Source organism: Aethalodelphis obliquidens, unplaced genomic scaffold (genome assembly GCF_003676395.1).
Source record: "Aethalodelphis obliquidens isolate GAN/ISIS:26980383/991018 unplaced genomic scaffold, ASM367639v1 scaffold33, whole genome shotgun sequence".
Taxonomy (NCBI): domain Eukaryota; kingdom Metazoa; phylum Chordata; class Mammalia; order Artiodactyla; family Delphinidae; genus Aethalodelphis; species Aethalodelphis obliquidens.
Window position 1 is genome coordinate 19160400 of NW_020837977.1, and position 138231 is coordinate 19298630.

At 44.1% G+C, this 138231-nt stretch overlaps 1 protein-coding gene across 1 annotated transcript; it reads left to right on the forward strand.

The window, feature by feature from the left end:
* Positions 1-52119: 52119 nt before the first annotated feature.
* On the forward strand, positions 52120-116454 carry ST18 (ST18 C2H2C-type zinc finger transcription factor). Its single transcript, XM_027127855.1, has 19 exons — positions 52120-52387; positions 58853-59234; positions 59319-59650; positions 65392-65526; positions 66192-66282; positions 67291-67395; positions 69361-69554; positions 71616-71827; positions 83656-83901; positions 91115-91230; positions 96365-96427; positions 97172-97240; positions 101106-101168; positions 101270-101350; positions 102272-102493; positions 107994-108082; positions 111208-111311; positions 113751-113894; positions 116314-116454. The coding sequence occupies exons 1-19, from the start codon at positions 52120-52122 to the stop codon at positions 116452-116454; spliced, it is 3057 nt and encodes a 1018-aa protein (XP_026983656.1).
* The last annotated feature ends 21777 nt before the right edge of the window (positions 116455-138231 follow it).

Consider the following 138231-nt stretch of genomic DNA (forward strand, 5'->3'; position numbering starts at 1 on the left):
CTGCCATCATCCCCTTTCCTAGATGAGGAGACCCCCCCTGGGATACGGAGCAGCCTGCCCGGGACCCAGGGCTGCAGGTGAGAGCCCGACCGACCCCGCCCGGCACTGTGGCCTCAGGCAGCGTGGGTTACACAGCCAGCCTCTGTGCTCCCCTCTCTCTGTGGACTTGTGAAGATTTCGCTTTGCTTAAAAAAAGGTTTGGAAACATAAATTACGGATTACAGATATGTTTAGACTCATTGTAGTATTTATTTTTGCATTTTAGATCTTAATTAGGCAGTTACTATTATAATACTCATATAGTTTCCTTAAATTATTATAGAAGATTAACCCAAAAACGCTGTTTAATCTTTTGCAAATACCATGTTGAAAATATAATACCGAGTAAAAAGAGTCAAGTTAATGAGATTTGACAAAAATCCTTTAGAAGAGAAACTGTATTTAAAACAATTTTATTCTTCTCAGTATCTAGCATAGGAACTTTGAACGTTGTGAGTTCCAATGCAAAAGTGTTTGTTGAGATAAAGAATCTAAGGATGAAGAGTTTTAATCACAATGGAACTCTTCCTAGGTGTTGTAGATACCACGTGACGTTCACAGGAGATTAAAATATTTTATTCCAGCTGGATATGATTTAAGATATTGTTTGTATTTATAGTTTCCAAGAGAGTGAAGGAAGAAATGTAAATATTGTGAACAGGTTATTTAGGCTCTCAGTTGACTAAGAAATATTGTCTAGAAGGTTCCAGAAGTATAGACAGTGGATGTAAGACGTGGCACCTGCCCTGAGGGACTTTATGAGCCAGAGCAAAGCACGGTGGTGTAGGTGACGCCTCCAACCTTGGCTGCGTCATTGTTCACAGAATGGGGGGCTTCCCCATGGCCGGTGCAAAGATGAAACAGGCCACGGCCACACGTCACTTCACTCTGCCACTCAGCCCTACTGTATGTGGGCCAGAGCACCTCACCAGGCACAGTCAGTTTTATTTTCCCCTAAAAGGTAAGGTTATGGCCTAGAGAATAGAATGACCACCTTTGCCTAGCAGTAGCCTCAGGGAAGAGTTCATAGAAGAGGCATTTAAAAGGTCTTGAATCCATCCATTCAACCAACTTCTTGAGAATCTACTATGTTCCAGCATCTCTGTCACGCATGGAGGGTACAGACACAAGTATTGTAAGATCTCATACCATAGCAGGTGACACGGGCAAACTGATGTTCACAGTCCCAAGGGGCCCATGTTATGCAAGAGGCAGCCATTTGAAAACCAGTCAGGAGTCATGAATGACAGCCATGTGGCTGGGATTACAGGTGGCTGGGTAACCAGGTGAAGAGACTCAGAAGGAAGAGGTTATTTAGAGGAGAAGCTGATGTACATCTTGAATGCAAGACAGCCAGGTGGCGATGCTGAGTATCCAGCTGATCTGTGGATCTGAGATTCAAGGGCAAGATCTGAGGCAGAGAGATGGACGTTTGGACGTGGTTTCCAAGGAGAATGCACGGAGTAAGAAAAGGATCAGAATTAGCAACTCCGGGAAATCTCAGTGTTTGGTGGGACGATGGAAAAGGGGGAGCCAACAAAGGAGGAATGTAGAGAAGGCTGGAGAAAGCCGGGATTCAGGGAAGACAAGGACATAACCGGCTCGCTCAGGAAATAGACTGACGATGCAGCGCGAGACACGTTGGCTAGGAGGTCACTGGTGGTCTTTCCAAAGACGCTCGAGCTGACTTGGGCTGGGAGCCAGGTGGCCCTGGGCTGTGCAGGAACGGTGTGCTGAGAACAGAAAGCCTCTGGGGATTTTAAGAAGTTTGACTCCGAAGAACAGAGTTAACAAGATATAGGGAGAAATGTGTTTATATACTGCAGAGAAGGAACCAGAAGACATAAGAAGGCTGGAAAGTTTGAAGATATGGATGAAAAACAAACTAGATCGAGTAGGAAGCAAATGTCATAGAGCCCAGTGGAGAGCCTACCGTCAGAAAGCAGCAGGGAACTCTCACCCTAAAACCGGAGCAAGGGAGAGAGGAGAGGCTGCAAATAAAAGGCTGTCCTGCATGTATAAGATGAGATACGGGGACCATTCAGAGTAGGTAGGAGTTGATGCAGATAGAAGTAGGTCTGTGCATGGAAGGATGAGACATTAGGACCATTCAGAGTAGGTAGCCCCCAAAATTTTCTGTCAAGTTAGGCAGCAAAGTCCTATTTCAACTCTGTGTGGAATGGTTTTAAACTGTAAGTGCCTTTAACATGTTAGTTTTTATTAATTATTACATTTACATCATATTAAAAACAACAGGTTCTACTTCACTCCTAAATGTTATGCATAATGGATATTGGCATGGAAACTCAGAAGACTGAAGACAACCAGAGGAGCTAGGGCTTCGAGCTGTCTTAGAAGATGCAGACGATTAGGAAGGGGGAGGGGAAGAGGAGAGTGTTCTCGGTCTGGGGCTGATGTGGAAGAGGTGAGCAGGGGGAGGGGGAGGGGAGGGGTTGGCTTCTCTCCACCCAGGATTCGTGAGGACATTGGGAGTGATGCGTTCGTCTCGTAGCAGGCAGCAGATCCATTTCTGTTCCTTATCGCGCTCCTTTTTGTACTTTTCCTTGATTTACACTGAAGACGGAACTTCAAGGCTGCCTGTTGCTTTACCACCTCCACCCCAGGGAGGTCCACCTGCCCACGCCCAGATGACGCCATGACCTGGACACTCACTTCCCTGCTTTCTCACCTCTGCTCGCAGCTGTCCGAGGGCATCCTATCCCACTTAAAGCAAAATACAGACTCCTCGCTACGGCTCACGGGCCCAGCCGCTCCGCGGCATGTGGGATCTTCCCAGACCGGGGCACGAACCCACGTCCCCTGCATCGGCAGGCGGACTCTCAACCACTGCGCCACCAGGGAAGCCCTCCATCTGTTTTTTAAAACAGCTTTATTGAGATATAGTTCACATACCATACAATTTACCCATTTAATGTTACAGTTCAGTAAAAGTCTTTAGTATATTCAGAGTTATGCAGCAGTTTTAGAACATTTTCCTTCCCCCCAAAAGAAACTCTGCACCCCTTAGCCATCACCCTCCAATGTTCCCTCTGCCCCAAGTTCTAGGCAACCACTTACCGACTTTATGGTTTCGTAGATAGGCCTGTTCTGGAAATTTCATAGGAATGTAAGAGCATCATGTGTGGTCTTCTGTGACTTCTCTTTCACTCAGCATATTTTCAGGGCCCATCTCTGTTGTATCATCTATCACTGCTTCACTCGTTCTGATTGCCGAACAATATTCCATGGATTGGATAGACCACATTTTATTTATCCATTCATTAGTTTATGAAAATTTGGGTTGTCTCCACTTTTCCACTATTATGAGCAATGCTGCTGTGAACATTCATGTACAATTTTTTGTGTGGACGTATGTTTTTATTTCTCTTGGGTATGTACCTAGGGGTTGAATTGCTCTATTATATAATAACCCTATGTTTAACCATTTGAGGAACTGCCAGACGTTTCTCCAACACAGCTGCACCATTTCACCTTCCCTCCAACAGTGTAGGAAGGTCCAATTTCTTCACATCCTCACCAACACTTGTTATTATGTGTCTTTCTGTTATAGCCATCCTAGTGGGTGTAAAGTGGTTTCTCACTGTGGTTTTGACTTGCAGTTCCCTAGCGACTAATGATGTTGAGCATCTTATCATGTGCTTATTGGCCATTTGTATGTCTTCTTTGGAGAAATGTCTGTTCAAGTCCTTGGCCCAATTTTAACTGAGTAATTTGTCCTTCTATTATTGAGTTGTGATCTTTTTTATACATTCTGGATAGAGGGCTCTAACTCTTTTCAACCTAGGCACAGTTCTTGTACTCTTTCTTAAATGAACAAAGATTATTATTACTTCAATTTAAAATACCCCCCGTCTTTTATTTTCCCGTAGCGCTCATCACTGCTTCAGATTGCGCTGTACACGTGTTGTTTCCTTGGTTCTTGGTTTGGCTTCCGAGAATATAATCCCAAGAATATCATTTCTGTCTTGTGCATCCTTGCTTCTCCATCTCCTCTCTCATGATGATGAAAGGTTGCTGTGATTAAACACATGGACCTTGCAGCGAGAGTCCAGTTCCCAGGGCTGCTCATCGAGAGCTGGGTGACTCTGGGAAAGCACTTGACTTCTCTGTGTTTTAATCTCCTCATTTGAAAGATGGGAAAGATGAATAATCCCTGATTCACTTAATTGTTGTGCAAAATGAGTTACGATATAAAAACATAAAGCATTGACAACAGTATCTAGCACAAAGAAATAATAGAATGAAAAAGTCAACAGAGATTTTTGAGTGAAAACTTCATGAATTTTCCCACTAACAAAGAAAGTGGTCTGTTAAATTTCCAGACTTAATCAGCCTCACCAACACATGTCCTCACCATGACCAGGCAGGGTTATTAATTGGGTACCACCTACCTGTGGGCTTTGCATGAACACTGATCTCTTTGGGGATCATGGAGTTTTATAGAATTTGTACTGTGTGCCATGCCTTTTATGAGTGACATTTCATGAGTCCTCACAGCTCTAGAGGGAGGATCTGTTATGGTATCTTTTTAACAGATGAAGAACCTGAAGATCAGGGAGGTTAAATACAGACCTGAGATCACAGAACTAGCAAATGTTAGAGTTAGGATTTAAATTCAGGTTGGCGTCACCCCTCTACACCTGCTGCCTTGGGTCAGGACTCAGGGTCTCCTGTCATCAACAAGCATTTCCCAGGTCATTATCACTGTATTTCCCCACATATGGTTTTATGGTTTTTACCGTATTTCAGAGTCTCCATAATCTTAACACGCATTACTGATTGTCTAAACATTCTATCCCATTATTTTCAGTCTAAATGCAGCACAGAAGTTCTCATTCCTTGAGTTCATGGGTCTTTCCAGGGTTTGCTCAAAGAAAGACATACAGGCTCCGCCTGCCATTTTAGCCAGTACTACACGGCAGGAGAAACCCTGGCATCGCACATGGTCTTGAGCACCAGCTCAACTTAACTTAGGAATAATAATGTCACCCTCCTTAGGCTGTTGTGAGGCTTCAATAAGATAATAAGACCGTGAGATGCCTAGTCTGGTGCCAGGCACGACCGATGGCAGTGATAGCTGAGAGCCTCGTCTGATTTTGTGTTTACGTCTTGCCTCGTGCAGATCACTTCAAGCATCGTCCACCACTTTCTACTCCCCACCACCTCCTCTGTCTGATTTGAGATCAGCATGTTGCTTAGCACATTCATGATAAATAATACTATGTTTCTTCTATTACCTTTTAATTTTATTTCATGGTATTTTAAGAACTGCCCAATTAAGTTTCTTTAGGCATTTGTAACACGCCAGTCACTCTTCTATTTTTAACATATGACTGAACTGGCAGTGACAGTCCTTAAGCTTTAATTCCCCCCCACACTTTGAGTTAACATCAATGGTTAGGAAGGTTATTACTAGTTATTAATAGTTACATACGTTTTCTGTCCATTTTTAATTTGCAAAGTTATTTTTAATTTGTGAAGTTAATCTCAGTTCACAAGTAAACTGTTCATAAGATTGTTATTCTGTACCTCACTAGTTTTCAGATATTAATAATCTACGTTAAGTGTTACATTTATTAGTCTTACAAGTTAATCTACCCTGTATGTTTTCACCAGCATTACTTTTTGCTACATGCTCTGGTTACTTTCATGCTTTATCTCTAGATATTTGATCCATTGTTTTCCTAAAATTCATATCCCAGAGGCAGGGCCTTGGTCACAGTTCCCTGTTTTCTTATAATAATAATTGGGCAGTGGTCCTCAAATAGTCAGCACTCTCACTGAGCTTCTGGACTATGGAGAAAGAAGGGAGGAGATTGTCCCGGCCCTGCAGGAGCCTTCAGTGAGCAGAGGGGGAGAGCATGTCGAGGGTGATACATTATGAGGTTAGGGGGGCTTCCTTTGGGTACACGGAACCACGCTTGGGAGGAGGAGTTAAAAGGTGAGAGGAAACCCATCCAGGTTACTTGGAGGCCAAGTCTTCATTTCATGAGCATTCTCATTACTCACTTTGAAAACACACTGTATAAATTAAGTCTTGAAAAGCAGGAATTCTGTAGTTCTTCCAAGGAATTTTCTCCTTGTACACTTTTCGAAAAATTTAAAGTACCCCCAAAATACGTAGTCTGTTACCTCTGATGGAAAACTAAGATCAGATTCCCTCAGTAACCTGCCACAGATAATGAAACACCGGAATCTAGAGAGAAACCAGCAAAAACGAACAAAAACCAATAAAAATAACAGACCGGAATTGGATACGCACAGGACAAAGTGCCTGACGTGAACGGTCCTGACCTCTCTGTACAACCAGATGTTCAAATGACCGAAGGCTCTTATTTAGTCTGATTCATTGTAACTTAAAAACCGCCCAAGCAGAGAGATCGGTTAGGATCTTGACACAACAGTCAGCCGTGACAGCACCGTGCACAGCTGACCTGAATTTATAGGATTATGAGTTCTTCTCTACTCAAACTATACACCCTGATGTTTGTGCTTCTGCAGGAGAGAGCTTGTCAAACCCATCAGATGGTTCTCCCAACTTACCAAGAAATAAACGCGGCACCCTCTTCTCAAAGATTTTCATTTTATCGCCTCTTTGCTTTGTTCGACAGAAGTATCTGTGCTGTGAGAGGGGCACACACCTTACACCTCTCTCCACTCTACAGGACTCCACCTGTTTATATAAACACTTTTCCCGCTTCTCCAGAAGAATAGGTGCTTAGTGAAGATTTGAGCGAATAAGTTAATGAGTTCATTCCATAATACTGTTCTATACAGAGAAGGTTGGTTATACCGGCATTAATCAAATTCTTATTTGGGACATTATCTTGTATTTAGATGAGGTTGATACTTTTAAAATAGCTTTGTTAAATAAATATCAGTGGGGTAGCAAGACATAAGAGGTGGTGAGAATTCAGAAGGGGCATTGATTCCTTTAAAATTGTTCTCATTTGTGAACAAACTTCTGGTTACGGGGCGGGGGAGGGGAGGGATAGATTGGGAGTTTGGGACTGACACGCACACACTGCTATTTTTATAACAGATAACCAACAAGGACCTACTGTATGGCACAGGAAACTCCGCCTAATACTCTGGAATACCCTAAATGGGAAAAGAATGTGAAGAAACTGTCCTCGTTTGCTTACTGCTGTCCCTTATATTGAGCCATATTCTCCCAGCGTTACTGGAGTGTTGTTTAATAAGTTCATGTTTCAGGACACTAAATGGTTTCTCCTGGCCTGAGCACATCACTGCTAAAGCACCTAACTTCTGCTCCGTGAGTCATTTTCTGTTTGGAGAATCACCCTCCATCTCGTTACTAAAACACTCTTCAGCAGTGTTTCCTTCTACAATTTATTTTACTACCAACTGCTTGTACTCTCCTAGTTCTAAAATATGTATTCCAATGAACGATGTTGACAAATGACCTTGTAAGAGCTTTGCCACTGAGGTATTTACCAGGACAGCGACGCAAACTTATTTTTAGTATCAGACTAAAAGGTGTTTTCATCCTTCGAGAAGTTTTCGGGATACTGTGTTCTTCAGAACAGCAATCAGCACGCTTCGCATAGCGTCCGTGAGAAACTCGCTGTGCCGTTTAGAAATAAGTCCGAGTTTACTAGGGCTGGTAAAACACTGAACGTCTCAAGGAAATACGCATCATTGCTTGACATGGAAATTCATTTTTATGGTATCATTTTTCATTAATTCATCCTCTTCTTTTATTCGCTTTGGGCCAGTTTAAATGCTGTGCGGTCTTAGATCTGTAATTTGTGAGCTCACATTTGATAAAGGCACCTGTAATGAAGAAGTACATAATTGCTGTTCCTTTCTCAACATGAACGGCTTCAACTGAAGGGAAGATCAAGTTCAATAAGCTATAAAGTGGTTCTCAGAATGTACTCCAGGGATGGGCCAGAACATTCACTTTTTATCTGTTCTTCTCTATCGTGAACTATTAAATACAGAGCAGATACATAGCTCTAGAGTAGAATGGGGAAGTGCCTCTGTTCCATGTGGATGCAGGGGATGTAGCCTTTGGGATTGGAGTTCTTCAAAGCCTGTATTAGTGACTCTCGAAGGCAACGGTTCTCGAAGTGTGGTCCCCGGGCCATCAGCACCTGCATCACCTGGGAACATGCTGCAGAGGTGCTGTCTCAGGCCCTCTCCAGACGACCCTGCAGGTGATTCTGGCTCTGGCTGATGTTCGAGAACGACTGCTCTGACACTTTGCTGTTCAAAGTGTGGCCTGTGGAGCAACGGGAGCCCCTGGACCCTCATTAGGATTACAGGACCTCGGGGTGTCGGAATCAGGACCTGCACTTTAACAAGACACCCAGGTGACCCTGATGCATATTAGAACCTGAAAGCCACTGACCTAAGGGTTAGAGCAGGAAACCTACAGGGGAGGGTACCTGCCATTCAGGGGCATTTGGGAGGCTGTCAAAGTGGGATCAGTGGATGCTTTTTTTTCACTGCCCGAAATATATTCAAACACCCTAATTCAACTTATTTATATTAGGGAACTGTGGGAATAACCCTGAGAGTACAGAGAGAAATGTTTGCAGATAACAGCATGAAAAAAGAAAAGAGTTCCTGTGTTTTGCTTATTTTATAAAGTAGTTAATAGGTCATTCAGCCAACAAAATACAAAACCACTACAAAATATTACCTTTAAACCTTAATTATTTTCAAGGCAGTATTACCCATTAAATGTTCCCTAGCTTTTTATATTGTGATTTCTATTTTTTAATTTCTTTTGGTAGAAGTTGTTAATTTTATTCTAGTGTTTACCTTACATCAATATATCAATACTTCCGTTTTCTTCTTTATTCCTCTCCTTTTTTAAAAAAATATAATCTTTTACTATCTGGTTTGTATATTTTAAATGATATACTTTGAATCCCATTTATTATTTATACCACTTTGTACCAGTGATTTCATTCCATTTTCCAGTTTTTCTGTCCCTTGTCAGAACAAAAAACACTTACATAGTAATTCCTCTATCTATAACTCCATCCTTGTTTGTCTTCATTTTGCAATTAAATAAATGAAATTCTGACCATCTATCTTTTTGCCAAAACTTTCAGTCATCTCTAGTAGAGGGCTTGGCAAACTACACACATTTTTGTTGAGCGAGATCAGTGGATACTTTGCTCTTTGTGGATCCCTCTCAGTTCCCTCTGGAATAAAAAGGGGGAAGAGATGGGTAAACCTCGTGGCTACAATGTTCAAAAATATGTAAAGGCACCCTGTCTACATTGTGAGATGGAGAGTAGAACCATGATATGAGTAGCAGAGCTATTAACTGGATAATAAATCATATGTGTGCATATATACACACACACATATATACTCATACACACATATACAGACCATATATATCAATATATCCCACAATGACCTAGACATTTTAAGAGAAAGCATAGTTTTCAAGTCTAACTTTTTTTGAAAACTCAATTTTCTAATTCACTTTTCATGTACAAATAAATCCAAGATGTGTTTGTGTCTCTCTATCTTATTTTCTACCCTCGGATTTAATTTTCTGGAATGCATCTTTTTAGAAAGTCTTTTTACCAGGGAAGGAGGTTGCAAACTTTCGAGTCCCGCCTCATCCCCACAGGGTCGTTGTTACAATGCTGAGGAATCAGTAAGACAAAGCTTTCTGTGGAGGCCGTGAAGTTTGCCTCCTTCCAGGACTCGGCATTTTCCATCTTCTCGTGGTGAAGCCAGTGGCCTGGGCAGAAAAGAATAGTTGACCAAGTAAAATCTTATTTGTAAGAATATTTTTAGCGTGGAAACACATGAAAATGAAGGGATCTTTTTTTAAAAAAAGGCTTTGGAAATCTTTTGCACAACAAACACCCCCATATGTAAATAGGACTGTCACTAGCTGTTTGTCCACAGCGAGGCCTCCAGATGAAGCAGGGCTGTGCTCTGACAGGGACAGCTGACTCATTAGCAGAGAGCAGTGAAAGGTAATTAACCCTGGGAAAAGTACAGCTGCCGTGCGGGCTGTTCCTTTCTGTAGGATCTGATTAGAAATTAGTGTTAAACCACTGATTCTTTTTTTTTTTTTTTTTAAGAAAAAAAAAAAAAAGACTGTCATTGATAATTCACTTTCACTCTCAGGTGTGTCCCCAGAAAAGGTTCTCAAATGTACTTGTAGACAAAAGGACTCAAATCTAAAAAGCATTTTCTGATCACAGTAGACACCTGTTTTTCTTGTTGAGGGGGAGTTCTTTCAAATGAATATTATTGAACTATTGAAGATTGGTTTGTGCCCTGATCCGTTCTCCCATAGTCAGTATGTAAATTACTTGAAAAGATTGTTTTATACAGTTAATAAGCTGTAGATAATTACCATTTAATTAAGTTTCTCTTTTTCTTTCCATTTTCCCTCCGATGATGCTTCTCGTCAGTAGCAATGGAAACTCTCCAGTTCAAATCCAGTGGACGCTAGGGAAGGTAAGTGAAGACTATTTAGAAATAAACTTTCCCCCCCAAAAGAGAAGTATCCCTAACTTTTCAGTGGCCTTCTAAAACTTGAGAATTTAAGGAACTTGGTTTTAGGGGACAGCCGAAGATGCCTGATTTTGTTAATGTTGGTCTCATCCTGGTCATTTGAGTCACAATTGTGTATTTTTTTTTGAGAAGTGTGTATACCTGTTCATCTTGATTTATGACTTCACTTGTCTCATATGAGGAGTATTCATACTTTAACACAGTCAGGATTTACATATGTGGCTGAAGAATGTGGTGGGTAGCATAATGGCGGCCCCCAAAGCATCTGTGTCTTAATTCCTGAAACCTATGAATACGTTACGTTACATGCAAAGGGAGTTGATTAAATTGCGAGTCTAGAGATGAGGAGATTCTCCTGGATTACCCAGGTGGGCCCAGCTAATCCCAGCGACTTTCAGAGAGAAGCAGATGAATGAGTCATGCAGATGCAGCCTGAGAAGGACTCAATTCCACCAACCATTTGAAGAAGGAGGAAGGGATCTTGGGCCCCAGAATGCAGTGGCTTCGAGATGCTGAGAACGGCCACTGAAAAAACAGGGACCTCAGTCCTATGACAGTAAGGAATTCTGACCTGCAGCCTCCCGTAAGGAGCTCAGCCTGACTTGATTTCAGGCTGGGAGACCGTCCCAGACTCCGGACCCCCAGAGGTGTAAGATACTGACTTATTTGTGCTGTTTTAAGCCGCACAGTTTGAGGACTTTTGTTACAGCAGCAACAGGAAACTAATACAGAAGATAAGCCAACCTATAGATGGGACGTATTTTACAGCTGACAGTATAAATCCTATGAAGAATTTCTTGTGTTTGAATGAAGAGAAGAAAAATTTCTTGAGAGGCCAAGACTGATAAGTCGTTTTTAGGAATTGGAATCTGTAGATTGTAATGATGGTTATTTCAGTAACTCTGAGATTTCTGTCTTCTGCATCGCAACTCCCTGCCCACACCAAAAATGTTCTCCCTGTGATATTTTTGTAAACATGATGCCTGTATCCTCCAAGGTACAAAGCAGTACCTGCTTTATTGGGGTGGTGAGTACATCTGTGTTTCACTGTGCTTGGGTGAGAGGAATGGAACGTCCGTGGGAAAGGCGACCTCTCTGATGCAGAGAGAAAATTGATCTGACCGTCGTAGTGTATGCGGAGCCTGGCGCCTAGAACCACAGCGCTGTCACGCAGAGCCCGGTGCTAGCGTGGGGACGCTGACTTCGTTCCCTTTCTTCATTGTGAAATGGATAGAGTCTCCCTATAGGCACGGGATGATGACAGGAAAAGAGTGCATGACGGTGTGCATAAGAGTGTCTTTCACGGGGCAAGAGTTCAGTCAAGGTGAGCTCAACTTACTTAGAAAATACCATGCCATTTTACTATCTTGATAAAAAATAATGGATGGGGCTTCCCTGGTGGCGCAGCGGTTGAGAGTCCGCCTGCCGATGCAGGGGACGCGGGTTCTCGCCCCAGTCCGGGAAGATCCCACATGCCGCGGAGCGGCTGGGCCCGTGAGTCATGGCCGCCGAGCCTGCGCGTCCGGAGCCTGTGCTCCGCAACAAGAGAGGCCACAACAGTGAGAGGCCCGCGTACCGCAAAAAAAAAAAAAAGGATGACTTTTGTCTCTCCTTGTGGTTCCATTTTTATCTCCAATAGAAAAGTCATCAGTTTAGAGTATATGGACGTACCTTGTTTAAAATAAAATGTAAGTGCATAGTAGTTAGGACACTGGCCATACTGACCAATTTTGAGTAAGAAAAGTGAGAGACAGAAACTGGAAACTGGATGGAGTTTAAGTGAGTTGGAGATCTTCCTAAATGGTTTTCTTGCCAAATTTGGAAAAATAAGAATAATATTTCTATTTTACCTTTGGCTTTTATCCCCACAAAGGGACTGATTTAAATCACATGCTGTCATTTTTCATGCAAATTAGATGAAAGTAGACATTGGGGAAGAAATCTGACCATAAAATCTGTTACAACCTATGCTTGCTCCCCTTTGTGTTTTGGGAGCTGACTTTCTAACGCAAGGGAAGACAACATCGTGAATTCTGCTTACCGGGCATTGCAATCAAGCAGACAAAATCTATAAGTTCCAGGTGTTGTGCTGGGAAGTTATGTTTTGAATACAATTAATAGGATAATATCTCAAGCATCTGAAGAGGATTACCTTTGGCTTATTTTCATTGAACTCAGTCATAACATATTGAGCACCCACTTTGGCCACAACATCATGTTGCAATGAAAGGTCAACACTACACAGCCCCTCAGGTCTGTGAGCTTTACTGGCGCTGGGACGATAAAGCGACCTTGAGTCAGCGTGGCGTCAGGCAGCACCTATGAATCCAGGTGGAGGTGCCGTCAGAACAGGACCGGGACACAGAATTCTGTGAGGCGCGGCCGCTTGCAGCACAGCATGGATGACAAATTGCGTTTCAACAGACAGATTTTTCAGCTCTGACACCGAAGGGAAAAGTTCCTTTGGAAGTTACAAATGACATCAACATATTCTAAACATTGAATTTTAGCTCTGTCATTTGACCAGCTGGTCTCCTTGGACCCTCGTGTAACTATACAAAAGTATGGCTTTAATACATTGTTTCACCAAGCCAAGTATGATTTCGACTGTTTGTATTTTTTTTCAACTGGTCTTTGGGGACGTTTATTTATTTTAGCCAAAGTCTCTGAATCTCTCAGGATGCATTCTTCAGGATTCATCATTTCAGGAAGCGTTTCCAGGCTGCACTCCCATCGCTGCTTCTGCCTCTTCCATTATCATACTTTCTTTTTTTTTTTTTTACTTGAGAATTTAGGGTTTTTTTTAAAAAAAAACTTCTTATTTTATATTGGAGTCTAGCCAATTAACAATGTTTGGTAGTTTCAGGTGCACAGCAAAGGACTCAGCTACACATACATGTACCCATTCTCTCCCAAGGCTGCCACATAACATTGAGCAGAGTTCCCGGTGCTATACAGTAGATCCTTATTATTAGAGAAATGCAGATCAAAACTACAATGAGGTATCAGCTCGCACCAGTCAGAATGGCCATCATCCAAAAGTCTAGAAACAATACATCCTGGAGAGGGTGTGGAGAAAAGGGAACCCTCCTACGCTGTTGGTGGGAATGTCAACTGGTGCAGCCACTATGGAGAAGAGCATGGAAGTTCCTTAAAAAACTAAAAATAGAGCTACCGTATGACCCTGAAATCCCACTCCTGGGCATGTATCTGGAGAAAAACATGTCCCGAAAGGATACATGCATCCCAGTGTTCACTGCAGCACTGTCTACAATAGCCAGGACATGGAAGCAACTGTTTTCATACTTTCCACATCCTACTGGAATCCTCAGTTTTCTGGTTTGTACCATGAGGACAGGAGCTGTGCTTTCTATATCTTTTGATGCCCGAGACTAACATGGAGTTCCCTAGATCAGTTCTCAATAAATGTGTATTGACCCAATAATAAGTAAAGTGTTTAGGACAAAGAGATTGATATTAACAGAATGCATATTAAATTAAACACTGTAATGAGAACAAAATCCAAAAATCATTCTGCAAAAATCCAGTGCCCATTGACTTCAGTGTTTGAGAATCAGGTCATTTCTTTGTAAATTTCGTTAGATTCTCCCATCCCATATTTCCTAGTCAGACAATAAAGATAAATGACTCTATTCTTTTATCTTAATTCAATTTTACAGAATATGGTGAAGATTTTAATGCAAAACGAACAGTTCCTGTTGGGAAAAGCAGCACACTTGTTGAAAAAAAATTCTAAAAAACCTCTTAAAAACGGGCAAGGAAAATAGAAAATGTCTTAGGATATCAAGCATATTGTATAACAATCTATATAATAAAACAGCTTAAATAGAGAAAACTCCCTTTACGTAATAAAAAACCTCATTTTTGAATCAACAAGTGCTCTTTGAACTTTATTAAAAATGTTTTGACATTATAGGGTTGTTTAGTATAGATTTACTCAAAATAGCACATTTACTTGCAACACAAGCCTTGAAGTTAAGTGGTGAGTTTGATAAAACAGAGTTTCCATAGTTACACAGGAGAACAGAGGATAACTTTTCTTTCTTTGGAAGCCAGGAAGGGGCTTTAGAGAAAAGATTAAGCAAACAGACCCAAGCAGATTCATTACACAGGGCTTTAGACCTGATTGGCTTTTTAAAAGCGGAAATTACAGGAAATAAAGTTGCTATTACAGGAAATAAAGTTTTCCCACTAAAATCTATAGCAGCACGGTAAGAAGTCCGCACATTCCCTTTCCCTGGGCGTTCCCAGCTAGGTTCTGAGTCAGAGGGGAAGCTGGTTCCATGAGATGATCTCCGTGAGATGCACTTTTGCTCACAGTGTTTGTTAAGAACCATGCCGTAAACAAGTGGTTTAAAAGCCACGCAGGAGAGAGCACTGCCTTGCCCTGCAGGGCAGATCCTGCCATCTCAGGTCTAACTTGGTCATTCACGATCACCATTCTGTCGAGAGGCCTGATGAAGGGGAAACGGGAAGCCGCGCTGGTGAAGCCCCCCTCGTGCCAGCTTCACTGAGATGGGCTCTGCGTGCTAAAGACAGCCACTGTGGCCGTGTCCTCTGATGCGTGTAACCCAAGGAGTTCTTCACCGTTGACTGTGGAGAAGCAGAATGACGTGATTCCTAGTGTCTCACCTTCAGCCCGGGAGCCTTTAACGCAGCCGTGATTAAGAGGACTTTTCCAAAGTTTCTGTGTAGTTACAAGGACAGTTTCAATCTTCTGTCATTTTTTTGCATCAGCTCTGATTATGTTTTTACCAGAAAGATGCATTTGTTTTAAAGGTAACAATACAGACTAGGAGAATAGCTTATGTTTCATCTATATTTATCAGCACTCACTGTACATTTGTGTCTTCATTACCAGGAAATATTAAGGGACATTGTGCCATCGATTCCTGTTTACAGTTTATTATGCAGAGATAGGAAACACTTAGCATGTAAAATGAATGTAGAAATTATTCCTGGATAGAAACACGGACATTTCCCGCTCGTTGGCGCTTCTCCTCCATCACTGGATCAGAGTGTAATTGTCAGTAATCAGGGCTGCTCGCTGCTGATAAAACCACTCTGAATGCTAGCAGCCTTCTTTGTGTGATGACTCAATTATTCCAGAAGTGCCTCATCAAATCTGCCCCATCAGCTGGGCTAATAAATAAGGAGAAGAAACTGGCCCCCCAAAGCAAATTATAAATCCATTTGCATTAACCATTTCGCTGGTCCATGATCTAGGCAGAAATAAGCATGGCAGATTGTGTTAAGCTTATTTGAATATGTTTATAATGTTTACAGCATGCAACTTTTTCTCCCCACAAGGTGTTGGAATTATCGGTCATGAATGGCATCTGAATTCAGCTATGTTAATTGCAGCAAGGCTTTAAGTAGCTTTGAGGGCTATTTTGTGACTTAAATCAGGTGAAAGTTAAATCCTCTCGCAGGGAAAAAAATAGGGGTCTTGCACAAGTTATTGGCTTTGCTTCCGAGTTGTTTAAGGAGAAGAGGCCTGTGTTTTATTTTTACAGGTGATGGAAGGACAAACACAAATAATATAATGCCTGCTAGTACAAGGATCAGATGACTTCTTATCCATCTCAGTGGAAACCAGAAGTTATTTTGATGCTCTGTATGACTGCAGCAATTTGCAAAGCAAAAACTTACATTTTCTAGAGAAGATCAGGGTTGCCATAGCATTCCTTGTACTTCAATTCCTTGAAAGACTCCATAGGGCAGAGATTTCAAAACGCCAGGCAAACCAGTAAAAATCAATTAAATCCGTCCATGGAAATTTTGTACATTGACAAATCTTATTTCTCCTCTTCTTGTAAAATAACAAACTCTACTGCATAGCAAGAAGTTTTGTTTGTATTTGAACTTCAGTGATCACTTGGGGAAGCAAAAAACGTTCAGAATGGATCATGAAAAGCAATCTGGTTGCTGATATCAAAGAATTAGTCTTGTTGAAAATGCAACGACTTAAAATCCAAAACATACCCCCTAAAAGTAAGTGATACCACCACCCCACTTTGCAGTGGGAGCTGTTTTTCCTGCGAGCTGTTCCAGTTTTGGTGAAGTTCTTCCTTCTACTCCTACATTGACCAGGAGCCTCATTCTGGGCTGATGGTCAAAGTAAAGCTTGTGGCCAATCAACAGTATATTTCTTTGCCTGAAACAACGTAAAAGAAACTCACCACTTCTCTTCATTTGCCCCCAGCCAATGAAGCCTAACCCCCTAATATCAACCTGGAAAGCTAAGAAGAAGAGAGTCCTCTTTGACGGCATAAACATAAAGTGGCAGTAGGCTAACGTAAATTGTGTGCATCCGTTTCTCAATATATAATCTCTTGCTATGATAGGAGAGGCAATTCTATAGCTCATTGACTAGAAACATCAAAATAAGGGGCTTAAATTTTCATTAGAAATTTAATGGCACAACATGGCAAATGGAAAGACAAAGAATTCGATTGTCCAGGCAGATTTATACGAAATTTGACTCTCACTAAAATTATCATGGTGATTAATATAAAAATAATGCTGGAAACTTAGAACTATAAAGGACTTGCCTTCCCATTAAAAGAAAAAACCAAGCAAGAATAATCCCCCTCTTGCAGCATGTCAGCTAATGAACAATTGGTGAAGATCTCGAAGTTAGTGACTGAGAGGTTAAAAGTGTTAGAGGTTAGGAGACAGGACCTCGAGGGTCCGCAGTGCTGAGGTTAACATGCTGGCGTTCTCCTGTTTTCGTTTTACTTGGCAGGAAACTAAATCTGAGAGTGGTGTTTGGAGCTTGAATTAGCATCCCAAACTTCTGAGAGGAGCCTGCCATGCATTTTGCATCCCAACTGGTTCTATTGGTAAGCAAATTCCCAAAATAGTAGTTATATCACAGGGCTACCAGTGCTAGGACATTTCATATTCAACTGACTTGCCTTTTCACCAGACTTTTCACTTTGAGTTTAGTTTGGAGGATTTTTTTTAAATATAGAGTTTTCTTTGAATCGTAAGTAGGTCTATGGTTCTCTGCTTTAAGGACACAATTGACGGTTGCATCCTATCCCTTTAGGTCACCCCACCGCCACCACCACCACCACCAATAAAATATAGTCTGATATACCCTTTTTAAAAAATAACACTGCAGATTCATTACATTATATTATAGGTTTAAAGAACCGTTTTTTTCCGAAGCAAGTACTTACCCCTGAAGCAGCTGTAAATTTAGGACTCCATCCACTATTATTGGCATGTGGCAGAGCAGACAAATGGAGAACTCTGTGATGACTCCATTTAATGAGGGAAGCCATGTCTTACTTAGAGCACACACTGAAGGACTGTGTAGCCCATTCCCAACACCTTGGGTGTCATATAGTTTTACCTTTTAAGATTGCTGTTTCATGAAGAGATGGGCTTCAGTGGAAAAGTGTCCATCCTGGTAGGCGGGGGATAGAACTAACTCAGTTACAAGTTGGGGGAGCTTGGTCAAGATTCCAAGCCTTAGGTTAACTGTATTCCAACATGTGTATCTCCTTTGAAAATTTTAGGAAGTCCTTAAGTTTTACAACATGGTTTAAGGTCATCAAAGAGATTAAAGATGGCAATGAATAAAAATGGGTTTTTTTAAGGTATCTCTTTGATATAATAACAGGACACAAGCAGGGAATGGAGGGAACCGATTGCAGTGGAAGATTCCTTTTGGTATCCGCCAAGGGTGTGTTTCCAAAAGGCGGTGGGTGGAGTCACGAATGATGGACGCCTGGAACGGCGAGCGTCCGCGGGCCCCTCTTTCCCATCCGTATTTTGGTGCACTTGGACTTCCCAGCCCGTTTGTGTCAAATCATATTTCTAAACTTATACGTTGTCGGCGCCCTCTGTGCACGGCTCCACGTGGATCTCAGCTGTGCTGCCTTAACTCTCATCCCCGGGGAGGGGAGAGACAGCAGATGGGGTTAGGGCAGAGGGCTGATGCATCTGACAGCAAACGGCCGGGTTGTTGAGTGGAAGCCGCGAGCGTCAGGAAGCTACTTTTCCCCTGAGAACCAACTAACCACTGAAGAAAGTTGAAAATGAGCCCTTTGAGAAGCGCTATTAAAAGTAGTAAAAAATTGCAATTGTGCAGATGATGTGCTGCTGTGTGCTTATTCGGATGCTAATGAGTTTGACATTAGGGAACTCAGAGGGTTTACAGCTACTCCCTTATGTGATTCAGTTCTTTATTGGCAATCTTTGAGAAAATAAATGGAAAATGTATTGCTAATAAACACACAACACGATAGGGTGTAGACAAAAAGCCATTACTTTCAGGATTTAGAAAGAGCTCTGCCCACCAGTGTTTTCCGGGATCTTTTGTCTTAGGTTAGAGTGTGGCAAACAGAGGGGACAGGCAGGTGGACCGAGGGTGAAGGAGAAGAAGCCAAACACGTTTGTAGAGAAAGCTCTTTTTTTTTTTTTTTTTTTAGTTGCAATCAAACAAACTAAGAACTCCCGAGTCCTGTGCTACTTTTCAATCCTTACATCCCGTGCGATAATCTGCTCTGTCTCTTGAGGGTTTTATCCCCATTACTCCCCAGGAACTCGAGTTGCTGAGGTGAGTTGAAGAAGCATCTGCTTAATGTCCGGTCAAAGCTTTCAAGTAACACAGAAATCCATGGTTCAAAAGCTGGGCACACCAACCTACTGCAAAGGGTAAAACACGGACGAGAGAAATCTTCTGCCAGGAAGGTTGGTGACTTGGGTTCTAGTATGTCAGAACTGACGGGTGAACCGTTGTAAATGTGCGTTAATATAGATAGTATACGTATAGTGTGTGTATCAATAGCCACTCTCTTATCAGGCTGAGTGTATTACAGAGTTCCAGAGTATTCTCTCAAGGGCCAGATGGACTGAAGACAGATTCTGTTCCGTCCCTGGGACCAAACAGAGGTGACACAGGCCTGTGAAAGCGAGGAAGCCATGTGCAAATTGTTTCCACAGGAAGCAGGTTAAAACATTGGCAAAAAGCGTTAGTAGCCTTTTAAGACAGCCTCATTCAACAGCGCCCTAAATACAGATGCCTTTGGAATCTTGTCTTTTGTGACTTCTTGAGTATAGCATGTGCCAGACCGTGTCTGAACTTTTTCTTCTGGTGGTTAAAAGTAAAAATGACAATAATGATACTGAGTGTCCCTATTATCCAATTTTCCTAGTAAATTGAAGGCCTAACATAAATTATATATATATATATATATATATATATAGAGAGAGAGAGAGAGAGAGAGAGAGAGAGAGAGAGAGAGGGAAATTACCAGTTTTTGTTTGGTAAGAAAATTTTCTTACCAATTTTTGTTCGGTAAGAAAAACAAAAATTAATTTGGCTTACCGTAAAAAAGCTAAACATCGTTTTCCCATTGATATGTTAGTGTGAAGCTTTCATTCTGTTTGTAGCGTAGTCCACCGGAATTATAGGTGATTGTTGATTGTGCACTTCACTGTTTATTATTGCTCTTCTATTTATTTGTTCTGCCTTATATGCCTTCTCTTACTTTTTATCTTAATAGAATGAATTGCAGGATTTCTCACTAAAGCAGACAAAGGTATTCAGTCACTCTGAGAGAGGAAGGAAAACCAAGTTAGCGTACAAGTTACCTGGAGAAAGAGAGAGGTAAGGCAACGTTTTTATTAAAGAGTAGAATATATCGAAATAAAATGAGTCCGACCAAAGCATTTATATAAAGACTCTCCTCTACAACAGCACTTTATCTCTGCCCATTTGCTTTGACAGAAATTTACTCTTAACACCCAATTTAGAATTATGATTTTTGTCAGAAGTACGGTCACTTTAATCCTTTAAAATATTAAACAGGTGAAGTTCTCCGTACCTACAAACCCTTTAGCATGTGGATTGGTATGTGTTACTTGTTTAAACGTGTTTGCCCTTAGAGAAGGATTCAGCATTAAAATAGTTGTAAAATTCCAATTTTAATTCATTTGTATTTGAAATCAGTTTACTTGAGGATTAAGAGTAAATAAGTGAGATATTTTTAAAGCATGTTTTTAAAAGCACTGTAGCTGACATCTAGAGTTCACTCCTACAGACACTAAAAAGCAAGGAATTGGGTTGTCCTTGGGAGAAATTCTATTTAGAATAACCTATCCCTGGAGGAAAGAGCTTGTTTTCTAACATTTTTCAACACATGCCTCTCAAAATATCAGCAAGAGAAAAAACAATTTAAGGCCCATTTAGGGTGTTCCTTACACTGAGCTATCTTTAAACAGGGAATATTAAAAAACAGGGAATATTAAAAAAATTTAAGTCTCCGAAAACACAAAGCTGGCGGCTGCCCCCTTAGATCACAAAGCTGTGACTCAGAGGCCGTGGTTCGGCGACTAATAGAAATCGCTGGCACACGCTGTCCACCTAAGGGAGTAATAGAACTATTTGCTGGAGTCGTTAGGCAAAAGGACACAGACGTATGGCGTTGGTTCATGGTCACGTGGCCAGCTGTGCAAAGTTAGAGGGTTAGTCTACACACAGGAGCCGCAGAAACTCAGAAATCAGAAGCAGGAATCAACACACCTCAGCCTCCTCCTAAAGCCACCCAAGCTCTCCCAGGCCCAAGGTTTCCTTCATTGCTGGGCATTTCCACTTGACTCTAGAAATTCCCTTTGAAAAGCATCTCCTCTGTTGCGGATGTGCATGCCCTTGGCCTTCGGGGAGAGCTCTTTCCAGACAGCTGTGCTTCGTCTGAGAGAGCACTGAACCTGCTTTTCCATTAGGTGTGGTGTTTGCCAGGCTGGGAGGGATCAGGGGACATGAGACGGGTTACCGGTGTAAACGGTACCATCCTTCAATTCTTCAGCCTTTTATGCAGAATCAACGGCAGTACAAATAGAGACGGCCAGGAACAGAGAGCTGACATCAGGGATCCTGTGCCCTAAATAGAGGATTCAGAAAATTTTCACTGCATTTAGGATAAAGCATTCAGAAAAGGTTCAGAAAATTATTAACGGGGCATCAAGGGTGATGTCAAAGCTCCTGGATTTATTCATTTAAATGTTTTTAAGTTTTACTTTCTGAATTACTCTTCCTGAGGAATCAATAAATGTGTGAAAGGAGAGCTAGGAAAACAATAAAAGGGTAAGAACAGAGAAACAAATACTTGACCATTCAACCTTGGTATTCTTATCAATGAGTCAGGTACTCTTTTAGGATCACAACTCATTTCCCCCATCTTTTTCTTGTATAACAGGGAAACATCTTTTGCTGCCGTTTTGGGCTGATCCAAAGCTATGTTTAAAACAAAATAATGCCAGAATCATCAAAAGAAAGGGCACTCGGTGTAGGGTTCTTTGTTCTTCAATCTGGCCAAGTTTCATCCCAAGGTACTGGCATCATTTAGCTGCTCCATTTTCTGGGTTTAGCCTTTTCCAACTTCCTGAGTTTCTCTTTGTCGTTTTTTAAAAGATGATTTTGTAAAGAAAGCATCCGCTGAGGATAAGGTGCTCCTCGTGGGGAGGACCCCTGGACCTCCTCTGGGCAGGCACAGAACTAACTTCCTCTCACCGTTGCCGTGAGTTTCCTGAGATTGAAGGGACAGCTCACAAGTCATGAGGCACAACAGACAAAACTGCTTTGTCAGTTCCCAGCTCTCAGGAGAGGAACACAATGAAATCTTGTTAAAAGTGGGACTTATTGCAAGTTGAATGTATGTGAAGGACTTCTCAAATTGAAAGTAGCTACCCGCATGAAATTATATGTCACTAAACAGTATGACAATTAATTGTATAAGGATTTTGAGAAACTGTCCTCAAAATTATGATCACCATGGCCTTTCTACTAATATTAAGAAACTCAAGACTGCTTATACGTATATATTGAGGACGTCACTGTCCAGGGTTCTGTTGAAAGGAGAAATAAAACGTAAGCATTACCGAGAGATTTGTTTTCCCCAAATCTTAAGAAGTGATTAAATATTTACTTGGAGGTTGTTTTTGTTGACAAATAATTTTGTTTGTTTAACCATTAGATTAAAGTAGGATTTTTGAGTGAAAAATAAAATCAAAGGGAACTAAATCTCCTCACATACCCATAATTTGCTTGTATGAATGAAAGCAAAATAGAGTTTATCAATTTGGTGTCCTGCTCCTTGAATCTCTCCCTTCCACAAATCAGCAGTTCCAGGGGTCCCTCTTCAGCCCAAAAAAAGGCACCAGATCTGTGCGTTGGAGCAATGCAGAAGGAAGATCTCCTGATCGCCCCTGATGTAACTAACTAAGCTCCAGGAGGAAAAGGTGGTCAAGTCCATGTCACTAGGGAATTACTGTGCACACCTGTATGTAGGTCTGTAAATATGTGACGATAGTAAATGAAGGCTTTCCAAATGCAACTAAGTAATGAACATTTATTTTATGGTCATTTTTCTTCTTTGTCGCCTACCTGCTTATCTCCGTTGTTGGTGCTGGCGTATCCTTCCCCCAAGTTTTGTTTCTTTGCCTTCTTTATTTTATAAGTTTCTTTCCCTCTTGCCTCTTCTTGCATTAACTCCTCTCCCCAGAGAACTGGGGAAGAAAGTCTTAAAATTTTTTTTTCACGGCTTTATTATGAAATAGATAGCAAGCAGGAACACTTTTTTCCCTTTCTACATAAACATTATACATAACATATCCATAACTATAGGTTAAAAGAACTTTTCTTAGTTTCAGGAAAAATAAGAGTGGCAAAACTTGCCTTTACTGTTTTATCTCGATTGAGTAGATTGTCAAAGCCAGGAGGAACCCGTGATAGGAATGTGAGAAAATGTCTTGTTCCCATCCATAAACAGTGGGATGGAGAGAAAGGTCCTAAGAAGTGAGGAGAAGGACAGCTTTTTAGAAAATCAAAGCTCTGTTTTGGGAAAAGAAATGATTCATTAAGTTTCACAAAATCAGTTGCAGGCTTGTCGATAGAATTTGGGACTTTGGTAGTAAAGATGGTCGAGTGTCCTTTTCCAATAGAAAAAAAACCCCATGTTCCCAACAGGAAGTAGAGTTTTCAAGATACAGGCCATGTTCGTTAGATCAATGTCCTGAATCGTACGTGCCCGTGGCCTCTTCTGTAACGTGGAGGGCTTGAAGGGGTGGCCGTCCCCCTGCCCCGCCGCACGCCCCCTGGGTCTCAGCACAAGCAGTGAGGTAGAACTTCTTTCCCCTTGAATGAACCATCACCGGAACGTGGTACCCACTGCATCTGAAGTTCGATTTTACAAAAATTAAGTCTTCCCATTGGCAATTTATTAAAGTCCATGAGAATAATCCATACAGAGAATATTGAGAGATTCCTGCTCCCACGTGTCAGGTGTTTGAGAACAAAGGCTTGTTTTTAAGCTGAGATCTACCAGAGAGCGAGCTTTCTCATGATCGTTGCCCCCCCAAGAAAAGCACGTATGCTCCAGGTGTCTGATGTTCTCATTTCCAAAGAGCTGCAAGACAGGACTAGACCCTGAACTTAGTAACAGCCACGGTCCTTCAGGTGTGAACAGGAGAGAGGAGGTGAAAGGGATGGATTGTATGTTGGGGCCTGATCCATCCCACACCTGCAGCCTGGCCCGCAAGTTAAAATGAACGCTGAGCTTCATGGATGAGTTGCCAGTTCTTACAAGGCTTGTGTGGGATGTATGTGCTCCACCAGCAAGAGGCCAATAGCTCCACGAAATGCAAGCGTGAGGCTGGCACTCCAGGCCCCTTCAAGCAGAGGCCCATGAATATTTATGTCTCCCTTCCGATGACTTTAACGGGGAGGTGGCTACACAGGGCGGCGGCAGTCCGCTCAGGTCCTCGGACAGCACGAGTCTTGGAGCCGTTATGAAGAAGGTTACGTTTAAGCAGTTTTCTGATATCTCTGTATGCCTGCTGGCACTCTGCACACCGTGTTTCTGTAAAGAAACGCGTGGAGTTCAACCTTCACCTGTGTTTTGGGGCGGGGGAGTATGGGGACGTCCAGAGTGGCGGGGGGGGCTATCAGAGCACCTGCATGCAGTGTAACTGCAGACCCGAGTTGAGATGATGCTCTCCCACGGGAGGAGCTCCCTCAGAAATAGGTGATGGTTTGCCCATTTTAACCCTCAAGCTACTGGTTTCTCCTAAGCAAGTGACTCGCTTAGCGCACAGAAGGGAGTTTGCGTGAACTGAGCCACTGGATACGCAGCAGAGACCCTCACGGAGGAGGCGTTCACAGCGCAGTGCCCACCGTCCTGTGTAAACCAAGCCACGTTAATCCCAGGCAGCGTCACATCTATCATAAGTCTGTGTGGTTTTAAAAGAAGGGAAATCTACAGGAGGAAAAAAAATCTCCTCTGTTTTCCTGTTGTTTTCTCTTATCATGTAGTTTGAAAATATTCGTTAACAATGGACCGTTTTACTTAGACTAAAGCAATGGCTGCTCAAAAAAGCAGTGGACACTTTTGTTGGCTAATTTGAAAAACAGTTCAGCGATTGGTGTGGTGTTTATTATGAAATGATGACAAAAGGGTGCTGGTGGTTTTAATAGTTTTAGCTTACAAGAGCTGTCATTAATTTTGTCTGTAGTGTTGCAGGTGAAAAAATGCACGATGGATAAATAGTCTATATTGGTTTAACTGAACATAATATATAGTGTGTTCTGGAGTTGTTTGTCTCAATAGACTACAGTAATCAAAAGTAATGAACCTATTATGTGCAGGACCTTGGAGAGCGTCGAATGGCAGTAAAAGTGTGGCACATAAAAGGTTTATTAAAGGAAATTAAAGTCCATCATTGCCACACCTGCTCCCCTATTATAAGTCTATGGCAGGTCAGTGCTTTCCATCACAACTCAGCCTCGGAGAGCAGAGATGCGTCTCCCATTCTCATTGCAGTCACACCGCACCCCCGCCGGCGTCGGGATTTAAGGATGAGCCGTGGAGAGCGCCTTCGGCCTGCTTCTGATTTTCAACAAGCAGAACAACTTCTTTCTACTTAAGAATTCCTTCTGATAAAGTGCAAAAGTGAATTAAACTACGAGATGCTTAGAGGTTCCTAGTGGAATGGTTGGGTGTAGTCAGGTCAGACTCTATCTCCGTGTGGACAAAAACAAGTTCTTTATGTCTTGGCATCCCTTTGATAATTAGCTTCATTATATTTAAAATCATCAGTAATGCTGTTTTAGGGAATTTGACAGACACAGCACTCAAATTTTACTTTCCTTATGGATTTGGACGATTATAACCCGCATTTATTCTGGAATTATGGGAGTAAATGCATGCCATTGTTGATCGTAAACATTTCCAGGGGTATTTTACAATGAGGGCATTTCAGGGTTTTGTGTTCACGTTGGATTTTTACAGTGGGAATTATTTTTCCTAACTTAGAAAGAGGCATGTAGCAGAAAGTTTCTAGAAATGCAAAGGAATCTGGTTTAGTAAATTAATCTGAAACCTTTTGGTTTGGCATTTGAGGTTTTGTCTCTTTCACAATCACTGTTAATCAGACCATCCCTCTTTCTATCTTTGTCATGCCGGAAGTGTTTGAATCACTAGCAAACACTTGTGGGCAAGGACATCTGCCCCCTTGTCCCTTCCGTCTGGTTCCAGCATCTATAGAAGTGTTTCCAGAACTCATGGGGTGTGAGGCAGTCACAGCTCTCTCTCTTCAGAGTCAGATGCTGTTCAAGAGCATGAAAGGCTACTCTGCTTTTCATAACGACCTTCAGAACTTCTAGTGACATGTGTTCGTATTTTGACCAATGTCAAAGCGGTGACCTCAGGACTCTGTGCTTACGTTACAGATGGACGCAGAGGCTGAAGATAAAACGCTGCGTACCCGTGCGAAAGGAACCAAGGGTGAGTTAGCAAGCAGATTCCACGACACCGTGCTCACCACACCATGAAATGTGGGCGTTCCATGCTCAGTCCCTGACGTGTAGTCAGAAGAATTACAACTTCCTCAGGGCTTCCATTTTTAAACCAAGCCAGGACATTGGATCATGGCATTGAGAGACTAAATACTATGAACCAGGAGTAGAAGACTCAGAATAGTCCAAACGATGTAGGATGCTAATTTTTACAAAATGCAATCATGAGTAGATTTAAACCTCGTGCGAAGTAGCATAATGGTCAGCAAGGGAAGAACACTTCACGGAGACCTCAAATCATTGACGTGACTTTAACGTCCAAGGGAAAAGACCGAATTGTTCGTTTATTGCCAAAGCAGGTTTTGATTTTTATGTTGTCCGGTTTAGTGGCTTCCAGTCTAAACTTAGTTCAAGTAAAATGACGACGTTTGCTTTTGGACTGTCCCTGCTGGGAATTTCCAGCAGCTCTGCGAAGTAACGTCTGAAAGGTTTAACTTGTCAGTTATCCCTCTCTTTCTGTAACCAACAGATGGTAATGTAATATTGAAATATAGACAGGCCCTTGATGATCCAAACATCTGGAAAACAGGATTGACTGGCAGTAATACCCCTTAAGGAAAATAACTTTTATTATAATTAGCTATATTTGTGTGACCCTTCATTCTAAATGGAAGGTTTAGCCTGGCCTCTGGAAGGAAGCCGGGTAGCTGTTCCCCACCTGACCCTCTCGCGTTGGTCTTGCTGAGGAAAGGTTGGGTTCGACAGTGATCAGGCAGTCGTTTGTAAGCGTTCAGAGATGTACAGATGAAGATGTCTAACCAAATTCAGCGCTTTCATTAGCTTTGTTTATAATTCCTGTTTCAGTAAAGTCCAGAATCCCCCATTTTTTTTTAATTCCAGGATGATTTTTTTTTCAGTTAAAATACAACCCTCATTATCATCAGCCATGATAACCAAAATGCAGAATCACGCTGTACAAGATATGGGACTTTTCTCTACCCCAACTGAAGTTTTACAGTGTTCTGTTTTCCAGGTTTAGTTTAAGTTACTTTAAAAGTAATTACATCATATATCCTAGTATTTGGAATGCAGTTTTGGAAATATCACATTTTTGTGCAGCAGACTTCTCCATGGGATACATGTTTTTAAAACAAGGACAGTTTTATCATTATTTAGCATAGGCTTACGTCTGCCACAAACGTCAGCATTCTAGGAACTGTATTTGGATTATTGGAATCTCTTATTCTGACTTCTGAAAGCACAGAACTCTATCATACTTCTAAAATGTGAGTATTTTAAGTTGCCATTCTTTTTGGACTTTGAATCCTTTTGGCACATACATATACACCCTTAAATAGAGCCAAAATGTTCTTTGAGAACTGAGACAACTTTTTCTCGTGCAGCATGAGTCATCTTTAAAACCACCTGTTGTCTCTCTCAGTATGCTGCGTATCCTGGTGTAGGCAGGTATTCATAAACATGAACTTCTTTCGTTCCCATCATCTCAGAAAAATCAAAGCTCTTTTTTTCTCTAAATATCTTACTTTTAATAGGATGTTGAAATTAACGTGACTAAAACTTCTCCTTCTACAGGAATGAAATTTATGGAACAGAATCTTAAGATATTTATTAATAAAACTTTGCCAGTTTTATTTAAATGCTTGTTTAATGTCAATAAAAATGTAAACAGGATTCTTTTGAAATTTTTCCTAGAGACAGTAAAATTGATTTAAAAAATAGTTCAAGTCCTGTACTTCTTCAATGAATCTCTAAAGACAGGTATTTGGAAGTCCAATCCATGACTGTGAAGTCCCAGGGTCACCTGAGGCACTGTTCTGGGCCATGGTCACCTGTCCTCTTGTTTCCAAAGAACCAGAACCAGAAAAGATGAATCGGCCCAGAGGGAAACTGAGTGGGGTCTGCACTAATCATACATTGGTTGTCATCTCTAGATGGTAAAAGGTTTCTGTCATACAGTTTTCAAAATTATAAACTGATTTTCCTTTTCTTTCTTTCTTTTTGTCAATAGCACCAATGGATTCTCTAATCCAGGAGCTCAGGTAAGGGTTGCCCTACTTTACTTTTTTCTAAGATTGATCAACTTTAATTATTAGAATGTTTTGTACTTTTCAAGCCTGGATCCTCATTTTACTGTGAGGAATAAGCCAACAGGCCTATTTCACTTGGCCTCTGTCTCTATACCAAAGAAACCGAGAAAGGGAAAAACTACTGATTGTCGATCCGAAACAATTCAAGCTAATATTTTGATAACAAAACACAAAAACGCTGTTCTGTAATGTGGGAAAATCTCCACTTCCTCCTTGGAGGGTGCGCTGCCTCTGTGCACACACCCGTGTGTGGTTTGTTTTCGTGCTGATGGAAGTAAGGAACTGAGCTCGTCCGAGAACATGAGTGAGGAATAACCCAAGTCCAGAATGCTCCATGTTTCTTTTTAATAATTAGATAATTCTTTTTTAGATTCCACATATAAGTGATATCATATGATATGTCTTTCTCTGCCGGGCTTACTTGACTCAGTGTGATCATCTCTAGGTCCATCCATGTGGCTGCAAATGGCATCATTTCATTCCTTTTTACGGCTGAGTAATATTCCATTGTATCTATGTACCACCTCTTCTTTATCCATTCCTCTGTTGATGGACACTTAGGTTGCTTCCATGTCTTGACTGATACAAACAAACTTATTTACAAAACAGAAATAGAACCACAGACATAGAAAACTCATGGTTACCAAAAGGGAAGGGGGAGGAGGGATAAATTAGGAGTTTGGGATGAACAAATACACACTACTATGTATAAATAGATCATCAACAAGGACCTACTGTTTAGCACAGGGAACTGTACTCAATATTTTGTTATAACTCTATAATGGAAAAGAATAAGAAAAGTATGTATATGGGGTGTGTGTGTGTGTGTGTGTGTGTGTGTATATATATATATATATATCTGAATTATTGTGCTGTATACCTGAAACTAACACAGCATTGTGAATCAACTATACTTCAATTTTTGAAAAAATTTAGATAATCCTATCAGATAATCACGTGAATTTTTGACAGTAGACATTTGAGGATAATGAGATGGTGGTGTTTGGGGGGGATCTGAGCACTTCCGCCTTAGATACTGTGCTGTGCGCCTCAGGCAATGCTCTGGAAATTCCACCTGACTAGGTTTTGCAGAATAAACTCCAAGTGGGTTTTCTTTCACAGAGTCTTTGCAAGGTATAGCTGTTGGGTTTTTTTAAGTGCATATTTAAAGAAACGCATGCTGCCAATACATTTTCTGTCCTGATGCTGTTTTGTAGTGAAATGCTGCAGGAGAAAGAGGAAACCCTTGTCTCCTCTCTAGGTTTGCAAGCCCAGAAAGTCCCAGACTCAGGGTCTAATCCACCTTTCTGGAAACAGCGATGGTCTGTGTGTTCCTCTGGGAAATGTGTGAAAACTGGAGCGTGTGTAACAGTGTCTGGATGTGTAACAGTGTCTGGCACACCTTGACATTTGCGGTGTATGCATTTATGATTTCCACGGTTGTTTTGCAGGCCACTGTGCTCTGTGATTCCCTTTAGCTTAGTACCTTCATTCTGCAAGTTTCGGTTCATCAGCTTAGTGGAACTGGATCTGTCAGAATTGGGTGCAAGCTTTCAGGCTTGTGCTCTTCTCTGTGGAGATGTGTTTGTAGGAAATCCATGGCCCTGCATATGTTGTCGATTGTATCGTTGAAAATATTACATTTTAAACTACTTTTATGAGAGCAGAACACAGATACACCCACACATCGGGACAGGATTAAATGGCCGGAGTGTCTGGCTGCCTTACATTCTTGCTTTTTACATCTGCCCTCGTTAACAATTCCTGTCTGTTTGGAGACTTGATGTCCTTGTAGAATGACGGAGAGAAGTTGAAAATGCTCAAGGCTCCAGGAGCCTGCCATGTGTGCCTCCCAGAGTGGGTTCCTCGGGCATCCCACAGCTGAAGAATTGTGTTTCCAGTTGGAGTCTTTTTAGGGAATCAAACTATTCAGAGGCGGGAAGAGTCCTTTAGAGTAATGTGTCTTGAAGAATAACTTGAAAAGAAAAAGAGAAATTTGAAGGAATGAATACTTTGTGTGCTTTGGATTAAGGAGAAATATATAATTCATAGAGAAAGAGAAGACATTAGCAGAGAGAAGCAACTTTGAGAGGAAAAATGTTTAATATGACCCTCCTGGAGAAATAGAAGTTACTGTTTAAGCACTTTATTAGCATCAGTAATTACAATAAAACTAATATTTATTGAGAGCCAGAAGTCCTGAGGGTCCTGGAGCAATCTGTCTCATCAATCCTCCAAGAACCTTAGAAGGTAGAAACTATGATACTTCCAATTCTCAGATGAAGAAAGTGAAAATAAACAGCTTACATAAATAGCCTAAGATTAAACAACTAGTAAGGAATCCAGACTTCTGACTCGAGCCAGCTTCTCACTCACCGGGCTGAGCTTTCTGTCATGCAGTTAATACTAATTGTCTAGAATATAAATCAAAACCACGGTCCATTGTTGATGTCCTCAGAACCTGGATTCTTAAAAGTCTGCAATTTAACCCTTATGGTTTATTTTTCAAAGCCTAGTTTTCTGAAATTCAAAAAAAAAATACATTTTAATTAAAAATAGCATTTCCTAGTCTCCTAATTCTCTAAAAGAACTTTTTGTCAGATATTTAACTTTACCTAATTTGTCATTAGACCAATTCAGAAAGCTGGTGATAAGTGCTGGAAAATCATAAACAAAATGAACTCACCTATTTTTCTTTACTAACAGCGAGTTTATAAAAATTACTGATTATTGCTAATTTGATAATTACTTATTTTCAACAGCCGGATCATGCTTAGGCTAAACAGTTCTCGAGTTGTTTCTTAAATGGTTTAAGTTGACCCAGATATGGGCCCTAAATGCCATTCTACATAAATCTTGGGGAAAAATTCTGATTCATCTGGAAGGTTTATTTTTAGCGTGTTTTTAATTCTGTCCAACTTCATCCATTTGCTACAACTGTTCCTCCAGTTGATTCTGCAGCTTTGTTGTGGTCCAGAGCCCAGCATTTTTGTGCACCTGAATTCTGAGTATCTCAGGAAATGTGGCATATTTTCCTCAGTGTAAAAGTTATGGGTCTTTGGTGGAGAACATTGGCAACTTTATTTAGTTCTTCTTTTTAGAATGCATTGGCTGTGTTATTGCTTCCAGAGCTACTACCTACAAAAATACTGATACAAATGAAGCTGATTTAAATATACTACGTATTGTTCCTGACACTAATAAAAATGGATACTGACATTCTCATCTTCTTACGATACTCTGTCTTCACCATTAAAAAAGCAATTTATAACCCCAGACCCACCGTTAATCACGTGCCGTATTAGCATTTCCAGCCTTTTCTCCAGCACAATTCAGGTTACAGGTGGTGCTGAGAAGGCTCTCGTGAGCCCGTCTAAATCATGACCATTGGATTTTCTCTGCTCTTTTCTTTTATTACTATTATCTTTAATCTGATCTGCCTGCAGTTGCATCTGCTAATATTGGTAATTGTGTCCTGCGTTGGCAAAGTGTTTTACGCCAGTCCCGGCCCCTCTCCTCTACTGAGGAAAATATATTCCAGCCTCTGAAATGGCTTTCCTATGTGACTCCTTAGAGGCACAAGTGAATTCAAGGCTCTCAATTATATTAGAGACACATCCCACTGTCCTTTCATGGTCTTCTTGCTGCCTCCCAGTTGGCTTAAGTTTTGTAATAAAATTTTAATTTAGTTTTCTCTTTTTATTTTGTTTTACGTAATTTGTTCCTTCATTCAAAACCTTAGCATTTGGTATTTTCTTGTAAGTTTTAAAATACTAAACATTTTATGAGTTCTATAATCGGTAAGCTATAGATTTAATAACAATATTTAATTGACGTGAGAATATTTTGCGACTTACAGATTTAGATGGCTTTCTCTTCTTCTATGTTATTTCATGCACTAAAGTCTTTATGTCAGTTAAATATTTAATACTTAGTAGCTTTCTTTCCAATTTTTCTTTTTTTCTTGAGACTAAAGTTCCCTTTAATGGTCATGATTTTCTTGGAACTACTTGTTGCACAGAATTTCTGGAGAGGACGTTCAACGGAAGGAAATACAATGAACAGAAACTGATTTCTAAAGTTAAATGTCATAAATCTATTATCCAGGTTAAAGAAAATACATTGTTTTAATCACAAGGTTGGAGAAAAGAAGGAAGAAACCCTCTTCTTTCCTTTATTGCCGTGATTTCCAAATGCACGGTTCAGTGCATGTTTGGGATATTTAATAACATATCATCTCTATTATGTTCCCATTAGCCAGGTGTCTCTCTAAACGTGGCCAAACCTATAACTTAGAATCCAAGGAACTGACACCTTAAAGAAAACCCATTTTCCTAAAACCCCTTTGAGGGGAAGTGAGACTGATAACCAAAGAAGGTGAAGATAAGGACTTAACTTGGAAGAGAAGTCTCCAGCAAGGGGGTGCCTGAGGCATCACAGTCCGTCACCCCCCCCCGCCCCGTCATCCGCCTCCGTGTAAAGGGCAGGGGGCTGGGGTCCAACCTGCAACTCGGGGGCATGAGTAATCCTTCCAGAAATTACTGTACTTACCGGGGTAAGAAAGTGTCTTAAGATATCTTAGGGAGGCTTTCAACAAGAATAAAAATCTGAAAAGAGTGCGTTGTTTAACAAGAAAATTCCCTTAACTGTGTGCCAGCAGTACTTATGGGCCTGCATTTAGCACTGAGCCTGCCATGAGCGGCCTTCAGTAGGTGTCTGTTGAGTGAGGTGGGCAAATAGTGCGCAGGTTCTGATTAGATCCCTACAACCAGCCCTTAGGGTCACTGGGACAAGTGACACTGTCCACAGTTAACTCACAAGCCGGGTTCAGGGAAGTTACGTGCTTTATACACACCAGGTCTTTGACTAATAAGAGACTGGACCAGAGGCAGAACTTAGGGCCCATCTGTGGTCCAGGGTGCACCCCACGCCTCCCCAGACCCACTGCAGCCACTGTATTGTCCTCTGTTACTGCAGACCCTAGCATTCCTTTCTTTCCCCGATAGACTTTACTTTTTAGAGTGGTTTTCGGTTCACAGCAAAACTGAGCAGAACAGACAGAACTTCCCACAGATGCCCGGGCTCCCCCACCATCAGTTTCCCCACTAGGTGGTATGTTCGTTACAACTGATGAACCTGCACTGACACACTGGGATCCTATCTTATCATCCGAGTTCTGGGGGAAATACTTACTTAAACTTCATCAATAAATTAATAAATCAAGGTGGAATATATCAGACCTACAAACTAACCCCAGCACATTTTCTTTCTTTTTTTTTTTTTAACGTCTTCATTGGAGTATAATTGCTCTACAATGGTGTGTTCGTTTCTGCCGTATAACAAAGTGAATCAGCTATACACATACATATGTCCCCATATCCCCTCCCTCTTGCGTCTCCCTCCCACCCTCCTTATCCCACCCCTCTAGGTGGTCACAGGGCACTGAGCTGATCTCCCTGCCTGCACATTTTCTTGATTCACGGCACTGCCGATTATAAAGAGGCCGCTGTCCTTTCCTTCTGGACTTTTTATTCCATGAATTAATTATGTGATTTTAAGTCTGTTAAAATACCTGGATTTGATACAAATCTCTGTTCATTCTAGTTGTTTTTCCTTTCAAAGTGCTACCTCCCAGGTGATGAGCTATCATGGGCCTTACCCTGCGGAGACTGATTTTACAGAGTGTGAGGTGTGTGTCCTTTCTGCCGTCCACGTGAGGTCAAGGACAGGCATTTAGAACTGGGCCAGCCGTGGGCTCCTGTCGCTTCATAGTTGAGCTTAGAGACTGAATAGCTATGTGTTTTCCAGTTTGCATATATAAAATGATGATTGCATGGGGCAGGCTGCGCCCCATCTTAACTGTATATGTTTTATTTTACATCATAATGCCCGCATTATGATGTGAAACACCATGGGGCTTATACGTAAATATTCAGTGAAGTTTCTCAGAAAAAAATAAGAACAAGGAAATGCGCTTTCTTTTCTTTACCTTTTCTTTCCATGTTCCAACGTTATCACAAGGATATCGGTGGCCTGTGTCAGCCAACGGTTCTAGGAATCTAAGGCGCAAACATCTCCAGAAATTAGACCTTTTCTAAAACCGTGACACGTGGCACCCCTGCAGGCCACACACGAAGATTCACTTCACCATGGTTTTCAGATTTGCAGAGCTCGCCCACAGAGATAATATTTTTATCCATTTAGCTCTTCTTTTCTTGTAACACAAACGAGGAGGAAGAATATCTCCATCTATATTTGTTGCTTCAGCACTTCTTCTGCCCCAGTGTAGGACCACGTACTGCAGTGGAGAAAAAATTAGCGCATGGATGTAATAAACCAGGGAAGTATGTGATAACAACACTGTGGGTGACACTGCAGCGGGAGAGGTCCCCTCCCACTCGGAGATCACGTGTCACCGGGAGCCACCCCGGCTGCTCCGAGCACCCCCTGGGCGCTTATTAGAAACGCAGGCTCCCAGGCCCACCCCAGACGGAGTGAACCTGCGTTCTAGCGAGATCTCTGAGCTGTTATCCTGCATATTAAAGTTCCAGAGGCACCCACAAGCTTAGACTTCACCCGTACTTGGGAAAGCTCTTCTCTCCATTGTTAATTTTCATGGCGTGGGTTGGCAGGGAAAGACAAGTGTCTGGGTTTCTTTGGAATTTTCTTGGTCTGTGAATTCTTGGGTTAATGTTAATGACTGTTTGCATTTCTACTTGATGGAGAGAAGCAGAACACTGAACAAACAAAATGTTGACAGTAGTGTAGCAGAAAGCACAAGCCTTGGTCTTTTGAGAGTCTTTGTTTTAACCTCTTGGACGTGTTTGAAATCAACCAAATCTTCCCTAAATACTTTCCACAGATCATTAGAAAGAGAATTCGTGTAAGGATGCATTGAAACACCACTTTATATGCCTCATCTAGAGTGTGTTCTCAGGCGATGTCATTATTATGTTTCAAACAAAGTCCAGACTCTCCATCGGCTTCCATAGGTCACGTGACTGCCTTGTCACCTTGATGTGTTGATAACCAACGTGCTGAGGTTCCTTTAACCCACCCAGGCCCGTCACAGCTTAGGATGTGGCCGTGATCTTCGCGCCCTGACGTGCCCTGGAGCATCTCTAGTGCAACGTGAAAGTATTGAATTCCACCTCTTGTTTCTCCTTCATCTTCCATGAAGGAACGATTAAGTTGAATCGCCAGGCAGAGCTCTTCATTTCTGCTCTTATCTCTTAGGTAAGCTATACCCACTTGAAGTCCCGTTTCAATTGCCGTGTATGTTTGCAAACATAAGATTTCTGACAACTGTCGTGTTTTTCCTGCTTGCAGTGTGAACTGAGATAAATGTGTCCCACAATGTTGATACATCAACTTCCTACAACCAAAGCGTGTGTGTGCTTTAGTTTTCAGTGTTTCCTCTCCATGGGTGACTTCTCGTAACTCTAACACGATCTTGGACTTTGACGGGTGCGTGTGGTGGCGAGAACATGGGTGAACAGCAGCCCTGGGTTCTGGGGGTCCGGTCAGACCAGCTGTGGGACCTTGGAGACATGTTCAGATGTCTCGTCTTTGCCGCCTTCTTGACTAAGGAAACTGTTCTGTACGGCGCTTTCAGTCTTGGCCTCTGGGTTCACCTAACTGCTCCCCCCATCTCCAAGCAGAGCTAAATTGACCTCTGGCTTTATTCAGACATATCTTCTGATTCGTCTTTGCCACTGAAGCTCTCCTTTGCTACATTTTCACTTGTTACTTTTCCACTTGTGTGATCCTTCTCCTTATTTATTTTATCCTCCTTGAAGGAGAAAGTCCTTTCTTCTAATCACCTCCACTTCCAAATGTTCTTCCAATCTCATCACCAGACTGTTTTCTGCAGGAATTCCCAAGCCTAAAGCTACTTCTTATTTTATTTTATTATTTTACTATTTTATTTTATTTTATATAATGCTTTTTCCATCTCAACTCTGTTACAGTCTATTCCTGGCAAAATTCTTCCCTTCATCTAATCCCCTATGGGATTTGTACTCATTTTTTAAGGCTAATGACTAATGTCATCTCTGCAATGAGCTGTCCCCATGACCTCCCAGGCTGACTAATACTTTTTTCCATTGTGTCCCCAAAGCATTTCTTTTCTTGTCTGTTTTAAAGCACTTATTACTTTGAATTGTAGCTATTTTATTACTCATCCATTCATCTGTCCACCCATCCAGAAGAAAGCAGATTCCCTGCCTTCAATTTTAGAATTTGGTTGGGGAGACATCAAAAAAAAGAATAAACTATTTAAAAAACTTTAATTAATCATATAGAATCCTTTCTGATACACCTTAAACTTTTTAAAGACAAGAAATCTATTTTATTCACCGTTGTATCCCTAGTACGTGATGTTACTTGAGATATCTTATTTTACATTGTCTACCAATATTTGTTTTGAGAATAATATAGTTAGTAACTCACTGCCAAGGAACTTCTATTTAACATATTGATTCTCTTTATCTTTTTATAATGCCTGTAACCTCTTTCCTTCCAGTTCTTAGATTCTTCCCCTACGTCTGTCCCTTTAAAGTCTAGACTGTTTAGTCAACAAAGCTTCTACCGGGCCCTTGACTACAAACCATGCTACTCTTGCTATAATAATCATTTCTAATTTATTTTTCTACCATCAATACGTGTCTTCCTCTACAACATAAAAATGAGGTACTCTTAATTCTGTTAACTTCTCCCTTAGTTTCACCTGGTCATTTTCAGTCCAGAAAAGAAATCACAACTAGAACAGAAGTGCCTACTGCCCATTTCTGAGTTGCTTGTAGGAAGGAATCAGCCAGTGAGTCTGTGGACAGGAGACCCTGAGGCCACAGGTCAGCAGGTGAAGCCGCCGCTGCTGGACGTGTGAACACTTGGGAGAAACTGGGGGCCAGGACATCTGATCCTTAAAAGTCCTCACTGTGGTCCCTACCTGAGGTCGGGGGCGCATCCCCACCTGTGGGATCTTCTCGTGAGGTGAGGATGTTGTCCAGGGCTGGGGCAATAAAACTTGTAGGGAAATGACGGCACACGTCCGGGGGTGCCGCGGAGTAGACTCTGCTCTTCCCGGTGCCCCGTGAGAGCTGAGGGAGTTCAGACCCCTCTGCCCTCGAAGGGTCTGTGGAAATTGCTCCAGAGCCTCTGAGGGCCCATGTCCTTGGAGGTGAGGCCGACACAGAGCCTGCCGTCTGTCCTGGGATCAGGGAGCTCCGCGTTTATTGTACAAGAGCACAGTGACGTGAGCAGTGAATTCCGGCCAGGTTTTGACCTGCGTTGGGAGGGTGAGAACATGTCCACCCAGGGAACTCCTACGGGCAGGAAACAGGCACTCGGTTAAACCAGATTTAACCAAGGCAGACTCTTCCAGCGGCCTGGTTCTGGGCCAGCCGGGGGTTTGGGTGGCAGGGAGTCAAGGGGGAGGGACAGATGAGAACAGAGGGGGTCCCTTGAGTGTAGATGAAGGCCAGTTCCCTCCAGGACTTCAAACCCACTTCCTCAACAAGATGGCCCCATGTTTTTTTAAAAGCAATGAAAAATCATGTACCAATAGAAAGCCTGGACTCTGAGATCCCAGTGCCTTCCATTTTGTGCCTCAGTGAACTAAGCTTTGATGCCCAGTTTATTTCTACACCTAAAACAGATGCAGGACAATTTCTTGACAACACTGTAGACCAAGCCTGCACACAGGTTTCTGACTTCATGATTCCTACTAACCGTGGAAACATTTCGAAAACAATGACTTACAGGATAGCTCCCAGCCAGCCTGGGTGTGGAGCGGTAACACGGGGTCCCGAGCACTTCTGGGCCCAGAAGCACTGCTGTGTCTCAGGGGCCACTGTCCACGTCGTCTCGAGGAGTGAACTCTGGCTCGGAAGCGGGTTCTGTCGCTTCGGTGTTCTCAGGGAAGCAGTCGTACAGTATTCTGAATGAGAATATGAATTTTTAAAAAAGGTTACATGATGGAATAGTAAACTACAAGGCAGGCACGGGCGAAGTAGTCACTCCGCCCTGCGCCCACCGGTGAATGGGAGTGAGGGCATCCCGTGAGCGGTCCAGGAGGACGGCCGCCTGCCGGGTCCGGAGGTGGCGGAACCATGTTGGGGCCGAGCCTGCCTGACTTGGTGGGGCCTGGGGATAGAGGTGGGCCAGGAGGGGGCGTCCTCAGGAGCTCTGATGGGAAGGATGGCACGGATACGCTTAAGGGGTGACTTACGGGAAGTGACGTGTGGATTTGCAGGCTTAATGTAGAAGCCTGAGAGCATCTAGACCAGGAATAGCCCTTAAACGCGAGTTCTTTCTGATTCAGTTGGGTACTTGGCTGCCACAACACTGCACAGATCTGTGTGTGTACATATATATATATACGTACTTACACATACACGTGTGTAGCCAGATGACACACACATTCATATGCACGTAATTTTAATAATATAGCAAAGGAGGTGATCCCTACTAATTCAGCACTCACTTGACTATTTTAACAGTTGATCCCCCTTTTAAATATTTCTCCGGCATGACAGCAAGTTCTGTGAAATGGTTCATAATGTGTCTTGGTGAAGTCGAGAAGGGTAAATGGAAGCCGTCCATATCAGACCGAAGACCTTGTGTATATCTGTAGGTTTCTAGTTTTTTTAGTTCAGGGAACTGAGATTTATGGACCAAGTATCTGCATTCATGTAAATGTCAGGAAATAAAATCGGCATTTATGACAGTAGTCATAAAAGAGCCACATGGTCTTAAAGAGTCTTTTGTCATCGTCATGTTAAAAGCCAAAACGTCGCCGTCTTAGTTGATGGAGCTGTGTCTCTGTGTCTGTGTGTGTGCCTGGTCTGTTCTGTTTTCCCTCGGTGGGTGTACCTCTCCCTCATGTTGGTTGCTCTCAGTGTCTATTTCTGCTGGTCTTTCTTTGACACTGTGCCCACGGCACACGAGGACACACACACACACACACACACACACACACACACACACACACACACACACACACACACACACACACACACACTTAGTTTCCGCCCCTCCTCCCAGCCTCCCTGCCTCCGTTCACTGACTCTTCCGCCTAACACTCTCTCCCTCTCTCTCACTTTCCTTCTTTTCATATTATCTTTCCTTCTTCTGCAAATTTCTACTCTAAATATTTCTACTAGACCCCATGCACACACACTCAAAACTGAGAAAACCATTCTTTTGAACACTGAGAAATATCTATAGTAGAAACCACAACAGGAATGGCCAGAGAAAGAAATTAATGAATAATGAAAAAGGTCAACATTGATGAACTGTGTTCTAGGTGACAGAAATAATGTGGCTCTCCTTCTTACTACAAAAATAATCAAATGTAAAGACTACCTGACAAAAGTATTTATACATAAATTTCATGTAAAGAAGTGGATTTGTTATATTTTAAAGAGAATGAAGGCACTATGTTGGTTTCTAATATGCAAAATATGGTTATAATTATCTATCGCATGTGAAACCATGTTATTCTTACATCAAATTTTTAAGCATATGAGGCCTTACTCTGTGTCATTCTCAACAACCCTTCAGAGCCTGCTCCTTAGAAAGAGTTCACATCTGCACATCTTGGGAAAAAGAAAAAATAAGTACATGTTCACGGTAGAGAACAGAGGACACCTGTACTTTACTCATTACGGTGCTAAATAGCTGGTACTTTATGCTTCCTGGTCTTCATTTAAAGCTACCCAATGTACTCGGTTTTATTTCTGTGGCCCTGATGCGAGTGTTTCCGGGAGTGAATGACCCACGATAAAAAAGAAGCTGCAAACCCCATCCCTAGTCCGTGATTTTTACTTTGTGAATAAATGAGATCGTGTTCATTTCCTAAGGATGTGTCTGTGCCACAGACATAAATAGGACCTTGGTATCTGATAGCTTTGGACCTGGTGCATAGTAGTGTCCTTTATGAGTAGCCCACCATAAACTTTTTTCCGCCTGAGCTGTCTGGCTGATTCACAGGATCCTGAGTTTATTCACGTGACCGTGAATGAAATATCAGTTACCTTTATTACTTTGGTTCAAGAGTAACTTTCGGAGCAGACTTTTTCCGTGTGACTTTTACAGTCACTGTCACGTACTCTGTCTGATGTTGCCAATCAAAGATGAGGGTTGAGGGCTTCCCTGGTGGCGCAGTGGTTGAGAGTCTGCCTGCCGATGCGGGGGACACGGGTTCGTGCCCCGGTCCGGGAGGATCCCACATGCCGCAGAGTGGCTGGGCCCGTGAGCCATGGCCGCTGAGCCTGTGCGTCCGGAGCCTGTGCTCCGCAACGGGAGAGGCCACGACAGTGAGAGGCCCGCGTACCGCAAAAAAAAAAAAAAAAAGATGAGGGTTGAAATGGCCTTTCTGAACTGAAATTGTTGCCTGTGACTGGATCCTGGTCCAGCGTTCTAGTCAACAACCTCTGTAAAAACTTAACCTTCTCCTTCTGATTACCAAATAATGAGATTATTCAAATTCACTTTGAATTCCAAGTTTTATGATGAAGTTAAGTGTGTCTTCTTTCCTTGGAAGTGTGCGTGGAAGGTTTCTGGTCCTCGTCCAACTGTAGAAAGTGCTCGCACGGTGCCTACATGATTGTAACCAATGCTCTGTGACCTCCAGGAAGGCCCTGAGTTACACACACGCACATGCATAAAGTACAAATCAGTGTCGTAAGGTATAAAGCCAGGGAGGATACATGTGGAACATCAGTCTCCTGCACGTCTCCAAACAAGATGAGGTGGGATGCTGATGAAATGGCAGGGTGAGCAAAGCATCTCATTCATGGGGGGGACGTGGAAATAGCGTGAAGATACTGGCATTTAAGATTTCTCTTTCTTTCAAGTTTGGGACTTACAACCCTTTCCCCAGGGACGAGCTGAGCTGGTTCCTCCACAGCAAGTGGGGGCGGGGCAGGGAACCTGGCAGCCGGCAGCCTGTCCATCCAGCCTAGGGAGCAAGGGCACCCCCAGCCCCTGCTGACAGCACCCAAGCCTCTTGCTTTTTCTTTTTAATCGAAGTAGAGTTAGTTTACAATGTCACTTGAGTTTTAGGTGTAGAGCAAAGTGATTCCGTTATACATATATGGTTTTTTTCAGATTCTTTTCCCTTATAGGTTATTACAAAATATTGAGTATATTTCCCTGCGCTATACAGTAGGTCCTTGTTGGTCCTTTTTTTAATTTAACCATTTTTGCAAGCCTATTGTGCTAATAGAATTTCTGCTGGTAGCTCAATTGCTACCTAAAATTATGTAAAATACTGTGCCAGGGAAATTAGACGGGATTACTTTAATTTCTTCTAAAACTAGGTATTTGTGGATACGCACAAAAATGAAGGTATATGGTCTTATCATATACTAACATGTTACACAAAGATAAAGCACAGTATTTTTATCCTCATTGTCATGGAATTTCACCACTCTCATTATTTTATTTTATCTTAATTTTTGGATAGGAATACAAACTTTAAGAAAAAAAAATTTCAGATTATTGCCTAATTCATTAAAGTGAGAAGAGTAACTTTGAACTCAGTTCTACAAATGCATTTAACTTAAATTGTCAAGATGCTATTATTACTCAACCGCATTTAATTTTTTTAGCAGATGCAATCTATAGTAAAATACTTATCAGAGCAACTAAGATGATGCAATAATCATTTAGAGTTTTTTTTTAAAGTAAGTCCATTTTAGTTATCTTCTCCTCAAATACGATTTTTTGTTCAAGCAAACATTCATGAACTCTGTGAATTTCATTTTTATATTTCTTCATGATCAAAATAAGATCATTGTTTAATTTTTCATAATACTTTTAGTTTTATAGTGCTATTTGACAAAGTTAATATAAAACCATATATATCTTATTGTTTTATAAACTTTAGAACATATATTTGAAGTATTACTCAATAAATTAAAAAAAACAAACAGTGTGGCTTTAATGAAGCCAAATTTGCTAGCAAACAACGAATCTCCTTTTGTGTTTAAATTCTTTGTGAATTCTTTTGGTATCCTGATTCTAACATCCACATAATAACCACCTCTTACTGTCTTTACTTTCTAATTTTATCTTAATAGATCCAACTTCTCTTCTTTCAGGGAAGTCCCTATGACCTATCATGTTATGTTTCTGAAGAGACCAATGAGCTATTTATGTATTGCATGGCTAAGCTGTGGCTATACATTAGTGAATCAATTAGTCAATCTATAGGCAATTACAAGGAACTTGGCAATTCCACATTATTTCACTGAGATGCATCCTTTTCCTTTGGGTATAAATTGGAGGACATTTATATCTTGTTAGACTGTATTCCAAATTTTGGTGTATTCATTTGTGTTTTAGTTGATGATTAAATATTGCTTCTTTTAAAATTTTGGTTCATGTGAGGATTGAACTGTCTTTAAAACTGACTGATCGTTCTGCCTTCTTGGAGAGCAGAGTTTGGGAATGACCAGTTGGTCATTTGGTCAATCCTTGTGTGGGCCAAGTAGGATTTCCTGAGTTATCTGCTCCTGTTAACTTAATTCCCCCTACCCCGCATACAAAAGCTGGTGTGGATCTGTGACCTTTTGCTCCAAGGGGGTGGGCAGCCACGTGGTCTGAACAGTCAATGGGTAGTTTCTCATGACTCTCCTGGGGAGAGGCAATGGCATCCAAATCAACTTTATACACTTGCATCTGGGTAGAGCTCAACTTCCGGGCACAGTTACCAAGCGTTACAGATGCCCAGGAGATAAGAAATGAACAAGAAGCAGTCTCCGTTCCCTTGTAGATGGTTCCAGTTTCCTGGGAGAGACAACAACCATTCAGAGGGCTAAGTTTTATAATCATGGAAAATGCCAAACCCACAGTGGTGTAAAAAGGATGTGTTCTGACAGCGTTACCAGAATGACATCCCAGAGGGAGGTGTGTCTGGCCAGTGAGGGTGTGAAAAGGTGGTGGGGCAGCAGGAGGTTTCAGGGAGTCTTCTTAGCTCCTTCCACTGTTACTCAGGATTCAGAGCAAGTTTTATTATTATTATTATTATTGCAATGTGGCTTTTAATGGCTCGACTATTTTATGAAAACTCTGTTGTGGATGTTATGCAATTAATTTATCACTCATAAAACTTAATCCCAATTAAATGAGGAAAAAGCATCTATTAGCTCTGGCCTTATGGGAAAAAAATTCTCCCCTCTTAAAAACCTGATATTATCAAATAACCTTGCCAATGGAGTCAGTGTTCCATGACAGCAAACCAACCATCAATAGATAGCAACGCTGAATGGATGACATGAGTCATAGGAGAAGCTTAATTATAGGTTTACTGCGGGGTGCACTGCTCAGCTCTGTAAACACGAGCTCAGGCACAAGTTTCTCCGATGCGGCTGCAAGAGCTGGGCGTGGATTCAGGGACCATCCTCCAAGAAAGAACAGTGTCTCAGAGTCTTGTCTGTGTAAGAGTCAATTTGTCACTTGCGGTGGCCTGTAACTCTTGGGAATCAGGAGGCCCGTATCCAATGAACAAGGGCTTAGCTTTCCCGCAGGGGGTCTCATGATTTCGTAAAAGCTGGTCCAGTAGCCGCGAGAGGACAGGGCAGAGTGGGAAGCAGACTGCGGTGCAGTTGCTGCGGAAGCCTAGGCCGTTCCTCCTGGGCGCTCTCTTCCATCCTTGGAAGGAGGCCCGCCCTCCTTGCCAAGCACCTCTGCTCCTCTAGGCGGCTTACCTGGTAGTGGAAGTGAGACCCTCGTCCCTAAGGGAGCTGAGCCTTGCTCACCATGACCTTCAGATTCTCTGGCTGCCGTGCATGCCGATTGGCTGTCAAGGCTAGGCCAGGAAGAACCAGCAGACGCCTCAGTGGTCACTCAAGAGCCAGATGTGTTCTCTGTTCCCCTAACGTAACAGCAGCCTTGCTGCTCCCACGGCCAGGGTCCGTTACTCCCACCAGGATGGTGACTCTCTCCCTGGCCTGCTGGTCTCCCAGCCAAAGAAGCCCAAGTGACCAAGAGGCAGGCAGAGCTGCAAGTTTGATTGGACTCTTATGTGTCCCCTGGTGGAAGCACTCCCTTAGGGGACCAGGATCTTTAGACCCACGGAGGGTAGATTTGGGGTGAGGGATGTACAGATCCTTCAAGCTGGTCGTTGGGAGTCATGGTAAACCAAACCATTCCTAATTCCTGTTAGTTCTTGGGCCCATATATTCAGACTGTGGAGGGCGTGGCATGACGTAATGATCATCAAGCGTGCGTATTGGCCCCAAAGAAGGCACGCCCTCTTGGCAGGTGCCTCCTTCAAGCCAGCATCTCAGCTGTGCCTTTGAGAGATTGTTCTGTCGCCCCATCAGGACTGCAGTTTCCAGGATGTGCGATAAGTGATGCCAACGGTGTATCCACTTATTCTCTTCCCATGGTCGTGTTCCCAACTGGGTCTCTTGGTCCGTGAGACGTGTGAGAATTCTCGTTGATGGAACATTCAGATATCAGTACCGTCTGAGGCAATGAAGACGGGCCAGGCAAATCCATACCCAGAATGTGTGTTAATTCCAGTCAAGCTGAATTGCTGCCCCTTCCACAGTGAAAAGTCCAGCGGCTGGTTGGCCTTCTCAAGAGATGGTGTCCTGTTGAGAGGTTGGCATTTATCTCTTCTGCTGACAGATTGGACGATGGGCTGCGAGAGTAGCTAAAGCGGTCTTAGTGGGAGCCCTGCTATGGGGCCTGTACTGTCCCTCCGTCCCTGCCATGATGTCTCCTCCACTATCAACTCCAGCGTAGGAAAGTCGAAGGCAGAGGCTAGCTGACTTCTCCTGACACTCTGTCTGGTTGGTGGTTGAACGCTTCTTCCCGGGTATGTGCTCTCTGGTGGGTGTCATCATGCAAGGAAAGACCTTCTCATCTCATACTAACTCTCACAGGTCCACCCTCAGGCGTCTTCCTTAGATCCCCTCGACCCTGATCTTCTAGGTAAACCATTGACGTCCTTGTCCCTGCTTGACATCATGACTTAGTAGGTCCAATAGAAACCAGTTCCTAATGGTCAGCTCTGGCCTCCCGGTCAGGGATTCTATCTCTAGAATGTAGTAGTGTAGTTCTTTGCCGCAAATGACGTGGCCTTGCTCCAGAAACCTGTGTCTCTGTGTCGTGATCCTTCCATGAGATCTTGCCACAAACTCTGTGAGCATCTTTTCCTTTGACCACAGATGCCTACAGACATACCATAGGCTCTACCAGGTTTTATGTCCAACCAGCGAGGCTGTCCTGAGTGCAGCCGGGACCTGCTCTGTAGCCCTGTCCAGGCTGGCCACCTTCCTTGTCACCCAAGCATGGGTCAGTGCAGTAGGCCCAAGTGTGGAGTATGCGGTCCCCAGAACCTAATCTGGCAATCTGGCATTGTGCTGCCTTCTCAGTGGTGGGAAGAGTAGATGCAATGCTTTGCCCTTTATTATCACCGGGGACACCTGAAATGTCCTGGGCCACTGAGCCCTCAGAGTGTCACTATGATGGGCCCCTGAATCTTTGTCGGTTTATCTTCTACCCTCTGGGGCACAGATGTCTTCCCAGAGCTTCTAAAATACTTGCCACTTCTTGCTTATCTGTTCTCATCAACACGACGTCATCAACCTCATCTACCCACGTGATGATCTGTGGGACGCACGGATCACCCAGGTCCCTTCAGACTGTATTACGGCGGAGGGCAGCCGGATTTGCACACACCTCAGCAGGACTGTGGATCTGTGTTACCTCTTTTCTGTGTTACTGGAATGCTAACACTCCTGGTTTCGCTCTCTGATGGAGATGGAAAAGGATGTAACTGCCATGTCGGTGACTGCAAAGCACGTAGTTGAGTCTCTGTTAATCTGCAAAGCAAAGATCCCGTATTTCGGTCTAGCAACTGCAGTTAGAAGTATTATTTGCCTGGGTTTGTGGTTGCCCGCTGTTAACCCCCAGGATCAGTCTTACTAGAGTCTGCACTGGTGAATTTCAGGGAGAAATGTAGGGACCACCAGCCATGCATCCTCTAAGTGTTAAGGGAGGCACTAATCATTGTCATTTCTTCTAGAATATGATGTTTGGCTTTGCTATTTTGATGATGGGAGGAGAAGTTTTAAAAGATTCCACTTATAATTCCACTTTATTTGTCAACAAGTGAGTTATGTTTTTGCATTTACCTGGAGAGGAAAGAGCCTGAGCGCCTCTTCACTTGGGTATCAGTTCTTTTGCGATGTGCCTGCCGTGTCTTTGCCCACTTTTTAAATTGATTGTCATTTTCTTATTTATTTGGAAGAATTCTTTCCCTTATTGGCCTTTTAATAACTGTTTTGAAGAGTGTAACACACCTATAGAAGCACGTACTTATCATAAGAGTAGTGCTCAATGAATCTTCACGACCTGAACAAGCTCATGTAAACAGATCAAGAAACAGAATATTGATAGAAAGCTCTCCTTCCTGGCTGGTATCTTTTGATGAATAAAGGTTCTTAAGATTAAGGTGTTCTAATTTATCAGTCTTTTCCTTTAAATTAGTGCTTTTTGTAAACTGCTTAAGTCTTTGCCAAGGTCATGAAGGTATATCCTCACATTTTTTTCTAGAAGTTTTATTGTTTTCTAGTGCATGGTTTAAATCCATAATCCTTTGGGAATTGTTTGTTGTATATACCATCAAGTAGAATCAAGCCTTTTTTTTTTCAGATAAATATCCAATGGACCCAATGCCAGTCACTGAAGAAAGAACCCTTTCCCCAGTGACACCTTTGCCATAAATTGACCATGTATGTGTGATGGCTTATGATGAACTTTGACATCCAAGATGCTTTTTGCTACTCTTGGTTCTTTTCATTCCCATTCAAACTTCAGAGTTAACTTGTTAATTTCTAAAAAAAAAATTCTTCATGGGATTTTGTTTGGGATTGCATTAAATCTAGTAGATAAATTTAGGGAGAATTGAAATCTTGCAGTACTGAGTCTTTTATTCCATGAACATTTTTTATTTCTTCATTTATTAAGATCATCTTTAATTTTCTCAAAATGTTATTTGTTTTTTATAAGTTTTACATGTCTTGTGTTAGATTTATTCCTCAGTATTTCATATTTCTATGCATCATAAATGGTTTTATTTTAAATTTTTTTCTAATGTTTTTATCACTGGTTTATAGAAGTTCAAATCATTTTTAATAGTGACCTCACTGAAGTTGCTTCCTTATTTTAATATTTTATCGGTAGATTCTTTGGGGTCTTCCTCAAATACAGTCATGTCTCTGAAAATAATAATAGTATACTTTTTTTTCTTTTTCAGTCATCATACCTTTGTTTTTTCCTGCCAGTCTTTTTAATTCAAATTCATACTTCCTGGTCCCTTCCCATGAATCTGTGGTATTCTGCCTAATTAGAAGAAATCAGTAGGAATACCCACTATGAATTTTCCATGGAAATGTTGGAGCAAGTTTCCTTGGACTCAGGGATTTATAACTTCCATTTGATTTTCTGTTTTATTCTTTTTGGGGGGTGTACCCAAAATGTATCTATTGCTGAACCTACATTTTTAAATTAATTTTTATTGGAGTATAGTTGATTTACAATGCTGTGTTAGTTTCTGCTGAACAGCAACGTGATTCAGTTATACATATGCATATATCCACTCTTAGATTCTGTTCCCATATATGAACCTACATTTTTAATTGTGTTACGTATCTTCTGGTAACTTGCACTGAGGATTTATTACTGTGGAAAGTGGAAAATAAGCTGGAAAATTGTTCTAGGGTCCAGTGTTCATTGTACAGATTTGGGGGGATTCACAGTTCCCCACTTTATTGTACTTTCTCCCGAAACCTGAAAGGTCAGTGAATTTGACTTCTAAACACCTCCAGCAATGAGACTCCCATTAGCGTCATTGACTGTTGTTTTCCTCCATCACTTTTTGAATAAAATTTCAGCCATATGTTGTCATCAAAGGGAGTACCGTTTCCAATTAGAATTCGAGTTTCTAAATGGAAGCATTTTTCACATAGGTAACCAAAAATTTCAGGTAAAACTACAGATCCTTTAAAGATGTTTTAATAAAATCAAAACTGCAGATATGAAATATGGCACTGAAAGGTATTTGGCTCATTGGTAATGTCCCCTGGAGGACTCTGAATGTTTAAAGCAACAGTTTGATTGAATAGAACAATAAATGCAGGGCTGAGTGTGCTTTTTCCCTTTCTTTCTCATCTACTAGAAAAATATAGATAATAGAGCTCATTTATTTCCTTAACATTTCAGAGCTCCACAGATGGGAAAACACAACCCAGTGGAAATTATTTCTGGCAACCTTGAGAAGATATGTTAGCATTTTGTGGCATTTCTTTCAGTGACATGTAAAGCCTGGCTTTCCCTCATTGCAGTGTCACAGTGAAGTGTCACAATAAAGCCAAAATAGTGTGCCCTCAGGGAAAACGCGGGAAAGGGACCATTTTCCATGCACACACAAAGGGTAATATTTATTATAAAGCCTTCCATTTTAGCTCCAAATGCTGCCTGGGCCATAGCTACTTTGCAGTGGAGAAACGCACAGAAAGGGAGATTTCAAGCAAATGTTATGTATAAGTCTAATGTGATTTATGTGAATACAAACACCGTGTTTAAAAGTAGAATGCTTTTATGGACACACAAGCTTGGAGAGTCTGTGCAGGTGACGCTCAGCCTGGTTTTGGTGGAGTCCAAGGTGCAGAGAGTCAGAACCAGGCGTCCGAACAGCCCTGTCTTGACCCATTTTTCTCACTCGCAACACAGATGTCACCTTCTTTACATGCAACACGTGCTAACATGGGAATTGTTATCTCCCTTTGTTGGCTAAGGAATTTCGCGTTCCCAAAGATTCAATTATTCATTACAGATGACACAGCCAATATTATTTAGGGAACTTCATGCACAGTGTCAAATACAATAATTTATTTGAAGCTAAATTTGTTTGTTTCTTTTTTTTCGTTTTTTTCATTTAATTTTTTTATACAGCAGATTCTTATTAGTCATCTATTTTATACATATTAGTGTATATATGTACTTTCGATAAAACCTCAACATCCTTTTCATCCTTCCTTCCACAAGTTATTATTTGGACCCAAATACTGAATTTGATTTTTATTATCATTAATGTCTTCTCGTCACGTTCGTTCTACCGCTCCCAACTGTGGACACGTTGGGGGGCAGGGCGGTGTCTTCACCACGTTTTGCAGCATTTTTCTTTGCTGCAGCTAAGCGCCATCTCCCGATCTAATGAGTGTCCCGAACCATCGGGAGCAGCCCTGTGGTAGGCAGGTTCCTCCAGCTGGAGCCGTGGCTGGTTTATTCGGGTCCGACTCCACCCGGCCGTCAAAGGCGGATGGAAATTACCCAGGTTCCTTGTTCTGATTCGGCAACACGTAGGAGAGCATGAGCTTTGGGGACCAGCAGACCAGACTCAAATATCAGCCCCACCAATTACGGGTCACGTGATTTGGGGAATGTTCCTTGTCTTTCTGTGTAAACTTCGATGATAATATTAACAAGACGAAATCTCTAAGGATCTTACCGGAAGTCCACATTCAGCCTCATCCATCCCCCCAGCCACCAAAGGAAGGAATGGCGTTTGTCTGACCGACCAAGCCCACCAGCCCAGGTCTCTTTGATCAGTGTTTCCTGGTGCTGACGAAGCTTTGTTTGAATAAACTTTCTCAGCCCTTTTCCCAGTGCCCGTGCTATGCTAACATGAGTGTTTAGAATCCACTTTCTTTCCCTGCTTTAATAGCTGAATGTCATTTGCCAGGAGCCTCTCCTTTTCTATACATCTTCTTGGTTCGGGATAATGGTTAGTGGCCTCACTTGTGTATCTTCCGAGCATCCTGGATGGAAACGCACTTGGTTGAGAAGACTTTGGTTTAGGGGCCTTGAACTCTCTGCACATTCCTGGGAACTTTGCCCTCCTGCCCCTCCCCCTTCAGAGGTCTTCCCCCGGACAGAGTAGGCTCCTGCACGGGGGGTCTGCTTCTCTGCACTTTGCTCCCCTGACACGGGACACGCGTGTTGTAGACTGTTCTCTTTGACAGGCCAGGCTCAGGCGGTGCAGGCCTGTACTTTCCAGTGTCCTCACAAAGGCATGTGCTCTCCTGCCCACCTGCTGAGATGCTCTTCCGCTCCATCGTCTGTGCGTGGTCACTTTATTATTTTTTTTTAAAGATTTTTTTGATGTGGACCATTTTTTAAAGTCTTTATTGAATTTGTTAAAGTATTGCTTCTGTTTTATGTTTTGGTTTTTTGGCCGCGAGGCACGTGGGATCTTAGCTCCCCGACCAGGGATCGAACCCACACCCCCTGCACTGGAAGGAGAAGTCTTAACCACTCACCAGGGAAGTCTCCGTGGTCACTTTAAATTTGGGCTCATCAGAGAAGTTTTGCCAAAGCACATTAGTTTATTTAGGAAACTCACTGTTCTCTTCCTTACTGGGATAATCTTCAGTTCTCAATGTTTAATCTTTTGTGAGAGATTTCTAACCCTCTTGGATTCTCTCTCCTTCCAGAATCTCTTTCTTTCCCAGAAGGAAGAGCGCTTTTTTTTCTTCTGAAGTTTTAAAACCTACTCCTCCAAATTCAAGAATTCATGTGTGATGCTAATTAAATAATTTTCACGAATGGGCCACCACTGGTGTTTCTCTGCACTGATGCTTCAAAACAATTTAAGGCCTTGTCTTAGGAATAATGCTGAATATTCAGTCTTCTTTCAGCGATGGAGTAATATCTCGTTACTCTGAGTCCAGATTCTCTGCTCCGGATCTTTTTATTTGAAGTTTGCATTTTTCTTCAAAGAGTGTTTAATAAATATATGTCAGAGACTCACTGTTGGCTAAACCCTCTGGTCTTCTTGGTCTTGCCAAGAGAATGTTTGTCTTAACTTCAGCACATAGAGTGAGCTGCGTTAATGCCAAGTGAGCTATATGTAGGAAATCTGTTTTGAAAGGGCCATCCTCAGGAGGACTTCCAAATAAAACTGTACGAGAACAGGAGTAAGGATAAACTGTGGTCCATTTTTGGGAAATCCAATCTTATTTCTCCTCCTTTTATTTGTTTGTTCTGTGTGCCAAATGGGTAAGAACCAAACGGCAGAGTGCCACGAGCATCTTTCCACTTTTTTCTGGGACTGGAGATGGGCAGATCAGATGTTCACAGCTTGTCCCCCCGCTTAATGCCCTGTCTTTCAAGTCAAAGCCCGGGATATGGCATCTCAAGGTTGACATGCAACTGTGGCGGAGATAAGCAGTTTCAGTAGCAAACAACTATCCGAAAAACCTTGTGGTTTATCCATACTGGACACGTTTTCTTGTAGCTGGTGGTATATTTTTCACATTAGCTCTTTCTTGGGATTAACAAACCAGTGCAAATCTTGTTTCATCCCTCCCTGGGTATTTAGTGTAGTGCCAGGCAAAGTACAGATTAACGTATGCTTACTCAGGATTAAGGATGATTTTTTTTCTTTTAGCTCTTCTGATCGGCAGTAAAGTAGAATCTGCACAGTTCAGTGAATTCAACGGATGGGCTGTTTTCGTTAATGGCGACAACTAACCCCAAACCTTGGGTCCCAGGTTTCTCTGGTCGTGCTTGGTGATGGTCGAAGGGCAGACAGCCGTGAACTGTTTCATCATGTTCTTAATCCGTCTCCGTTACTGCAGTGCTGCGCATGACTGCTCCACGGCCAAGAAGAGGAGAGCCGGGGAGCAGGCTCTGGGGGTGCCGGTCAACAAGAGAAAGTCCCTGCTCATGAAGCCCCGACACTACAGCCCCAGCGTGGACCGCGAGGAGGGACGGGCTGAGCGGACGGCGGAGGCGTTGGGGCAGGACGGCGCCCCGGAGACCCACCATCACCCCGGTGCAGGTAGCGAGGTGGAGTGGCCCCAGCTTGAGTTCCTGCCCGCGCACAGACCCAGGCCCACCTCAGGGGGACGTGCCGTTTGTATGGTGGGAAAAGCAGATCCCAGCGTGAGAGCAAAACCAGACATTGGTTTCCCTCAGCATCCACTAGTGAGGACCGGTTTTCCTTCCCTAACAGTGGGGGGTCTAAGCACATGCCACAGAGCACAGAGCATCCTTGGCCCCAGGCACGGGTGTGGACTGTGCCTCTTTCCGAAGAAAATAAAAGCGACTAAGCCCCCAAGTTGAAGAGGACCTTAACTCCCTAATGGGGTGGATGTCTAGTCCCTGAAAGATAAAACCCCTGCAAAGTAAGCTTTGAGACATTTCCGATAGGACATATGAGACGCAGTCTCTAGTTTGAAATTTTATTTTGTTAATTTTTTATTGAAGTACGGTTGATTTACAATATTATATTTGTTTCAGGTGTACAGCATAGTGATTCAGTATTTTTACAGATACACCATTAAAAGTTACGACACAATAATGGGTGTAATTCCCCGTGCTATACAGTATATCCTTGTTGCTTAGCTGTTTTGCACGTAATAGTTTGTGTCTCTTAATCCCCTGCCCCTCATTTTTTTTTTGAAATTTTAGGACGTGCTTCTCCACGGTTCGCGGTCACCCCCACTAGACCCTGGTTGTCCCAGTGCCTCCAGGACCTGGACCATCACAGACCACTTTGTGCATGAGGCTAAAATCGAAGGACATGCAGAATGTCTCAAAAGTTTATTTTAGAAAATAATGGAAATCTAAAGCTTGACCTTTTAGAAAATGAAACTAGATGTGTGTATGTTCTATTACATACACGTTTTTTTCCGAATGTGAGTTTTTAAGGAATCAAAATATACAAAATAAGTTGTTACTTGAAAAGAAGTATAAATTATACAAACCGAATTCTATATTGCATATAGAATGGTAGTAATCGCAGTAGGTGTTCATAGAAAAGATACGAAAGCATATCGACTGAGTGAGCACAGATCTCAGATCACAATCATCAGATCTCCAGTCATCCTGGCTTACAGTTAATTGGAGATTCTGTAGTTAAAACAGTTGTATTCTGATCTGCTCGTGCTGGACTGAGCTTCCTGGCTTTTGTGTATTTAACAGAGGGCATAAAACCTCCTGGCTCATCTGTAAACTATAATCATCCTTGACCTTTTTGTTTGTTTCCTTGAGCTGGTCAGTTTTTTGTTGTAGTTGACTCAGGAAAATTGTAGGTTGAATCTAGTACTAGGGAAAGTCCTTGAGTCGGTGTGGTTAGTACTAGGGAGAGTCCTTGAGTCGGTGTGGTTAGTACTAGGGAGAGTCCTTGAGTCGGTGTGGTTAGTACTAGGGAAAGTCCTTGAGTCAGTATGGTTATATCATTCATCTCGCTGACATTAATTTACCAAGTATTTAAGAAAATGGGCATCTTTTACACCAACACATTTTGCAGGCGCCCTAAGGACCAGGACGGTACCTGCCCACCAGCTTCCCGCCTTCTTTTGTAGCTGAATGATCGTTGTAGATGCTTGGTAGTAACCAGGAAAGTATACTGTCAGATATTCTCAGTTAAATATTCACTTAGAAGCACTGATGAACTTCTATCTGCAGCTTCACAAGTGTTCACTCTTTAGTATTAGAGCCACTACTAATCATAATGAATATGCTAAAATTACAGCCGTAGTGGCTATTATTTTTGAATTCTTAATATATTCCGAGCACATAAATCATGTCACCTAATCCACCCAACAGTGACGTGAGTGTGTATTATTATGGCCACAACTTTACAAATGAGACCGTTGAGGACAAAGGGATTTAATGCTAAAGGTAACACAGCTTGTAGGCGTTGGAAAGAAGATAATTAGGAAACAATTGAAGGACAAGCAAAATAACTATTTCCCAGCTAACCGTGCTCCATAATCCAGCCCTTCCCATGCTCTGACCACCTTTGGAAGGCAAGTTGGGCAAAGTCCCTACGAGGTCAAATTACGAAGTCACATTTCCAGAAATGACAGGTCACAGATGCTTCTCTCCCTGGTCGAGAGAGGAAAAGTCTAAGTTGCCTTCAGCCCTCTGAGCAAGTGACCCCCAGCCCCCGGAAGGTAAGAGAGCTGAGTTTGCGCCCAAGCCCAGCATAAGGGGTTTCATCTGCCATCTCGGTCACTCCAGGCACCCCAAGGTCTTCACCTGACCAGGGGTGTGCCCAATTTTGTCTTAAGCAGGCGGTTCAGTTGATGAGAGAGGGTTAGGCTCACGAAGGCTGAGGCCATGAGCTTGAATCCCTTTAATGGCAAAATTGTGCCCCATGCCCTCCCCTGGCTGTCTTTCAAAGAGCTGCAGGTGGGCGTTAAGGACGATAGAAGAAAATTTGGACAAAACCATGCAGATGCACAGTTTTCACTGGGGCAAACAGAAGGTGACCTTGCAGAGCTCTCTCAGGAGGCAGGACGCACTCGTGTGTTCCCAGTGCAGACGAGGGAAAGAAGCGGGTGAGCCAGTGTGTGGGATCCTCCCGGGGTGTGAGCACGTGATCGCGATTCCAGGGAACCCGTCACACCTGTGGAGGCTCCAGGAGCTGGGATGATACTTTGACTATGTTATCTCTCAACAGACAGCAAATAAAGGATAAGCCCCTCCCATTCTAAAACTCTGAAAGATGAATTCATCTTTTATTCCCAACAAAGTTGACATACTCAGGAGGCCTGGAAAACTAACTTACCCGTAAAAGTCACTTAGATAGTTACAGAAACAGAACTAAAATCTGAAATCCAGTTGTACGGAAGGAATCAACCTCAAAACGTGATTTTCAGAGGACTTCTTTTGTTTAAGTTGTTTTGACGCAGAACAGTTGATACCTATGGAGAATCCGCTAGCAGGTAACTTCAGGATTACCAGACCCCTCAGAGGAGAGACTTTGGTTTAAAGCAAATCAACAGATGTGAGCTTTTATATATCAGGCCAAAAGGAAGTTTATTTATTTACTTTTTTGCTCTAAGAGGAAAGTATTGTCCTACCCCAGCCCCAGAAGTGCACCTGAGGAATTTTCTACCCCACGTTGTTGTGAGATGCACTTTGTTAGTTTTTGTTTGTTGTTGTGTTTGTCTTTATGTGTTTTTCTTTATACCTTAAGGATTGTTGCTTTTCATTACAAGTTACCTGACAAGTGTATTCTGGTATTTTCCTATAAATTCACTCTTGAAAGTATCCAAATATGGGAAAATAGTAGGCTCCTGGCCGTGGGTCCGGATCTCAGCCCCCCCACTGGCTGGTTGTGTGAACTTGAGCAAGCCCTTGGCTTTTTAGAACCCTGGTTTCCCGCCTGTAACAGGGAGTTGAAAGTACTTTTCTTGTAGTTGTTGTGAGGATTAAATGAAATGAGTAACTGAACACCATGCCAGGAACATACCAGTTCATTGTCTTAGCATGTCACAGGGTCATCCAGTCATTGGGACATCAGATCACCCTCGTTTTAAAGATGAGGACCCAGGACTCGGGAGACATCGGCCTGCCCGAGGCCATACAGGCAGGTGGTGCTGGGCCAACCACACGACCCCAGTCTCTGGACCTCAGACCCGGGAGGTCTCCCTCCACGCCATGCACGGACCCTCCCATCCCCAAGGCAGTTGGCGAGCATAGCAAGTGTGACGTGGGTGATGGTGAACTGGGCTGAGTCCTCTTTGCACTTGGACTGTGACCTTCCACAGCGGGCGTGGTCACCACTTACTCTGAATGAAAAACAGGCCGCACCTTATCTAGGTGGAAGCTCCCATGTCTCCTCTGCCATTGCTGGCTCTACCGTAGTAACAGGGAAGGGAGAAGCGGCCATCCTTCACCGCATACCTGTTGGGTGGCACCCGCTTTCCTGTGAGGGCGAGGCTCAGAAAGGGGGAGGAACCCATCGGAGTTGGCACAGAGACACACGCCAGGCCCAGAATCAAACGAGGTCCCTAACGCAGGGCTCTTTGGGTTATGTCAGTGGCAAAAGCACAAAACAGACCAGCGGGCCACCCCGGAAAACAGAACACACAGCGCAGGAACAGAACACACAGCGCAGAAAAAGCAGGCAGCCTGTTACAAAGCTGGGGGGAAGGGGCGCCCCATCGCAGATACGTCTGCTCAAAAGCGAACTCAACTTCTCTCTTTGTGACAATGACAGTGATGGCAGAGGGGGGTGGGCGCGTGGGAAGTTGGTCTGCAGGTTTGCAGAGCACCCCTGGAAACCCCGTGGGCGACGCACGAAGGCACCTCTACCAGCAGGGCTCCTCTCTTTCTGAAGAATAATTAATAAATATTTTCTTTTAGCATATAACCAACAGTTGAACCAAACAATTATGTAAACTGGAAATGACCCAAAACGCTCGCCTGGCAGCGGCTCGGTGACACGCATCGTCGGGCACACGTGCATTGCTGTCACCCCCGCCTCTCTGGTGATCTGCACTTAATAGGAATATTTTAAACTATGTAGCTAAGCAACAGAGGTAATTGTTGCTTTCTAGAGCTTTTGTTAGCACTCTCACACAGCCCAAATATGCATAATTAGGTATAATGTCTATAAATCATTATTGTACACATGTGGGTAGTTAAGTGGAGTTGAGAGAATAGTTTAATGAATTGAGCATATTCACTGAAAATGCTTTTTATTTGTTTTCTGTAGTTCATAATATTCTGAAATTATCATAACCCTTTACACTTTCTCTTAACAGCCAACTGTGATGTTGAGAAAAACTTCATTTGCATTTTAGACTATGTTTAATATATTATTTAAACCTGGAGTTCCTCTGATATGAATTCAGGAGAGGATACACCATCCGTTCAAATATTATGTGCTGGTTTCGCCAGCCTCTTTTCTAGGAAGTAAAATGTTAAATTTTTCAGTTTATGTTGAATAGATCCCAACAAAAGACTGCACTCTATAATCAGCATTATTTAAAGGGGCTAGTGTTGTGACTGAATTCTTCCCTTCATCCAAAAATGCTTTTAGTTACTATGGCAATATTTACTTGATCCGGGCAGTCCAGTGTTGATTTAGGGAGATAATTACCAGAAAGGAAGATGATGGAGATGCATTTTTGAGTGTCCTTGTCAGACGCAATGTTTATAAAAAATTAAACGAGACCCAAAAAAGGCACATTGTCTTCTGCACAGACACCCTCTCCCGCAGCCCTTACACAGCACGGCTGTGCTTTTCTTTCCTCCCAAGATGTTTATTAAGGCAGAATGCACTTCACCTGGTGTCTTTAACAGTCTTTAAGGGGGCTTATTATTTTGTGTTCCCATCCACCACCCTGCCTTTAGAGACACAGAAATAGTCTTGCTTCTTCTTTTTGTTTTGTCTCAGTGACTGCCAGGGACCACTGCCTGGTTATCTGGTGCATTTCACAGCCTGGCGATCTCTGGGCGCCGAGCTCCCTGGACCCCGCCATGTGCGCGGCCAGGGCTGGGGCACTGGCGAATCTGCACCTCAGGTGGTGTGTTTGCACCGGGACAGGCTTGGGGAGGGTGACTGTACATATAAATATATACACACACACAATCTGTCACCCCGACTGGGCCACTGCCAAGAGGGAAGGGGGTGACACGGACAGCTGCTCTGGGACAGTGGACACCCCATGGACAGACTGGCGCTTGGGGGGTGGGCGCTCTTCTCAGTCCCAGGCCTTCTTTACCATCAGGACTGAGAAGAACTGGTTAACATTCAGCATCCTCCAGCCGTCCCCACTCCTGACTCATCTCCTTTTTACACAAGTGCGTGCAGGTACCAGGCCAGAAACTGAGCTACTATTCAAGATATTATTCCATCATGTTCATTCTCCCATTTACTTGTGTTTCCCTCGTCATGGCATTTTCGTGTGACAGTTATGACAGTGATGAGGGAGTCTCGAGAACCTCAGGCTTCTTTTAGTTATCGTCTCGTGTAGATGTGTTGTGTATTTCAGCTAACGTTCCATAAAATCTGAAAGTATGTTTGGGACTCTACGGAGGCAGAGAAAATCAACCTAATAAGCTTTGAAAATATATTGCCACGCTATCAGAGAAATTCGATGAATACTTCCTTTTTATAATGTATAGTAGGACATATGCTTAATTTTCTTCCAGTTGACTGAGATTTGCAAATATAAGAGGTACAGTAATACGAATTTCACATTCAGGACTCTGTGATGGTTGAGTATTTATTTCAGTAACTAGACGAGCTTAGCTCTGACATGCTGAAAATTAGAATAGCTCATCTCTTTAAAGGCAATTCTCAGAATATTAAGGTCTGAGTTTTGTTTTGTTTTGTCAAGAGGGTATGTATTTTTCTACCCAATGTTTATATAATTGATGGAGTCCACATATTCACATATTGCCTGTATTATATATGTATATGTCTATCTATCTATCACTGTAATTCCCTTAAAATACTTTTTGTTTTAATTTTCAAATATTGGCCTTCTTTTTTCCCTAGAAGAAATCACGATAAAACCCATGGAGGAGAAGCTTCATTCAACTGCACAAGAAAATTCCGATGGGAAGGAAGACAGATACGGCCGTTATCAAGAACTCGTGGTCAAATCGCTAATGCATTTGGGGAAATTTGAAAATAATGCATCTGTTCAGACCATAAGTGAGAACTTAAATGACAGTGGCATCCAGTCTCTAAAAGCAGAGGGGGATGAAGTGGATGAGTGCTTTATGGTTCATTCCGACGATGGAAAAGACAAAATCGACGATTCCCAGCTGCGGTTCTGCTCCTCCGATGACAACGAAAGTAACTCTGAAAGTGCAGAGAATGGTTGGGACAGCGACTCCAACTTCTCAGAAGAAACCAAACCTCAGAGAGTCCCAAAGTATGTTCTCGTGGATGATAGGAAAGACCTACTGGAAGTTCCTGAAATAAAAACTGAAGGTGACAAGTTTATCTCTTGCAAAAGCACATGTGATTCGGAAACAGAAAGGAGAGAGCCACAGCACGCTCCCGTGGACCCGTCGGATGGCCAAGCCCAGCCCTCGTTCCCTGGGAGTAAGGAGGATGATCACAGGCACGGGTGTCCGGCCGCGGGGGTGGAGGAAGCCGCTGCCCTGGAGAAAACCAAGGGGAACTTGAGTTTGCTGGAGCAGGCGATCGCCCTGCAGGCTGAGCGAGGCTGTGTCTTCCACAGCACCTACAGGGAGCTGGACAGGCTTCTTCTGGAGCATCTCTCGGGGGAGAGGAAGCAAAACAAAGTCATCGACGTGGGCGGAAGACAAGTCTTTACCAGTAAACGTAAGACATCGATTTGCTTCTATTTTATTTAAAATGTCTTTAGAGGTTGGGGGGGTGGTAAGTGAGTAAGGTTTGATTGCTTCTCCCAGATAGCTTTTTGACAGCACAATTTAAAAACCTAATTTATATTTTAAAATTAGCAACTTTTTTTCCTACTCAGTAGATTGTTCTCAGATTAAAACTTGGTCGGTTTGTAGGGTTTTAACTCTCGCAAAATAAAGACCTGTATTTCTTCTAATAGGACTGCTTTTAAAAAATATATCGTACTTGTTAAAAAGTACTATATTGGGTATGTTAAAAGTACATTTGTATTTACTGGATTTTAAATCATTTTATGAATCAAATCATTTCCAGAAATTTAATTTTTCTTTCCCGCCCTCTTTCTGGGATCATCTGACTGCTTTTATTTTTTTTATTTATTTATTTTTTTTTTTGTGGTACGCGGGCTTCTCACTGCTGTGGCCTCTCCCGTTGCGGAGCACAGGCTCCAGACGCGCAGGCTCAGCGGCCATGGCTCACACGGGCCCAGCCGCTCCGCGGCATGTGGGATCTTCCCGGACCGGGGCACGAACCCGTGTCCCCTGCATCGGCAGGCGGACTCTCAACCACTGCGCCACCAGGGAAGCCCCATCTGACTGCTTTTGAGCTTCAAAATAGTGTCAAGCTACCAGGAAGCCAGGCAGGATGCTCGATCCTTCTTAGGACAAGACCGGATGCTGATGCCTTCATAAGCCTGTGCTTTTACAAGCTCTCTAACGGAGGGTCCACAAACGTCTGGACCAAACTTGAATGAGACAGTCGGTGTGCTCAGAGGAGACCTTAAAACTGATCCTCAGACTTTAGGAAAGCTGTGTTCTGTTCCGTGTGCCCATAAAGATGCCCTCCGCCCCTGGGTCTTGCACCAGGTGGGCCCGGTGATGAGGCCTCCAGTTACGTGGAGTTTCCCAAGGCGTGGTCTTTGGCTTGTTAAGATGAGTATTTCCAGGATCCCATGAGACTTACTGCTTCAGAACTTGCTTTTTTAAAAAAATTTTTAATTTAATTTTTATTTTATATTAGAGTAGATTGATTTACAATGTAGTGTTAGTTTCAGGCGTACAGCAAAGTGGTTCAGTTATACATATACCCATATCCATTCTTTTCCAAATTCTTTTCCCATGTAGGTTATTACAGAATATTGAGTAGAGTTCCCTGTGCCATACAGCAGGACCTTGTTGTTTATCTATTTCATATATGGTAGTGTGTACATGTTAATCCCAAACTCCTAATTTATCCCTCCCCCCCACCTTTCCCCTTTGGTAACTGTGTTTGTTTTTAAAGTCTGCAAGTCTGTTTCTGTTTTGTAAATAAGTTCATTTGTATCATTTTTTTAGATCCCACATATAAGTGATATCATATGATATTTGTCTTTCTCTGTCTGACTTACTTTACCTAGTATGATAATCTCCAGGTCCATCCATCTTGCTACAAATGGCATTATTTCATCCTTTTTATGGCTGAGTAATATTCCGTTGTACCACATCTTCTTTATCCATTCCTCTGTCGATGAACATTTAAGTTACTTCCATGTCTTGGCTATTGTGAATAGTGCTGAAATGAACATTGGGGTACATGTATCTTTTCGAATCATGGTTTTCTCAGGATATATGCCCAGGAGTGGGATTGCTGGATCATATGGTAGCCCTATTTTTAGTTTTTTAAGGAACTTGCATACTGTTCTCCATAGTGACTGCACCTGTTTACATTCCCACCCACAGGGTAGGAGGGTTCCCTTTTCTCCACACCTTCTCCAGTGTTTATTGTTTGTAGATTTTTTTGATGATGGCCACTCTGACTGGTGTGAGGTGATACCTCATTGTAGTTTTGATTTGCATTTCTCAAATAATTAGCAATGTTGAGCATCTTTTCATGTGCATAACTTGCTTGTTTTTAAAAGCAAGTTCCTGAGGTGATTCTCGGGCACCCTAAAATCTGAGAACCACAGAATTCAGAGAGGAGTATCTTAGAGGTAATCAAGGTCGTGGACCTAAAGCGCTGACAAGAATAATGTGCTAGTGTGGTTAGATGTCCTGACTGCTGAGATTTACCCAGAAATCCATTGTATATTTTAAGTCCATTTTAGTACTCACCTACAAGTAGTCTTGTCAAATACTGTCTTGCAGCTCAGAGTTGAGAAAAAAAGAATAAAAGAATGTCATTTAGTGAGGAGTAAGATAATAGTTCTGTGCAAACATACTGTAAGGGCTGGGATGGAGACGGAATATCAAGGATAGTATGTGGTCTGGGGCAGGAGGGTGTGGTAGCAGCTTTGAGCACTCCACTCACACCCAACTTGTGGAAATTACCTGTGTGGGTGTTGGTTTTGTTTTTTTTTTTAATGAACTAAAAAATCAGAAAAAAAAAAGATGAAATTTACTTCAAATTCCAAAACCCCATCATTTCCAATATACTATATTTCATCCATTCTAAGATGCACAGTTTTCCCATCTTAGCATCTCTGTGAAATTAGAAACATGTGCCATTATTCAGTTTTCAGTCGTTTCTCCTTCCTCACTGGCACATAAAATGATGTTTCACCTTGCAACTGATAGTACCTTCAGCCAATGAAATCCAGTCTTTGGAGACACTAATTATTTGTGCCATGGCTTAAAACACTTGACGATACTTTGGTCATTTTTTAGAACTTTTTAAAGGTTTTTTTGTTTACAGAAATTAACAAGGCAATAGAATGTGCACGGTGGAGACTTAGAGAATCACTGATGGGACTGGATGAGTCCACAGTGTAGCCTGTGTGTAGGGTGAGGTCCTGCATTGGGATGTGAAGTCCACGCAGGGAGCTCCAGACTAGACCAGGAAGAAACAGGCAAAACAGTGACCGACTGCAGGGGCCTCCAGGCTTTGTCCAGAGGCTGCCCAGGTTCACGGTCCTGCTCCCGTCCCTGGTGTGGGAGCGTAAGAGGAGCTTTTTTCTCCTGTGAGTACTCCATGCTCCTAAGTAAGCACTAATCCCTGTGCACCTTGGGCATGTGACTTTGCTCTCAGGGACAGAACCCTAGGATTTCAAAATACCGTTTCACCCAAGCCTTCCGATGAGTCGGCAGTTCTAACAATACCAAGTTTTGCTATCCTGTTGCCACCCAGCAATAGGGAGACTTTGGGTCCCCCTAGTCTAACTAGAGTCGCCATATAATTTATCCTACAGCCTACGACACTTGTGGGGTGAAGGGGAGCCATGGGCGCAATCCCACGAGTCCATCAGGTATGAACAGGACAGTCCTAGGCAAACCGGGACGTCAGGTCACCAGAGTATAAGGTCATTTTCGTGAAGCAGCATCCGGCAAAGAAAATTAAAGAGGAAGAGCCGGGCCCGGGAGCCCCCCCAGAGCTGCAGCTCCAGCTCGTGTCAGGCACCGGCGCCGGCCCCGGAGAGCACCGTGGGGCATCTTTGCTCCCCGCAGAGGAGGGGCTGGCAGACACAGTGCAAGACGGACAGTCAGCAACCCACACCTGGTCAGGTGCCAGCCTGGCCTTATCTCCCACACCCTCCCTGGCTTCCCGCAGACAGTGTGGCCAAAGCGCTCCGTGTGGTTTAGCAAGGCGGCCTCACCTGGACCAGATCCAAGGAGGAAGCCCATCAACATTCACATCACCGCGCCTTCTTCCCGATTCTTTCCAAGTCGCTCTCACAGGGTGTCAGCACCCAGCCCCCACCAATTCCATGTTAATCAAACATCGGGGATTTTTTTTTTCCCAATTGAATAGAAATTTATTTTTTCACACATCAAGTTCCCATATATCATAAGAAGTAATTCTGGTCAAAATTCTATTCAAATGATCTGTATTTCTTGCTCTGTTCTTTTTTTAAAAATTAATTTGTGTTGGAGTATGGCCGCTTCACAACGTTGTTAGTTTCTGCCGTGCCGCAAAGGGAAACACTGGGGACTTTTACTAGCATATTCTACACACGTGAGTGCCCAAACGGACTGGAAATTTGGCCGTCTTTTCGGACTAAGTAAAAAATACCCCCGCAAAATCATACAGCACGTCAAAACCCTTCGTATGCACCTTTGTCTCATACAGCAAAGAGTGTAGTCTCCACCTCGTGGCGTTAAATCCCGTCTCAGGAAACACACACGCCCGCTACTCGGGTCCTTCCCTTCCCGCCCAAGACACGCGTCCTCTCCCTGCTGACGCCGCCCTCCCTGGCTGCGCGCTCACGGGGAGGGTCCTTGGCCCTTCCCCCTTGCCTGGAACCACGTCCCCAGATAATTGCCCCGTGTACCACCTGCGGTACCCACCTGCCCAGTCCGACGGCCGGGGTGGCGTGGCAACACGGGGGCACGTCTGCCCCCCGCAGGATTCCGCCCTGGGGACGTCTGTCGCCTCCGGCAGCGCTGCCCTGCTCTCCGTGCCACGTTTGGAGCCGGAGCACACGGGCCCTCGGCGTCCTCGCAGCCAGGACCCTGCCCCGTACCCATCGCCGGCAGCTTTCTTGCGGCAGCATGGTACAGACTATTTATTTTCCCTCTCAGCGTCGTGTGTTCGTGATTCCTGATACTTCGCGTTGGGAGAAGCCTGCAGCCTGCCGGCCTCCATCCCACGCTGGTCCTCTCTCTGAGGCCGCCTTGCCCGCTCTGGTCCCGCTTTCTCTAGATGCCCTGAATGTGAGGGGCAGGCTGGCCCCGATGCCTGACGTTGTCACTCCACGCATGAGTTAGGGGGGCAGTTTCGGCTCTGAGAATGCATTTCTGTTTTAAGCTTATCTACCCTCTCGGTCATGAATATGAGAATATTCACGTTAGTCCTCATTTATTTTATGGATTTATATAACCCTCTATCTAAGCCAGCAGTGTGTGTGCCGAGCTGTGTGCAGCCGCGCCCTCTGGGCAGCCCGGCAGCATGGGTTGCAAGATGTCCCTTTCCCCTGCCGCAGCACCTGGTCCTCCGCCCGCAGCCCATGTTCCTGGCAGCGCCCGGCAGACCCCTCGAGCCGGTCCCCACCCTGTGTGCGGCCAAGCCTCTTCCTGCTGCCTCTGTCTTCCGCTTCCACACTAGGAGTGAAACCAATAGCTTCTCCTCTGCAGCTACTGCGCGTTGATCCAGAGCTTCAAACCGCGGGGCTCTGGGCGTCTTGGGCCCTCACAGCACTGCCCCCGGCCGGGCGTGGCGCAAGATGTCACTTTTATTGGAGCAGCCTCCCCACGTGTCTAGGAACAGCTGCTCAAGCCCAGAACTCCGGGGCCACTGGACCTGCTGCCAGGACCCACTGGACCGCCCAGACGGGCCCTCCTCAGATACGGTGGCTTCTTCATCGTGTGATTTTTGAATCTGGCCTTTTACAGATCCCTTCAATAGGAGACAGTTTGGGTTTAAATAAATGCTTTCCTTTTTCCTTCTCTTTTTGTTTTCCTTTTCCTTTTCCAGAGCCTATTCATCCTCTGGTGTAGGGCTGACGTTTCATAATGAGGCTCTAACTATGATCTGTGACATGACAACTTAAAACCGTCACTGTTTCAACACTCCCTTGCCCTGTGTCAGCCTCTGCTTAAGGAACCAGGAAAATTGAAAACATTCTTCCTGCTTCCGCAGGTCTTAGCTGAGGGTCTTATTCAAGACGATGTGAGAAGAATGTTTATCATCAGAAGGGTGAACAGAGTGAGAAGGTCGTGTGCAAGGCCACTTTGCTGAAGGGGAGGGGAGAGGAATAACCAGATGTCTCTCTCAATTTAATTCCTCTGCAGATTCACCGAGGCCTGAAAAGAGGGAGACCAAGTGCCCCATCCCCGGGTGTGACGGCACAGGGCACGTGACAGGGCTGTACCCTCACCACCGCAGCCTTTCAGGGTGCCCTCACAAAGTGCGGGTTCCCCTGGAGAGTGAGTACCGCCGGCCCTGAAAGAAGTCCACCAAGTTACCCACTTCCTCCTCCAGTTTGGAGTCAGAAACGGAAATACCAAGTTTTCTCCCTCTGTGTCAAGACAATTTCCATCTAGCTGGGTGTTTAAAACAGAGCATATTAATAGAAAACTTGGGGTACAGTGAGGCCAGTAGATCAGGAGATACTGACATTGAAAACCTAATTTGCTACTCAGAGCTCCCAAGAGGAGGGGGCACCTCAGGCCAGGCAGGGCACCCGGGGGAAGCACCAGGACCCGCGGCGGGGAGGGATGAGTTGTTGTGAGCAAGAGCCTTTTTGAGCTTTCGTGGGAGGGAGCGGAGTGAACTGGCCTCAGATTGGCCAGCTGGAATTTCTAGTGGGCTCTGGGCCTCTGGCGCTGTCTGTGGTTGTCTGGGACCTGGCCCTGGGGGTTAGGGCAGGTGGAGAGTGTCCTGGAGTGTGAGAGTCAGAGAGAGGAGAAGGTCCGGTGTGGGCTCCCATTGGTTGGTTTGCATTTGAAAAGTGTTTATTCTCTCGAAGAATTAGGGAGCGTGGTGGACGATGTAACTGAATTCCTTTGAATGCAAAGTTGAGACAGTTTGTCGGTGTGTGATGTATTGATGATAAATTGCTCTCTTCTTTTATGTGCTATTTCGTGCCTAGTTCTTGCCATGCATGAAAATGTGCTCAAGTGCCCCACCCCGGGATGCACAGGACGAGGGCATGTGAACAGCAACCGCAACACGCACAGGAGGTAATTGGGACGAGACTCGAGAGAAACTTTCCACCAAGAAAACAAGGAACTTGCCGTGTGTTATCAGAATTGCTGGATCAGCAACAAATATGTTAGCACCTGACATAGGTGACAAATATTCTCGATGCGTGCAGAGGAAAAAGTAAAGAATACCTCGTTATTTACTCCCCTATAAATTTTCACTAATCAGCCAAGTATGCCAACAAAAAAATGTCATATTTGGAGACTAGGGGTAGATACTTATATAGCGATACACAGAGAGCCTGGTCTCTGCTCTGAACCTCCCCCACCCCAGAGCTGTTTGACCTTGGAAAGAGTGGCTTAGGGGTTATCTTGAATCCCATCCAATGCACATTAAAACGGTACCCAAGAGCTTCAGATTACTGAAGGGAAACGTCATTTCATTTCATTGAGATTTATTTCACTGAGATCGCAGCTAACTTAAAACCACATATGTGCATTTATATACAAATATATTGCATATATATAAATACTTTTGGTGAAAATGCTTATCGTTTATGTGTTTCATGTATAGATTATGTGGTCATGAGATACTAGTTGACTTATAAGCCTATTGCCAGGAAACTTACATTCCGTGCTCTCCATTTAAACTGAGATATAAAATTAAGTCCCTAACATTTTGCAAAAGACCCTAAGCTGTCATAGAATTAGCATGCTGACACCCATAGTTGGACAATTGCAGTTGGATGAGCGCATTCTACTTAAAATATCGTGAGGTTTCAATAATTTAGTTATTCCTCCCTTACATAATATTTTGATCTTAAAAATGACTCTGTTTTTTCATCACCTCTGAGATGAGGTTTGGGGACAAACGTTGACACAGTAGTTTGCAAAACCCTTTGGGATCTTTTAGGCTGAGAATGGTGCTAAGTGAACTATTAATACAACTTAACATTTGGTGCTTGCCAAGGATGCTGTGAGGTAGGTGCCAGAGCAAATTACATTATCTTTTTAACTCAGATCCGCCTACTTTTTTTTTTTAAACAGTCTTTCAGGTTGTCCAATTGCTGCAGCTGAAAAATTGGCAATGTCGCAGGACAAAAGTCAGCTGGATTCTGCCAAAACCGGGCAGTGTCCTGAGCAGGGTCACAGGTAGGATGCTCCCCTGGGGTTCCCGTTACTCCCTGCGTGCCGAGCGCCTACACAGAGGGTCCCTCTCCTCCCAGGTGCCAGCTCACTGTGGGCCACCTTCGTTCCAATGCACAGCCACCAGTGTCCACTTGAGAGGCTGGGCCAGCTAATCGTGCTGTCACTGAAATGAACTGCTAGACCCTCCAGAAGTTTAACTTGAAATTAATCTGCACGCAGAGGTCACATAATATGGATGAATCTAAAACATGTAAAGTCTACGATAACAGATTAATCAAATTCTGTGTCGCTAAGCACAAGCCCGCCCCCTAGTCAGGTAGGGGCCCCCTTATGGTTGACGTAACCTTTCCACCTCCTAATCCCTCATCACTCAAAATACGTGATGCTGTATGGTCGTCCCACTCTTCCAGATATGCGCACAGTCTCTTTGAAACAAAAATTCATTCCAAATTGATAACTATGGAAATACCTCCTGTCGGTCCTAGGTCCTTCAGAGTCTCTAGTAGTCTGGAGGACCTTACTCACACCGAAATAATAAACTATGGATGAGGACACAGTATGAGGTGATACACTTATTAATACAAAACTCATATACATAAGAAAAGTGATTTGGGGATTACAGCAGATGACCAGGTCCTCATTGTCGTTACCAAGACACTGGAATGAAAAACAGTTATTAGGAACATTTTCAAGATACGGTGTCCCTTAACATTTGCTTCTGTAGGTTTAATTAAAAGACTCAGATTGTCATGACTTTGCCGAGAGTCAAAATCACATGAGTGAGGAATGTAAATCAGGCAAATATCATGAATTACTGAATCACGGGTTAAAAATCTCATAACAAGATTCTTGGTTAGGAGTACAGTACCGTATTCTCTAGTTTCTCCCGAAGTAGGTTAGTTATCAAACATAGAAACAGCATTAAGTTTCATTGTGCTCATTTCTTAGAAGTATTATTTTAGACTAGAACGCTGTTGCAATATTAGGGATATAAACCAAGTTACATAGACAATAACAAATTCAACTAATCACTCAGATATTTTGATGTAGCAGCTAAGAAGTTTTTTACCTAATCCAAGAAACATCATCAAAACGTTGACATTCTGATGAGTAAGGTATGTTCTGGTGAAAAACAAAATAAAAGTATGTATTTTTGATATTGCTAAATTCTGAAAGTATATTTATTTGTGTCCTTTGAGCAATAGACCACAGCACGACAGCATTTGTGTTTTCCTCGGCCGGCATCGGTGCTATACAAAATGATACCCTTGTTTAATCCACACAGTAATTCTAAAGGAATGTTTAAGTCACATTTAGCTTGGATTAAGATAATTCTATTGAAAAATGTGATAGCTGTTATAATACAGTAATTTTTATTCATATTGAAACAGTGGCAATTTAATAGATAAAATTTTGAAATACTATTTAAAATATTACTTAAAGCAGCAAAAGCATTCAGTCCGAAGGTGGGGAAAAAGATGAGAAGCCTAAGAAGAAATTCACAGCTCAGGAATCCAGTTTCCGGTGCCGACACTGCCCCTGTTAGGCGTCAGGGCCCTGCCAACTGTGCTGAACAGAATATAATGACATTATATTGTCATCAGAATATAATGACATTTCCTCACTAGTTCCAGTCGTGACTTTTCACTGCTACTCCGATGAACAGTCCTGAGCAGCAGGAAGTACACACCTTATCAGTGCCCTGATGACAGTTCCATGGCACTTTCTCTCTTACTGATGGGAGACTCGGACACACAACGTGCAGCCTCCCTGAGGCCACCCAGCGCCCGAAGTGCCCCCTTGTCCCTCACTCCACCCCATCCTGTGTGACCACAGCTCTATTCCCTAGTGCGGGGCTCAGTGGGAAACTCCAGGTGTGACACACCTGAGCTGCTTTAACTTCTGATGCTGGGATGCTCACCAACGGTGTCGTCCTATTTCTTTTGAGCTCTGCCCCTCTCTCTTCAGGACAAGCTTGGTGAAGCAAATCCAGTTCAATTTCCGATCCCAAGCCATCATCTCTCCCAGAGCTACGGTGTCAAAAGAGCAAGAGAAATTTGGAAAAGTACCTTTCGATTATGCCAGTTTCGATGCCCAGGTTTTTGGTAAACATCCCCTCGTACAAACAGGTCAAGGCCGAAAAACACCACCATTTCCTGAATGTAAGCTTCAAATTCTAATACTTATTCCAAAAACAATGCATCTTGTGTATGTGCATGTTGGGTGAGGGGCATGTATTTAAATATGTAATATACTATTTACTGCTGGGAGGAGAGAAAATATATTGTACGGTGAAATAAAATAAGGATAACAATAGTAAGTTAATCAGTACTACTGGTCTTGCATGAAGTGACGCTGAGTATGGTAAATAGTGGATTAATTATTCTACAAATTTGGTGCCATTTTTAATCTAAATACAGTAATTCTGAAGAAATACAGGTAAAAATATGGAAATACTACTTACATCAGCAAGTGTTCACACTGAAGGTGGGAGAAAAAGTGAAAAGTCTAAGAAGGAACTCAATTCAGAAATCAAGGTTTTACTAGGAAAAAAAAAACAAACACGTGTGGCTTTGGAGATGTTCATCCACAGATTTAAGAATTAGTGCAGAAACATTTAAAATGTGTCAGTTCTCTGATGCTAACACAGAGACACTGTAACGCATAAAACTTGGTGTTTTTACTAACAGTTTCTTCAAGTTGTTTAGAGTCCTTGAATGTTTTAATGAAAAGGTTAGAAAGTAAATGTTGGGAATAAACCCAGGAATGATTTCTGCCAAGCAAAATAATCCCCCAGTTGGAGTCCTCCATAGACAGTGAATTTTTTACAACGTTGTGCAAATCCCTGGAATCCCTTTGATCTCACGCGTAGTTAACCCAGACGTAGTACTCTTAGGAGCACAGGGTGCTTCTCCCTTCTGTGCCGTGGTCACCTTCCGTAAAGAACGTGAATGTCGTATAAAACCTAACAGTGTATAAACAGACTTGAAAGGAGTTTGTCCACCAACAAGAAGTACATTAAACTCCAGAAGATAGTTTACCTGTTCTTACTAAAAATAGGGTACAGCCAACATAAGTAACCACTGACAGCCTGTTAGATTCAGGAAAGAAAGTTATACACACAAATATACACACACAATGTTTTGTATCTATCTGTATAAATTTAGATATAGATATAGTTCTAGGATATATACACAAAATATACACACATACATATATGTTGAATTCAGGTGAAACTAATTAATGAGTGTTCTGTATGCTCATGTAGTATGGATTTTGGTTTAAAAATGTAGCACATTCAGTGACATTTTCATATTTTTATAACTACAGGAATAACATTTGGTAATGTTTTAAATTATTTCGTGAAAAATAATGATCAAATATTTAAAGTAAACACTGCTTACAGTGAAACAGCTATAACTGCCTTTATATTAGCCCACATTAAATGCTGGCTGTGTTTCCTGTTCCCTGAGTGGTTTACAAATACCCAGAGTGGAGAGAAACCCGTTAATTCTCTCAGTAACGCCTTGGTACCCACAACAGAACATAAAGCAGCGCTCATTCTCGGTAGCACTGAGAATGCTACCTTTCCGCCACAGTGCCTTTCCGTTCCCCTGGAAGCTCTGTGCATCTCTCACTCACTGCCCCGAACCGAGCGTGAAGATGCCAGCTCAGGGAAGCCTCCGCCACCAACTCCGTCCCCCTGAGTTGGAGGAAGAAAAACTCATGCTGTTTTAAGCACGAAACAAACCTCCACATCCAATAGCAAAACAATGCAATTCCATGGCTAAGTAAAAACTGTTATTATGAAAACAAATACGAAAAGTCCGTTTCTCTCCCCTGGGGTTACTGGGCCGCACACGTACGCCGTTTGTGGTTGTACCGGCCTTATGCCTGTCTAGTCCCTGATGGGTTTTGCAGCTACCCACGCTGCCATGGCACCTGCCCGCTAACATGAGTTCTGGAGTTTTTGTCATAAGACGTGGAAATGCAAAACAATATTCAGAGAATAGGCTTCTTCCCCCGCAATCACGTCATCTGATCTGTGAACTTCTGTGAAAACCGTTCTGAATAACCTTCATTGAACGTACGCAGGGAGAATGGAGCATGTTTTAATTTATTCTTCACGTATTTTCATGCAAGGAAGTTCTGTCTTTAAAACAAATCTATCTAATGACTAGATCCACGTACGAGCAATTGCTAATCAAATCTCTCTTCAACAGCGAAGCATTTTTCCAACCCAGGGAAATTTCCTCACCGGCTGCTGAGTGCGGGCGCTCATACACCGGGCCCCGGCCGTGCCAGCTCTCACAGCCACGGTCAGCGCGGCGAAGACACCCACGTAGCGGCAGCTGCTGCCATCCTGAACCTCTCCACCCGCTGCGGGGAAGCTGCAGACATCCTCTCCAACAAACCGCAGAGTCTGCCTGCCAAGGTAGGCCGGCCAAGAGCCCGGAGGGGGGCAGCGGCTCACAGCGAGAATCCACTGCCTGCGTGAACCGGCCACACTCTCCCCCGCCCCTGCAGCACGGCCCCCCTTGTCTCGGGGAGAGAACCTGGGCAGGGATGAGTGTGGTGGGAGGAAGGACCTTGGAGGGAGACAGTGGCGCTTTCGCAGGTTGTGCCCCAGAGCTGGGGCAGGGGTGCGGTATGAAGCCGGTTGGGGGCGGCTCGATAGATTCCAAACCTCTTTTTGTGTGGGGGACTCTGGCACACGAGGAAAGAGATTGCCACTAGAATCACGCTGAACAACGGAAGCTTTTCACTGCCTTCGAATCAAAGATGGTAGGACGCGTTCCATTACACAGCCCCCCGTAAAACACTGGCAAAATTCATGAAATTTCACTCTTGTACGTGTGACTGTCGTATAGCGTAAGGTGGTCTGAGTTGCTGTAGTTTTCACGAAGGACACATCCTAAAACCTGGATCCATTAAATCGACAAGACAGGGCCCCGGGGGCGTCTTGAGAACTCAGGGCCCACATTCAAATCCAAAATCAAATTCTGTGAAGTTTATGGAGACCCCAGCTTTCTGGAGCTCACGAAATTAATCACATTTCTCTAATAACCTCTCCTCGCCGACTAACGCAGAGAAGTAGACATCTGTGTTTCTGATGCCTTGAGGAAAACAAAAAGGAAAAAGATCCTTCATGTCTTGCCTTTTGAGGAGGGGGTTGTGATGCTCCAAAGTAACAGGGACCCTCGGAGGGAGCGTGAGCTTCCTGCAGTCAGCAGGGACCTGTAACTCCGGTCCAAGCTAAGGGCTGTTAAAAGAAGTTATTTTCCTACCTAGACAGCTGAAGCCAGCTGGAGGAGAGTGCCCAGGCTTATTTGGAGAAGAGATGTTACCCTTGCTTTCAGTGGAAGATCGCCCAGGTTAAACTCTAACCCGAAACTCGGCGAGCACAGGCTCTAGCTCTCTTTTCCCTTTAAGCTCAGCCCGTCCCCGGCGTGGTCAGCTGCCACCTGTGCCGTGTGCCAGGCCTTCAGGAGAGCAGGGCGCACAGTGCGTCGAGCCTTTGACAGAAGAATCAGAATTAGCTTCTGGACAGATCTCAGCCAAGTAAACCCCAGGAAGAGTTGGTGGCCAAAAACCACTCAAAAACAATTTTTAAACAAATGAGGTTCTTAAACAAAGAAAAACACGTTGCCTCAAAAATATAAAGAAAATGCCGAGCTCTCCAAAATCACAGGCAGAAATTATGTACATAAGTGAATGATGTAGGGTCCTGTAAAAGGTAACTTTGGTTATTTTTAAATTCATTTTTAAAAACCTGAATACATTTCTTCTTTTTAAAGGGATATTCTAATATACAGCTTGTTGGAGAAATACTAAACTATCTTCCTTCCTGGTGCTTTATTCTTTGTGTAGGCTGTTCTACAAGAATAAAAGTGCCGATATTATAATGGTAAAATCTGCTTAAATTACTTGAGTAAATGGTTGTAGAGTGAAGGCTTTCCATCTGCAAGGTAGACACTCTTTGTTCCTCAGAATTCTGCCTTTAACCTTGATATTCTCCACGTTCTATTAATTGCTGGAGCCAAACAATGAACCAGACAAGGATGACTAAAATTTGAAGGTATTTTCCCTTATCGATATATGTTCTTCTCTTCTTAAAACACATTTCTGGTCAGAAAAGTGACTGTTAAATCGTCACATTTCGAAAATCCGAACAGCGGACTCGCCGTGTGTATTTGATGCTCCTGCTGGGAGCATTCTGTGAGCCGGGGTTGCTCTGTGGAGCTGATACGCCTGACCCGGGCGGCAGGAAACCCCTGCACGTCTCAGCCTCCAAACTGCCAACCAAGCCCTAACTGCAAAGCCCCACCACTGATGATAAGGGTGGAAGAGACAGAAAGTGCACCAGTCGGCTTTTAGGAAGAGTTTGTGATGCTGGCGGTTTTAGGAACCTTTTTCCCACGAAAATTGTCTTGTTTGACATCGTGGTTGTTAAAATAGGATCACTGTGGCACCCTACACTGTCACCTGGTACAGAATCCTTCTTCCAGGCCTGCATTTGCACACAACTGTAACAGTTTGCAGAATTCTTTCCTGGTTGGATCCTATTTTCTGAATATAAAAGAGAACCTCATAAATTCCTGAAACCACAAAAGGTAATTATTGTAACAAAAAAAAAAAAAGAGAGAGAGAAAAAGCCAAAGTAATTAACCCTGAAAAATAGGCTCTGATCAAACAGTGCCCAGTGACAGCCATTTCTTTTTTTTTTTTAATAGATCTTTACTGGAGTATAATTGCTTCACAATACCGTGTCAGTTTCTGTTGCACAACAAAGCGAATCAGCTATATGCACACATATATCCCCATGTCCCCTCCCTCTCGAGCTTCCCTCCCACCCTCCCTATCCCACCCCTCTAGGTCATTGCAAAGCTCCGAGCCGATCTCCCTGTGCTTTGCTGCTGCTTCCCACCAGCCAACTGTTTTACATTCGGTAGTGTGTATATGTCAATGCTACTCTCACTTTGCCCCAGCTTCGCCCTCCCATCACATGTCCTCAAGTCCATTCTCTCTGTCTACCTCTTTATTCCTGCCCTGCAGCTAAGTTCATCAGAACCTTTTTTTTTTTAGATTCCCTATATAGGTGTTAGCATACAGTATTTGCTTTTCTCTTTCTGACTTACTTCACTCTGTATGACAGACTCTAGGTCCATCCACCTCACTACAAATAACCCAGTTTCGTTTCTTTTTATGGCTGAGTAATATTCCATTTTATATATGTGCCACATCTTCTTTATCCATTCATCTGTCGATGGACATTTAGGTTGGTTCCATGTCCTGGCTATTGTAAATAGTGCTGCAGTAAACATGGTGGTGCATGTCTCTTTTTGAATTATGGTTTTCTCAGGGTATTTGCCCAGTAGTGGGATTGCTGGGTCATATGGTAGTTCTATTTTTAGTTTTTTAAGGAACCTCCATACTGTTTTCCAGAGTGGTTGTATCAATTTACATTCCCACCAATGGTGCAGGAGGGTTCCCTTTTCACCACACCCTTTCCAGCATATATTGTTTCTAGTTTTTTTTGATAATGGCCATTCAGACCGGCGTGAGGTGATACCTCATTGTAGTTTGGATTTGCATTTCTCTAATAATTAGTGATGTTGAGCATCTTTTCATGTGCCTCTTGGCCATCTGTATGTCTTCCTTGGTGAAATGTCTATTTAGATCTTCCACCCATTTTTTAACTGGATTGTTTGTTTTTTTGATATTGAGCTCCATGAGCAGTTTGTATATTTTGGAGATTAATCCTTCGTCTGTTGTTTCATTTGCAAATATTTTCTCCCATTCTGAGGATTGTCTTTTTGTCTTGTTTATGGTTTCCTTTGCTGTGCAAAAGCTTTTAAGTTTAATTAAGTCCCATTTGTTTATTTTTGTTTTTATTTCTGTTACTCTAGGAGGTGGGTCCAAAAAGATCTTGCTGTGGTTTATGTCAAAGAGTGTTTTTCCTATGTTTTCCTCTAAAAGTTTTATCAGTGTCTGGTCTTACATTTGTGTCTTTAATCCATTTTGAGTTTACTTTTGTGTATGGTGTTAGGGAGTGTTCTAATTTCATTCTTTTAAATGTAACTGTCCAGTTTCCCCAGAACCACTTATTAAAGAGGCTATCTTTTCTCCATTGTATATTCTTGCCTCCTTTATCAAAAATAAGTTGACCATATGTGCGTGGGTTTACCTCTGGGCTTTCTATCTTGTTCTGTTGATCTATATTTCTGTTTTTGTGCCAGTACCATACTGTCTTGATTACTGTAGCTTTGTGGTATAGTTTGGAGTTGGGGAGCCTGATTCCTCCAATTCCATTTTTCTTTCTCAAGATTGCTTTGGCTATTCTGGGTCTTTTGTGTTTCCGTACGAATTGTAAGATCTTTAGTTCTAATTCTGTGAAGAATGCCATTGGTAGTTTGATAGGGATTGCATTGAATCTGTAGATTGCTTTGGGTAGAATAGTCATTTTTACAATATTGATTCTTCCAATCCAAGAACATGGTATATTTCTCCATTTGTTTATGTCATCTTTGATCTCTTTCATCAGTGTTTTATGGTTTTCTGAGTACAAGTCTTTCGCCTCCTTAGGCAGGTTTATTCCTAGGTATATTATTCTCTTTGTTGCAGTGGTAAATGGGACTGTTTCCTTAATTTCTCTTTCTGATTTTTCATTGTTGGTGTATAGGAATGCCAGAGATTTCTGTGCATTAATTTTGTATCCTGCAATCTTACCAAATTCATTGATTAGTTCTAGTAGTTTTCAGGTGACATCTTTAGGATTTTCTGTGTATAGTATCATGTCATCAGCAAACAGTGACAGTTTTACTTCTTTTCCAGTTTGTATTCCTTTTATTTCTTTTTCTTCTCTGATTGCCATGGCTAGGACTTCCAAAACTATGTTGAATAAGAGTGGTGAGAGTGGACCTCCTTGTCTTGTTCCTGACCCTAGTGGAAATACTTTCAGTTTTTCACCTTTAAGTATGATGCTTGCTGTGGGTTTGTCATATATGGCCTTTATTATGTTGAGGTAGGTTCCCTCTATGCCCATTTTCTGGAGAGTTTTTATCATATGAATCAAAATCAAAATCATATGAATTTTGTCAGAAGCTTTTTCTGCTTCTGTTGAGATGATCATATGGTTTTTTTCCCTTAATTTGTTAATGTGGTGTATCACATTGAATGATTTGCATATATTGAAGAATCTTTGCATCCCTGGGATAAATCCCACTTGATCATGGTGTACGATCCTTTTAATGTTCTGTAGGATTCTGTTTGCTAGTATTTTGTTCAGGATTTTTGCATCTCTGTTCATCAGTGCTGTTGGTCTATAATTTTCTTTTTTTGTGGTATCTTTTTTCTGGTTTTGGTATCAGGGTGATGGTAGCTTCACAGAATGAATTTGAGAGTGTTTCTCCCTCTGCAGTCTTTTGCAAGAGTTTGGGAAGGATCGGTGTTAGCTCTTCTCTAAATGTTTGATAGAATTCGCCTGTGAAGCCATGTGACAGCCATTTCTATTGTCTGTGTGGCCCTCTGCTCTGTGCCCTTCGCTTAATGTAGGATTAAGTGTAAACAATCTTCCCCTCCACATTGAATACTAGCCTGATTCTCTCTCCACCAGGATTTGGTGTTGCCTCCATGGCAGGCTGTTAGTACGTTTGTTTTTTCTAGCCAAAATCCATAGATGTCTTGAGTTCCTAGCTTAGAAAGAAGGATACACAGCTTTTCCCTACTCTTGACTTCTATAGCAGAGCATAGAAGCATTTTTGATGTACCAGAGATACTCTGGCAGATGGACTCAGCTGTCCCACCTGAAAGGTCTGTAGGTGCTGGACTGCCCAAGTCACAGGTTAGAGTCCCTCAGAGACCCCGCCTTCAAGGAGCTTACAGGAAGAGAAGGACAAAAGAAGTGGTCGTTCCAGGTGGAGAACTGGGTCTTCAGAGGTGATGTTCCTGAGGCTCAGGGGAGGCATGGGTGGCTTGTAGGGAATTTGATCAGAATTTGGACAACGGATTTATTTTCCTTCTGCCTCCATGTCCTTCCCTTTACCCGATGAGCTTCTCTGAAGTTGCTTAAAGAGCCCAAGAGGAGAACAAATTACAGGTCATGAGTAGGAGCATGACCTTGTCAAAATCAAGCCAAAGGTCACTAACCGTGAGATTACGTTCATCCACTGGTCGGAGCTAATACAGATTGGTTTTCATGCTGTGTGCAGACTCACAGCTGACTCCAGGTTTACTGGGAGACCTGCATCCGTGATTTTCAAAATCCCTACTCTTCTGGAAGATAAGGGGGTGAAGGAAGACTTCAGAGATGCAAGAGAACATCTTCTAAAGACAGTGAAGGACGATAGGCACGTTCCAAAGTGTTCTCCCCCTTCCAGAATTTCTCAGCCTGAGCACCTGCCCACCCAACACTAAAACACCTCCTCCCTGGCACTGAGCTGAGATGCCAGGGCTAACACTGCCCATCGCTGCCCAAGCTTGAGTCCACCACATCCTGAAAGTAGATCTTAGAAGGAATTGTTTATATGTTAAAATCCAAGCCAGCACGTACCCAGCAGGTCTACGCCACCTAAATCACTTGTGCGTGTTTTAAGTATCTCTTTGAGGAATCAAGTCAGGAGGAAAAGTTAGTAATAGCAAATCCCTAATGGAGATTGTCATGGTTACGGGTACTTTTGTCTGAAGGATGAACCCCATCTCAATGCTAGCACGGTCCTTGGTGCTGAGATTTGTATCATGTCCTTTACTTCCATTTGGAATTAATGTGAGTTTGCAGAGCTCACATGGACCACAGCTTCAATCAGTCCCGCTTTAGTCTGGAGACGGGTGCTCCCGAGATGAGGTCAGGGCTGAGTAGAAGCAAGCGGCAGGAGAAGCGAGCGGCGGGGCTTTGCCACGTTCCCTAAGACCCGAGCTCCGTCCTCCTTCTTCCCCATCTTTCTCCTCCTCTTCCTCCCCTCAGCAGAGGTAGGAATAGGCACACAGTCTATCTTTATCCCGATCACTGCCGCTTGCCAAGCGCTCTGTTGTTTGTTTTGGTGTTTTCCCCACCTGTTTAGACAAAGTGGCATATGCACAGTGTGCCTTGAAAGAAAACAAAAAATTGACACTTGCTTGAAATGTTTAAAGTTCAAAGTCTGTTTTGTGCTTGAACAAGGCCTAGACACAGCAGGATATCACATCGCCATTCCTGCTGCCTGCTCTCAGAAATAGCCTGGCGGCTCTGGGTGCGGTTAGAATCCAGCCTTTTGCAGTAACTTTAACATGAAGTCGGAGGATGCTATAGAATGTGAGTGAAATGTCCTGAGGGACCTGAGTTGGGATCTCAAGGAACCAGCTGACATGTATGGGGAAACTGCCTCTTTTCCTCAGTGTAGAACAGCATAGGGAGGTCTCTTCGGGTCCAAAAACCTAATCAAATTATTCTTATTATCAGTTGTTGTTTATTGAACACCTACTATGTGCCAGGCACTGTAAATAAGCACTCTGCCCATAATAATCCTTTTTAATCCTTCTAGAAACTCTGTGAAGCAGTTACAATTATCCCATTTTGCAGGTGAAGAAATGTAGTGTGGAGATACTAAATGACTGCTTCCGAGTGGCACAGCTATAGCCATTGGAGCAAAAATTTGAATCCACACGCACCTAACTTCTGACCTGCCTGAAGAGTTTATCATTCCCTGGTGTACAGACTGCTGGCCCACCAAGGGTTTTCACTGTGATTCCAAGTGCCAGACAAAGACTTGGGGGAAATGGTTACAAACTCAACTTTAATTTTATACCTTATATCAGCCACTTGATTCTCCTCTGAATTCCATCACTGGATTTATATTGAGTACATTTCACAAGTCTATACTCTTAATAGTTTTAATATTCGATTGCTGTTTAGTAAGAATAAGATGTTTTCAGTTAATTGATTTATTTTACTTTATTTTATTTATTTATTTTATATTTTTGTGGCATGCGGGATCTTAGTTCCTGGGCCAGGGATTGAACCCGCACCCCTGAAGTGGAGGCGCAGAGTCTTAACCACTGGACCGCCAGGGAAGTCTCTCATTTGTTTACTGTTAATACCCTGCCTACTTTTTTTTTTTTTTTTGAGGATAGGCAAGAGGATTTTTTTAATATTAATTTAATTTTTAATTTAATTTTTATTTTATATTGGATTATAGTTGATTTACAATGTTGTGTTAGTTTACAGTGTACAGCAAAGTGATTCGGTTGTACATACACATATATCCATTCTTTTTCAGATTCTTTTCCTATATAGGTTATTACAGATTATTGAGTAGAGTGCCCTGTGCTATAAATAGCACGGATAAATTAGGAGTTTGGGATTAACGTATACACATTACTATATATAAAACAGATAATCAACAAGGACCTTCTGTATAGCACAGAGAACTCTACTCAATACGCTGCCTGCTTTGAAAACGTTTCAGAGAACTTTCGGTACCAAAAAGATACTCCCCCAAACAAACTCCTTGAGGCACGAGCAGAAGAGCAGAAGTGGCAAGCTGGAAGCAGAAACCAGGCTGCAGGCCACCTGTCTTTGCATGTCCTCTTAGCCCAGTCACAAAGGCAAGGTGGTGGTGACCTCTCTCGTATTAACAGAAAACCTGCCAAATGAGGAAAACAAGGCTATCTTATCCTATCAATGTCTTGAAAGTTAATGCTTTTCATAATCAGAACATTTAAGGTAAAATTACAATTTTGCTTTTTTTTACTTCATCACCATCTTTGAATGTAAGATCGTTTTTAATTGTTGAAACAACATAATATCATCATTTGCCCGGAAAATATCGGAGGAAAACAGCCATCGGCCTATCCTCTAACTACAAATGCAAGAATTTCTGTGTTTTCCCATTTGCTCTTCTTCAGAAAATGAATTTCTCCCCGTTTTCCCTAGCTGTACCCATAGCCAGCATGCCAGGCTGTCTCCTGCTTTCAGTGACATAAGTCTTTTCCCTGTTGCAACAAACTTCTCATAATTATCATTTGACTGAGTACATAACATGCCATTGTTTTAAATTTATTTATTTTTATTTATTTTTGGCTGCGTTGGGTCTTTGTTGCTGCGCGTGGACTTTCTCTAGTTGTGGCGAGCGGGGGCTACTCTTCGTTCCAGTGCATGGGCTTCTCATTGCGGTGGCTTCCCTTGTTGCGGAGCATGGGCTCTAGGCGTGTGGGCTTCAGTAGTTGTGGTGCATGGGCTCAGTAGTTGTGGCTTGCAGGCTCAGTAGTTGTGGTACATGGGCTCAGTAGTTGTGGCTCGCAGGCTCTAGAGCACAGACTCAGTAGTTGTGGCGCATGGGCTTAGTTGCTCCATGGCATGTGGGATCTTCCCGGACCAGGGCTCGAACCCGTGTCCCCCGCATTGGCAGGCGGATTCTTAACCCCTGTGCTGCCAGGGAAGCCCTTTTTTAAAATTTATTTATTTTTATTTTGTTTTACTTTTGTAACGTGCCATTTAATAGATGCAGCGCAGTATCGTTTCTCTGTTGGCAGACATCTGAGTCACTTCTTATTTTATAGCACAGATAAGACTTATAATGAAAAATTATCTCAACTTTCAGTTGAATAATAATTTATAATTGTATAATTTATGTATAAATTATATAACTTAAAATAATAATTTATAGTCTATTTCACTAAAGATGTCCTATATGCACAAAAGAAGCTCCTTGAAGTCAGGGACACTGTACGTTTCAGTTTTCTTTTACCCGTAAATATAGTGGCTTGAAAATATTATGTGCTTTCTCAGTCATTTCATGAATAAATACATCTGTCTTATTACAGGTAGCATCTGTAACTCAAAAGTAGCTGAAGTAGATGGTCACTGATGTCGCTCCTAAGTTGGAAAGCGTATGAGTAGTGTTAGACCAGGCTCAAAAAGCTTAAAATTCAAATACTGAAAACAAGGGTATAAAACAGCCCTTTAAGAAATGAGCATATTCGGCGCCCGGCTGGGGGTCCATGTCAGGGTGCAGCCGTTCCCTCCCCCTCCTGCCGCCCCCCCCACCCTGTCCTCGTTGTCCTGCCATTTGGAGTTTCAAGCACAGAGAGATGTGATGTCTGTTGATAATGCTCTGAATAAAATCCGTGCAGTAAACGTGTGAGCCGCCCATCCATGGGCAGAAAGGGGCCCTTCCCTGGTGCTGTGTGTAATTTTGAATGCATCTGTGAGCTCACTTCAAGCCCATCTGTACCCACACGGCCGCCTCCAGCCCAGTCAGGTGCTCAGAGCAGCCGGCTGGGGCACGGGGTGCAGAAAAGCACCTCTTTTAAACATTAGGAATGATTTTTTTTTTCAATCCGCCCATGATTACTCAAGATGTAGGACCATCGCAACTCTGAGAATCTCCGATTTTTTAATTTACTCATGGGAAGTTTCTTTTTCCTGTAAAAGCTAAAATATATATTAGTGTTGTCTTGGAATAGTTGGTATTTTTTCAGCAAGCTCGAATCTGCACTGTTTATGGGTTTTGCACTATAAAACACTGCAGCCCAGTCACGTGACTCCTTTTTCCTAAGCCATCTGTCACAGAGGTCTGGAATTTTATGTGAATGTTGGTTGTGCAGTCTTAACCCAAGTTTTTTTATTTTTTTATGAAAAATGTCAGCAACTACGATATTTAGCATTTTACTTTACATTGGCCATTAAACTTGATAGCTATAGCTCTGTTTCTTTTCTATAGTTATGTATCAGTTTTGAAGCCAAAAATTGCTTTCATGTACTCCTGGCAGAATACATTGTATCGTGGAGAGAGCACGTAGCACTGATATGGTTAATATCTTGGATTTTTGTAACTAAGGTTTATTAATGCTGGTATAAAAACGTATTTGATATTATACAGATGGCATAAGATGTGGTGGTTACTAAGTTATTATCCCGGATAAGCTGTACTGTGAAATTCAGGGCTTAAAACTATCACAGGAGATTAAACTATTTACTGAAAAGGACAGAAAGATATGACCAAACATCTTAGTACAAATATATTAGAAGCGTATTTACCTCCCACAAATATAATAGAGCATTTCTACCTCATAGGCTGAGAGATTGAGAATAGGAACTTTGCAGGTCAAACAAGCAAACAGAAGAGATGCTTTTATTTTTTAACTCAGGCGGCCGCTACGGTGGATCACATCTCAGGGGGAACTGCTGGGGAGGGGGTACGGGTGCAGTGCAAATGGGGAGTTAAAATAAACCCCTGGGAAGTAACCGTTAGGGATCTTAGGAGCATATCAGAGAAGACTTCTGCTTTGCCGGCCAAAGGGAAAAGAGAAGAGACATTGTCCAGAAGCTAATTGTGAATTGATGGATGACAGTGACAGTGCCGCTCAGGTATTCATTTGACCCACTTGCGAGGGTGACGAGCTCGTTCACCCCGCCTTCTGGGAGTTACTGCCCGGTGGTGTTCACGGTTCAGGGCCACGCACGCCATCCTCGGGCACATGAGTTGTGGAAGGTCCAGGGCACACGGGGACTTTGTTGGCACTTGAACCTTAAAAAGAAGAGGAAGCTTAGCCAAAGATCTCCCGAAGAGAAACGCCGTGAGGTAGAGTTCAAGTCTCATACTGAGTATCTGGAGGAGAATCACCTTTATTCTGGAGTTTTCACTGTAGAACTTACCCCCTGCTGCCCGCCCCATCCTGTCATGTGACACCTGGTACCTCCACTCCAGGTCCCCAGGGGAACTTTGGTTTACACTGCCTGCCTCCCCCAACACGCCCGCCACGAGTTAACCAAGCTTTTCTGGCGCAAGGCACCCAGGGTAAAATGTCACTTTCATACTAATCTAATATAGTTCTCATATTTCCCAGTAAAAAGTCTCTTCCCGCTGGTTATTTGTGCGTGTTTTTCACGTTAGATTAATATTGTGCCTCCTTATAAACTCAAGTGTTACTGCTTCAAAGGATGAATTGGGAGTGATAATTCTGCAAACTAGAAAGGAAAGTTTAAAGCTAAACTTGGGGGAAAAAAAGATAAAACAGGTTTAGCCAGTACATTTAGTATTTGGACCATCTTATTTATATTAGGCTTGCTTTGTTTAAACCCAGAAACACGAAGCTCACTAATGGGGCTGCTCTGAAAAGTCTGCCTAAGAATTGAACATTAACCAAAGCAAATCGGAAAGCTAGATTTAAAATCAGATATACTTCCATAAAAGCTTGCATTTAAAATGATCCCTTAAAAGCCCACATGGCTAGGCTGCCACTGCAAACTGCTTAAATGTGTTTCTGTTTCCTGTTGTATACCAGGGAGCCGAGATAGAAGTGGATGAAAATGGCACATTGGACTTAAGCATGAAAAAAAACCGAATCCTGGACAAAGCTGCACCCCTAACTTCCACTAACCCTTCTGTTCCAACTGCTTCCTCTTCCCCATTCAAAACCAGCAGCCTGTTGGTCAATGCCGCCTTCTACCAGGCCCTCTGTGATCACGAGGGCTGGAACACGCCTATCAACTATAGCAAAGCTCACGGGAAGACAGAGGAGGAGAAAGAGGTATTGTTTCAATGTGGCCGATAAGCTTGAGACGGAGCGTGATCGAAGGGTGTGGTCAGCTTTTTCCTCCTGGATTAATTCTCACAATCCTGTGTAGATAATACGTAATTCTGTACCTTGTTTTTGATTTTGGTAAAACGTTGGTTTTAAATTTCAGGAGGAATTTATAAATGAATCCAACGTTTCCCATCCCTTGCCTAAAACAATATGTCATCAGAGTGCGTTGTACCCCCGTCACGGCTGAATAGCGTGCGCTGCGTGAGAGGTGACGTCATCTCTCCCTCGGACACGGCAGCCTGTGAGGGGCAGGGTGTCCCTCAACACCAAGCCGCCTGCCTCCGTGTGCTCCGCACCGGATGCCAGAACACGAGAACGAATGGGGGCAAGGACGCATCTCGTCAGATTCCCTTCCATGGTTTCGTGGAGGGATGGTGTTGGCGTCCCTGTGTGCAGAGCCGTGGTCCGGGGACTGATCGTGGACGTGGGATGTCTCAGCCATGGCAACTCCAGAGGTGTGGGCTGGGTTATCCTTGGAGGTGGCTTCCCCCCTGGAAGCCAGACACTGTGGCCGTGCAGGAATTCTCAGCCCACATCTCACAGTTGGAGCAACCTGGCTGGGTCTGATTAGCCTTGACTCGGTGTCATTCAAAAGAGTTCATGGCCACACCCTCCACTGGTTAGACTCAGTGACATTGCAGATGTGACCCCAGCTTTACTGTAGGTGATTGTTTGTCAGGGAAGTGGTCTGTACTTGCCAGGTGACATGCTTAAAGAACTGAAATAGGCATTTGAACGTGCGCATCCTCACCTTTTACAGCTGTGTGAAGCTCAGAGACTTCGGTGGAAGACTCATTCCATTTAGCAGGTGCTTTTTCATTGAAGTGTAGTTGATTTACAATATCGTGTAGGTTTCAGGTAGAGCACAGCGATTCGGTTATACGTGTGTGTGTGTGTGTGTGTGTGTGTGTGTGTGTATTCTTTTTCAGACTCTTTTCCCTTATAGGTTATTACGTAATATTGAGTATAGTTCCTTGTGTGATTTTAGCATCTACTTTAACATCTCAGGGCATGAGTCAATGTCAATGGCAGTGATGACAAGGCTGGGCTGTTTCCTGTTCCCCTTCTTTCCTTCCCTCCCTCCCATCCTCCCTCCACACACTTTCACTGTGATCCCCACGTCCAGGCAGTAAGATCGGTCCTGAGGATGCAGCACCACCTGGCACACGCTTCCTGCCCACGCTTCCTGCACGCGCTTCCTGCCCACACTTCCTGCACGCGCTTCCTGCCCACGCTTCCTGCACGCGCTTCCTGCACACGCTTCCTCCACACGCGTGCTCAGTCTGGTAGGAGGACCAACCTGTAACCAAGCTCACGGACCAGCGAGTAGCTTAGCAGGCATGCAGAGTAGACGGGAGGGCCGGAGGAGCCCCCAGGACCCAAGGCAGGCTCTGCGTCACCACTGGCCACACCATCACGGGGAGGGTGGGGGGACTGACACAGCAGCAGCTTCAGGTTGGAGTCTGCCATACGGGGTATAGTCATTGTCATTCTGCTTGGCTTTTAAAAATTCACCCAAGGACTTCCCTGGTGATGCAGCGGTTAAGAATCCGCCTGCCAATGCAGGGGACATGGGTTGGAGCCCTGGTCCAGGAAGATCCCACATGCTGCAGAGCAACTAAGCCTGTGTGCCACAACTACTGAGCCTGTGCTCTAGAGCCCACGAGCCACAACTACTGAGCCTGAGCTCTAGAGCCCGCAGTCCACAACTACTGAGCCCGTGTGCCACAACTACTGAAGCCCGTGCGCCTAGAGCCCGTGCTCCGCAACAAGAGAAGCCACTGCAATGAGAAGCCCGTGCACTTCAACGAAGAGTAGCCCCCACTCGCCGCAACTAGAGAAAGCCCACACACAGCAACGAAGACCCAACGCAGCCAAAAATAAAAATAAATAAATAAATTTATTAAAAAATATTCACCCAAGTATTTAGGGATGGTCTTAATCTATCATAACACTGTTTTAGAAGAACTGTTTCTTAAATCATATACATTTGACTCTAATAAATATAAAACTGACCCTGCAATGTGTAAGAAGCTGCTTCGCCTCAGGTGGTGACTGTGAACCGGTGAGTGTGCATCTCTGCCGTCTTCCACGTCCCCGGCTGCTTCAGCTGTGCAAAATCACAGAAGTTACACCTAACTTACGTCATCACGCAATCCAGAAATCTGCCGGTATTCGCATTAGCGATCGCTCGGCACGCGGGTCTGAGATGGAAGTCAGGAGGCGGGGCGGGGGTGGGCTGAGAGCAAGTTTGTTGATTCGGTCCAGTCTGTGCACATCAGCTCCCGAAACGGGGGACGCCCCCGGTCCACGAGACTCCCGATTGCCAACCGGGCCTATTCCACTCCCCACAGGGGGACCTAATGGCAGTTACGAGGCCTGGAGGTAGAGGTCCAGTCAAAGGCACGTGGCACGGAGGACGGTCCCTTCCGGATAAGCATCACGGCGTCCCTGTTCCTGGGCGATCCAGCTGGAAGGGAACCCCCCGTGTTGGGGAGTCTCGGTGCTGCGTGCAGGGGGCTTAGACGTTCTGTCCTCACCCCTGCGAGCCCGCTGTACACAGGCCAAGGCGCCGTTGACAAGCAGTCTCCTTTCTGCTCACACACAGTCAGGCGTCCAGTCCAGTCCCGACCAGTAACGAAGCATAGTGGGTTCTTGTTCCCTTCAGGGTGTTTGTGTCATTGGACATCGGTTTTAAGTTTGTGCAGCGATGTCTACAGGGTAACCCTCGTATTCCGGGACACTCCTGCTGCTCGGGGGTCTAGTGAGCACCTCAGGGCCCTCCTTGTATGTACTTACCCCTCAGATCACCAGAAAATTCAGTCTCGTGACAAATATTCTCTCTTTATCAAAACATGTGGATTCATCCAGGCGGCTTCATGGATTCAGCTGGAGCACGTTCCTATCTAAGGCTGACGGACCTGTGACAGTGTGCAACGCGCCAGCAAAATCGTGGGGGAGAGGATTTGTTCAGATTAGGTTTCTGCTCCTTCCGGAATGGCTCGCCCCCTTCAGGTCTGACAGTGTAGACTCTCTGCTGCAAATGGCAGCCTAAGTATCCTGACGTCTGGAACTGACAAGCTAAGTGGAAATTCAGTGTTACTGAGAGCAGCAAAGAGGACTTCGGAGACATCAACTGAGTTCTTGGAGTCCAAGTGCTTGCACTAGGGTTTTTGTTTTTTGGGGTTTTTTTGCGGTACGCGGGCCTCTCACTGTTGTGGCCTCTCCCGTTGCGGAGCACAGGCTCCGGACGCGCAGGCTCAGCGGCCATGGCTCACGAGCCCAGCCGCTCCGCGGCACGTGGGATCATCCCGGACCGGGGCACGAACCCGCGTCCCCTGCATCGGCAGGCGGACCCTCAACCACTGCGCCACGAGGGAAGCCCTGCACTAGGTTTGAGTTGACAAATATGGTTTCAGCCTAACGCCTATTGTCACGGTCTGAACGTGGGTGGTTCATTGCTGGGGCGCTGTCCCCGCGGGGACACACACAAAGGTGCTTCTGAACCCCTGTAACTCCTGGGGCAGCTTCTCACCCTTGTTCTTTGTGCTTTCATCCGTGCCAAGGTAATTTACCAATAGAGAGTATTTTTCACATTTTGTTCTGAATCCCTAAATGAAAAATGTGATACACGATAGTTATTATTTTGAAAAAGTAGATTGTATTCAATGTCGTCGTTGGGAAGGTAGCAGAGGGAGACCATGTTGAGTAAGAATAAAGATTAAAGATCTTTATAAACAGCAGCTCATTATCCTAACAGTTCTGAAAGGCAGGATTATTATCAAAGTTTCTAGAGGAGAAAATTGAGGCAATAAAGTCGTTGTTCTTTGGTCATATAGAAAATAAGTAATGGGCCTGGGCTTCCCTAAAATGAAGAAAAGGGAGAGGGAGAAAATGGAGAAAAGGAGAAGAAAAAAGTACACAGGGAAATGGAGACAGCTAGGAAATATTGAGAAAAAGCAGGAAGGAAAGGAGAAAGAGAATAATGAAGCAGTGGTACTTGGCCAGGTGTGTGCTGGAGACCACAGTGGTTTCAGTGCTTCTTAGGATGGCAGGACCGGAGCCCCTGAGCCCGGTTACAGGACGTGACTCCACGTGACCACACAAACCAGGGATGGATGGTCCTGGCTGTCCTTCCCGTGAGCTCCGCAGAGACGCAGCTCGGGGCCCCAGCGGTGCTCTGTGAACGTGGACTGTTCTCACCTCCCCAGCCCCGCACATCCCACACGAGACTCACACCCGTTGCCACGACCAGACACTGGGCGATTATTTCCAATTCATTGTTATCTAGTTCATATGCACAACAGTTGCCTCATTTTGGTGGTAATTTTCAGAAAATATTGTCTGTCTCTCTCAGTGAAATAGCCTGTCCAGATGCCCTCTAAAAGCAAAATCCTGAATCTGGAAAAACCTCAAATTATCTCAAAAGGAAAGCGCTGAGAAATAACTAGGCTGTCAGTTGCATTCAACTGTCAGTTCTCCAAAGATTTCAGGGCTTCAAATGTTAAAAGTGCCAGATGCTATTATCTGTTATTCATGTTCCCATTATGTTCTGGTCTTTACTGAAATCTATGTAAACTTCTGTCTGTACATTAAAGGAATTTCATTGCACCCATATACTCTCTAAACACACACATATATGTATGCCACGTTTTCTCTTTATGTCTCCCCAATATAAATTTATTATTTTCAAAATGATACTTTAAATGTTGAAAAAATTCTGACAAATGATGTTGGCATATTTTTATGGTGTGCTTTTTAGGAGTTTATCCAATATACAATGCTTCTGTAACAAAATTAAGCATTCTTATAGTGACGGTCACCTGTATTTTAATACCTATGCTCTCTGCGAGCTTCTAGAGGTAGAATGCTGGGCAAAAAAAAAAAGGGAAAAAGACAACTATTTCATAATGCAATCACACACCCAAGAGTCCATAGTTTTTAAAAGAAGTTACAAAATATTTAAAAGGTCATATCCAATAAAATTATCCTACTGAAACATCAGCACATACTACTGTGCTAAGTTAAATACCATATATTCTGCAAGCATTAATTTTGAATGCATTTGAGTCAAATAAGTTAAACTTTCATAGTTGATCATTTCTTTCAAAATCCCTTATTCCCTTGTCTTCCATAATGTGCAGATTCAACAAACAACAGCTAATGACCTTTATGTGTTCATCTGTACATGCCTCCTTAGAGATACTTTGCTCTCGTTCATCGCAAAGAAAATAATAAAATCGCTTTTTCACTTTATGCCATTTTTGTGAAAAATTCAGCATCTGAACAGAAAAACAAAAGCTGCTCCACACTGAGACAAAATTGGGTTTATCATTTGTGTCGACTTTCAAAAGGCCAAGTCGCTTGTAAATTATAGTGGAAAACACCACCGGGCTGAATCCAGGTAGCTCCAAATGAAACAGAAGGTAGTGCTAATGCTTCGCTTTAGGCATTAACGCTGTGAAACGTGAAAAGGATATGCATAATTCACTTCTTTTCTATAGATTCCACGGAAGCAGCATTAAAATAGCCCTTCTCTTCTACCTTAGTAGACAACTATCATCAAACACCTATTTCTCTTTATTTTTCAGGGGTGTATTAGTATCTGCTAGTATTTTCAAACATTAATCAATAATATAAAATGGAATACTCAGTATTAAAAATAATATGAAAGAAGAAGCTAGACCAAACCAGGTTTTATTAATTTGGTCTGAAGATAATGTTACTTGAGGTCGTGTAAACGTATTTACCACTGTGTGGTCCTATGTAAAATAATTGATTGAACTGTTATCCAAGTAATTAATGAAAGAGATTGCATTTGCCTTTATGACTGAGATGAAGGCTTAGAGTTTTTCTTTGTTTGGGAAAATCCAGGGATTTTGTTTTTCCACTGATTTTGGGTGTAGACTCAGGATTATTAAAATTGTATTTGCCCTTGCAATTTCATATTCATTTGATTTAAATGAGATTTATCTTGAATAACTCAAAATTGTTTTCTCACCTGAAATGGATCAGTACTTTAGAGATTTAGGAGACAGTGTTTTTATATTAGTTAATCTGATTTTAATATTAAATCCAGAACGTATTATATTTACTGGATATAAACTTAATGATAAAAGTAAGCTAATTATGTGACTGAATAAAACCGTCATTAGTTTTCTGTAAGATAATATATCAGATGGTAAATAAATGATTTGAAAGGATCAGTGAGATTTCCTTATGAAATCAGGATCGGTACCAAGCTTAAAATAAGGCCATGAAAATTAGTGATAACCCAACAAGAGATTCCATCCAATGAGTAAAACCATTACAAAATGCCAACTTAGCAAAAGAGGTAGTTTAAGGAAAACAGGAAGTGATGTGAGACTAAAAGCAATTATCCAGAAAAATCAAACTAAATGTTGCCTAGATATTGTGGACTCAGTGATTACATATTTAAACAATTTAAATTAATTATCTGCTTATCAGAAAGGACATTCTGGGCTTCCCTGGTGGCGCAGTGGTTGAGAGTCCACCTGCCGATGCAGGGGACGTGGGTTCGTGCCCCGGTCCGGGAAGATCCCACATGCCGCAGAGCGGCTGGCCCGTGAGCCATGGCTGCTGAGCCTGCGTGTCTGGAGCCTGTGCCCCACAGTGGGAGAGGCCACAACAGTGAGAGGCCCACATATTGCCACAAAAAAAAAAAAAGAAAGGACTTTCTCCTAGCCTAAATTTACTTCTTCCTTCTCTGTTTGAAAATATGTGTGATTCATTTTTTGCAGTGTTTCTTTTACCAATGACTGCTGTGTGCATAAAGAACTCTTCCTATGTTCTCTACGAAATGTTTGCTATGCTGTAAAACTTAAAATATTTTAAAATATTAACTTATTTACATAGCTCAAGAAATACCTCTGTAGTTATATTTGCCAAAATGCAAACTTTCTAAAGGTGTGCCCGTGAGTTACAATTTCTCATTCTTCACTGAGCATAGATGTCCATAGCGGTCCAGATCTACCCTTATACTCATTATCTTATTTATTTTGTGTACAAATCCGACGAGGGATGTCATCTAAGTCTTTAAGCCAAAACTCAAATTTGACCCCAATGACTTCAAATACAGTTGTCTTTCCAGGGTTTCCTAATGCCTTGTGTGCTTCTGTATTATTTTTGTTTTCAGAAAGACCCAGTGAGCTCTCTAGAAAATTTAGAGGAAAAGAAGTTCCCTGGAGAGGCCTCCATACCAAGCCCTAAACCCAAGCTCCACGCAAGAGATCTCAAGAAAGAACTAATCACGTAAGTCATGTGGAGTGGCTTACTCTGTGGTTCTAGAGCGGAGACTCCAATTCCAAACCTTGAGTAACAGATAACGCCTTGGCTTATGGAGCTGACTTTGCAGATGTTTTAGGGCAATTTCAACCAGTTGGTAGTTAACTGTTCTGTATATACCTAGACCTGTGCTCAGAACTAAGAGGATTATGAAAAAAATGTACCTGACGTGATCTCATGCTAAGAGAATTAAAAGTCTAATCGACTGAAAAAAAAAAACATGTAAAACAATTAGAAATGTTCATGTTCTGATCAGCAGATCTTAATCTAACACCCACTGGCCTCAGAGGATCCAAGTCAGGGCTTCAGGGAGCCTGCAGACTCATAAAGCTTAACTGCAGAGTGTTATTGGGAAGGGGGTTCATGGTTTTCGTCACATTCTCAAGGGCTTCCGTGACTCAGAAGTTGAAAGGACAGGGCAGGAAGTACTAGTCGAGCTGCAGTGGGTTCTGAGACAGGCCCGGCTGTCCGGAGCAGAAGGGCCCAAGCTGAGCCCCAGGACCAGGTGACTTGGAGAGAGAGAGAGAGAGAGAGAGCAGGGTGAGGGCCCTGAGAAGATGGCCAGGTTTCCCATGAACAAGCCACAGGGTGTTTGGGCAGAAAAGTGCACTAGGGCTGGGGTATCTTAGGAAGAGCAGCGTGCAGAATTCTTCAGGGGCCGGGTGCGCATGGGGACCGTCTGGCGTCAGGAAGATCACCTGAAATGTTGGCTAGAGATGCAGACGTGAGATCGTGAGCTGCGGCCTGGGAGATGGGGCCTCCAGGGAAGATGTATAAGAGGAAGAGGACAGAGTGCCCGGCCCAGAATCCGAGGGCACGCATCCTGCTGGGACCCGACAGGGAAAAAGAAGCCCACGAAGAACAAAGACCTGGGGCCAAGGGGGAGGCAAGTGATGGTCATGGGAGCTGAGAGCTCAGAAAACTCCCACCTGGGCCTTGGATGGTTTCAGATGCCACAGCAAGTTGAAAGAGGTTAAAGCAGAGAAGGCAGGGCAAACCCCAGGAGAGCGGGCCTTGGGAATAAGCGAGGCCAGCCAGCGGGGGGACGCGCGGCGGGAGCGGGGCGCGGGGGCAGAGCTGGGGTGCGAGGGACGTGCCGCCAAATGACGCAGGGACGTTAACCAGGACTGTGGCCTGAGCCCAGCTCGCACACCCTTATTCCTTTTTCACCCCGAAGATCTCTGGCCGGGGACCGTTGGAGGTCAGAGTGCGGCACACACGGCTCGCTTACGGGTGTGAGTTCGCCCAGGCCATCGCCAGGACACAGGCCGTCCTGACCGCCTTCTCCTCGTCTTCCGGTCACCACCGTGCGGGGGACATGGAGACATCAGGGTGGACGTTGAGGGAGGGAGAGAGGGCACAGGGAGGGGAGGGGCTTTCAGGCAAAGGCAAGGCGGGAACCGTGGCTTTGGGACATTTATATCCTCAGCAGATAGTGTAGTCCCGGGGGGTTGTTTGCCGGGAGTGAGTGAGTGACATGCAAGAAAATCTTTTCCACAGGAAAGTGATTAAACGTTCATGTATATTCTCACCCAATACAGTTAAAGCTGCCAGCTAATGAGAGTTTCTAGCAAAGAGGGACCCTTGCATTTAGGCACTGGCATCTGTACCCTCTCTTCTGAATCCCCCAGCAGAAAAGTACGTTTACGTTTTTCTAATACAATAGATTAAGCACCCTGTCCTGAGTAGAATGCTCTGCTCACCGATCTCTGCGGGGCTGTCCTCCCCTCCCTCAGCTCTTCCCCAACGTGTCACCCATCCGAGAGGCCTTCCCGGCTGCTGTGGCCCCCCCTTCCCAGCCCCACTGCTCCCGCCCCCTTTCCCAGGAGGGCAGGCTGTTCCAGCCACTGAGGTTGCTTCTTCCACATCCCCGCGCGGGCTCCTGGTGCCACTGCACTGCCGCTCGTTTCCCCGGTGACAGGGACACACCTCAGACGCTGCACAGCCCCTGCACACACAAGCTGTCGATCAGAAGACCCCAGTCCAGCATCAGTCTGTCCTGTCCACACTCAAGTGATTTTTTTTTAAGATCTTTACTGGAGTGTAATTGCTTTACAATGGTGCGTTAGTTTCTGCTGTGTAACAAAATGAATCAGCTATATGTATACATACATCCCCATATCCCCTCCCTCTTGCGTCTCCCTCCCACCCCTCCAGGCGGTCACAAAGCACCGAGCTGATCTCCCTGTGCTATGTGGCTGCTTCCCACTAGCTATCTATTTTACATTTGGTAGTGTATATATGTCCATGACACTCTCTCACTTTGTCCCAGCTTACCCTTCCCCCTCCCCGTGTCCTCAAGTCCATTCTCTACATCTGCGTCTTTATTCCTGTCCTGCCCCTAGGTTCTTCATGACCTTTTTTTTTTTAGATTCCATATATGTGTTAGCATATGGTATTTGTTTTTCTCTTTCTGACTTACTTCACTCTGTCTGACAGCCGCTAGGTCCATCCACCTCGCTACAGATAACTCAATTTCATTTCTTTTTATGATCAAGTGATTTTTAAATAATTGGTTATGCTGCATTCCTTAAGGATTTCGTGGGCAGACATTGCTGCCTCGAGCATGATGTTCTCTTAGGAGGTTTACGTTTCCTGATGACGTAGGGCCCACGTACCAGAGCTGCACGTCACCAAGCACAGTGCCCTCCATGAGGTGCCCTGGCGCAGCCGTGTCAAGGCTGCCACGGGCCTGCGAGTCAAGTTTCTAAAATCTTTGTATGCGTTTTGTGTCTGCGTATTATCTCAGGTATCTTCCAAAAGGGCTAATGTTTATCCTTTGAAGGTAGATTTTGGAAATTTCCAGAGTCGTTCCAAGCTAAATGAAATGTGAAGAACTGATAATTAACCTGCATCACATTTTAGACAGAAAAATAAAGTGGGATCATTTTGTAATGGGCACTTCTCACTGGTGCAAAGAGAAAGGGCTCCAAAAAGATGGTGAACAATTTTTGGAATACAATCATGAATTCCTAGGAAATTGACTCTCTAGGGGCCTCGTGGTTTTCCGCTCATTTCGGAACAGGGGAGCGCTTGGGTGGGTACCACGTACTTCTACACACCTGTGGCACACACTGGTTCTGTAAATGTCTCACTGCTTTACAGTTTCACCCTGTCCTTATTATGCTTTGCTTTATGTTTCTAAGAGATAAATGCACCTTAATTGCTTACCAGAAACTGTTCCGCTAAAATAGGACTTTTTGATGTCATTGATCAACATGAATTTGCTTAGAGTTTGAGCACCACTTACTGAGGGAACTAGCTAGTTTCCTTTCTGTAAGTTGTGATACTCTCATTTGCAAATCTTCCCAGAATACATCACCCAACTGGGATCTGCACATGTTATTGTACAAGATTTCTCATTGAAGATCTGTAAATTAAACCAGCCGTCAGGATCCAAAACAGGACCTTTTCCCACCACCTCGCCCCCTTCAATCTTGGCTTTATTCCTTGACCTCTTTATACCACAAAGCTGAAACAAAATAGCCACTGTTTAAGTGCACACTTTATCATTATACTTCCTAAGTAATTTATAACTGTCTGGTTTAAAAAAATCATTGGCACTTTGCCTCTCCTGGCAGTGTTAATAGGCATAATTTAAAAATAGAAATAAAATTTAAAGTAAAATAAAATAAATGCAAAGCTATTTTGGCACACCAGGTGGCGATGTATTTCCAAAGTAGGAATTCGCAGGGCACTGTGACCCATCTCTCGCGCTCTGAATATTCCAGCTGTGTAATTATCAGAAAAGATTTTTTTCTCTGTTTAGCGGGTGAGTGGCACTTGCAAGATAACTCAGCTCAGGTGTTAGTCGTTATTCTTTTTTTTCTTTACTTGTTTACATATATTTGTAGCTTCCGCATTTTCCTTTCTGATGTTGCATCTAGGAAAGTGGTGGGCAAAGAGCTGGCTGGTTCAGCTCGGATCCAGCTCCGGAAATCAAGCATCTCTCTGAGAGATGAAGACGTTCTAACTCTTACGGTTTCTTTAGAGTACCTGAGAATGATTGGAAAGTAGCTCACAGGGAAAAAAAATACTGAGAAGGTGACGTTTCAGAAATCTTGGATGTCGTCAATCTATCCCCAAATGCCCCTTTAAAGAGGCAGAGTCTGCATTCCACGCGTGGGTGAGCCTTCACGTTAGGCAGGGTGCCGAAAACATCAGAAAGCACGAGTGACGTAGCTGATGTCCCTGATTATTGACACAAAGACCACCGAGTGGGCTGGGGTCAATCTGCTTACCTCACACCAGCGACTTTCAAGCAGCGTCAGAGGGAAATAAAGGGCTCCGAAACCAAGGAATCTGTTAACTCTGGCAGCAAAACTGCTCAGGATAACTATCCACTTGCATCATTTTTAAAACACACGTAAGATGCGCAGAACGTGACCAGCTTCTGAGACAAATGAAGTGCCCGGGACAGACTCCGGTCCTGGGCAGGCAGCCCGGAGAGCCTACCGCTTAGGTGGTTAATTCCTCATCGTCTTTGCTGGGTTCAAAACTTCGGATGAAACTGACCACAAGCGTTATTAACTAAACTTCGTAACTATTTTCTGTACTATCGGCAACTGTCCCATCTAAAATGTCAGTTTACATTTTAGCCATATGTAGTATTTTCAAAGATCTTCTTTTTCAGGTGTTTTCTAACATGCTTATGAAGTTACTATGTTATCTTTTTCTTTAAAAAAAGTCACAAAAATTTCTTCCTGAAATCTGTGATATAATTGGTACCTAAGAGCTGCTATCACGGTGAAGCATGGGTTTTTAATATTTATGTTGTATAACTCATATTTTCAAAGAAATAGAACACCACTGACTGTCCATTGACTCACATCCATTGCCAGGACACGTATTTTAGCATCACTGTCCTCCATCGTCTGAATCAGAGAGCTGATGTGATCCTGGAAACTAATAACTCAGGACCATGGCAGTTCCCTCTTGTCTCGTCTGCTGGTCCTTATATAATCTACATCTTTAGTTCATTAGCTTCTTCACGTCCCATATGTGTTAACTGGTCTTGAAAAGAGAAGCTACCTCATACCCAGTCAGAGCAAGTGCATCCGTGAAGGCACCTGACCCTGATTCTATGTTTTTATTGACCCAGCTGTCCAACGCCAGGATGCGACGGGAGCGGGCACGTCACAGGCAACTATGCATCTCATCGCAGGTAGCTCCCCACCCTCTCACTTAGGCGTTCCACATCTGTCCTCCGTAAGGACTCACCCTCACCCTCTCTAGAAAGATATTATCTCGATCGGGAGTTGGAGACTGAGTTAGTTGGGGTTTTGGTTCGTTTCGTTTTTCAGAAATAAAGCTAAGTCTTCAGTCTTTTTACTGATATTGTAAAGAAAGTGTACTTCCCTGGTCAATAACGGTTTTCTGATCCTATGATCCAGGCTACAGCCAGAAGTTAGAGTTCATGTCGGGCTCGGGTCTTGTCCAGCTTTAGGGCTCAAGTGAAACCCAGGGAGGACAGCAGTGACCTGAACTGACCTTTTACGCTGTGGAAGGCTTCAGTAAAGGGTTTGAGAGACAGTAGTGCAGAGGCTGTGCTCGGCCCTTCCTCCCACCTGTGTCACCCATGTGATTCGCTGTCCCTCTGGGCAGGGCCTTAACTTCTGAGCACCATCCCTCGGGATGCAGAGGGAGGGTTCTCTGGGTCAGTCATCACTGGAGCCGGGGGTCTCGCTGGGCTAAAGCCCCTGGTTTGGTAAATAGCAAACCAGAGTCTGTGACAAGTAGTCAAGGTGCCCAAAGCCCGGACTCACTAGAGCAGCAAAGCCGGGTTCAGACTTTGTCCCAAACCCCGTCGGTGGATTGAACATGTGTTCACCAGCTCAGGCTGCCCCCAAGTCGGGCCTGCGTGTGTCAGCGCTTGTGTCTCTGTTTTTGCTTTCTCCTCCCTCTTCAGTGTTTCTGGATGTCCTTTGGCAGATAAGACTCTGAAATCCCTCATGGCGGCCAACTCTCAGGAACTCAAGTAAGTGTCCGGCCAGGGTGGCCCTAACCAGGGGCAGACGGCACCTGAGTAAATTACGACCACGAGCTCTCTCACCAAAAGCTCAAACAGCTAAAACCAAATCGCTGGAATTTAGTTTAGTTAATTAGCTGGACTTGGAAGGTTTGTATTTTACAATGTTTTTAAAAGCAATGGTGTTGGCCTTCCCTGGTGGCACAGCGGTTGGGAGTCCGCCTGCCGATGCAGGGAATGCAGGTTCGAGCCCCAGTCCGGGAAGATCCCACATGCCGCGGAGCGGCTGGGCCCGTGAGCCATGGCCACTGAGCCTGCGCGTCCGGAGCCTGTGCTCCGCAACGGGAGAGGCCACAACAGTGAGAGGCCCGCGTACAGAAAAAAAAAAAAAAATGTTAAAAGAAATGATGTTGAACACCTACGACACCTTTTCTCTGTTACCTTCAGAACGTGTATACTAATCAGACCTAGGAGGGTACGGCCAGCATTTTCATCATCTGACTTTAGGAAAACTGCACAGTACTTTACCTTGTGGGCATTTTGAATCATACGACAGCCTTTCACTTTTGGGGGCGACATACAATTCTGGCTCATTTTCACCTTGTCTACAGGATCTCAAAGTCACACATATATTAACTTTCGTTGATTGATTTGATTTTTCCTACTATTATCTTCTGTTATCCCAAACTTCTCACTTGTTATTTTCATGTGTTGTTATAATACTTGTAGACTAATAAAAAGTTATAATCCACTATTTACCCTTTAAAAATATAAGGCATACATTTAGAAAAGATGAAGAATAACATTAATCAAAATTAGAAAAATGCATTTGCACATAATATTTTAGGAAAAACCAGTGTTACTAAGTCTAGTGATAAAGTAATATTTGTGTAAATAGTAGAATTAACACTTGGTGTCTAAATTACAGGTAAAATTTCAGAGAATATATCTTTTTAATATTTTGCTAGTATTTCCAATTTTTAACTTGTTTAAAATTTATCTAAAAATTATCTGGAAAACGTTTATGAAACAAGATGTGATATTAATCAGGTATAAAAATTCAGAATTTTAGTACCATGAATAGTAAAGACAACTCTAAAATATACAAAGTGAGTGTACAATTGATTGTGTCAGTGTAGATTCTAGGAATCATTTTCTTGGCTACCATTTTTCTAGATTGAAATGGCAGGACGTGAAGTGGAGACTTACTAGCAGATTGAAAGGAGAGAAGGGCTGGGCATACTCACTCAGTCTTACTCAATTGCTCTGAACTTCTATGTTGCCGTATCTTAAAAATAGCTATCAATTCTCCTAAGTATTTTCTCTAAACATTATTTCTAGAAGAAAATGTTGATAATACATTGAAAACATGTAGATTGAGTGGTTCTATAGCAATGTTCAGTACTTACCTGCTTTATACAGTCACCTAATAAGTAACATCTTTGTGGTTTTTTCTGTACAGAAAGAAAAGGGGACATTTCATTGACCTCTTGTTTGGATATTCAGGGAGAATTTCAAAACAAGGTTTTTTTGGCATAGACTTTTCCAGAATTGCAATGTGCTAGTAAACCACTATTTTACTAAAAATATTAATAGCATCTGAGCCTTTCTTACAGTATAGAATATGTATTAAATCTCTAAATGTTTGATTAGAGAATCATTGCAGGGTTCTCTAGTTAGCTCGAGGAGACATATGCAGATTTCATATTTCCTTCGAGAAAAGCATTCACTCCCTATGTTCCGCCTCAAGATTGAATATAGAAGAATTTCTGTGAAAGTTCCGTGGGTTAGAGTTTAAGAAAAGGAATAATGTTCACATTCTTCTTTGGATTATTATCTGTCTCAAACTCTTGTTGGAGTAGAAATCTGAACCCGGGTGGGCATACAAGTGAAATAATAACAATGACCTTGTCTACAAGAACTTTCGGGAAAGCAAACATTTTATGACAGCCTCTGCGTTTTATTTTTTTATAAATTTATTTATTTATTTTATTTATACTTTTTTACTTTTGGTTGTGTTGGGTCTTTGTTGCTGCGTGTGAGCTTTCTCTAGTTGCGGCGAGTGGGGGCTACTCTTCGTTGCGGTGCGTGGGCTTCTCATCGCGGTGGCCTCTCATTGCAGAGCACGGGCTCTAGGCGCGCAGCCTTCAGTAGTTGTGGCGTGCGGGCTCAGTAGTTGTGGCTTATGGGCTCTAGAGTGCAGACTCAGTGGTTGTAGCTCGCCACCTCAGTAGTTGTGGCTCGCTGCCTCAGTAGTTGTGGCTCACGGGCTCTAGAGCACAGGCTCAGTAGTTGTGGCACACGGGCTTAGTTGCCCCACGGCATGTGGGATTTTCCCAGACCAGGGATCGAACCCGTGTCCCCTGCATTGGCAGGCAGACTCTTAACCACTGTGCCACCGGGGAAGCCCACCTCTACATTTGTATTAGTATCTGGCATTTTTTAAGGCAACAAAAGAGTGAGATCTCTGTATATTTTTGCATTCAAGTGTATTTTAAACCCTGTTCCTAATTAGCATTCTAAGTAAAATTGGAATCTCCTTCCACCTTCACTCCCCTGACTCCAAATTTAACGGTTGACTGTCAGTCAGAGTTATTGGTAGAGTTTCCACAAGACTTCTTAAGGTGGACCCTGAGGCAGAACAGGCAGGTGCAAGTGTCCTACGTTCTTTGGCAGGTGCATTAATCCACCAGGTGTCGGTTGTCCCATCCACCACTGTTGTCCATCTGAATGTAAGGGATTATCATGGTGTTGGAGCAAATCAAAGGAAATAAATTACACACAGAAACAATTTGGAAACTCTTTTTTCTTGAGCAAAAGATAAGAACTTTGCATGATGTAGACAGAAGCCCAGCAGTAAGTTGTGGGTTGAATTTCAGATTCCTTCCAAAATAAGGTTTAACAACAGGGACCTATTGTGTAGCACAGGGAACTATACTCGAGACTTGTAATAACCCATAAGGGAAAAGAATCGGAAAAATTTTATGTATATATATATATATATATATATATAACTGAATCACTCTGCTGTACACCTGAAACTAACACAACATTGGAAATCAACTACACTTCAATTAAAAATATAAGGCTTAAAAAGAAGGAAAAAAGAATGGAGGGTAACAATGAATACGGTGTCTTCCAAGCATTGGACAGTAGTTAACACATCTTAATATTTCCTTTAAAAATGGATACTTAGGGCTTCCCTGGTGGCGCAGTGGTTGAGAGTCCGCCTGCCGATGCAGGGGACACGGGTTCGTGGCCCGGTCCGGGAAGATCCCACATGCCGCGGAGCGGCTAGGCCCGTGTGCCATGGCTGCTGAGCCTGCGCGTCCAGAGCCTGTGCTCTGCAACAGGAGAGGCCACAACAGTGAGAGGCCCGCGTACAGCAAAAAAAAAAAAAAAAAAAAAGAATCCGCCTGCCAATGCAGGGGACACGGGTTCGAGCCCTGGTCCAGGAAGATCCTACATGCCGCGGAGCAACTAAGCCCGTGTGCCACAACTACTGAGCCTGCCCACTAGAGCCTGCGAGCCACAACTACTGAGCCCACGTGCCGCAACTACTGAAGCCCGTGCACCTAGAGCCCGTGCTCCGCAACAAGAGAAGCCACTGCAATGAGAAGCCCGCGCACCGCAATGAAGAGTAGACCCCGCTCGCCACAACTAGAGAAAGCCCACGTGCAGCAACGAAGATCCAACACAGTCAAAAATAAATAAATTTATTTTTTTAAAAAAGGATTCTTAGCCAAAAACCAGTTCTGTACAAGCAAAGAGTCCCACAAATCAGCTCATTCTGTTTGACTGCTTGTCTCTGTGTGATTTGTTGTGACCCCCTACCACTCCTACGCGGCCCCAGCTCCGCTCTCGTGTCTTCCAGGTGTCCCACTCCAGGCTGTGACGGTTCGGGGCACGTGACCGGAAACTATGCCTCCCACCGAAGGTAAGACTGACCCCATGCCCGAGATGGAAGTCAGGGCGGTGGCAGCCGCGCCCGTGAGATCACATGCTTCTGTTTTGTTCTTTGTTGGGTCCGTATTTCAGCCTGTCCGGCTGCCCTCGTGCCAGGAAAGGTGGTGTCAAGGTGACCCCTACGAAGGAAGAAAAAGAAGACCCTGAACTCAAGTAAGTGTGACAGCTGAGGCGGCGGCATCAGGGCAGAGGCCACTTGTGGGACAAACGGGGGGACTTCGGTTGGGAGGCAACTGCGTGTCTTGCTCATCACGAGGCCCTGGGAGCAGCATGGGAGCTCGGAGGCTGCAGAACACCTCGCCCTCCCCAGTGGTGCTCACACGGGTCTCCGATGGTGCAAAGGAAAGCAGGACTTGGTCCTTGCCCAGCGGTTTTAAAGGAAAGCAGCCTCATGGACGTGCCCTGGTGTGACACACATGGCTGCGGGCTCCCCTGAAACTTAAGGCGCAATTTTATCTAAAGTGAACTCCCTCCTCTGAGAAACATGCTTCAGGTCTTGGGTGACAGATGCAGATACAGGTGCAGAAATGTACAGAGGCTTGCTCGACAACGTGCAATATTTAGACATTTGGAAATCAGAACTCCCGTTCTCTGAGCCAGGGACTCTGTGATGAGGGAGCGCCAGTTGACACGTTAGACCCTTGGTCTTTGTTTGGAGGCAACGTAACCCGTAACCAAGGGCTTCCCTGGCTGTTTCTGGAGCTGAGAAGTGTGGCCACACACTTGACTCCACTCCTTCTAAACTGGTGGCAAGTCCCCTGAGCTCTAGAAGTCATTCTCCGCCCCTCTAAAGTGGGGTAACAGCGTCTCTGCCCACCAGGTGAGCAGTGAGGCTCACGTGAGATAATGCATGACGGTTGCTTAGCTGGGAGCCTGAGGGCCATCCCTGCTGCCAGCACTGCTGTCTCCCTGGTTGGAAGACATCTGGTAGACGCTGTCGTTTCCCCACGTGCCCGCCGTGTGGTCTGCTCTCACTGCCACCTCCTCCTTCGCTCGCATCAGTGCCTCGCCTCAGTAAGTCACCTGGCTTATCTCGTCTCTCCCAGCTGCTAACGACTGTCTGTGTCTCTCCAGATGCCCTGTGATCGGGTGTGACGGCCAAGGTCACATATCAGGTAAATACACATCCCACCGCACGGCTTCTGGCTGTCCCCTGGCCGCCAAGAGACAGAAGGAGAACCCTCTCAATGGGGCCCCCCTCTCCTGGAAGCTGAACAAACAGGAACTTCCCCACTGCCCGCTGCCCGGCTGCAATGGGCTGGGCCACGTGAACAACGTGTTTGTCACCCACAGGAGGTAAGCTTTGCTTCTTTTTTTTTTTTTTTTTTGCAGTACGCAGGCCTCTCACTGTCGTGGCCTCTCCCGTTGCGGAGCACAGGCTCCGGACACGCAGGCTCAGTGGCCATGGCTCACGGGCCCAGCCGCTCCGCGGCATGTGGGATCTTCCCGGACCGGGGCACGAACCCGTGTCCCCTGCATCGGCAGGCGGACTCCCAACCACTGCGCCACCAGGGAGGCCCCGCTTTGCTTCTTAATGTGTGGTTGCTGTGATTGTTTGTTACCTGGATTGTCCGGGGGGGGGCGGGGAGAGACCCCCTCAAGGTCATTAATCATAGCACTCATAGTAATGAGTCTTGCCAGTTAGATATTTGACCAGTTTGAAGGATGGAAGATGTTATTTTCTCTATTTCTGAAATTCACTGCACGATTTTCCACCACTTGTGAAACCGTGCTTGTGGTTTTTTTATTCTAAAATATTGCTTGTGCTGCTTTTTTTAATGGTTCTGTCAGTGGTTCACTTCAGTTCTAAGTGGCGATAGCTCCTCACTTCTGTCGTGTGATCGTGAACGTTCACTTTACGTGTTTACGTCATGCCCTTCTGCTCCCCAACTGGCTCCATTTCAGACCAAATGGTAGTTATGTTGCAGCTGGGAAGCTGTGAGTCATCCCAGCGGCCAGAAAGAAAAGGACACAGCGATTACTAAGTACACGGAGGACACGAGAGATTTAGAAAACTCTTTTAGCTTCACAAGGACTCAATTCCTTCATCATCGAGCGGCACGTATGTCAACCAGGCTCTTTGTCAGGAGCACTGATCTTAAACCAGGCTTTTGTCCACATTCTCCATCAAGGAGAGGAGCTGGCGGAATTCCCTGGCGGTAGAGTGCTTAGGACCCCGCGCTTTCACTGCCAAGGGTGCAGTTTCGATCCCTGGTCAGGGAACTAAGATCCCACGGGCCAAGCGGCACGGCCAAAATACAAACTAAGGAGCGGGGCTGGAAGGTTCACTGCACACGTCTCTGGTCGTGGGGCTGTGGCGCACGATACAGATTTAGGATCTAACAAAGCTTTGCGAGTCCTGAAGCTCTGCTTATGGGCAGGATGCCCGCAGAGCAAAGCTGGTTCCGGTTTCGAGGTGCACACCGACGGTGTCAGGAGATGAAGTTTTCCAAGAGCTACACCTGCTTATGGAGGAAACCTGATCTCTTCAGGTGGTTTATTTTTTGACGGTTCTCAGATGCCTGATCACGTTCACAACAGTGCACGTTGTTTTCTTCTGGGTCTGTACCATCGTTTCCCATCCAGGAAGGACAGTCACACGTCACGTGAGCCTCGTAGCTGCACAGCAGCTGTGCTTTCTCACCATGGACCCTGTCATATCCATGTTGACATCGATAATGAAATATTAATGCTGGATTGTGGCGAGTGCATCCCTCAGTTAGAACACAGATTTCTCTTGAAAAATCCTGGAGTGGTTTTACGTGATGACGCCAGGCCTGGTGAGGATGTAGAGCTGCAGGGACCCTCAGAGCTCTAAGTGGAAGAGGGATTGGTAGAACCATGTCAGGAAGCTGATGCCTCAGATGTAAGGGAGCTGGTGAGGGTGCCCTGCTGTCCAGCCGCCAGGCGTCCAGGCTCAGTCCCAGAGGCTCTCCTGCACCCGGAGATGGAGACGGACGTGTGCCAGGAGGTCGGCTTCCTGGCGCCAGGCTGGGGACCGCCTGCCCGCCACCTTGGCCCCTGCAGCGCAGGGCACAGGAGTGGCTCCACCTGCAGGGCCTCGGATCCGTGTGGATGCGAAGGCACCGCGGGCGGGCTTGGAGCAGGTGTTGAGTGGGACAGAGTGCTGAGGGCTACGTGTGGTGGGATTCTGTCCCACAAAGTGAAAAAACGTGTAGCAAAATCACGTTTTAAAAAACTAGGTGATCTTTCATCTGCAGTTGGAGTTACTGGCTGTCTCTGCGGGACAGGGGACAGCTGTTGCTACGGGGCAGGTGAACCTTCAAAGCGCGTTCTGTGTTTGAAGGTAAATTCAAGGTATGCCCCTCAAGGGTATTCTTTCAACTGCAAGTACACGTTGTATGTGTCTGTGTACATACTATTTATTTCATAATAAGAAAAGGAAATTATGAGTTCAAAAATATGGGCTGCAGTGTTAATGCAGAGATATTATGTTCTAGGAGAAGAAAAACAGTTAAGAATTTAGACAGATGACTAATTCAGATTTCACTGTTTTTCACTCTTGCTACTCAAAGGATTTAAGAGCCCAAATGTAACCTGGGGTTTTCTCTTCGGGGTGGAATGCTTTTCTTTACTATGTGTAGGATTTAAGCAAATAAGATAATAAAATACGTGGCTTATTGCCTGGTACATAGTAAGTGTTCAGCACAGACTATTTCCTTTCCCTTTTGTACAATTATATGAATATATGTGTAGCTATGCAATAATTCATTAAAGTAGGAATGACATGCTGGAATCACACGTACTGACCTACGATACACCTTTATCTGTCCTGTTCTCAGCCCTGACGTCCTGACTTGTTCTGTTCTCTTTCCCGTCACTGCCGAGGGCCAACTGCTATTCCAGGCTGCTCTGTCCCAGCAGACAGCCTGTTCTAAGTTCCTCACGTGCCTTATCCCTTTAAACCCTTACAAACCCTGTAAGCTACAGGGACTGCGGTGACCCTCAGTTGACAGAAGAATCAGAGCACAGGGAAGTTCAGGGATTGCCCCCCTCCTGCACAGCTCACAGCATCGGGGCCCCAGAGCCCCTCTCCCGAGCTGGGTACCAGCCCATCCCTGGTGTTTCCTGGATCCTCCCGACCACGAGGCACTCGTGCAGACTTTCCTCAGCCGTCCTCTAAAGCAAGTTCTGTAACTTTTCCCATTTAAGATTCAGCAAAATGGGAATAATTACAAAACTTACCTTAGAGGATGGCTGAGAACAATTACCTGTGCATTACATCAGCATTTTGTTTACATACTAATTAGTTTAAAACCTTTCTTTAAGACTTCATGTTACAGACTTCCACTTTGAAAGAATAGCAACTGAGAAGACAAATGATATTATGTTAAATACACATCATTATGGATGTCTGCAGCTTTAAAACCAGAAGTCCTGTGACTAATAGAACTCGTTTAGTGCCACACCATAACTGTAATTTTATTGAGGTTTACTAACATATTATAAACAATGATGTCCACCACACAGATTTGTCACCTGCCGTTTTACTGTAACAGGGCAGATGAAGATATAGTTTTAAATTGCCTTCCCCTGCGGATTCCCTGGTGGCGCAGTGGTTAAGACTCCACCTGCCAATGCAGGGGACACGGGTTCAAGCCCTGGTCCAGGAAGATCCCACATGCCGCGGAGCAACAAAGCCCGTGCGCCACAACTACTGAGCCTGCACTCTAGAGCCTGCGAGCCACAACTACTGAGCCCGTGAGCCACAGTTACTGAAGCCCCCGTGCCTAGAGCTCGTGCTCCGCAACAAGAGAAGCCACTGCAATGAGAAGCCTGGGCCCCCACTCACTGCAACTAGAGAAAGCCTGCGTGCAGCAACAAAGACCCAATGCAGCCAAAAATATATATATAAATGAATAAATTTTAAAAATAAATTTTAAAAAACAATTTTTAAAAAATCTTTAAAAAAAAAAATTGCCTTTCCCTTCCTTCATAGAACTGTGAATTTGGTCCAGGCCGTATAAAGCATGTTTCTCCTGCCTTACGATACGGAGCCTGAACCCCAAAGGCGACGCCCAGCCAACCTCCCTGTTTTCCTGAGCGGCAAGACAGCCTTGTGGAGGATGTGGCATCCTCAAAAGGAAAAGGGACATTAAAAATATTTTCTTGCCCCAGTTTTCTTAAATTTAAGATTTGTTTTATATCCTGGAAGATATAACCACATTGGGAGGTACGAAACATCCAGTGGCATTTTTTAGACCAAAGCCTCCCTCCCATCACTTAACTGTACTCGGTTCTAACGCGCATGGTTGTGGAGTTTCACCAGCATTCCACACGGCTGTCCCCCCTGGACGCTCACCCTGTGTTGTCTAAAGAGTGCAGACCCTTGACCGGAGAGACAGAAGTTCTTGGGAGGTATTAACATCCATCTTGTTACAAACCTCCCACAGGTGACTTTTAAAATCCAGTTTACCAGCCAACCATTACTCCTGTTTGTAACCATTTGTCAGAACACAATATGTGACAGAAGACAAGACAGACTTGTACAAACTTTCCAGGAAAAAAAAAAGATAATGTAGCTTATAAAGGCCACTCTTTTTAGTGAGCAGCTTCCAAAATAGAAAAGTCAGGTTCAAAGTTCAGTTTGTGCTTTTCCATTATTTTCTTTTCCTGTGTAAAATATTTCATAATTTATCAAATCTTGGCAACCCACAGAGCCTTCTTTTTATATGTAGTATTACATATCTATTATTGTTTTATTTCATAAAATCTTAATATAGAACAATTTTAAATTCTTAAAAAAAAAATTCATTCTGCAAACATTTATTAAGGGCTTTGTTTCAGAAATACTCTCCTTTCACTCTGCCAAGTGTTCCAATCTTTGGATGGAAGATGATTGTTTCACGCATGAACTGTAAACAAATTTCTCTGGGAAAAAATATTTTCAATGGCTAATTATCATTTTTAATTCTATTTAAAAATGGTATCTCCAAAAATGTAACCAAATGACAAAAGAATTAATGGCTGCATAGAGCAACAAAATCATCTCATCATGTGCTACAGGAAACAAGTATCGTTCAATGTTGTCATTATCATTTTGGTGTAATTTAAACAAAACAGATGACATTATAGGAAGGACGCAGGTGTGAAGGGTGTGGATCTCCAGGAAAAGCGTATAAAGAGCCTGCCGGGCAGCGCCCTGCCTGGGCAGTGAGGCTGCTTAAATACACCTACAGCCCTGCCTTTTCTGTTCCTTTCAGGTAGAGATTCTTTAATGAAAAATGATGTTTACAAGTTAAAGAATAAATTCGAAACTTTCCCCTACCCAAACTGGATTTGCCATGAAGCGGGGGGGAGGGATATTATTTTGGGCTTGTATCAATTTGAGTCATTCTGTAAAGATCAAATGACAGTGTGTATAACGACAGGAAGAGCTAGGTTTATTATTCATGGCATTTCTGACTAATCTGGGACAAATCTTATGCAAAATGTATACGTACAGTTTTACATTTACAGTGAATAAAGTAACCACTACTAAAAAAAGGCCCTTACGTGAATGCAAAGTAGTAACATTTTAACAAAATTAACTCAGTGATAATTAGCAACAGTAGCTATTTGTATTTTGATTTGAGAAAAAAAACACAAAACACTTTATTTGAGGGCCTTTTGCTTTTGTTTTAATAGGTATTGTTACTTTCTGCACAGAGACTGCAGATTGTAATGTAATGAGTAGGCAGGCAAAGACTTAAAGAGGAAGTAGTGAGTACAAAGTTTTAATTTTTGTAAGAAGTAATATGTGTTTCACATATCGGTATAATTTCTCTTTTCACAGCTTATCTGGATGTCCTCTCAACGCACAAGCCATCAAGAAGGGCAAGGTCTCTGAGGAACTAATGACCATCAAGGTCAAAGCATCTGGAGGTAAGAGGGCAGGGCGGGGCGGCCACCTCCGAGGTCTGGACCCTGGTCTCCGGCGGGTCCTGTGTCTAAACCATCCTCCGTGCGGGAAGTGCTATTTCACTAGGCAAGAAGGAAGCTTTCCTCAAATTTGAACTAAACTATCACTTTCTCTAAAGGACAATCTCTTGGGTTCTTTTCCTTACTTTTTTTTTTTTTTCTTCATTGCAAGTGACATGGGGGTGACTAGTTGGTTTGGAAATGGCTCTGATATATCAGAGTTCCATCACTTTCATCATAGGGACCAAGAGCTATTTCAAAGGACAGGCCAGAGTCCTGGTGTGAACTCGTTGGTCACCTGTAGGTGAGGAAGGGGGCTTGTTTGCTGGAATGTATTAGGTCATGGGGGCTAGAGTTCCTGATGACGATGTTAAAATGCTGAAATAGGTATATTTGTATACTGTGTGATGTTTTCAGAGAATAGCCTAGTGACCTTGTTGTGACCTCTAGTGGCCTCTAGTGACATACAGCACAGAGAGTGGAGCTCGGTGAGCTATTTCAAAATGTGTGGAGATTTAAGTGAAATCCAAAACTTAAATAAAAGATACAAATAAGGAATACTTTAGCCATCTTGGAGAAAAAAGAAGGTACAAACCTTCTTTTTCAGGTATCAATTTAAAATGTTTGGCAGTGTTACGTAATGGGGGTAAAATTTCCATATTTGATTTTTCATAGGGATGATGAGAGAGGGGAACATGCTGCAGCTGTCACCCTTGGGGGTCAGATTCACAGGTGATGTGATTAGGGCAGTTAGCAGAGCATGGCGACATGTGACAAAGGGTGCTTGAAGAATAAAGTTTCCTGGGAATACTCAGGCTTGTGAACACAAGTGGTATCATGAGAAGATGACTTAGGTCACAAGAAAAGAGAGTCAAATTCGGAATTAGCCGCCTTCAGATGTGCGTGTTGACTCGTGTGTTATTTTTCCAGAAACTTGTAGGTTGAAAGATCAGTCTAGAGCAGGACAATTTTTTTTTTAATACATAAAAAGGAATATAAACACAGCGTGACAAACAGGTATGTAATGTTCTTTTGCTACTGGACAAAATGCCTTTCTGCTCTCATTTATGCTCAGGTCTTCAGAGAACAGAGTTCAGAGAAAATTCTGTCTTCTAGTTCTCAGAAAAATATCTAAGATTTTGGAGTTGTGCAGAACCCACCCCAACTCTACTGATTTTTCAGTTGGAATTTTAATTGCTGTGATAAAATAAAAGTGTAAATGTGGTGTTGCAGATGCTAATTGTTTTAAAAGTCAAGCTGATTTAATTAATTTCGTGGTGTCCGTGTCTTAGGTTTACCTTACTTTTTAATAAGGATCTCCAGCAGAGAAAACCAAGCAATGAGACTTTTGATGAATTAGGGAGCACTGGCTGAACTTTTGTGCTTCAGTCCTGAAAATGATAGTTTTTTGTATGAGCCTGCACGTGTGTGTGTGTGTGTGCTCCTGGTATAAGCCCTCTATCAAATTTCAAGTTTGGAGCACCTATGTTTGAATCCTTAAATTCTGCTCTACCCTCAGAATGGTATTTTTGTGGAGAATCCACATGGTTTAATTTAGCATCTCTATCTCTCTTTCTCTACATGCCTTCCTAGCGTCAACCCCCAACCACAGTTAATATACACAGTGGCTGAGCTGAGGTCTATATTGGATCTTCCTGTGTCCCTCTGATTCTTGAGTACTTTTCTTGAGTTCTCACCAGCATTATCTCAGGCGTGTGTTGTTTCCTTCGAAGACCATCCTGACGCATTTGGGAAACAAAGGCAAAACAATTACTTTACTTTGGGGATTTTATCTGATGGCGTCTTTAGCACATGGGGAGAACCAAGCTGGGGACTGTGACCTGTTGTTACTTTATTTCTCTGAAAGCATCACTCCATCTTTTAAATCCATGTGTGACTCTTAAAAAGGGTGGCTTGTTTCCAGGTTGTGCTTCCGTGAAGAACATACTACGTGCACCTTACACATCCTGCTGCTGTAGGTTTGTCTCAGGTGTGTGCCTAGGCACGGCGTTGCTGGGCTGTGGAGCACGTGAGGTCCACCTTCAGTAGGTGATGAACCGTGCTCCAGAGCAGCGACCCAGGAAAGTACCAGAGCCTAGAGCTGTTTCGCACAGATTGCCGGCTCCGCTCACGCATTGGTCTCACTAAATCTAAGTGCGGGCATTCGCGTTTATCCCGCTGAATTGTCATCTCCTGGTTTAGAGTCATCATTCTGGACTGTTGAAATGACCTTAAATCTTGCTTCTGACATCCTGATCACGAGCTCCTCTTCCCAGCTTTTTAAAATCTTTAAAATGTATTCACATTCCTTCTCTAAAAGAATGATGGGAAAATAACTCCCGTGCATTGAGAACCCGTTGTATGTTCAGCACTTTATGTTTTATTGCGTTAATTCTCACAACGTTTTACTGAAGCACAAGGACGTGAAGTAAGTTCAGGAACAGGAGCCAGGCAAGTGACGCAAGTTCAGGAACAGGAGCCAGGCAGCATTCAAACTCCAAAGCCACACTCTCCCCGGGCGGCATTTGCTTCTGATTCTGGTCCAGGGAGAAGCCGAGCTGTGTGTCCCTGGGCTCGAGCCCACCTGCCAGGACCCCCCTCTGCCTCTAATAATGGCTCATAAGACCCCATACGTTTGGTCGTTAGCACCATGCAGGTCTTCCTGTCCTGGCAGCATCGCACAAGAGAGAATGCCCGGGCTTTGGAGCTCAGGCAGGCTCTGCCCCTTCCTTTGGCCCCGGGGCAGGTGATGCGACCCCGTCGGGGGTCACCGTGACCTCCTTTAACCTCTGTGAAGCTCTGGCCTTTGTGGGGGGAAGGAAGGGTGATGACACCTGCCCCACAGGGTCCAGCAGCAGACCTGGAACACAGCAGACCTACATTAAACGCTGGGGCATTTCTTACTAAGGAAGAAAATCCTGCAACTCTTTGAACCCACTTTTTAAGAATCTTGAATATGGGTAAAAATTCAACGTTATAAATTAAAGTCTCATTTTCACTTAGCAAACCACAAACTCTGTGTAGAAGGGCTCAGATTTGTCTCAGTCTCTTATTTTCTGTTTGAACTAAAAGAGTCTGACTTTTTACAGGTATAGAGAGTGATGAAGAAATTAGGCATTTGGATGAAGAAATAAAGGAACTCAATGAGTCCAACCTTAAAATTGAAGCAGATATGATGAAACTCCAGACGCAGGTAAAAAAAAAAAAAAAAAAAAAAAAAGGAAGAAGGAAGGGAAAAGCAGTGGGGGAAGGGATGGAGGAAAGGAGAAGGCAGGAGAGCAATGAGTTATCTTTAGGTAATCATAATCCTAAATGGAGGGAACACATTGAACTATTAAACCCTACGATAAAAAACAAACATCGGACTTCCCTGGTGGCGCAGTGGTTGAGAGTCCTCCTGCCAAAGCAGGGGACACGGGTTCGAGCCCTGGTCCGGGAAGATCCCACATGCCGTGGAGCAACTAAGCCTGTGCGCCACAACTACTGAGCCTGTGCACCACAACTACTGAGCCCACGTGCCACAACTACTGAGCCCGTGTGCCTAGAGCCCGTGCTCCACAACAAGAGAAGCCCGCGCACCGCAACAAAGAGTAGCCCCCGCTCGCTGCAACTAGAGAAAGCCCGCACGCAGCAACAAAGACCCAACGCAGTGAAAAATAAATAAAATAAATTTTAAGAAAAACATACGGATCTTTTGCAATGAACACACAGAGTGTGTCTCCTGTACACATCCTTGTGAAGGCTTGAATCCATGGTTCACGCTGGACGATCGCTGGTTTGGCAGCTGTAGCCAAACTGCTCACCTGGGTGAGCCTGGGTGCACCAAGGGCTTTATCAGCAAGTAAGACGATCTTCCTATAACTGCAGAGCCTCTGGAGTATGTGGTGCTTTAGGAAAACCGTCACGAGAAGATATAGGAGGCCTTAGTTTTATTGGAAATTCAAGTAAAGCAATGCAACTTTTTAAATTTAATTTTTCTAGAACACCTCTGAATGCGTCAGTCTTTGATAGAAATGGATCTTTTCCCAGATTTTCCTGACATTCTTTATTGAAAATTCAAGCAGTTTCTCAATTCTGCATTCTCCTGGGTCTGCCCCAGCCCCTGATTAAATTTACCCACGAGGGAATTAAAAGTTCAGTCCAGGATTTGTTTTTTGTCTTTTTTTGTTTGTCTGTTTTTTGGCCATGCCCCAAGGCTTGCGGGATCTTAGCTCCCCGACCAGAGATCGAACTCGGGCCCCAGCAATGAGAGCACCGAGTCCTAACCACTGGACCACCAGGGAACTCTCGAGTCCAGGATTTTTAAAAACACTCATAATAACTCTATTGCAATAAATCAGAAGGAAAAGAATGAGACAAAGTTAAGTTGAAGTGTCTTTCTCCCTTTTCTCCTTTCCTGAAACGTGGGGTTTGGGCCACTGAGGTTACTGACTCTCAGAAGTCTTCACTCACAGGGGCCTAAAACAGAAGCTTTTAGTCCATCTGAAAAGCAGGTTTCTGCGTGACCAGTGTCATAATCTTCCATTAAGAGCAATCTAAGCTACAAAGAGAGCGTCATGCGTGGTTTTCGCAATCATGAGAACTTGTCTTGAGAACATTAGTGAAGAAAGCAAAGGCCTTGCCCTCATGGAGCTTACGGTCTAGAAGGGGAGGTAAACAATAACCAAAAAAATCAGAAGCGATAAACTACATCGCACGAGGGCAGGGCATGGGGAGAAGCAGCCAGGGTTCGACACAGAGAGGAGAGCGGGGCTCAGCCACAGGGAGAAGGAAACATGTGGCCGGACTCGAGGAGCTGAGGCCGTTAGCCAAACAGGAAGGGGGAGGAGTGTTTCCAACAGTAGAACAGCCAGTGCCAATCCCCTAACCCTTGAGAAGGCCCAGCGTTTTGAGAAATAGCAGAGTGAGTGTGGCTACAGGTCAGTGACCTGGGGGTTGTAGGAGGTGAGGCCCCGGGGACACACAGGGCTTCCCAGGCCCTTTTTAAGACGTTGGTTTTTATTCTAAATGAACGCAGAACCATTACGGGGTTTAGAGCCAAGGGTTAACACGATCATATTTGATCTACGATCTGCCTGACATTTGAAGAGACCCGCGTGGGTAGGTGGGGTGAAGACAGGTCAGCAAGAGATTGGGTGGTGCCCAGCTGGGTGCAGGGCCGCCCCTGAGAAGGGGTCACAGTCACCACGGCGGCTGCCCCTGGGGAGCAGCAGTGCAGGTGGGCACCATCTCCGTCCTGGGCCCTCTGACGGGGGAGCCCAGTGGACATGAAGTGCGAGACAAAGCGCTGTCAGGGATGCCTCCCAGGCCTGGGCAGCGAGCAAGTTGCCATCAGCTGGGAAGGAGGGGGCTGTGCAGGGAGCGGGTTTGGGGAAATAGTGAAGGTTTGCCCTTGCAGTCCGCCTTACAGCCACGTGGAGGTGTGGAACTGCAGGCGTGGGAGAATCTGGGCTGAAGAGCCGCACTTGGGGCTGTGATTCCGGCCCTCAGAGCGAAGGTGGGGGGGGGCGGGGGCGGCAGGGCTGCCGCTTTCTGAGGACAGGTGGCCATAGGCCTGATCAGCGCCGGACCCCGCTAAAGCCCCGCCCTTCCAAACCCCGCTTCCCACGTTCCCAAGTTCTTTCCATTTCAGATCACGTCTATGGAGAGCAACTTAAAGACGATAGAGGAGGAAAACAAACTGATAGAACAGAGCAACGAGAGTCTGCTGAAGGACCTGGCGGGCCTGAGTCAAGCCCTCATCTCCAGCCTCGCTGACATCCAACTCCCGCAGATGGTGAGTCTGAGGCCGCGCGGCTCCGTCCCAGGGCCCCCCTTGCTGGCGAGCCGTCACCCAGGGCTGGGGCGGAAAGTCGGCTCCGAGGGGACGGGCCACCCACACTTCATCCCTGGGAACGTGATGGATGTTTACGTTGAGCCTATGTCACGACCAAGGGCTTCTGATACCGCAGGAGCCTTTCACAGATGATGAGGGTTTATCTGAAACTAGGTTTATTATGTAAAATGAAAATTGGAGGCCAAAGTTCCCGCTCTCAAAATTTGTTTCCAGACGGGAAGCTTGCTAACGTGCGTGGCTTACACAATCTGAGACCCATGCTTTCTTTTTTTTTTTTAACATCTTTATTGGAGTATAATTGCTTTACAATGGTGTGTTAGTTTCTGCTGTATAACAAAGTGAATCAATTATACGTATACATATGTCCCCATATCCCCTCCCTCTTGCATCTCCCTCCCACCCTCCCTATCCCACCCTTCTAGGCGGTCACAAAGTACCGAGCTGATCTCCCTGTGCTGTGCAGCTGCTTCCCACTAGCTATCTATTTTATATTTGGTAGTGTATGTATGTCCACGCCACTCTCTCACTTCGTCCCAGCTTACCCTTCCCCCTTCCCGTGTCCTCAAGTCCATTCTCTACGTCTGCGTCTTTACCTAAGTATGTTCTTCATATATATAAGTACTCCTCATATAGAATAAAAAGCACAAGAGTGAGCAAGGAATCCTATTTCCAAAACCTAACCATATGCTTGAGACATTGCAACTATTTAAAATTCATAGAAGATTGATTTCCTTTACATTTTCATAAATATAATAAACATTTGGAAGAGGGCTGCATTGTTGAATGCTTTCCATTTCCTCAGTACGGGCATGTTTAGAACAAGGTTTCTAAAGCTGTAAGTTTTATATACAGAGGGTTTGAAAAAGCAGCAATTTAATAAAGAAATAGGATTGGTTTTCCTGAAAGCAAGAAATCTCGCAATTTGTCCAACTTCCCAGCATGGAACCCTCATCTTCACCAATTCCAAATATGTCTCCTGACAGTAAGAAAAGAAAACAATTTTTTTTTAAAAAAAATCAATAATGTAATAAAAAAGAACCCAAAGGAAAATAAATGATTACTTTATGGCCGGTATTAAGGTAATTATTGAATATTATTGTTATATTATTTCTTGTTTTGTTATATTATTTCCTAACATTTCTCTCATACTTCAAATTTGTATTCTGTAATAGTTTTTTCTTCAGTGGCACCATAAAAGTCACAGTTACCATGCAAGATAAGTTGTACTTTGCATAGTTACATACAAGGCACTCTCGCGGTGATGTGGGGGCGGGTCCCACTAAATGGTCACAATTTATTTCGAGCACTGGTCTCCCATCTTGTGGGGGAGGGATTGGAGGCTCTGAGCCTTACGTAACTTGATGGAGGTTCCAAAGCCTGCACAAGCGAGGTGGCCTTTATCACTCTGCCATCCGGGTCCTCGTCCAGCTGGAAACTCATGACACGGCGAAGGCAGAAATGACAAGGGAACGGAGAGCCGCGTCAGGCAGCTGGTGGAGTCAGTGCTCGGCTGGGCACAGTGAAATCAGCTCCACGTTGAGAAAGCCGAGCTCTTCAGCTGCAGCAATCACAGTAATACCCTTTATTCCTTTGCACTGAGACCTTGTACAAGTCCCTTCTTCCACGCCTCTTGTGCAGTAAGTAAGGCACGTTTCCAAAAAGCTGGGAAATGCAGGCCCAAGAAGTGGCGGAGCGGCAGTTCCCCAGCCACTCGTTCCTTCCACTCGTGCAGTTTCCACGCTGCGAGGGGCTGCTCTGTTTGAGCCACCGCGTTGGGGACAGGAGGTGCCCACGCACAAGCAAAGAGCAGGGGGTGAACAGACCGGACTCTGTGAATCCCGTATTCCACCTGGAAAGACAGAGAGAGGGGGAAAGCCTAGCTCGGACCCTCAAGGCGGAAATGGACAAAGGAGTCTGACGATGAAAGAGGACAATTCCCACCAGACAGCTGGTGACACCTTGTCCAGCCTCACAGCCCTGAAACCCCGGCCCAGGGCTGTCAGAGGAAGCTTCTGGGCGAGCAAAGCCCTCCTCCTGCCGGGCCCACACCCGCCTTCTGCAGACGAGGTCTCCATGCTGAGCACGTGCACGTGAGGGAGGCCGAGAGCCCCTCTCGGGAGGAGGGTGCAGCTGGGAAGGGCCCAGCCCAGCAGCGAGACCTCCACCTGGTGTGACTCCAAACTGACCCCAAAACACGGGCAGTCGCGCTCACCCCGTTAACCGAGTGAAGAGCGCGCAGCCGCCTGCCTTCCCACGTCCCTCCCTGATGCCAGAGTCACGGTACCCCCCATGGACTGGCTCCCCTTTTCCCAGCAGCCTGGGTCACGTGACTGATGCCATGTGTTTTGTCCTCCTTCAGGGGCCCATCAGTGAGCAGAATTTTGAAGCGTACGTCAACACGCTCACAGACATGTACAGCAATCTGGAGCGGGACTATTCCCCAGAATGCAAGGCTCTGCTGGAGAGCATCAAGCAGGCGGTGAAGGGCATCCACGTGTAGGAGCACAGCGCCACGGGCCGCGGACTCTCCACCGGCAGCCGTGTGTACGGATCTGGAGGGCCCCCGGCCGCTAAGGCAGGCAGGCGCCGTACTGCATTTACAATTGCAACATTGCACTAATTTTTCCCCCCCCAGCTAACGTGAAAAGGAAAGAAAAACTATGATAGACTCTTTGGATGAAAAGCAATGCAGTCAAATATTAGATCTTATTTATTTTCATATGCTTTCCTTTTATTTCTTCATTGCACTCTTTTGGGTTCTTTTTGTACAGTATATGTAAAATAAACGTGACATTTTTATATTTTATTTATTTCTAATCAAAGAGTTTTTTTATCTTTTAATTGCATTTTGAAGTCTGCCATATTTTTACAAGTGTGTTTATTAATTTATTTTCCAATAGACTTTAAATAGAAATGCTCTTCTCAAATCACATACCTTGCTGGGTTTAAAGGAGAAGACAGATAAGAATGAAGGAAATCCTCGTCTACGGACTGCACCGTGGTCCGGCTGGACTTTTGTTGCACACTTCTACCCAACCCCCGTCCCACCTTCACGGGCCTTGTGTTTATAGACAGGCTTAGGTAAGGTGCGCAGGAGGGACAGCAGGATAAAAGGCGCCCACTCGTGGGATGTGCGCCCTCACAGAAGCACAGTAGACTGGAAAACAGCCTGTTCCAAATCTGTTAGCAATAATTAAACATAGCAATCAGCAAAGTATTCGACTTGGCTGTACGGTTTCAATTCATATGAAGTATTTATTTGAAATGGTTTAAAGAAACAAGCTTTTTTAGTGATGCAGCTTTGCCCATTTGCCTTTCAAGTCACACCAGACAGTGGGCAGCTCTGACCCTGAGATGAGAAGTAAGGCTTGATGTGACCAGCCAGGCTTTCCTGCCACATTCCTTTTCCGGCCACACATCCTGCCTTTTCCTGTCACAATATACAAGGGACGATATTGACGTAGATTTGTACTTAGCAAATGTAAACGCATCCAGATGGAAAACTGTGTAGATACCATATCCCCTGAAATAGCATTTATCTTACTGGGTTGACTGGGAAGAAATGGAAAATATAATCACACATGCAAAAATGGTACCCAGATCTGAGTCGTTGCTTGAAACGCTGGCGACATTGTCTCAGCCTCCTTAGGCAGCCAGACAGCTTTCAATTTGACAGAAGTCTTTCTGCAGAACAACAAGTGCTACAAAGCACACGCACTCGCAACCCACAGACAGACACACGCACAGACACGAAATTGAGCCCACAATCTCGCATTTCTGGGTGGATCAGAGTTTAGGAGTTGCTATAGTAAAGGCAATGTCTATTTCAGGGATTGTAAAGTAGTTAAGCATTGTTTCAAAAGTTTTTTTATATTTATTTTTTTTAAGAAAAAGGTATAGACAACCAGCTAAACTGCCTTTTTGCTGTGCACACACCCCGGGTGTGCAACGTGCCTCTGTGTAAATGGGCTTGATTTCTGTGCTGTAATGAAGTGTTTATTTTTCTTAGCCTCCTGGGTGTGTAGACTGAATGCGATGGCGCTCACAGGCTTGATGTTTTCCACTGTTATTACTGTTACTGCACAAACTACGGCACCGTCCACGGTGATTTCACCCCATGACACTGGTCATTGTTCTCTATTAAGTGGGGCTTATCTTTGGTTTGGGGTTCATTTGAACCCTGACTCTTAGTCTAGTGAAAATGAGATGTCTGTTCTTAGGTAGGAACGGTGGGTATTTAAAAATCAACTTTAAAAAAAAAAAGAGCTACCATGTGTGCTGTCTATTATAAATGGGACACCAAACAAAATCTTCTATTAAAGTTACGTACTTGCAAACATTTTGCTGTACAGTCCTTGATACATGCACACAGATGAGTTCACTTATTACAAAGACAAAAGTTTAATTTGCTAAATATTTTAACAAGTTTGTTATATATTTTATTTAATTTAAAAGAAACCTCTTACCGACCTATGTATTTATTATTATAATTTACTGTGACTTCAAGTTCGTTGATTTGTGTTTGCGTAGTTTGAACAGGACGTTTCTGTGAAGGATGTTTGTATTTATTTGCCTCCTTTGTACTTGATCTGTTTTGTAATGTGCACTGAATTTTTTTTTCCTTTCCACTATGTTAATGATCGATACTGTAAATTGGGTCTTTTGTAAACAACAGAAAGGCAATGATGTACGCGTTTTTTTAATTTGAAGTAGTTTGTACACTGTTTCTTCAAACAATTAATATTTCTTACATCAAAGCAACCAACTGTGTTCAGTGCTGTACATTTGGTGTATGGTAGGAAATAAAAATTGATAAGAGTTTTGCTGTGGTCTTTCTTGAGCTACTAGAGATGCTTGTGGCCATCCCATGGTAAGCACTGTGCCCTCCCACCAAGGAGCTCAGCGTGGGGAGTGCACAGCTGAGCCTGTGAGGTGCTCTGATGCTCTGGGGTCTGCTAGTCTGCTTGGCTTATTTTTTCACCCCAAGTGGACAGGACTTTTGCCAGTTGGTAGCTGCCCCAGCCTGGGGTTCAGTAAACACACGTGCAAACCCGCAGACGCGTCTGAGATCAGGAAACCTTTGCTTGCGCCAGCAGGAAATTCACCTGCATCTAGTGAGCAGTAAGATAGAGGCCCCACCCTCCTGATGCTGACATCACTTTGGGGGCTGAGTATGTCCGTGCATTCCTGTAAGCCAGTTGAACACAGATTCAAGGAAAATAATCAATTGTGGTTTTTTAAAATATTTATTTATTTATTTGGTTGTGCCGGGTCTTAGTTGCGGAAGGCGAGCTCCTTAGTTGTGGCTCGCCAGCTCCTTAGTTGCGGCATGCGAACTCTTAGTTGCGGCTTGCATGTGGGATCTAGTTCCCTGACCAGGGATGGAACCTGGGCCCCCTGTATCAGGAGTCTTACCCCCTGCACCACCAGGGAAGCTCCGGAAAATAATCAGTTCTTGACAGCACCTGTTTGGCTTGCATGTTTTTCCCATCTCATGTCAAACAGCCTAATTTAATTTTCCCGTTTCTGCTCAGTTTTACACATCTCTAGGCCTGGTTGCCATTTATACTCAACGTGGTTAAAAAAGAGGAAAAAAAATTCATGTCATCATTGTGATAAAGCAAACTTGACTGAAGGGGAGTCTGGGTCCCCAGAGGAAAGCCAGGGTACTTGGGTAGACCTCTGAGTCACAGGGGTTAATGCACAGTATATATAGCTTGCTTTTAATCACCAAGTTTATGTAAGATGTGCCTACGATCCATCCTGTGAATGGGTCACAGGTCGCAAGTCTGCTCAGCGGTTCTTAGCGCCCCTCCTTGCAGAGAATGCGCATCTCGCCCTGCCTGGGATTTCACATCGGTGAGCAGTGTCTGCATCCCTGTCACTCAACGTGGCAGAAGAGGAGAACTGGTCCTACGGAATTAAGAAGAGAACAGTAAGAGTCCTATGTTCACACGACAGCTGTTTTATCAGAAGGCATGAGTACCAGGCCCACCCCGATGTGGGTTCAGCCTGGTGGGGGAGGGGAAATGAGTGATGGGTACACAGGCTCCCGCAGAAACACTGTGCAGGGTACCACCTGCCTCTGACTTCCTGGGAAAAGGGCTGGTTACAGATGAGCTGGCAAGTCGGGAGAAAGGCATTGCACGGCGCGAACAGCACCTACAGAAGATGACGGTGAGACAGTCATCCACGGAGCAGGTAATTAAAATGTCCAAAAGTTAGTGAGAAGTGAGGCGAAAAGCCCAGGTAGGTAGGAAAGGGAGTCATATTACAAACATCCAAGGTAAAGAACTGTAATTCCCACACGCAGACCCCAGAATACCAGAGAAAGATCTAAAGCCAAAGAACGCCAAGATCGGGTTTCCATTAGAGACAATTTATTCCATCAGTTCAAACAATTACCATTTCCTACCTGAAGGCAACAAAATTGTGCTCAGTGCTGTACCTCTGATACTTGGTAGGAAATAAAAATTGATGATGGGTTTTGCTGTGATCAGTTTCAGGCTGCTGTATGGAAACCCTTGTCACCAGCCCATGAAAGGCCCTAGAGCCTTAGACACAGAAGCAGAGCCTTAGACGCTTCTACTGGAACCACGTTTTGAGTGAAAAGAAGAGGGTAAATGATTCCTTGATTTGCCTCCCTAGAAAAAGTTTTAAAACTTAACTTGCCATGGTGCATAAATATTTTACTAATCTTCTTAAAACTCATGTTTTCTACATCTCTTTCCACACATTACGTCCATTGTATTGTGGTCTGGGAATAGCACCCTGCTATTTCCTCTCTTTATTTAGCAGCTAATTACAAAGCAAGCAGATTTAATTGGCTAATCACTGTCTGCACTGTCAGACCCCATCAAGATGCCTGGATGTTTCAGCTCCTGAAATCCTCAAACACGTTTATGTAGTAAATATCATATCAGTGATACTGATGGAGAAACTGCTGCTCAGAAAAGTTAGTAAGCTGCCCAACACCAGAAAACTGGGAAAAGGCACAGCCAGATTGAACACTTTCCACTGGTTTTAAGATCTAACCCATGGGGACCTGTCTACTCACCTGTTAGATGCTGTCTCACCTGCAAGAAAGAAAACAAGAATTAGTCAAGGTTAAGATATCTGTTATGGGAAGGAAATCCAAAAAAGAGGGGATATATGTATACATATAGCTAATTCACTTTGCTGTGCAGTAGAAACTAACACAACATTGTAAAGCAAATATACTCCAATAAAAATTTAAAAAAAAAAGATATCTGTTGATCCTCACTCATTTCTATTAGGTCTAAAACTAAGAATGGAATTTTAGGGCCAGCTATAGTAAATACTGCTATGCAGTTTCCAAAATTAAATGTAAAAAGGCAAACAAACAAACAAAGATTTTTGTTGGGCCCAGACACATGGAATATCCCTAAATCTTGATGTGACAGCAGTACCTCCTGGTGTCCTGAGCTCCTGAATCTCTTAGCTTCCCAGACACAACACAACGGAGTGTTCCCACCAGCATCGTGAGACCTGGAGAGTGAAGAATTTGCCTGACACCCCAGAGATAAGTCCAAGGTCAACCCGGTTCTGACCCCCCGAGAAGCTCCTGCCCCTTCTGCAGGCCACCAGCACCGTCTAGCCAACCCCCAACTCCCCGGCCAACATCCCAACCTGCCTCAGATTACAGCCCGCGGGCAGGAGGGGCCAGTTCAATCACCAGTCCGGATAGAGTTGTTCAAAGAAGCATCACTTCCACATTTTAGCCACATTGTTACCATGTGCTTTTCTTGTACCGGCACATCATGCAAATGTGACACCCTAATCATCGATTTGACGAACTGGGATTGAAAACCTTGATACGGGTCATTACTGCCCCCAAAATAAGGAAAATAGAAAGAACTCATTTTTTGTTGTTGTTTTTAAGGCGAAACAACATGATTATCGAGTTCAGTCATAAGCTGCTTTGTGTATGCTTGACAGCGTTGCGTTGGCCTCCGACAAGTAAAAGGACACTTTGTACCGACCTTTACCAGTTACTAAATATGCAAAAACATAAAGAGAATGTAAATTTCCTGCTCTTAAGAAACAGCTGCTGTTTCAGAGTTTCCCCCTCAGATATGTAGTTGTCACATATAAATGCAGTCATTTTCCTTCTGCGACTGATTACCTAATTCAGTTTGGAATGAGATCCGGGACTGGGGGAAAGGGGTAGATGTGGTAGATGTTTTGAAGTAAGAATGGCACTCCGGGGACAGGACACTAACAATGCTTTTAAAGGATCAAACTTCTAGCCACTGGAAATCATTGTGAACATTCCTCCCCAAGACTAGAGTCCTTGAATTCCAACAATAAGGCCCAAGACCCAGAGGACCAGTGGCTTCCACGCCCACCACTGGCTGTGCTGGGCTCTGACACACCTGGACCACCGGTGTCTCCCTGACATGCCTCTGCCACTCCGGGAAATCCTTGCCCGGGACGGAAAAGTTTAAATATCTTCAGTACTTGTTCAGCAGCTTCTCAACAGTACACGTATCCGATCGGGAAGGACTCAGCATGCTCTCGCTGGAGACACCCTTCCAGGACAACAGACACCCCGAAATGACCGTTAATTCTTGGAGATGTGCTCTGCTGGGAGCATCTCTTCCAAACCTGCACGTGGGGAAAACCCCCAGGGGCCAATCCCACCCTCCTAGGCAGAGCCCTCCTCAAACCACGCAGCACCTTCCCCAGGGGACTGTCAGGGTTACATTAACCAAGCTTTGTGCTGTCTGTGGGTGCAGCATTCGACAGACCCAAGGAGTTCCTGCGTCGCCACGAGTTACACCTACGGGTCCCGTCTTTCCGTGAGTGGATAAATCGGTGGCTCGACTAGACTCATCACAGATCTGAAAGCTTAACTCCGAGCCTTGCCAACATCCCTCTTGGGCGCTTCTGTGAACACAGAGGAAAACCAAATGCTTCTGCTCTCCCCACACGCCCTTTGTCTCCAGAGAATCACCTGGGTCCACGGCAAAAACGTAAATAATGAGCAGAAGCAGGGGAGGGAGGAAAGGATGGAGGGAGAGGAAGAGAGAAGAAAAAGGATAGAAAATGAGCCATCCCTCGTATCAGATGGTTTTCTAAAAGTAAATGAAAAGGGTTTCCCTGGTGGCGCAGTGGTTGAGAGTCCGCCTGCCGATGCAGGGGACGCGGGTTCGTGCCCCGGTCCGGGAAGATCCCACGTGTCGCGGAGCGGCTGGGCCCGTGAGCCATGGCCGCTGAGCCTGCGCGGCCGGAGCCTGTGCTCCGCAACGGGAGAGGCCGCAGCAGTGAGAGGCCCGCGTACCGCAAAAAAAAAAAAAAAAAAAAAAAAGTAAATGAAAAGTGCACGCAAATTCCTCATGGGCAAAAACGGAAGCTAATTCCTGGGCCTGGACGAGCCCAGAGTTTGACTGGTTCCCACGGGTCCCGCCAAGCGCCCATGAGGATTTAAAAAGAGGTGTGTGTGCGTGTGTGCACACGCACGCACACGTGTCTGTTTTAACGTGTATTCAGTGCTTAATGTTCACCAGGAGTTTCCCAAGTGCCACGAACACGATTTAATTCTCACCACAGTCCCGAGAGCTCTGGATTACTATACATTTCACGCACTTTGAAAAGGAGTCACCCGGTGGCCGAGCCGCATGAGCTCAGCTGAGGCCGGCCGGCCGCGGTGCCCCTTTCTAGTCCCCAGAGAACGCGCTTATCCGCACCCGTCCTTCCTGCCGCCCTCGCCCACCTGCCCCTCCTCCCGTGTCCTGAACAGGAGCGGCCCGCATGAGTGCTGGCTGGTGCCACAGGGAGACCCAAAACCAGGCTAGATATGGTAGCTTGAATAAAATACAGTTTTTAAATTAATTTTCCTTTCGTTGTACTTATTTTCAATGTAACTGCTAGAAAATGTAAAGTCCACGTGTGGCTCTCACTATTCCTCTTGGATGGGGTTATCTGACCATTCCTTCTATAAGAGGCCTGAGAGTTTTCAAGAAGAAAAACCACGAGTGAATTTCTGCAGTTTAGAAATCACAAGGCCTTTTTTCTCCCTTTTTTGCTTTTTTGAGGGAGAAATTGCCAAATTATGAAACCATTTGAGAACAAATTATGAAAACATCTGAGAACATAAGCTTTACGTGTTCAGGTAAAAAACCGAAGTGGCTAATCGCACCATTAAATCTGTAACTATGTCAAATACGGTCACATAACCTGGAAATCTACTCATTTTCGCTTTTTTAAAACCAATTACCAATCTACAGAAGCAAATTCTGTTTTAAAAGATCACAGTGATAGTTGGAATAATTCTTTTAGTACATATCTGCGTATGATGCTGAATTAGAAGCTTAGGAAACCGATCCGGAGTTAGAGGACCAAAAAATATCGTGTGTATCTCTTTTCTTTTAAGCAAGGGTGATCATCTGTGGGAAGGGAATCTGAGTTTATTGTTCCCACAGCAGGAGATCATCTGCTCCTGAAAGGGAAGGGGAAGGTGGCTGTGACTCGTTTAGGGCAGATCTTTCCGTGGACGAGCCTAACTGGGTAGGACCCTGGTTAGAAGGGGAGGGTAAACGGATACTGAGGTTGATTGGCCAATATTCATGTAAGTGGATATGGGGGGGGGGTGGTTCCTGAAACGAGCAAGGTGGTGATCTGCAGCTTTACCGTCCTGGGCAGCACTCCCTGGACTGGTAAAGCCATGTGCCTAAAGGCCCTGCAACGGGAAGGCCGTGTTGATTTATATGGTGAACTATGGGGGTAGTTTCTGCTCACCAAGGTAAAGATGCAGCGATTCTACTGCGGACTTAAGGAATCCCAGGGCCCTAGAGCTGACAGGGACGGCCTCAGGAAACGTGTGGGGACCAGGTGGCCAGTGTCAGCACGCGCTCCTTGGTGTGGTGACACAGCATGTTCTCAGAACCTGGCAGGCACAAGCCGGTTACCTACCAGTGGCGACGACATCAGCCTGGACACCGTGAAAAGGGCTAATGAGAACGCACCCGCCACCCCCGCCCCCGCCCTTAGCAGATCCACAGGTAAGCCTTGAGTGCGGTGAAAGTGATGAGCAAAGGCCTGGGGCAGAACACACGGGAGGGATGTCTAAGGAAAACCGGAGCTGCCAGTTGCTGAACTGTGTGACCTTAGGACATCTTCCACCACGAGGCAGAGGCCGCTGTATTTTTATTTCATTGAAGGCTCCAAAAAGTGAAATAACTTGTCCCCGATGACCCAACTGGCGAGTGGAACCGCTAGAATTTACACCCAGGCCTGTCTGATTCCAAACACCACGGTGCTCCCACCTCGCTACCCTGAACCTGATCCTTGATTGAGAAAAAGATCTGGGGGCACGGGAGGGGTCGGGGTGGGAAGTAGACGGTGGGGCAGATGTGGGAAGATGCCAAGGCTCTTGCAAAGCTGAGCAGACGGTGAGGTCCTGAGCAAAGGTGACCGAGAAGGAAATTGGGAGACCAAGTTCAAGGAAACATTTCAAAGAGTAGAATCAACTATGCTAAGATCAAGTACATTCCAGAATGCTTTCAGAGACACATACAAGCAAGGAATGGGTTAGGAAGCCATTCCCAGCTATCGTCCAAGTTAACATTCAATCGCTCAGTGTTCGAGGGTGAGGTATTTGTCACAGGGATACCTTTGAAGCATTGAAACTAGTAAGAAACGAGAAACCTCAGGATTGTTTCTGTGTCCATGTTCAATCCAAATATACAGAACTTCCGCCAGAGCCACGAAGCAGTTGCTTCATCGTAATGACCTATAATTACGTCAGGGCTTTTCTAACTTAATAGAAAAAAGAGTAGTTACATTAGGTAGATTTGGTTCATCTGAGCATAACAGTAAAACCCTAATACAAGTGATAGAAAGGTTTCTCTCTCTCTCTCTCGCTTTCTCTCTTTATTCAGGAAGGTGAATAGCAGGCAGTCTAACGTAGCTCTAGTTTCATCTGTCTTTCTGAGCTCTCATCCTATCACTAGGTTGCATCCTCAGGGTCATCACATGAGCCAGGATGGCTGCTAGAGCTCCAGCCATCTCACCTGCATCCTAGACTAAAAGAAGGTTGGAAAGAATGACAAAAGAGCAAAAAAGGGACCCACAAAGCTTAGCAGATCCCTTTAACCACCCATCCCATGCACCACATATAACACTTGTACTTTCTTTTGTTTTTTCCTGTAGCAAATATTTTTATTTATTTTTTTATTGGAGTAAAATTGCTTTACAGTGTTGTGTTAGTTTCTGCTGTACAATGAAGTGAATCAGCTATTTGTATACCTATATCCCCTCCCTCTTGTGAACCCGCTCCCCCCGCCCCGATCTAGGTCACCGCAGAGCACCGTGCAGAGCTCCCTGTGCTATACAGCAGGTTCTCACTAGCTATCTATTTTACACATGGTAGTGTATTTATGTCAAACCTAATCCCCCAATTCGTCCCACCCTCCCCTTTCCCCTCTGTGTCCACATGTCCATTCTCTATGTCTACGTCTCTATTCCTGTCCTACAAATAGGTTCATCTGTACCATTTTTCTGGATTCCACATATACGCGTTAATATACGATACTTGTTTTTCTCTTTCTGGTTTACTTCACTGTATGACAGACTCTAGGTCCAACCACATCTCTACAAATGACCCAATTTCGTTCCTTTTTATGGCTGTGTAATATTCCACTGTATATATGTACCACATCTTCTTTATCCATTCATCTATCGTTGGACATTTAGGTTGTTTCCATGTCCTGGCTATTGTAAATAGTGCTGTAATGAACTTTGAGGGTACTTACTTTCATTGGCCAGAATTAGTCACGTGGACTTAGCTAACTCTAGACAAAATATTTTATTTTGGATAACAATGTACTTAGCCAAAAATTGGAGTTCAGGGTTCTGTTACTCAGTGGGAACAGAATGGATGTTGAGGTACTCATCTCTCATCCTCTGCCTCTGAGTCCACTTGACATAGAGCATCACCTGTGACTCATTTATCCAGGGTAGAATTGGGTGAGCGTTCTTCAAATAATAGCATTCCTCTCAATGCAATTTTAAAAATCATTATTTTAAAAATACTTTTTATTTATTATTTTTATAACTCTGGTAAGTCTTTCTTCTTCCTGAAATATAGAAGTTTGCAATTCTTGGACTCTTCCCTAAAAGGATTGCATATGCCCAAAGTTTATATGCATTTATGTATACGGCTGAATTTGAGGGGCTTAAAGAGTGGTTCCTAAAAGACCCCAATCCTAAAATTCCCACAGCTAACCCAGAGCCAGGACTGTCACCCTCTACACTCCACCTTGAAAAATCCTACTTAACAGGCAAATCACTGGGGTTTTTTTTTCACCCAAAGCCTGTAAACTATGATTCATAATAACAAAAACTGTAGGTGAGGTATTTGGTGTGGAGCTAATAACATCTGCATCTGTATGAATGCAGTTTTCCTACTTTGCATCTAGCGGTTTTGGCACTACGTAGGCAGAGCCAGAAAAATGTTATCGCCTGACTCAAGTTCTATAATGTTATACAGATTTAGAGAAACAAATTGGCCAAGACACAGTTTTTCAAAACCGCTGCGCCATAATGGAATGCTAATTTCTCCCCTGCAATTACACTTGGATCTGGCCCTGCACAATGAGTGAATCAAGTTTTCAATAGCCTTTTTTAGCCTGTTCCTATGACTGAATTATGCACATTTCCCACGACGCTCTTGATTCCAAATTCATTTCCTATCATCATGTGCATCTTTTTCCTGAATGTTCCCTCAGGATTGTGAGGCTGTTTCTGCACTTGATTCCTCCAACACCTGATTTGGTTAGCGCTCAACATGCGTCCGTCACAGAGAGACACCTTACTCTTTAGGAGAAGGTCTGGTTTACAGGATCTGTAGGGAGGAACTCACTAACAGGGGGGCCAGTTTACGTGGATTTCACAGACCATGACAGCTTTCAACAACTCATTTTAATTTGTTTCTCCTCCATCTCTTCTGCAGTCATGACTCTTTTCCAGTCAAACCTACACAATATTCTATTTGAAGATTAGTCCAACTTATTCTCTGATTGAATTTGGTCAAAAGCTCTGGTCCGTCTATTTATACTCAATTCATCTCCAGCCTCTTTTATAGACCCAGAAAATTTTCTCTTAATAATGTCCTTTAATAGCCCCTAAAATATTTGAAGGCTTTTTCTAAAAGTACTGGTAATAGGGACTTCCCTGGCGGTCCAGCGGTTAAGACTCCGCACTTCCACGGCAAGGGGGCACGGGTTCATTCCCTGGTAGGGGAACTAAATCCCACTTGCCGCGCTGTGTGGCCAGAAAATTAAAACAAACAAAAAAACTGGTAATAAACTCTACATTTTTTTAACTTTGGGGAATCCAAAGAAGTGACCAGATAAAAAGCATAGCGGGCAGTCCTAGTGGGGCACGTCCTGTCTCTCCCAAAGATCACCCGACAGACATCACCTCCTGCGCATCTTCCTCAGGGGGTGACCCCTGCAGGGCATCCTCTCAAGCCGGAAGGAAGGGCCCTCTGCCCTCCACACTGTGCCCCCTGGAACCGTGGGAGAATCCACCAAGGACGGTTCATCCACGAAGCTGTCGAGCAGACGTAACCTCGTCTCTGAGAGGCTGCGGGATAGAGAGAGGAGGAGGTGCTGGGCTCCAGGAAACTGACTCGGTGTCTGTCCGGAGCAGAGTCCACCCGGGATGTGCTCCAGCCACGCGACCCCGCCGGCTTCAGCAGGTCCGTGCAGAGCTCTAATCGGGGTTTGGTGTCGTAACGCTGGGGACAGAAAACTGGACTCTATTACACCGACTCTCCATTCCTCCCGCGTCACAGCCCTCATCCCAGCTCCGCCCTGCAGCCCAGGGATGCCTGACACTCCCAGTGATGCCTGGGACAGTCACACCCCAGCTTCAGAGAAAATTCCCAGAGCTGCAGGTAGAGACCACCCCAAAAGGGCCCAGGTTCCGGAGAAAAGTCGATGAAACTGTGAAAGGGAAAGTGGGGACCACGAGAAGACCACCGGCGGCTTCAACAAAGAAGGTGGGACTTCAGCTCAGGGGCGAAGTAGGGCTTCACACGTGAAGTCCAAGGTGGAGCTAGACCTGATTTGCTCTCATTTTTAGGAAATTGTTTTCTATAATAATTCTGCCGGAATCAAGATTTCAGAGACTTGGAGTCACAGGCTCGTGACTCGGGGGCAGTTGTCCCTAACGAGAGCGGGACGGCCTGCAGCTCCAGCTCTGTTACCCGCCAAGCTGCGTGATCTCGGGGAACTCTGTAACCTTCCTTGGCCTCTGTTTCGTCCACGCTCTCAGGCCGGGCTTTGATCTGATTCAGTATGTGTTGCCTTCCCACCCAGGAATAAAAGGGCCAGTCTCCTGCATACATCCTCTCAAGAGCCCAGAGTCACTGTCATGAGCCTGAGGCCCACGCTGGACCCCTTTGGCTGCTGGGCTTTGACAGAGGGCGGGGCTGAGAGCCTCTACTCTGTCCATCAGCCAGCGCGATCTCAGCACCTTCACTGCGGACACAGTCCAGGGGCATCCAAGGAGGAAGAGGCGAGGTCCCAGGAAGGAGGCATTGAGGTGGAAGTGGCATGGGGGAAATTTAGTGGGAGGTGCCCGTAGGATCAGGCCCTGTGGAAACAGGACGGGGCAGAGGGAGGGGCTGAGCAGTGATGCAGTCACTGCAGAGACCTCAGCTAAGCCTAAGGGGGGCTCTGAGGCTGGGATGCCCCTGCAGAGGTGTCCACTTTGAAACAAGGGGTCTGGGCCTTCAAGACCCGCCTCGAACCCACAGATGAGTCCTGAGACCTAGCAGCCTGTCGGGAGTGGCCTGGCCCAGGGGGCTCCCTCCGGGAAGGGCACCCCGCTCCCAGAAGCTGGGGAAGGGGTGTTGGTGCTTGGGCCCGGGTGCACCCCCCAGGCCCTCCCTTCCAGGCAGTAATATCTGAGCTGGGACTTGAAGGATGGACAGAATCATGGGAAAGAGATGGGAGATGGACACCTGCGCAAAGGAAACGGCAGGGAAAGAGGAAGGAAGCACACGAAGCGCGGGATGAGGCCGGGGGCCGGACAGTGAATGGTCAGATTTGACTAGTGCAGACGGTAACACAGGGGCAGCACCTGGAGGAAAGGTACGGTAACAAGAGGCAATGAGAGCGGGACGGAGGAAGACTCAGAACGGGGAGAGGCTGGGGTCTGCAGGAAGTGGTCAGAGCACATCCGTGACACTCGGGAGATGGGATCCGAGGAGCTAATGGTGTTCAACCTGTAAGATCTGTTTAACTTAACCGTCTTTCACAAGACAAAATATTAGCTCTGGGAAGCAGTACTTATATTATAATGTCTTCAAGTTCTAGCTTCTGAGTCGTTTGGGTATTAGAGGAAATTGCAAACCAAGTCTCTCCCCCATAAGCTACAGGCATTCCAGCAGCTTCTCCAATATGTACGAGGATCCCCAGAGGGACCGTGTTCTGATGGCCTCTCTCTCTATGAATTCCTGCCTGCACGGGTCCGGGTGACCCCGCAGAGCCCTCGCAGCTGTGGCCCTGGTCCATGTGGCTGAATCCCACTGTGAACCTCAGCCATGACTCCAGAGACATTACTGAGCTCACCTGGGATCACACAGTTCCCGAATCAAAGCCGGGTCCTCTTGCCCCCAGGCCCGTCCCCTCCTGCTTCATAGCAAAGGTTCAAGGGTAGGATGTGGCTGGGGAAGTGGGCTGGGCTGCGGGGAGATCCTCCTGGTACATGTGAGGATCTTACTCAGCTTTAATGTTGAACAAAGCTCTTTTTTAAAAAATTATATTGGGCTTCCCTGGTGGCGCAGTGGTTGAGGGTCTGCCTGCCGATGCAGGGGACGCGGGTTCGTGCCCCGGTCCGGGAAGATCCCACATGCCGCAGAGCGGCTGGGCCCGTGAGCCCTGGCCGCTGAGCCTGCGCGTCCGGAGCCTGTGCTCCGCAGTGGGAGAGGCCACAAGAGTGAGAGGCCCGCGTACCGCAAAAAAAAAGAAAACTATATTGAAGTACGGTTGATTCACAATGTTGTGTTAGTTTCTGCTGGACAGCAAAGTGATCAGTTACACACACACACACACACACACATATATATTCTTTTTAACATTCTTTTCCATTATGGTTTATCACAAGATACTGAATAGAGTTCCCTGTGCTACACAGTAGGACCTTGCTGTTATTTCCATCTGCACACCCCAAACTCCCACTCCCTCCCTCCCCCACCCCCTCCCCCTTGGTGACCACAAGTCTGTCCTCTATGTCTGTGAGTCTATTTCTAACATATCTTGTAAAGGAGATACTATAATGTATAAAATATTCTCATTACTAAGGTGTAAGGCAGGCTAGTTATTATAAAAGACTCTCGAGCAAAATCCCTTTCACTGATTCACGTTGTATGTCTTTTTCAATATATATGAAACTTCATCTATCTTTATGAGTCGCTTCAGCAACAATTGGGTAAGGAATATAGCATTACAAATGCTTACAATTTCGTTACTAATTCATAAACTTTTCGTTTAAAAAGTCAGAGTAATAAACAGATACGATTTCAACTATATAATTTACAGTACTAGACATATTCTCTTTTGGCTCCGTGGAAAAGCTAGGAGAAATACAAAGCATGTGTTTAATATGCATTGGAAATAGCTCGGCTTTATTATATTTCATGAAGGACACAGGAGCAAAGTCTCTGCCACGTTTATTCGGTCTGACCTCTGGTGGAAATAGCAGTGATGATGTTGGTTATTATTTAATATTGGGTTGTATTTCTTCTTGCAAATTATTCTTCACTGGCACACAAATACATTAGCAAGTAAACATAGACAAAAGTGCGCTGGAAATTAGGAAATACAAAGAAATGTTACAAATGTTGATCTTTAAATGGACACATTCATCAGGGGCCATTTCCTGGCGGTAGCAAATTCCTTCTCACCTTCTCCCAAATATTTCTCCAAGAAGTTTCCTAACATAAATGAACACATATATTTGTATTAAAATTTTATAGCTGGAGAGATGAGTGGGAAGATCACATCAGTTAAAGCCTTTCTGATAAACGACTCTGAAGAAAAAAAAACGTGTAATTTTATCCAGAAAACATTACTGTAAGTAATTTTGTGCTTCCTGCTGCTCTCAGAAAACATGCCAGTTGGAGGTGAATCTTGTTTGTAATTACAGACGCTGGTCTCATCTACCAGAGCAGAATGAAGGGGTGGTGAGTTAAAGGAGAAGACCCGCCGTGCAGAGATACGTGTTAAGCTGCATTTCCCGAAACAGTGAGAACCGTCAAGAAGCAAAGAATCACCCTGAGCTGGAAACGGGTGCCCACAGGGCAGCGCCTGAGGGTGCGGATTCTGGGGAGCCGTGCACGCTAGGCTCGACGGTGCCTCTGGATGGGAAGGCTGCCTTCTCCTAATTCATCCCCTTCAAGGGGCTCCTGTGTCTGTAACTCACTCAAGGGAAGCTGAAGTCCTCGCCGTGGCCGCAAAGCAAGTGTGTACAGAGAGCAAAGCGTGGCGAGGACGGTGTCGTTGATGGGATGGAGGGGAGGGGTCCACCCACAAGGTGAGGATGCAGGAGAAGGGCTGGGCCAGGAGCAGTGACCCAGAATTGAGGGAAGCAGGCATCTAAGCAGGAAGCACAAGATGCGTAAACAGGTCTTATGAGGCGATGATGGAAACCCATCCTCCCCAAGAGGCCACCCGCAGGCACATGGGACCTTCCCAGAGAACTGGCTCTGCAGTGTCGGGTGCAAGACAGAAGGAAAGGGGACAGGCCACCACGGGAAGGGCAGGTGCGAGGTGTCCTTTTGTTTCCTTTCTCAGGGAAAAGACTTGAACGTGATTATAGGCGGATGGGAAGGAACTGGTTAGAGGCACAGGTATTATCTATAAAGAAATGTGCTTAAATGACAGTTCAGGCATCCTTTTTAACCTCTTTCATCTTCTTTCAACTATCTGTCTTTTACATCCCCTTCCATCACCTTCATAATATTACTTTCCTGTATCAATTAAACTTCTGATCTATTAATTTGTGTTTATTACAATCACTAGTATAAATTCTGGTTAATAGCATCTCATTATGATAATCTTATGCTATTGAAAATATTATTTGAAAATTATAGATGTTACAGGCAACATTAATTCTCTCTTTTTAAATAAAATCCTCAGAAGCCACACAGACTTTTTTTAATTCATTGTTCTTGTCAAAAGTATTGCTAAGGTCATCCTGTGAGCCTAGGAAAATCTCTATAGAAACTTTCTGCGTAAAATCATCCGACTGGCCATACAGAGAAGGGTTCAATTTCCAGACAATCTAATAGGATAGGATTAGTACAGAGCTAAACATTTAAATCTGTTAGTAGCAGCCTTCTCACTCCTAGGTATTGACCCAAGAGAAGTGAAAGCGTTATGTCCATGAGAATTTTTGTACGTGAATGTTCATAATTGTTTTATCTGTGATAGTCCCAGTGCTACTTTACTGTTTCTTCTATCTCTCTCTAAACCATTTCTTTTTAACACCAGTACTAGTAATAGAAGATAATCCTCTTAACAGAAGTCATCTGGTCCAGGTACAGTTCATAATGAATAAGTCAGATCAAAATGAAGTTAGGGTTAGAGTTCGCCTTAAATAACATATTGGAACAAACAAAAGAAATTCCATGTCCATCAAGAAAATTGCTCTGGAACCAGTAAACTCACTTAATCTAATAATTCCACATTAATATCATTTTCTTTCTGGGGCTGAGCCACAAGAAAGCTTATTTATGCAAGAACAGATCAAAACATCTTCATTCTAGATTTTCAGAAACTTGTCTAAGATGACCTGAGGGAAGTCATTCTAGTGATGACGGATTATATTAGAATATTGAATTCACAGTAGAAAAAAATTGGCAACATGTGTTGAAATTCCTAAAAGGTGGGTATTTTCTAATGTTAGAATGGATAAACTTTAACAAATGGTAAATTTCTTCTGATTTATACCATGAGTAAGCAATTTGGTTTTGTGACATTATTTGTGGAGAGAAAAGTAATATTTGTATTTTAACTCAACTATCATAAGTTTGGTTTTTAAAAGTGCTAGGGCTAGATGCCTTTGGTGTTGGCCCAAATTAATTGTCTCAACTCTTTAAGCTAAATATTGATTCTGTGAAAACAAACAAGAAGATGGACATTCTGTGACAACAAGAGACTGAGGGAAGTCCAGGCTTTTGTATTATTCATTTATCTTGTACCCAAAATACGATTCAACATTTAGATATTGTTTACATTAGTTACAACCTTCTGCTGGATTCATTTACGCCATCTGCCAGGGAGATTTCTTCTTATTTTTTTCTTTCAAAAGTCCAAACTGGTTCTGAGCCTCACCCTCTTTTGGAGGGCAAATACAGAGGGTGTAACATGTAACCATATGACACCCCCATAATTCCCTCCCCTGGGACAGAGATGATGAGCCATTGTACCACTAATCATCTGTATCTGAGTGATGTTCAAGGGCAAATCCCTCCCTCTGATCTGATAACATTCGAAAGGAAACACCAAGAAAACAAATTTCACTTTTGCAATAGGCGCATGAACACTTCAGAGAACGTTGTTAACAGACCTTGATGTGATTAAGGACATTAGGTAACAGTCTCAGTCCCCCCACCCCGCGGACTGTTTCCCTGAGAAAGGAGAAGAGTCGTGCCTGTAAAGCGTCTCTGTGATAGTTCGTGATGTACAGTCAACCAGCTGATCTTATCGCTGGATTAAAGGATGAAAGGGGGCTTCCCTGGTGGCGCAGTGGTTGGGGGTCCGCCTGCCGATGCAGGGGACACGGGTTCGTGCCCCGGTCTGGGAAGATCCCACATGCCGCGGAGCGGCTGGGCCCGTGAGCCATGGCCGCTGAGCCTGCGCGTCCGGAGCCTGTGCTCCGCAACGGGAGAGGCCACAACCGTGAGAGGCCCGCGTACCGCAAAAAAAAAAAAAAAGATAGTGTAGGAGACAAAGATGAACACTCAACAGTTTCTATGTTATATCCTACACATCTTCATAAAGGATGAAGGGGCTTGTGGAGGGACGTCTTTACTCTTGGCCGTGCTTTTCTAGAGTTTTCCAACCTGCGAATCTGTGAACAACCATAATTGCCTCTCTGTGGATGTTGCTTTGTTAGCTGGGTTGGTGGTAAGAAGTCTCCCCAGAAGAAAGCTGTTTTTCCCTCTAGGATGGAGGCTGACTTGAGACCAGTGGAAGGAGCCACATGGACCAAACTCCGCCCCCTGGACTCTCTCAATGCCCGGTATGGATATAGCAGGTGTTCATTTAACTCCAACACGTGTCCTTGGGTGAAAACGCACGCTTCTTCACCCTCACTGGTCAGCTTTCTTGCTTTCCTATGTCAGAAGGGACAGGCGCTTTATCTTAGGTGCCTTGTATGTAGACTGAAATCTGCATTAACGGCTACTGAAAGATGCTTCAATAATAGCGTTTTTGAAATAAGAAAAAAGAGCAAGTTGTGAGTGAATCCTTTCTTCCCAGATCTCCGTGGTTGAAGGAGGGAGGGCAGTGGTGAGAGCTGTGAAATGACCGAAGCTACAGGCTCCGGGTCACTCTGCTCTTCACTTCTGAGCGGTTTCATAACATCCTCATTCGTCTCCTGTAATCTCCCGTTGGGCTCTGTCCCAGTGTCTCTGCCGCGCCCCCCACCCCAGCTTTCATTCCCCTTCCCCAGGCATCTCCAGACAGCTCATCTTAGGATCTGCCGAAGACTCATTCACCCTCCAGAATTCCTTGCTCACAGGCCCAGAGCCAATGACCAGGGCTGGAGATCTTTCGCCTGCCTCACTCCGCCTTCAGGACTCTGACCCTTAGCGAGTCTCACCTCCTATCTGGTCTGAAATCAAAGAAAGCTTTCCTTCCTGTCATGAATTAAACCCATGCAGCCTCAGTACTTAAAGCATATGTTTAACTTCCCCTGCTTTGTGCTGTCTGCCTAAAACTTAAAAAAAAAAAAAACACTATACCTTAACATAAAACACCCTAGTATTTAAAATATTTTAAATTAAAAACAATGAGCTGCACTTATTTCAAATTGGTAAAGATAAAAAAAGAGATAAAACTAGTCTTGACAAGGGTTTTTGAAATAAGCCTTTGTTACACTGCTGTCAGGAGCATAAATTGCTACGTTTCTGGAAGAAAATCTGGCAAGATGTATCGAAAACTTTACGAGTGTTACTATCGTGGACCCAGCAATTTTATTTCTAAAAACCAGGCCTAATAAAGATGTGTGCAAAGATGTTAATTGTAGCATTGTTTATGATGGAAATATAGAAATATCTTCATTGTCAAATAAGAGCATGGTTTAGCCACTTATGGCGTATTCATATAGTAGAATTCAATAACCATTAAAAGATAATTTGAATTACACACATTAATCTAGAAAAATTTTTCCTGATATATGCCTAAGAAGAAAATTGTAAGCTTTAAAACAATGTAAAAATATAACAAAATATTACCAATGGTTATCTTTGGTTAATGGAATTTCTGTTGAAATATATTTATATTTCTTTTCTTCAATATGGACTTTTAAATTTTACTACCATAAACTTATATTTTTATATCTTTCAAGATTAATTTTTATACAATTTTAAAGGTTACTTTCCATTTACAGGTATTACAAAATATTGCCTCTATTCTCCGTGTTGTACGATACATCCTTGAGTCTGTCTTACACCCAGTATTTCGTACCTCCCACTGCCCCACGCCGTATTGCCCCTCCCTGCTTCCCTCTCCCCTCTGGTAATGACTAGTTTGTTCTCTATGTCTGTGAGTCTGCTTCTTTCATGCTATGTTCACTAGTTTGTTGTAGTTTTTAGATTTCACGTGTAAGTGAGATCATGCAGTATTTGTCTTTCTCTGATGACTTATGTCACTTAGCATAATGCCCTCCAAGTCCATCCACGTTGCTGCAAATGGCAAGTTTAATTTTTAAAACTCTCAAGTTGATTCCATTTTTTAAAAGACATCAGGACGGTTAACATACCTACTCCATAATGAGTCAAATTATGGGAACGGCAGATAAACCTCTTCAGAAACAAAAAGAGAGGCCAACCAAGGCATGAATCACTGAAATCTCCAGATAGTTTAAAACTTACTTTCTTACCTTCTCTTTCTAAGCCAACATGCAAATGAGAAAATTGGTTACAGAGTTGAGTTTCAGCAATTCCTCCTGTTCCCAGACAAAACTGGGGAGTTATGGTGAGCAACCTAGAACCAGAGGAATCATATGTACCCCCCAAAATAACCCACCAGTTATGCATTGATTGACCTATCGGTTTGGTCAAGTTGGCTATAAGCCCTTGATAACCAACATTCATATTAATCAAAAGGGATTGAGAGGGTCCAGGAGTTCTGCTGGGGCTCAGTTACTGGCGTGGGTTGTTAAGGAGAGAAGTGTAGACACCCTGGTGCTTCTAGTCACAATATTTTCCACACTGCCTGTCACCTCCATAATGATCACCTCCTGCTGGGCCATCAAATCTTGTGAGAAAGGACACATCACAGTTCCATACCCCATAAGCCCACTGGCAGCACACTCTACGTGTTCAATGAATGGACCAGTGGATCGCAAATGCCCTACAGACGCTCGCCCACCCGGCAAAGCACATCTCCAACCTCCAGTCTCTCTGCTCTGAACCAGGCTGGGCGGGAGCCCCGCCAGCACACATTAGGGGAGCCGGTGGGCATCCTCCCTTCATCCTCTCCATCCTCTCACTCGGCCTGTGTGTCCTCATCCAGAAAGAGCGATTCTGTCTGTTCTCTTGTCTATCCAGGAGCTGCTGGGAGACGTGGCGGCCATCGTCACCGACTGCCGGGGGCCCAGCACCCTTGGTCTCGGTGGATGTCACCTCATTCTCCCCTCCCCTCTTCCAGCTACGAGAGTCCACCAGCAGGCTCCATGAGCTTATTTGTAACCGAGAAGAGAAAACAAATTGCTTTACCAGTGTTTTAATTCAATTCCACACATTTCTCCGTCCCTGAATGTCTCAACTGGAAGAATTGGTCTGAAAGTCTTCTTTCACTAATTCTCCAAACTGCCATTTGGTGCCTGGATAATTATTGACACCAACCTGATAACAGGAGAGCAGAGTCTGTTTGTCGGATTTTTCCTGGCAGTGGTTGTGATGGTTTTTATCCATTTTGCATCATTAAAAAAAAAAAAAAAAAGTTTTTTCCTTTTTTTTTTTTATCAAGCTGCTTTTTTTTTTTTTTTTTTTTTTTGCGGTGCGCGGGCCTCT

What these genes read in the sequence shown, in the direction of transcription:
- ST18 (XM_027127855.1), top strand. Translation starts at nt 52,120, where the DNA reads ATGGTCGAAGGGCAGACAGCCGTGAACTGTTTCATCATGTTCTTAATC. An exon ending in AGACAGAGGAGGAGAAAGAG is followed by an intron (nt 83,902 to 91,114) that starts GTATTGTTTCAA and finishes TTTTGTTTTCAG; the next exon opens with AAAGACCCAGTGAGCTCTCT. An exon ending in AACTATGCCTCCCACCGAAG is followed by an intron (nt 101,169 to 101,269) that starts GTAAGACTGACC and finishes TCCGTATTTCAG; the next exon opens with CCTGTCCGGCTGCCCTCGTG.